The sequence below is a fragment of the Limanda limanda genome, chromosome 10, assembly GCF_963576545.1.
Source record: "Limanda limanda chromosome 10, fLimLim1.1, whole genome shotgun sequence".
In the NCBI taxonomy this organism is placed as follows: domain Eukaryota; kingdom Metazoa; phylum Chordata; class Actinopteri; order Pleuronectiformes; family Pleuronectidae; genus Limanda; species Limanda limanda.
The window spans coordinates 1,949,015-2,079,799 of record NC_083645.1 but is presented as its reverse complement, the minus strand read 5'-3'; the positions used below and the strand labels follow the sequence as shown (position 1 = coordinate 2,079,799).

Here is a 130,785-nt window from a genome sequence, read left to right as displayed (position 1 = left end):
GCAATAGTTTTATCGATGAAAAAAATAATGTCCACCTTGTTGTGCACGCCGAGTTGCATCGCCATGTCAAAATTAATACGCTATCGATGTCTTCTAAAACAGACTCAATGGCAGCATCTTCACATCTCAGCTCTCCAGCGGCAGGCATGTTTGTGGAAAACAAAGTCAACCCAAGCGCTGTTTGATGACATAGTTGATTACGTAAGTGCTGATCACATATCTATGGTTGATCATCTGTCCATCATCGTATAAAGCCCGCCCTGACAATGTGATTGGTCCGAACAGCTTCTGTTCGGAGCATAATTTCTCCCCAATGGAGCGACTCCAGACCGAACTTCCCGACAGAAAATGTTGTGGGCGGGGCTAAGTTCGTCTGACACACAAGCTAGGGGTGGACAGGATGGCACTTTTAAATATTTAAGATGATACTGTTAAAACCTGTAGTGGTGTTGATTTTATGTTTTTAGGAAGTGATTTTGAGATTTCTGAGGCACATGGGCTGTCTGATGTGTGGAGGGTTTTTAACAGTTATCACAGACAATACACCTGGAGCCATGCCAAAGACAATGTTTTATCTCTAGCTAGACTGGATCGACTATTGTTTTAAACACCATTTAAATATTTTGAAAAGGTGTTTTATTCAGCCTGTGGGTTTTGCTGATCATTGTTTAGTCTCTTTCTCCATTTTTATTAGAAATGTTCTTTTAAAGAGCGCCTATTGGCATTTTAACAGCCCTTTTAAACGACAAGGCTTTTAGAAATGCTTTAAAGTTGTTTTGGTTTTCCCACAGAGAGAGCAGGTCTGCCTTCAGTAGCATTCAGCAGTGGTGGGACATTGGAAAAACACAAATAAAACAACTTTGCCAGCAGTTCACTCGCAATGTCAGCAGAGATTTATCGCGAATGCTGTGTGGGCCGGCGCCGCCACGCCCCCCCCCCCCCCGACAAGAGGTCCGCCGCTGGGCAGGGGGTGGCGGCGGCGGCGGCTAAAGACACACCGTCGCTGATGTGACGTTTTGTAATAAATCTCTTATTTGATTTTTGTGTTTGCAACTTGTGCAACAAGTTAATTGAGGAGCTGAAGGTGCTTTACGCACAGTACTGGCCCGAGGACGCAGGTGCGCAGTATGGAGAGACTGGGGTTGAGTCGCTGTGCCAGCGCTTTAACATTACCAACCCGCGCGCAGTCATACGGGCCTACAGAAAACACAGAGACTCGGATGGAAAAGACATCCCCGATGAACTGATGGAGTGACTTGTTGCTGTCAACAGCATTCCTATTGCGAGTGCTGAATGTGAGCGCGGATTTTCGCAAATTAACTTAATTTCACATCCACCATATCATCTTTATTCTTCCTAAATCTTATTGGACCACCCCTGGCTAAATTCAATCCAGTCCGTGAGGTCGTGGGTGGCCAAAGGACACAGAACTGCCACAGACACATGCAGTAAAACCTCCGGGAGGAGGAGGAGTTCCGGACATGGTCGTGATGAGGGGTGTTTTGGACTAAATATGATGAGCATACTGTCTATTAATAGGCCGCCGTGCCAATCTTTAAATAATAATAATGGAAGATTTATGTGATTTATTGTAAGCTTTGAACTTTTATTTTTTATGTTTTACAAGTTAGATCTATGTTGAGAAATGAATTGCTGACTGTAAGTCCCACCTGTGTTGATGTGGGCATTTGCCTGTGCTGTATAGCCTAAAATAATTGTAAATTATTGTCATAAAATTTATACCATGGATATTAATTGAAATTAAGGCTTGTAGGTCCCACAGCATTGTCAGTGGGCATTTGCATGTTTTTTTCAGCACCGTTTTCTGTATGCGTTCCGGGACCTGTGCCCGTCTCGTCACCCTCGCGCTGTCATATGTACTTTGCGTTCCGGCACCTTGTGATTTACAAATTAAGCACTGGAGACCGCTATAAGAGTGAGTGGTCAAGTAATCCAGATGTGCACAGCAGCTTTCTGAATGGTCTCCCTCAGGTCAGCAGGAGCAACAACACGGAGCTAGCCGCACACATTACTAAGGAAGAGCAGCACAGAGCCAACATGAGCCTGCAGAGCAGCAAAGCTCCAGGGATAGACGGCCTTCCTGCGGATTTCTTTAAGTCCTTCTGGAACATCTTAGGACAGGATTTGCTCGAGGTAGTCAACAACAGTCTACATAATGGAACGCTGCCTCTGAGCTGCAGGAGGGCCGTCGTCATCCTGCTGCCGAAGAAGGGAGATCTACAAGAGTTGAAGAACTGGAGGCCAGTCTCTCTGTTGTGCACAGATAACAAAATCCTGTCCAAGGCTCTGGCCCTCAGACTGAGGGAGGTAATGGAGTCCGTCATCCAACCTGATCAGACTTACTGTGTGCCCGCAGACTCTGGCTGCTTTTGGGTTCAACCAAGGCTTTACAGCCATGATCCGGGTTTTCTATACGGACATTGCGAGTGTTCTGCAAATAAATGGTGGGCTGAGTGCTCCTTTTAAAATTAAGAGAGGCAGGGCTGCTCTCTCTCTGGTATGTTGTACTCTGGCCATCGAGCCTCTGCTCCATAAGTTAAGGAAGGTTTTAAAAGGTGTGCGTTTCCCCCAGTGCAGTGTATCTTTTAAATGATCTGTGTATGCAGATGAACTTATCATACTTGTGAATACACGAAAAGACATCGATATTTTATCTGACACTGTAAATAACTTTGGTTTTATATCTTCTGCAATGGTGAACTGGGGGAAGAGCGAGGCTCTGATGATTAGAGGGAAGCTGGGGGATCGGCTCAGGCTGCCTGGAGGTCTGGCCTGGAAGAAAGAAGAGTCTTCCTGAGAGTGAGACCCACATTAGGAAAAATTGGGACAATGTCCTACAGATAGTCAAAGGTCGATTAATAAAATGGAAGTGTCTGTTGCCCAAGATGTCGTACAGAGGCCGGACATTAATAGTAAACAACGTGGTCTCATCTACCCTGTGGCACCGGCTGACCTGTGTTGATCCTCCACCTTCTCTCCTGGCAGAGGTACAACGGGTTTTAATATATTTCTTTTGGGGCAAGATGCACTGGATCCCACAGAGTGGCCTTTTCCTTACTAAGGAGAAGGGGGGGGACAGGGCCTGGTCCATCTGGCCAGCAGGGGTGCTGCCTTCCGCCTCCAGTTCGTCCAGAGATTGCTGACCGGGCCAAGGGACGCTCTGTGTAGACCTCTGTCCCGGTGCATCCTGCAACATTTTAACAGCCTGGGTCTGGATTTTAGCCTGTTTTTAATGAGCGAAAACAAAATAGTCTCACCATCTCTTCCTGGTTTTTAGAAGAGTGTTTTTAAAGTCAGGAACCTTTTAAAAAAAGAGCGACAGTAACAGGGGGACTCCCTGCACTGGCACCCTGTCCAGAGTGCTGCAGGCTGCCAGGATCTCCACACTGGGACAGGTGGCCGCTAACAAACTGGAGATCAGATCACAAAGAGCTATGGAGAGGGTACTTGACCACTGGAGGAGAATACTAGCAGATCAAGATATCTTGCGTTTAAAGTCTTTTAAAGATGGGTCCATTTCCCCCAATGTGGAGGACCCTTTCCCTGCCACTTTTCTGGCACTGGATTTAAAAGACAGTTCTGGACCTCTGGTGCCGCCGGCTCGCCCGGTCTCCCTGGAGGGAGCTTCCGGGAAAACTCTCTACAGACTAATGGTAAAAACACTTAACATTAAACAACTGAATGGACGGACGGACATAACTTGGAGGAGCTGTTTTGGTGGAGCCCAAGAATCCGGATCTCAGTGGAGGTCACTTTACAAACCTCCACTGAGTAAGAGACCCGGACACCTCCAGTGGATGTAGCTCCACGGCATCATGGCAGTGAACACTTTTATATCAATAATCCAGAGCACAGTGGAAGACATGCCCATTTTGTAGTGTGAAGGAAACTGTTTTTATGAGTGTCACCGTCTCTCTGATTTGTTTCTGTTTTTACAAGTTTTTTTTACCAGTTTTAAAGAGGTTTGTATTTATGGTTTTAAATACACTCGCCGACAAAAACACAAAAGCCAGCTTTAAAACTTTGATTTAGGGCAGGCTAAGATGGCCGTATACATAACCAGGAAGAGGAAGGTAGAGCAGACCGTCCGCATTGAGTCAGTCCCTGTCTGTGTCAACATGATTAAATCCAGACTATTGGTTGATTTTAGTTTTTATAAAGCAGCAGGTGACCTGGACTCTTTTACTGATCTGTGGTGCTTTCAAGATGTTTTATGTTTTGTGACAACTCGAGAACTCGTTTATGCAGATTATCTTGTGTGATTCTTTTATTTATAAGTAAATGTGTAATTTAAAATAATTTATTAGAAAAATAGTACTTCTCTCTCTCTCTCTGACACACACACATACACAGAGACAATCACGACAGACACAATCACATTCTAATGAATGAACTGACAAACCTTGAGTCATGTTAGCAGGGCCAAAGTGGCGACGTTACCGCAATTATTGGTAACATAAATAGGAAAAAAAGTAATGGGCCTAAAACTGACCCCTGTTGTACCCCATAGTTAAACAGATGATGCTGCTGAGCCTACAATATCTAACACAAGAAAAAATGTTTGATCTCATTGTTTGCTCTCTGGCATTGAAGCAGATTAAGACCATCAATAGTTATAGACCCAATGTACAAAGCACTTTTTCAGACTTTTAAAGCATTCAGGAAAAAGTTCCTCCATTGTTTGAATACACATCACCGATATGTTTTTTTCAGGCATCTGGTTGTTCTGTCGAGACAAATGAGTGCTTTCGATAAATGGTAAAGACCCAAAGTGGATAATCCAGAAAGACCCACACCAAAGATCTGACAGTCAAGTACTTGGTTCTGAATGAGGCTGGAAAAATACCTGTCTGCAATGCAAACCTATCACTATTGGCTATGGGATTAGAACAGCAGGCACATTGAGTGTTGAAGTGCCAACATCAGGTTCCAGAGCAAGGTAATTGGTTAAAGGTAAAAGTAATTGATTTTGTAGGATGCATTTTGGGCATGACTATGCTCATTTCACCAGGCCTAATGGTTAGAGTCATGTGGTTAAATTTTTAAGTGTAAAATGTGTAAAAAGTGCAATGATCAGCCATTTTAGGTTTTCTGGTGATTTTCCAGTATTTGTGAGCTGGTTTTACGAGCTTGCAGTTAAAACCACAAATAGCGTAGGGAAGTAAGTAGAAACTGAGGCACATGGTCACACACATTGTTAGTTTGGTTGGATGTATGTATTGGATCCACTAAATTTGTACTGGGCATATGCAAAATAATATACAATGTTTATCAGTTGTCACTGATCCAGTTAAAGTTCTTCATCTCTAACCTTATATAACTCAGTGTTTCTAGTATTTATTCAGTAGTGGTGAGTGAAACCTGTAACCACTGCAATCTTGTGTAAGACATATCAACTTATCTATCACTGTTATGACATGTATTGGATAATTATACATATCAAATAAAGGCTAAATATTAGATAAATAAAAAACAGCAATTGAAAAAAGCTTGTATATCTATAACATAATATAATTGTCAAAGTTTAAAAAAATGCTTCAATTACATCATTCAAATATGTTTATTTATTGATGAAATTTACTCAGCAATCAATTATCAGTTGCTGACAAAGAAATGGGCAAATTAAATTCAAATACAGAAACAGGATACATTTTACATACCATAAAACCTGATGAACATTGGGCTGCTTAGCCAATATGATAGTCACACATTAAAACTCCCCTTAAGACAGTGATTCTCAAACCTCATAACAGGTGGGGCGCGCGACCGGGAGGACGAAAGGTGAGGCGGAACTATTATTATAGCCAAACTAATGTTTTGACTTCTACATCTCTTTAACAGCGGGGCATTAAACAAATCGCTCTTTCACCGTAGCCAGAAGCCGGCAGCTCGCGGCTTCAGCCCCTCTGCAGCGGCTCCCTGTGCAGTGTTGTGCACGTCGCGCACACACTCAGGCCCCGGGGCTCCGCCCCGCACCCACTCACTCGCTCAGACACACACACACAGTGTAGAGCATCGTTCACGTGAAGCAGCCGACTGCGGTCAAGCCAGCCGACACTCGCGTCTCTGTGGTCAAATCAGCCGACACAGAAATTCTACTGCACTCATATACTGACATTTATGGTAAACACATCCTAAATGCCCAGACCGGGAACGGCAGCTGAGTACTCGAAGTTAGAGGAAGAACAAATGTGGGCCTACGTCCGGTTTTCAAAATAAACTGTTAACATGGAGCCTATAAAAAAATGCATAATTGAAAGTAAAATGTATTGGATTATATTCAGAAGAAGTATATATCGTCTTACCTGTGTCATTTTTATGAATAACATTTTTACTGTATCAATGAAGAGATTTTACTAAATAAAAGTCACACATTTGTAGCTTCAAGTAGGTAATTTCTGGATATTTCAAAGTACTATAAAAAGAATTGCTCAATAATTCCAGAGTCAGGACTACCCACACACTGAATATCAGACGGTCAGGGACAAACAAGAGACAATGTTCAAAAACCAAGTTGAAAAGAAAGTACGATGAAACCTGTCTTGCTCTTGGGTTCACAGTCAATGTGGTAGGACATGAGGAGAGACCAGTGTGTATTTTATGTCTGAAAAGTGAAAACTCTATGAGACCAAACAAATTAAGAAGACACTTAGAAACATTACACCCCAGTCACATGCATGTGTTCTTTTTAGTTGAGCTTTATCATCTTTGTAACAAAGTGATTTTAATTGAATTAATTTTTTCTCTATTATTAAAAAAGTACAGACTGATGGAGGAATGTAGTGATAAATATCACCAAAAGAACTTCAATTATGTTGAATTTAAGCAAAGTTATGGCACTATTTTTTTAAAGAAGCGACAAATGTCACAAAAAGTTGTTTGAAAAAGAATTTTTCAAACAACTTTTTGTCAGAAATTCATGATGGTAATGTGGATTTAATGTTCATGTGTCTGTTATGCAAATAGTTCCTATTGACAATACACCACTGTTCACACACATACACACTTTAACGTGTAGTCAGATACACATAGCGTAAACACACAAACATAACACATAGTTCTTCTCCTGCTTCTCAATCTCAGAATGTTTCATACTCCTTAAAAAGGGAGTCTGCCATAGCGGACAGATAACAGGTTCTCAAACCTCTAACTTCATGAATCACTTCATTATATTAGTTCTGAGACATCCTCTCCTGTGCATGGTATGTCCCACACATCAGTACACATTCATACATAAAATAAGCACACACACCGAGGCAATATGCTCATGAACTCTAGTAACCGCGACTCAGCGAGCACGTCATCACGCAACGCCAGGAGGAGGACACAACGACGCCAGGAGGACGACCCGACGAGATCCGACCAATCCCAATCCAAGAAGAACCTCTGTCATGCCCAGTATCAATATATAAGCTTTGTGCATACTCTGCCTCAGCGCCTTTTTTCCTGTACAGGATCAGTGGACCATGCATGATCATTTGCTAGACACCGCAGTTTCCTGACCTGTGACCTCTGAATAAACCTGCTTAATTTTAACTTGAGATCGACGACTCCTGCCCTTGATTTCCACACGCAACATTCCCTATATCCTTCCACTAAAGAAATCAATTGGAGTTTATTGGATTTTTATAAAGTCATATTGGAACGAGAGATAAATTAGATTGAGGCAGGAATTACACAGCACAGTGTTGGAGAGAGTGTCATGGCAACACATGAATATATATTTCCAGAAAGATCTATAGGAGAGTGTGGTGTTTGAGCATGCTCTCAGAATAACTGTCTCACCCCCCCTGAACCTGATGCTATTGGACAATACAGGAACAGCTTATGAGGAGTACATGTACTCCTAAGGAAATTAGCTCAATAGTTTGAAACTATCATGGCAGATAGTATTTGAGTAAACGTATGACTCAACAGCGTCGTAGAGCGTTTCTGATAGCTCACATCAGAACAAATTGTTAAAATTTTTCCTTTTTTTCTCCTTTGTGCCTGCTCATGCAAAATAAATTCATGCATATTTAAGAGGGATGCAAATGAGAGTGCATGATGAACAGAGCTTTTAGCTTGAAATTTAATTACAAGTATAGTCCCCTTCGCAAATGGGTTTACTTTTCCTTCCTGTCGGTCTCTTTCTCTTTTCTTTTGCTCTCTTTCACTTTGGATGTCCCCTGCAACCCATTATGCGGGTCCATGTCATGAATTCAAAATCTCTGGCATGACAGCTTGAGAAGGGGAAAAAAATCCTGCCATTCCAAACACCCAACTTATATTTTATACAACAAAGTGGCCTTTTGCTTGCAGAGAGAAAGAGACAGAGAGAATGGGGAACAATAAGGGTCTTCAATTGTCCATTCCATCTGATTCTCTTGCTTTTGCTTCTAATATTTTCACAAAATCAAACTGGAGGTTTTTATTTTTCTGTAGTGTGACTCACCTTGGGCCAGAGACAGGAAGGATGGTCTGTCAACATCCTCTCTGCTGTCTCCATTGACCCCCCCAACCAACCCCTCTTATGTGGCCTAGTTTCTCAACAACCCTTCTACTGTGTGACTGCTCATTACCACATTCTGACCAGAGCTAATGCAAGAAACTTGACCCCTGAGGGAAGGTCAAGAACTCTCCAAAGTCTACCAAGTGCTCCCTTTTTTCAACACTTCTCCTCATTCTTCTTTTGCTTACTCCCACATCTTTGTCCTCCCAGTCCTTTGCCACTTCAGGGCCGTTCACTTTCCAAAAGTGATTAAGCAATCAATGATCTCTCACTGAGCAACCCTTCCCCCAAGCAAATCCTCACAAACAGCGACAGGATGAAATCAAATCTTTTGAAAGCTGAGTTTCCCGTGGTATTCATTCCACTTTAAAACAATGAAACTCGGATGGCAAGGTGTCATAAAGTGAATTTGATCCTCATTTAGGCCTCAATCAATTTACAGCCACCGGCTTCTTTATAGGAATTGATGACCAATAACTGCCTTTGGTATTCATTACAGCACCAAGTGACCCTCTAACTCTGTCTCTGGGAAGAATGCATTTGAAATTGTATGATGCCGCCTCAGGTCTTCTCAGTGCATCGTCTGCACAGAGTTGGGATATTGAGAAGAGCCTTGTGAATATCTCTCCTTAATCTTATTCCCTCTTGGAAAGGGCAGGGTGACAGCTCTCAAGACTGGGCGGTGAGAAATGTCCCCCTCCATCGATACTAATGTGGGGTCCTGTGTGCTGCAGTGCTGGAGTTGTACAATAGGAGATGCAGAGAAATCAATACAAAGAACGTTAAGTTTTTACACTGGTTTGATGGCCGGACACTTTGAGGACATTCTCCATTTAAGACACTAGAGTTTTGGCCTGCTGTAATGTTCCTGAGCTTTATTATTCCTTGTCATTAAAGAGCCCGCCACACGTACAGCATGTTCATTAATGCCCAGTCATTTATATTGTTTATGTGCTGGAAGTTGTGTACAGAGAATTAACAATAGTGCAGAGTGAAGTTAAAAAAACTTTTTTTCATCCTACCTGCTTTATCTGCATCATTGATTTTATATTCAAAGTTTTTATAAATGAACCTGAAGTTGCTTTACTTTTGTCCATATCCATTAGTTTGGCTGTTATACTGAACTGCTGTTCTGTTTTTCTATATTAAATATCAGCTATAACTAAGCGACACAATCTTCAGACCTAATTTCACAACTTTTAAAAATAAAAGCTTTGGAATTCGGTTGAATATCATCATTGCCGAAACAAAACAAGCATTATGCTCTAACTTTGAGTAAAAATTAACAGAAATAGATTTAATGAATGTTGCTGCCATGACTAAGATCTCAATATTTAAGATCCAAGATTCCTTTATCTGATCTGCACCAACCACTCCCATATGTATCAGTATGATATAGTGAAATAAAAATAATCATACTATAAAAATAATCTTGCGGTGACCGTAAGCTACAAAGCAACGGTCGCCTGTTTATTCTGTTTATGTAAATCAATGTTTTTTGTGTCTGAATGGCACAAAACTGTACTTCACTTCCTCTGGCCATTAACAATACTCATGCAATCTTTGAAGCCAGTGGATATGTTTGTGGATATGGCCATTGCATGTCACCCTGGGAAAATTATCTTTGTGCCTTACTGCAGCTAACAGGGCTCCATCACCAGGCAGAACAACAGGGGGCTGAGTGGTGATCCCTGACGCGTACAAATATCTCCATTACACTCTTATCAAATGCTTTTTTGACATCAAGGGAGAAAGCAGCATTAGGTTTACCTCTTTTAGAGACTGCCCATATAATATTACTGAAGCGTCTGATATAATCTGCTGAAGTGCGATCATGAATGAAACCCACCTGATTTCATGTATCAGGGAGGTCATTACCTTCTCTAACCTATCTGCTTTACCTTACTTATGACAGGATCTTGGTATCTAGTGGGATAAGAGAGATTGGCCGATAACTCTTGCAGTCATAGGGATCTTTGTCTTTTTTAAGGATAAATTTGATTATAGCTTGTGACAAAGTTGGTGGCAACTCTCCACTTTCAAAAGCCACATTGTATATAGAAAGTAATAGGGGGGTCAGTTTGTAGGCATAGCATTTAAAAAATCAGCTGTAAAGCCATCTGGCCCAGGAACTTTCCCATTCGGAAGTCCCTTAATAACTTTGACAATTTCTTCACTGATTATTGATTTGGCATGGTTTCTTTCCTGAGATTGTCAATTTAAAAAGATCTAGCCCCTCAAACAATATTTACATGTGCCCCCCATTATGCTAAGAGGCGGCTGTTTGAAAGTAAATGGTAAATGGTCTGTATTTATATTGCACTTTTCTAGTCTCAATTAACACTCAAAATACTTTTTCATACATTCACGGCATAGCCGTCAGGGGCAATTTGAGATTCAGTTTCATGCCAAAGGACACTTCAGATGTGGAATGTGAAGACTAGGATAGGACCGACAACCTTCTGGTTAGACGTTGACCTGTTCTTCCTCCTGTTCAGCAGCCGCAGGTTTGTGTCAGAAATATCACACCTCTATACCTAAAGGTTCCCTTCTGCCCTTCTAATTCTAGCCAGGGAAGCCACCTGTTACTTGGTAGCATTGACACACAAAATAATCCAGGACAAATTAAGCATTTTCAGGCCATTTTCAATGTATAACAGGGTAAAAGAAAGATTAAAACCTCAACCGCATAAAATGGGCACTTTAACCTGAGTACTCCTGTTGGGTTAAATTTACCACAGACATGACTATGGATACAAATGCTGCCACTGGTGTGAGCCTCTTCTTCTTTTTACACTCACCATTATATCATATCCAATGCACAGGCTCTAATGTCTTCATTTGACCTCCACACACCACCACTGCCACTCTCGACACACACTCTCCAAGTAGGTCAAGTAGAACCTGATAGGTCTCCACTGGCCGGCAAACACATTACTGTCCAGCCACCCACACATTTCACCTCTCCTCTACTTCCTTCTTGAAATGACTCACCCAGTCAATCGTCCCCTCTCACTTCTTTCCTCTGTCTCGGTTATCTCTCAAATTGAAGTCTGCTCTGTTCACATCTGTTACTGCAGCCAGTATAAACACAAACATCTAGAGTAAATATTGTTGAGTGTCAGCATTTAAACAGTGACCAAGTTTATAGCTGGAAGTGTGTCAAGTACAGGAAACAAGTGTGCATTACTGAATCCAACTAAATTAATTCCATCAGAAAGACTGCAAAGTTGTATCATACCTACCTTGCTTTAAGTAACTTGTTTTAACAAACTTTGACTCACTTTAGCCACATTTTAACCTTTTAGCTTAGCCTGACTATTTATTGTGTTCGTTTTGTTTATTATTATGCATTTTTCAGTTAACACACAGATGTGCATTCCACAGACAGACAGTTATGAAGTTAGAAGGTAAGTATTAGGAATACATTTCTGATATATTTTGTTTTGATATATGTAAGTACAAAATCCAAATTAATGTCATTCATCTTTAGATTCATAGAACATTATAAGCCCAGTCACACAAAAGCCTTTTGGGATATGAATTGTAAATAACGAGCCAAACATTTGTCATTCTGTGTAAAATGGATTCTTAAAGGGGACATATAATGAAATTTCCACTTTTGTAGTGCTTCTACACGTTAATTTGGGTCTCTGGCATGTCTACTGAGCCAAAAACTCTGGAAAAAAACTACTCCCGCGATTTTATATGGTTTCTCTATGTCAGAAACGTCATGCTTGAGTGTCTGCGAATGAGGTTCCGTGTGCTTCCCTCATCACAGGCCAAATGGGAGTCTCTTACATGGCCTTGGCCAGCTACAGGTGTCCTTCACTTACAGGTGAACAGGTTCATTCCGGGCCTGTATGAATCCCTATACATTGATGAGATTAAATATATAGGGTTCAAAGTTTTTTTATTATTATTACTATTATCCTGTACAGTACTAACACTGACAATTCTACTTAACATTATTTCTCACATTGTCTCTCTCTTAAGGGACGAGTGCCAACAGCCTTAACTTCCAGCTGTACCTCCTGGAAGGGCTTAATCGGTGGAACCAGGACCGTCAAGCAGCTGCACCCCTGGCAGTCAAGCCTCCCAGCCTGCTCAGTTACTCAGGGGAACTAGTTCACTGTGTCAACACCAACAGTGTCAAGGTGCTTGGAAGGAAAGTTGGGCCCTCTTTTAACCCACCTGCTCTTTACACTGGTGAGTTTAACCTTTCCACCAGGATGAGGTGATATTTCACATCCATGAAATATAATAACTTAATTGATTAAGTTTATGAAAGCAAATTTTCTTCTTCCTATTCTTTTGTCTGTCCCAGAGGAGCTAATAGGTATTGGTTACCTGTACCATCAGACCGGGAGGCCCCTGCAGGATGTACAGTCCTGCTCACCGTTATTGGCACCCAAGAAGTTTAAGAACATAATGTGGAATATCTCCTGAAAAAAAAAAAATCAAGTGAAACAACTTTTTTCTATAGAGAATTTGTGTTTGATACAAAAGAGCAAATGATAAACAATTTAAAACAATAAACAATGGGGGGAGAAATTGAAGAATTTAAAGTTTGCTGGGTCACTGATATTGGCACCCTTTGCTGTAGATCAGTATGGAAATACATTATGACTCACCTGTGGTAACTCACAAATAATCCATGTGACATGAATTAGCCAATGAATGATGACTTCCGTGATTTAAAAAGCCACCTGTTATTCTCTGTTCCTTTGTCACAATGGTGAAGACAAAGAAGCTGTCTGAGGACATCAGAAGGGCTACTATTAGCATACACAAGACCTCCAAAGGGTAGAAGGCCATCTCCAAAGACCTTGGTATCCCTGCTTCAACAGTGCGTAATGTTATTAAGAAGTTTGCCAAGCATGGAACTGTCAAGAACCTCCCTGGATGTGGGGGGAAGAGAAAAATTGACGAGAGAAGTCTTCGAAGGTTGGTGCAAATGATGGAAAAAACATAATATCAAGACCTGAAGGCCAACCTGGAACAGTCTGGGGTCATGGTTTCAACAAGTACCATACGCCGCACACTAAACCAAACAGGGCTAATCTGACCCCTTTTTTCAGTAACGAGTAATCTAACTTGTTACTATTTCCAAACCAGTAATCAGATTAAGGTTACTCCTCCAAGTCACTGTGCGTTACTATTTTGTCTACTTTTTGTTACTTTTATTATCATCTACACAAACATGTGCACTTCTCGCTCTTACTCCGTCACTCGCACACATCAACAACACTTCACTTCCTCATTGCCCCCCGATCCCCAACACAAGCAGCCAATGAGGGCCTGACATTCCCAACAACGCCATCCTATTGGGCCAAACAGTCACATGTCCCACCCCGACCCCTTCACTGACCCTCAGGATATCGGAACGCTCCTTCAACACAGTGTTTTACTGAACATACGTCAAATCCAAACATAAACCCAGTCTGTTACAATATATTTGATTTTCTTCTTGCGTCTCTGGGAGTGAAGTCATGTAGCCTATGTGACAATTAAGTTGAATCGCCCTCGTTTCGTGCCATAATAAACAAGATCCCTACCACTGTCAATGCCGGGCTGTCTCACAGAACAGCTTTTTGTAAAACCACTCCTTGCTTCTCTAATGCTGTGAACAACAGGTACAATGTTCATAAAACATGTTGAAAAGTTACATTTATAAACAATGTAGATCATAAGTAGTAAGTTTTTCCATTACAGTGTTAACAGTTAACTATGTCAGGTCAAGAAAGATTGTCATTCTTTTATTTTTTATAAAAACAAGTATTTATGTTAAGTGAAGTCAAGAAAGACTGTCTTTATTTTATTTTTATAAAAACATGTACTTTTTCAGGAAATAGTTTTTAAGTTCAACTTAAAATGTCAGGAGATACAGTATACGTTGTTGTTGTGTACGTTACTGTTAAAAATGCACTTCTAATAAAGTGAGTGTTGGCAAAACTGGTTTTCATTTTTATGTTGAGGCGGCGGGGGTGTTGTCGGCAGCTGCTGAATGTAACTAATAAAGTAACTTGTAATCTAACTTAGTTACTTTTAAAATCAAGTAATCTGTAAAGTAACTAAGTTACTTTTAAAATCAAGTAATCTGTAAAGTAACTAAGTTACTTTTTCAAAGTAACTGTGGCAACACTGTTCCAAACAGAGACCAGAATTTACACCAGGTTTGGAGAGCATGACACGCTGTGTCTTAGGATCAACAGGATCCCCTGCACAGTGGCCAGACTGTCTTCGCCTGATAAGAGTCCATCTTTATAAAACTGTGCAACCTCTACAGCACTACATTACAGTTGTTTGAGGTCAATCAAACAACCCTCATTCAGTGGCACAACAAGCGCCTGAAGAGGCAGGAATGTGGTGTTCTGCTCAGGGTTCCGTTGGGTCTTAAAATGTCTTAAAAGTCTTAAATTTAATAATCTTAATTTTAGGCCTTAAAAAGTCTTAAATTTGATCCTGCTAGGTCTTAAAAATGTATGGATTCTCAAACTGTGTGGCGCGCGGCGCAGAGGCATTTTTTACACCGGATTCATATCGGACGCGGAAGCGATGCCAAAGCGTCGCGGAAGCGCAGCGCCAAGTCTTAAAAGCCAGCTGGCTTCCATGTTAAACCTTTGTGCGGGCCACACCGGAGGCTGAAGCGCCGTGCCACGCCAAGGCTGCCTAGCGCCGTGCAGCGATCGTTTCCGCGTTGAGTCTATTTGTTGCGCTTGATGCAAGCGTATAGCGCCAGGAAACACACTGAAAAATCATTTTAAACGATATTGATAACATATTTTATGTGATATAAATGATCAAATATGCATCCCATACTTTGTATTTCCCTCCCTTGTCCCCCTCTGCCATCCACTACAGCTACACAAGCAGTCATATAGATAAAAAGAGGGAGGGGGGGGTCCTTTTTTTTTACCGTGGTATCGAAATTGGCATCGAGAATCGTGTTATTTTACTGGTATTGGCACCGACTACTGCATTTATGGTATCGTGACACCCCTACTCAGGAGAGTATGGACCAGCTTGAGCTGAGAAGCCTGATGTCCATCTCGATGGAATGGCCCTATGAAATTCTGTGAACTTCTCCAGCAAGAGCATGCAGAACAATATGGAGGGGCCCAGCTTGTTGTCGTTGGGAGCTGTAGACTGCACACCTTACACAACGCTTTAAAATGTGGCTTCTCCAAGTGGCAGCTGGACAAGATGCTGAAGGCAATGCACACATTGTTCCACAATGTGCCAGCAAGGAGGGAAGATTACAGTGCTGTAACCAAAACTACAGTTTTCCCTTCTTCATTCTGTGGCCACCGCTAGATTGAAAACCTGCCTGTGGTGGAGAGGGCCCTTGTGGTCTGGCCATCACTGCTCCAGTACATGGATGCAATGAGAACAAAGAAACTCCCAAACCCTGGAACAGCATCCTTTGACACGATTGCAGCAGCCCTGACGGATCCACTCGTATTAGCCAACATTGGCTTGGGTGCTGAGTCAATCCTCAAGGTAGTGTGATCATTTGAAAAGATAATTTTACAAATTATGGTTAGGATGCAAGCAGCAAATGTAATTTAATTATTTTTACTATTTCTGGCCTATTGTCAGAAATACACCAAAGGTGTAGAGCTCACGGTTCTTGAGTTTAGAAGGGACTGCATGCAGGCACTGTCAGATATCGTCAGGAAGGTGCAGGAGGAGAGCCCCCTCAAATACCCAACTGTTAGGCAGATGACGTGTCTGGATCCCTCTGTCATGTACAGAGACCCTGACAGTTGCAAGAGACAGATGAAATGTCTAGTTCTGAGATTTCTGCAAGACAAACAGCTGTCAGGAGGTCTTTCTGCTGGTAGGAATAGTTCTGGAATAGGCTTTGACAAATTGTACACAATTTAACCAAATGTAGTTTCAACACCATTATTTTGTGATCCATTATAACCACTACATGTCTGATTGTTGATTAAATTCAATGTAATGATTTATCTATTATTATTCACTTTCCTTTATCTTCTGTTGTGTTATAGGTGATGCCATTCTCCAACAGTTTGAGGCATTCCTGTCCCTTGAGAGCAGAAGTGAGGAGTTTCTCTCCTTCCCGCCAATGCAGAGGCGGCTGGACATCTTCTTCTGTGATTTCCTCAGCAAGCCCTATCCTGAGCTCTGGGCTTTTTGCCAGAAGCTGCTCCTCCTGTCCCATGGTCAAGCCTCTGTGGAGAGAGGCTTTTCGGTGAACAAGGAGGTGGAGACATGCAATATGCAGGAGGGTACTGTTGTTGCGCTGAGGCTTGTGTGTGACTACTATAGGTACCGCATCCACCTGGATCAAGAGAGAAGGAAGAAAGAGTCGGAAGCATGGGGTCAGAAGAGAAAAGCTTCAGAGGACTACCTGGAGGAACTGAAGAAGAGAAAGAACACCATCCTAGAGGTGTCTGACAGTCTGGCCAGAGATGCAGAAAGGTTTGCAGAAGAAGCTGAGGGCAAGGCTGGCAGCAAGATGGCCAAGCTCATCTCCAAGTCAAATATTCTGAGGAGGGGCTGCAAGGCGAAGCTGGCTGAGCTTGAGACAATTGGAAAGGAGATGAGGCCAAGGCAGCAGAGCTGAGAAGATAGAGGTTTTGTAGTGTTGGGGTGGGATGTTTAATTTCCTTCTCTGGCCATGTTTTATGGAACATCCTTTTATTTCAATGCTGAAAGAATCATACTCATACTGGGTAACTGTTTGAAAAAAAGCATCCTTATCGATTAGAAGGCTCAGTTATTTCTGATTGTATTTGTTACCATTTTGGACTTGTTTGACTTCCAACTGCTGTAAGTAAAGAGATACAGTCTTTGCCTCAGTGCAGGGCCAGCTAGCTGTCGCCTGTATTCCTTCTCAGCCAGGTCTAAAGACACACACACACACACACACACAGTTCTGTGTAATGTTATGTTCAGTCATTGTTCCTATGTTGAATGGGTATAAATTTACTTTGTAAGTAATTCTGTGTTATTTCTTCGTTCATAGTAATTTTCCTTCATACTTTTTTGCCAGTATGGCCATGAAATAGGTCATAAATTCTATTCAAAGTGGTCTTAAAAAGGCTTACATTTAACTTGTTAAAACCTGTAGGAACCCTGTCTGCTGCAAGGGGACAACTTGCCTCCCACTATTCCTGTTGCTCCTGTGCCTCTCCCACCTATGCAGTTACGTCCCACTGCTGCACCCTCACAGTCTGGCCCCCAACATTGATACCACTTGCCACAGAGTACAGCAGGAAAGGCAGTAGACAGGAGGAAGTCTGTTCTTCCAGCCAAACACCTTCATCCTCCAAAGGCTGTCTGCCCAAGATTGCCTTTTCTGAGGCAGTTGGGCCCACAGCAGACACTGCCACATACCTTTCCTCTATGCCTGTTGTCCCCTCAACCAGTCCTTTCAGTGGCCTATTTGTTTTTTTGCCCCCTTTCCCTATTGTCCCCCAATCCAGCCCTGTCAGCGGCTCAATTGTTTTTTTGCCCCCACAAGTCCCTCCAGTCAAGTCAATTGCTCTTGCTTGTCCGTGAAATTAACAGTGAAGTGCTGTAAAATCATGACATAAAAATATTGTAAATGGAAAAACAATGAAGCAGGGTTTAATTCACAGTTATATTTTGTAAAATTCTGAACGTAACATAACTGTTCATTTTAAGGTAAAAATATGCTGAAATAATTATATTTCTTTGTAGAATTTACAGATTACTGTAGATAAAACAAAGAAAAACTAATATAAAAAGCGATAGTTACAATTACATTTTTTTTTATACAGATATGTTCAAATAGAGCTAAGTTATGTTTATATGAGGGGTTTAAAAAAACAGGTGATATGTCTGTTTAGAATTGAGTTGGCCTATATTTAACAATATATCAGTAGGGTCACAATCATAATAATAGTAATGATAACTTTATCTGTGTAGCACTTTTCTGAACAAGGTTACAAAGTACTTAACACAAAAGTCCATGGTAAAAATAAATTTAACAGACAAATCATAATATAATAAGGTCAAGACCTTAAGTTTATAGAGAAACCCAACAGTTCCCACACTTAGACAATACAAATTGCATCAAACATACTCGCATATCAATTACTTTTTCGTTGACAAAAAGCTATTATCTAATGTCAAAGTATGCATGTATAATAGTATTGTTGTATCCGATCATAGCCCTCTGGTTTTAGAGCTCAGTTTTCCAAATCAAAATTCAGTTTACTCATGGCGGCTTTATGCTCTCTTTTTATCTGATGAAGGCTTTATCTAGCTAGCACATTTCAAAACAGATGGACATTTTTCTGAAAAACATTATATATATTATTATATAAACAAATATAACTACTGATGTAACTTATAGTATAATTTGGGAAAGTTAAAAGGCATTCTTACAGGGGCATATAATTTCATACTGTTTGTTAACTAATAAACAAAGACAGAAACGTCTAACTGAATTAACGGACCTCATAATGAAAATGGATCAACAACACTCAGCCACCCCCTCTCCAGATCTTACAAACAAAAGATAAATTTACGAACAGAATTTAATTTACTTTCAACTAAACAATCTGAACGGAGCTATTCAGATCTAGGCAGTCATGGTATGACCATGGACATCACATTACATTTTGTAATAGTAATGAATTTCAATGTACATTTTACATTCCCGCTCAAATAAACGGCTGTGTTTGAATTTCAAACACTCACTGACTAGTAGATTCATTCTGATTGGACTAGAGCAGCCAGATAGGCGAAGTTTACTGCTCGTACCTGAATGCCATCTCCGCCACAGCCCCCTACTCCGCCAAAGTCGGCTAGCGTCTGGAGCTGAGTCTGGAGCCGAGTTTACCTGAGGCGGGTCTTACGGTCTGTACACTGGTAAGCTAACGTTCAACTTCTTCAAACTTGAAATACGTATGTTGTCACTTTACTACGAGCTTCTGTTTGGGACCGACCAACAGTTAATTACTCGGTGAGTGCTTTGTTTCATGCTGTTGTGTGGGTGGTTTTACACCGTCACCGGAGGAGGGAAATCACTTTTAAAGCTAAGCTAAAAAAAATTGGGCGGTTTTGTTTGTTTCCTAAAAACGATTACCTGCCATTTTTGCAGCAAGGTATCAAAGACGTTGAGGGGTTATGTGCTGCATTGTAGAGTTCATAGGAACGCACCCCGTTGTATTCTGCTTTCCTACTTTGATGAGAAGCAAGTCCAGATGCTCTGCCATGTGGAGTACACGTGCCGGGCAGAGGAAGTGGAGATGGACCAAGTTCACCCGACTCCCACCATTGTTGTGTGTGGTAAGTTTACTATTTTTACTTTATTTAAATTTGTATTTATCTATTATTTCTTCCTTTTCTTTTTCTCTCTTTTTTGCCTATTGAATTATTTGTTTCCCCCCAACCTGCACATGCACTGTTTTCTATTTTCATGTTAAGCAATTTAACTGATAGTGATCATTTCAAAGCATATATGCTCAAATAGTTTTGTGATGTTTCAGGGAGGCAAGTCCTGTTTTAATTTTGTATTATGCTTTATGTTTTGTTTGTTACGACTAGCTATTATTGTTTCAACATCCATTACCCATCAGAACTGGCATCAACCCTGGACTTTCTGTAGACGTGTGTATTTTTGGATCCAACACTTTCACTTTATATTATCTAAAGTCACTGCTGCAGTGACTTGGAGATTAGGGGACTTGCCATTTTACTTTTTTACTATTATAAATGGCTTTAAAATAGTAGCTTGAATAAAAAATGTTGATTGATGGGAAGTGTTTTGTTGTAAATTTAGGTATTTCATTATTAATACAGTCATCTGTTTTTCTTCTATTTCCCAAGGTGTTTTTTCTCAATCAACCTGGATAAGGTCACTAAAGTGGAGAAGAAAAACACGTCCTGTCTTCACGTGAACCCCAGAGTCCTAGACCTTTAATCAAGTACTTTTGGATCAGGAGTGGTGTGATCTATGAATATGGACTAAAGTCAGTAAGATTCATGCCATGTGCCCACTCACAGTTTGTGTTTGTTTCAACTAAACTGTCTGCTCAGTTCTTCATGCTTAAGAAAGTTTCAGTTTTTAGTGAATTTGATTGGACCTGTATTTCTTCACTTGCATACCTATACCTCAGTTGAAGAGCTTTTTTTCGAATATATTGTTACATGGAACATTCATAGCAAATAACCCCTTCTTTCTTTCCAACTTTCCTCATTCAGTTAATACATGTAAATAATATATATATATATATATATATATATATATATATATATATATATATATATATATAGGGCTGTCAAAAGATTAGGGCTTTAGGGCTGTCAAAAGATTAAAAAAAATTAACTAATTAATCTCACATTTTGAAATTCATTAATCGCGATTAAAAGTTTGTTTTTCTTCTAAAGACTACATCTAATGAATTAACAAGAAATCACTTCAGACAGCCTGTATTTTATTTTTTCAAAGAGACTCAGGCCTATAACACCTACCTATAAAGTGGCAGCCATGTCGTTAAATATCATGTATGATAAATTGTGTAAAAAAAAATATTTAAAAACAACAGCTGAAAATATTCCCAATGTCCTTGGAAAAATTACACTGCTTCTTTCTTCAGTGAAACATCCAGATTAGTAAAAGGTAAAAAAAAAGTGTATTTGAGACACCATTACGAATACGTATTCTCCACATAGGCTTGAGTGAAGAATACGTAGTTTACCCTCCACACCCGACAGCAGAGCAAACTGCGGAGAAGTTCTTGAAGATGGATGACATTAAATTAATAATTGAAGTGGAGAAGTAGTACAGTGAGCTGTACGATCCTCGGCCGTGTTGTTTAAAGACAACATTAAAAAGGACAAATGCTGGGACACCGTTGCAGTTAATGACAAATATCAGCTGTATGTGTGATCACGGAGAGGAATCGCAGGATGACCGCCGCGGAGTTCAGCGTGTCCGGTGTGCAGACTGGCCCCGGCGTGCTAGGGATCTACGCGACGCTTACGCGTCCGGTGTGCAGCCGGCGTAGGACTACACAAACGAACATGCGCACAAACACACACACACAGTTCGAGGAAGATTAAAAAAATGCACACGAGAGGACGGAAAGAGTGGAGTTGCCTGTGTGACGGTCTCTGTTTTTACTGCTGCGTTCTTCATTCACTTCACTTGACTCAGGCTTAGTGAAACAGTTTAACTTTATGTTCTGTAACATATAACGGGACACAGTCACAGTTATCTACAAAAGAAAAGTTGCATATTACTAAACCAGTTTCATACACTAAAATAACCATTAGAAACTAACTAAAACACTAACAGACAGAGCGACACAACTCACTCAGACCGGGGGAAACTGCTTCTGAGATAATAAAGGGTGCGCTCCTACAGATTATTCCCCAGAAGTTCCTGCTGTGGGCCTTCAAAATAAAAGAAATATAGTTCAGCCAGCGCTGAGCCAGGGTGGCAGCGAGCGGACCCTTGTTTCGCTGGATCCGTTTGATCATCTCCAAGGCAGAATTCCACCGGGTGGCAACATCTTGAACTAGCAACTCTTCCTGCTGTCCTTGTGCAGTTTGCTGTGCTTTCATTCAGACGGGACTAATCATTTGACGGGCTGTGTTTGAAGGGCGACGCTGGCAGCTTGCTCAAGGAGCGGAATTTTCTTCCGCACACCGGATGTAAACAAAGCTGCGATAAAATATTTTATCGCATTAATCTAGGTCACAATAATCTCATAGATTAACGCTTTAACTTTGACAGCCCTAATATATATATATATAACAGTTAATAATATGAGCACTAATCTGTCACATGCAGAGAGCATGAACAGACAGTTCTGATGTTTGTAATGTACATAAACAAATGTATGTGGAGAAATTACATGTTTTGCACTTTTTTGAGATTAATAAATCCTTGGAAAAGGTAAGAATTTTTGTTTAATAAAAAAAAGGTTTATTTTATAACAGTAGCAATTAAGGTGTATCTAGGTTTGCTTTACAATTTTAAAATGCTTAATCTGTGTACACTAGGTAACATTTTTCACATTTCTGGTCAAACATCTAAAACAAGGCAGGGCAGTTTAAATTACGTATAGAAACTTCTTATTTTCAGGTGGTTAAGAATACTTTTACAGTTTATATTTGAGATGGATATATTTAGCACAGGATTTTCTTTTGCCATAAAATCGTGATTTGTACAGAAAATGTAATTGCAGTATTTAGATGTTTTTACTGTAAAGTCTTAAGTATAAATACTGAAAAATACACGTAAAAACAACAGGATTTCTTACATTGTAATCTTAAAATAACATATTGTTGCAATAGCTCAGTATTTTGTATCTTCTAATGATTGTTGGTTTTAGTTTATTAGTATGTGTGGCAGTAGACCATGCCCAGTGCTCTCCCACACACAGCCAGAGAAACAAGTGTTGCGTTTAAGCATACTTTATTAATCACCAAAACAAATTCAGAACTCCAAACATAAAGGGCCAGCAATCCCTGTTTACGACCAGCTTTCCAGCTCGGTGTCTCCGAGTCCTCTGTGTCGGAGTGTGTCCTGAGGCAGCTCACATGCAGCCTTTTAAGCGTGAGGACCAATCAGCTAACAGCTCTCACACTAGACGAAAAGCAGTATTATTGTCACAGTGAACCTCTACGGACAGGCCTAATCCCCTGCTGTAACCAACTGTTTCCATGATGTTACCTCGGCGTTCGCCAGTGAAGACAAGGTGGGTCTATCGGCGTTTGCGGACCTTAAGGGGGATTTGGAGAACAAAGGAGAGAGCCGCGGGGGGGCTCGCTGAGCCTTGCGGACCGATCGCGACGTGTGATCTAATTAGCATATGAATCGGAGTCCAGCCGCTGGCTAGAACCTCTCTCTACTCACCATTGGAGGATACCACAGACCCTTGAAACTAATGTCACTCGTGATTGGCTGGTAGAAGTGTTGCTATTGGTCACCTTATGGGTCATTGCAGTGCACATGTGGGGTCACAGCATTCCGCACGCGGGGTAAGCCCCTCCCACACAATATTTATAATAAAAATGTATATATTAATATTTATTATTATTTATAAGTAAGCCTTTACCAAAAGCACTGCAGTTAATTAAAACTAAACATTCATGTGATGCTATAGGTGAACATATTGTACAGGGAACAAATGTGAACAAGGTATATGTGGAGTGAAAGCTTTATTTACATACAGCAAAAATATTGTACAAAAACTCAGATGAGGCTTGAAATGTTTCTCTGCAGCCTCTGGGTCATGACTTCTTTGTGGGACTCTGTCTGAATCTTCTCCAGTGTGTAGACGTCTGTGGTGTGTAGCTGTGAGATCAGTGTAGCTTCCAGTCTTATATGAAGTGTGGGACACAGGTCGGTGCGCTCCTGGCTGTGGAAGGATGGATCCATGTCATCTGTCCCGCTTCAATCAGCTGTAAACACATTCAGTAAAATTAGCACAGTTCAATGACAACATACACCTTTACATGTAACTGGAAAATTATTTAATGAATATAACCTTACCCTCTTTCTTCTCCGACAACTCCTCAATGCTGATGTAAGGTCTGGTCGGATCATACTGGCTCATAGTGTGTCTTTGTACGTCATGGACAGGCAGCTGGAAAACAACACATGTAACATGACTTTATTATTAATAAACGGAAATAGCCGCGCTGCATCACCGTTGGAAGATCCACAGCAAAAAAACACCAAAACAATTCATAAACAGTTACTTACATTCAATGGCTTAATTTTCTGCACTTTAAATCCGGACTTTCAGCGTCTCAGCCTAACGCCTCTTTGTTTGTGTGTGTGTGTGTGTGGGGGGGGGGGGCGGCTGAGGCTGTGAAAACATACAGAAAAGTCACGTTGATGAAAAAACTTAACGAGAACAAACTGTTACATCTAAGTAATTCATACATATTTACACATGCACTAGATCTGCTCCAGCACTCGATGCTGTATTCGTATTTTAGCAACTTTCTCGCTATCCCAAAGAGTGGCGGACATGCTTTTCAGATGTAGGGTTAGCTTAGTGGTTAGCATGGCGGCTCCGTTTAGCTCTCACCTTAACTCAGGGACTGTGCGCCCGTCTTCTCCGCCTCGACTCGTCCACACCGGGCCCGCGGCTCTGCCTCCACACGCACTCATCTTCTCCTCCAGGGAACAGCGTCGTGTCGACTTCAGCAAGTTATTTACCCCGCAAACAGAGTAACTCGTACGGGACAAGCTAAACACGACCCGCTTCCTGTCTGCGGGACACTCGACGCTGCTGCACTGTGTTTACGAGGCTGTGATTGGACGAGTCCATCAGCTGATGACGCGAGCGGGTCACGTGAGCAGCGGTTACTTCATATAGGATGAGTATGTGACTGAGGCCAGGTTTATTTTTTGTGGTGTTTAGTACATTTACACACATGATTCACGCTGTTCTGTGTTCGTAACCTTATAGTTGAATTCACTTATTGTAAGTCGCTTTGGATAAAAGTGTTGACTGTTTTAATGGAATACTGAGAAAGTTTAATAACAACAATTAGACAATTGAAGTTCAAATTATGAAGGAATTTAAGCTTTATATTGTGTCTTCTTTATATTAAAATAATAATCAAACTGAGTGGAGATGTATGTTGTAGCCAAACAGCCGGCTGCTGTGTTTTGTCACTGTGCAGTCCATGGGGGATTAAATATTACACTGAAAAAATAAATCATTAAATCAATGAATGTTTCATAGCAATTTTGAAAGTAGTGGTGAAAAGGTACCATTTATAATTCATGGAACAGCTTAGTTTGCCATTGACATGTGAATTTAATGCCAGTATTTTGGGAGGACAGATATTTTTATGGAAAGCCAGTAGAAGTTTGGAGCTTACAGGACACAGATGATCAAACCCAGCACCATTTCTTTGCTGGTAGAGGTGTGGTTAACAAATCCTCTGTGCATTTAACCAGCACAATTGAAAAAGTGACTGTAATCATGCCACTCTGTACAGTTGTTGAGATTTAGGATTGTTTTGGATGACAATAAAAATACCCTGAATACCCTGAAAAAATTTGAAATAAAGTGCATTGTTTCATTTCTTTTGACTGCATTGACCTTTGTTCGTGGTATACAATATAATTCATTATAGCACACTTACTTACTTAAGAACAATTTAAAATTTCAGGTTTAATATTTATTTTAAGCCTGGTTTACTCAGCCAGATAGTTTGTTGGTGCCTCTTACACATTGGTGTTATCTGCTCTCAGGGAAACTGATTTGCATTTGTGAAGCTCAGAGCATTGTCATTTGCATGTGAAAACGTCCTCTAGGCGTTGGAGCAGGGGGGTCAAATCTCAACAGCTCACAGGCTTGACAACTGCAGGAACCCTGAGCGTTTCCTTTGCTGCCTGCAGATACGTGTGAAAGTCGTTAACCGAAGGATGTGCCAACACTTCTCTGCGACACAGATTGACACAAACGCTTCTTTTCATGCAGTGTCACCTGTGCTAATTGATCCACTGTGGTGCAGGTGCTCTCCCTCACCTCCACAGTATGTTTTTTGGCCGATACAGGAGGATTTCTTTCATTCTTTGTATTATTTTTTGAATTACCTCCAACAAAGAGGTTATTGTTTCACTCCAGTCTGTTTGCTGGTGCGTTTATTTCATAAATTTATTTGTGGTTACTGTTGTTTGTGGTTCTTTGTGTTAAGATTTCCAGTGTATTTTATAATAAATGTGTATGCTTTTTCTACAGCACTATCTTGTTTATTTCTCCCAAAAAATAGCATATTTCAGCTATTAACTGTATATTTTTATATATACTTAAAATTATATCGATTCTATTCAATAAGAAAAGACCATTCGAGTCAAAATGAGTTACTATTAGTCACATAGTGCCTTCTCTTTTGATACAAATTGGACAGTGGCTCATTGACAATACCAGAGCCAAATATTCAAACATTGTGTGTGTGTAATGCTTACATAGACATGTGATTGTTGTTAATAATAAAATAATATATGCAAAAATATATATCTTGTTTTATAGCAATGTAAATCACATTTTTAACAATCAGTAGTTGCACCAACACATTTAATTTTTATTTTGACTCGAATGGTCTTTTCTTAATGAATAGAATTGATATGTTAACAATATATATATATAGTTGTTGTGCATATGATACATTAAGCGTGACACCATTAAATGGTGTGCCTTTGGGATGAAGTCTCATGAAAGTACTAATGTGGCGGGTCGCTCTTAAAACTCCACAAAAAATTTTGAAAACACAGGCGTAGTCTGCAAAGTATGGTGTTTTAGATTTATTTACAGCCGGCTCCAAAGGTGCTCCTGGATATATTGGCAGGAATTTAAAACAAAATCCTTTTAAATCAAAAATGACAGGAAAAGTTCTTCCCTTACTCTCTCCCATGAGCTGTGAAGTTACCTCCTCTGTAACCAGACTCACAGCGGATTTACACAGGACACGGAAGCGCTGCGCCAAGGAAAGCCAGGCGCCTCCTTTCCGTTCCCCTGTTACACAATTGTGCTGTTCACATGGGCTGAGATGCGCCGCGTGGCGCCAAGGCCTCTCAGTTGGTAGAGCAGAGGACTGTAGGTTACATATGTTGACTTCCTTAGGTCGCTGGTTCAACTCAGGCTCAAAGGAGTAGCCTTTTACAGGTGGACATTGGCAACAGAGGCTTAACGACCCAAAACAGATCATCAGCAGTTCTCACCACAACGGCCCAAAATCTGCAAGAGAGGGCGGGGCAGTTAATGTCCTGAATGTTTAGCACATTCTGAAGATAGTTGAACCTCAACGACCAAAAAGTAGGCAGGGTATTCAATGTCCTGAATGTTAGGCATAGGGACTCTGAAGACAATTGAACCTTTTTGTAACGAGGATATGGACATTTTCTCAAAACAATGCAACACTGTTGAACATGATTTGACCCTTCGATAGTTGGTAGAGCAGAGGACTGTAGGTTCCATATGTTGACAACCTTAGGTCGATGGTTCAACTCCGTCTCAAAGGAGGAGTCTTTTACAGGTTGACATTTGCAACAGAGGCTTAACGACTTGTAACAGATCATCAGCAGTTCACACCTCTTGTCAGGGTACCTCGACGTCCAAAAAGTAGGCGGTGCATTCAATGTCCTGAATGTCCAGTACAGGGACTATGAACAAAGATCCTCAATGACCAAAAAGTTGGCGGGGCTGAATGTTTAGCATCGGAGGACTGTAGGTTACCCAGTTGACATCCTTAGGTTGCTGGTTCAACTCTAGCTTTAAGGAGGTGTCTTTTACAGGTGGACATTTGCAAAAGAGGCTTAAAGACTCAAAACAGGTCATCGGCAGCTCACACCTCTTTTCAGAGTACCTCAATGACCAAAAAGTAGGCAGGGCATTCAATGTCCTGAATGTTTAGCATAGGCAGTCTTAAGACAGCTGAACATTTTCTAACCAGGATATGGACATTTTCCGAAACAATCCAACACTGTTAAACAGGATTTGACCCTTCGATAGCTCAGTTGGTAGAGCGGAGGACTGTAGGTTACATATGTTGACATCCTTAGGTCGCTAGTTCAACTCCGGCTCGAAGGAGGAGTCTTTTACAGGTGGACATTTGCAAAAGAGGCTCATCTCTAATAGCCATAATACTGACGATGGTCACTTTCAGGATCCCGGGGCTGGTGACACTGACCGCATTTGTTTTTGTCTGCTGTCCTATTGTACCATTTCCATGCAGGAGTTGGGATGGGGAGGGGGCCAGCGGGAGCAATCAACCTGAATGGAGGGACTTTTGGGGGCAAAAAAACAAATGGGCCACTCGAAGGGATGGTTGGGGGGACAGCGGGCATAGGGGCAGAACTATGTTGATGTGTCTGCCTCAGAGCAGGCAATCCTGGGCAGACAGCCTTTGGAGGATGAGGGTGTTCAGGTGGAAGAGCAGCCTTCCTCTTGTCCACTGCCTTTCCTGCTGAAGTGTGGGTTAAGTGGTATAGATGCTGGGGGCCAAGCTGTGGGGGTGCAGCAGTGGGGCAACTTTGTGACTGCATAGGTGCGAGAGGCCTTGGAGCAACGGGAATAGTGGGAGGCAAGTTGACTCGTTGGGGTGGACGAACAGATTTCCTCTTGTCCACTGCCTTTCCTACTGTACTCTGTGGCAAGTGGTAATGATGTTGAGGGCAAAGCAGTGGGGCTGCAGCAGTGGGGCATGTCTGCATAGGTGGGAGAGGCACCGTAGCAACGGGAATAGTGGGGGGCAAGTTGACCCCTTGCAGCAGAATACGGCATACTTGCCTCTTCAGGCGCTTGTTGTGCCATTGGATAAGGGGGTAGTTTGATTGACCTCAAACAATTGTAATGTCGTATCCTGCATAACCACACCATTACCCAGGACCAGCTGCCTGATTTTGATGTAATAATTGATGATGAGAGTCAATCTTGTCAGAGAATAAGAGCCCTGTTTTTTAGGGCTCTTATAGAGGCTGCACAATTTGACAAAGATGGACTCTATCAGTCGACAACAGTCTGGCCACTGTGCAGGGGGTCCTGTTGACCCTAAGACACAGCGTGTTGTGCTCTCCACACCTGGTGTGAATTCAGCTCTCTGTTTGGAGCACCTGTAGCGTCCTGTTATCAGGCGACACTTGTGCCGTGCAGCATATTCTTCCCGCTGGCGATCATATGGCAGGAGGTTCTGCCACAGGGCTACAATTGTACTGGCCTGCAGGTTGGTGAGGGTTAGGTCAGTTTCAATTCGTAGCCCCACCAAGTACTCAGCCAGGCAGTCCACGCGGTCCATTCCAGGAACACTACGCTCATCCACTGCCTGGTAAATATAAGAGTAAATCAAAATTAACACAAAAAAAAAATACACAGTAGCTAATACAGAAAAGTAACATTTCTGTCCCAGTGTAATTCTTCACCAAAAGACTCACCAGATGTTGCCCAGGTGCTGCTGGGGTGGTGGTCGGTGATGCAGAGGAAGCTGTGGCTGTAGGGACAGTGGTCGAGAGGGTGGTGGGGAGAGGAAGCATGGAGGCTGAGCTGGTGGTGACGGCTGATGGGCCAGGCAACTCCCTGGTCAGAAAATCCAAAGCCTGGGAAACAAAAAGAAATAGAATAGAAATAAAAATCCATAGCATACCACAAGTATAACAGGTTCTGTGGTAAATCTTACCAAAGAAACACTCACCCGTTGCGCTACAGCAGTAGTGACTGGTGGGGATCCTGATGGGCCAGCTCTTGCAGCAGGAGAAATAGTTGCTGAAAGGCTGGTGGAACTTAAAAGTAGAGAACCAGCAGGAGGGGCTGATGGGACAGGGGGCATGTCTGTGTCCTCATACTCAATTTATAAAAAAATGTAATTTAAGTAGAGTGTATTATGCTGTTATAATTTGTTCATTCTCCAGATTTGTATTTATTGCATGTTATTTTTGTTGGTTTCTTGATAGCACTGCTACATATTTTACTGTAAGTGTAATCATAACACAGCAACAATTATCCACTGACATTGTATGGTGTAAGAAATGTGATGAGAATATTACCAGATGAAGCTCATATGCTGCTGCAGTGGAGCTACATCCAGGCCTAGGAGGAGAAGCAGTAGTGTGGAGAGAGGAGGGAGTTGAATAGCTGGTAGGTGACGGATCTGAGGACAGGTCCAGCCGCTCAATGGTTGGGTCATACTGGGTTGGGTCAAGGCCTGCATTTTCCAGCTGTTCCTCAGGGCAGACATCCTCCAACATCTGGTCGGTCTCCTCTGAGTCAGGACGTACATCCTGCAGGGGCCTTCCGGTCTGACGGTAAAGGTAATCAATACCTATTAGCTCCCCTGGGACAGACAAAAGAATAGGAAGAGGAAAATTAGCTTTCAGAAATTTAATCAAAGAGGTTATTATATTTCATGGATATGAAATATCACCTCATCCTGGTGGAAAGGTTAAACTCACCAGTGTAAACAGAAGGGGGCTGAAAAGAGTCCACATCTTTCCTTCCAAGCACCATGAGACTGTGGGTGTTGACACACTGAACAAGGTCCCCTGAGTAACAGAGCAAGTCGGGAGGTTTGCCTGCCAGGGATGCAGTTTGATGGTACTGGTTCCACCGATTAAGCCCTTCCAGGAGGTAGAGCTGGAAGTTAAGGCTGTTGGCACTCGTCCCTTAAGAGAGAGACAATGTGAAAAATAATGTTAAGTAGAGTTTTGTCAGTGTTAGTACTGAACAGGATAGTAGTATAATAATAATAATAAAACGTTGAACCCTATATATTTAATCTTATCAATGTATAGGGATTCCTACAGACCTGGAATGAACCTGTTCATGTGTAAGTGGAAGGACTCCAGTGATGTGGACCCTCGAGCACACCTGTAGTTAGGCAGAACGAAGCCCTCTTTGGTGGTGGTGCCTGTCTGGGTATAGAGAAGCACACCCGGAATGCACTTTACATGCCACCTCTGGACACACCAGATTTGCTTCATCCTCTCCTTGTCCAGTAGAGGGACACCAAGAAAGTCGCTGCCCTTCAACCCCATCAGCTCATTGAGCAGGCATTCAATAGAGGTGATTGTCTTCTGCTCTCCCCTTGTCTGCCTTCTGCAGTGCATGGTCAGTTCGTCCTTGGTGATGTGAAGGTCTACCAATTGGTCAGTAATGCCCGGTACACCATCCTGTGCCAGCTGTGCACGCTTGGCTCAGCAAGGCAACATCTCTGCTGTCCCACTCAAAAATGCAGCTGGACAATTTGGCCATGAAGGTGGGGTAGAGAGGATGAGCATCCTTCGTACAGCAAGATGCCAGTCGCCTCATGAAGTGGTAAATGTCTAACCTCACAATGAGGTCTGGCCACCCTCCAAATCGCTGTTTTAACTTGGTCTGTATCGTGCCCTCCCGACAACATTCACAGTCGACGTACAGTAGCTTAGGAGGGGCCACACCAGCATTGTTGTATCTCTGGATGAGACCAGCTGCCATGTTGTCCAGAGCTGCCTTACACAGTGAGCATCCACCTGTGAGAGGGAATAGCTAATAACTCAGGCGGCTCCTGGAACGTGAAAGGGAGCAGGCCTTGCCGCTCAGAAAAGTCTGTGCATTTAGCAAAGTACCGGATGAGGAACTGAATCCACACCCGACTGTGGTTTTCCCTCAGCTGCCTGACAATTCTGGAGGGGCTGTTACCCAGGGCCCTCTCCCTCAGAGGCACAACCACCCGTATGTCAACACCAAATCTATAAAGAAAACAAGGGAAAGGGGAGACAAAAATAAAACCAGCAACTTTGAAGTGTGTTTCAATGACAAACAAAGATGTTGCCTAAGCGAAATAATCTCAGTATAATAACCTTTGAGTCAGGATCGGACTGAATTCCATCCGTGTTGGCATATCTAGCTGGTCCAATATTTGCTTGCTGCTGGAAATGTAACTGGTCTTGCATGCACTGCAGAACAGGGTCTCAGTAATTAACAGGTAAAAACGGTCCACATCCAGAACCTTGCGGCATCTCTTGTGGGCTCCATAGCCTGTGAGCTGTTTGCTACAAGCAGGACAGGACAGTTTCACCTTCCAAAGGTGGTACGGCATCCATAGGAGAAGCTTGTGGGTAAAAAAGCGCTGTGGAGCGGGGACCTGGTGATAAATGAGTGCTGGTGATGGTGGATCATACCACAGCTTCAGGTCAGAGCGCAAACGATTGTGTTTCCACAGAGCTGCTGAAATCCATTTCTGGTCCTGAGCTGGTATAGTTTTCTTCAGCTTTGCAGGCAGCCAGCCAGGTTCTAAAGCAACAATAGCAGCAGCAGACATCAGATGAGCAGCCAATGGCTCAGGGTTACGCCGGCTGCACACCGGATGCGTTAGCGTCGCGTAAGCACTAGGCTGTCACACCAGAAGCGTAAGCGTCGCGTATATCCCTAGCTATTCCTAGCCTAGGCTGCACACCGGACACGCTGAACTCCGCGACGGTCATCCTGCGATTCCTGTCCGTGATCACAGATACAGCTGATATTTGCCATGGGTAAGTACTTTAAAACGTTGTATCTCTTCCTGGATAAGCACTGTAGTCTATTTATGTCCACTTTTTTTACAGTATAGATATTACAACCGTAGTAATGTGTTTGTTTTCTTTCCTAGTGCGACTTGTAGAAAGGAGGAGAGCCCTCGCTCTCTTTCTCTTGCTCCGAATGACCAGACGTCGGAGAAGAATGTGGGTCCACTCAATTAACCAGAAGAGAAGAGAACACGGTGTCTTTCATCATATGGTTGCTGAATTGCTTCTCGACAAGGATCGCCATTTGATGTACTTCCGAATGGACGCTGAGAAGATGGATCATCTGCTTTCCTTGATCGGGCCTGATTTAACCAGGCAATCAACAAATTATAGAGACCCAATCGAACCCAAACAACGACTTGCTGTAACGCTGAGGTAATTTTTATTACTTATTCAAAAAAACACAATCAGAACACTGTTATTGCCATAGTGAAGCACACTTAAAATGTGACTTAAATACAAAGCTGTAAGAACAAAATAAACATTCAGAAATATAAAATAGAATAGAAAAAATTTAAAATAGCAATACAGGTACATACATATGTTGGTGGTTACTTTGTTTTATTATAAATCAACATGAGAGAAGTGTGTTGGAGAAGAGGGGTCATGCAGCTCATCAAGAATGGACCTGGGCCTTTTCCCACCTCCAAGCTGTTGTTGTGGCATTGGGAGATGGGGTTGGTGCATTGTTTGGAGTTGTGAATGAGCTTGGTATGTTGTCGGGGGTGGAGTGTGAACTTGTTGGTTGTGTTGCAAAGATGGATAGACCTGAAAAGCGGAAGTTTGTGGCTGGCTAGTATGTTGCTGCCGATGCTGGGTTGCTGTTGAATGAGTAGATGGTGGATGTTGGGTGCGTTGATCTTCTTTTTCAGCTAAGTCTGTGAGGTACTGGAGAATGTGTATTTGAGCCCGTGCCTGGGTCCTAACAGGCAGTCGTTTCAGCTTTGGGACCAGGCTGAGGGCGAAAAAGGATATTTCCTCGTCGTCTGTTGGTACATGGGGTGGTAAAGGGACTTTTTCTGCTGTTAAAATGTCAACAAGCTGCTGCTCAGTAGCCATGGCAGATGAGGATCCCCGCCTTTTCTCCCTTCTGCCAGGCTGACTGGGGTTAGTGGCTGACCCTGATGTCCGGGCTTGCACTCTGGGGTGATGTGGGGTGGAAGCAGTCCTCTGCTCAACCTCTGTGAGGTACGGAGAGGAGGGTCGGGACATGAGTGTCTGAGTGGCAGGCCTTGAAGGCAGTGTGGATGGGCCTGCCTCCTCCTCATCTTCCTCACAGCCGAAGTCCAGGGGGCTGTCTTGCGGAGTCTGGAGACTACTTCTTGAGCTAAAAATAAATATAAAATGATCGCAGTTATATAAACTTATAAACGCATACCTAAACATTTTGAATAACAGCATGTAAAGATGTTTTTAATATTGAGTTTTGTTTTAAAGAAAGCTGTTTCATTTAGATTTTCAGCTACATATATAACAATGAACATGCTAGACAAAGGCTTTCCTTGACAATAATAACCACCAACCTTCTTGACTGCAAGTGTTGATTTAAAAATGACATAATAGACATGTTCTTCCATTCCCGAGCTGTCCCACCGGCGGAGCCACTTGGGACATGTTTATTTTTACTTCTAACATAGTTGTCCCGCAACTGCTTCCACCTCCTCTTGCAATCTTCCACTGTAACAGAGTCATTAACACAGAGTAAAATTAACAATTTGTTTCCTTATTTCCGCAGATTCCTTTCCACAGGCGAAACCTTTGCCAGCCTGGCATTCCAGTATCGACTCGGAAGCAGCACTGTATCCCAGTCGGTACACATGACTTGCCGGGCTATAGAGAGGCGGATGATGGCAACACAGTTCCCCACGCCAACAGAGCAGATGTGGAGAGGCACAGCTTCAGCATTCTGGAGCAAGTGGAACTTCCCTAACTGCCTGGGGGCCATTGACGGGAAACATGTAACGATAACAGCTCCACACAAGTCTGGCAGTTTGTTTTTTTTATTACAAAAAGACATTCTCCATTGCCTTTTTAGCGCTTGTAGATGCTCACTACAGATTCATAACCGTCCAGGTGGGAAACCAGGCAGATGTAGTGATGGAGGAGCATACTCAGACTCAGATCTAGGAAAGGGCATGGAAGCAAAAACCCTGGAGGTTCCTGCCGACTGTCCTCTGCCAGGCTCTGACCAACCACACTGCGTTCTGTTCACCATGTTGGGAGATGCTGCTTTCCCTCTGAAGAAATATTTGATGAGGCCATTTCCAGGGAAGCACCTTCCAAGATGGAGGAGCATCTTCAATTACCGACTCTCCAGGGCCAGAATGGTTGTTGAGTGCGCCTTCGGGATTTTGGCAGCGAGATGGAGGGTGCTGTACACGAGAATTAACATGAAGCCAGACAATGTGGACTCTGTTATCATGGCTGTGTGTATTCTCCACAACTACCTTCTCAACCCATCAGAGAATCAAAGATGGTTGGATGAGGCTGAAGAGCGAGGCGAGCACCTGCAGGATGCTAGGAACATGGGGGGAAATAGAGGAAGCAGAGAAGCTTATGGCGTCAGAGAGAAGCTCTGTGCGCTCTTCAACTCCCCTGAAGGAAGAGTGCCCTGGCAGGACCGCATGCTGTAGATAATTTTCCTTTTTTTTGGCACCGTTTCCTCTTTGTTTATTGTCTGCTTTGAATAAAAGTTTTTGAAAGACCTCAAATTGTTATTATTTATTTTGCAATGCTAATAGTAGGGTCAGGAACGTCAATCCCGTGACCATTCTCTGGCAAATATGTTTTGACGACTGATTTGACATCTATACAACATTTATAAAAAATTTAGCCCCCATGTCCCTCGCAAAAATGTCGGCATTTTTCGCTAGAGGGCCGAATCCAAAATGGCAGCCGGCACTATCTTGTAAAGGTTACTTTTTTACCAGAGCACCTAGAATAATGTATGAATACACTTTTTGGGGTAAATTGACCATAAGGATTGTGATTCTGACATAATTTTGCCATTTAGACATCATCTTGACCCCGAAATCGAAGATGGCCACCATCGGGTAGAGCGAAAACGTAATTTTTGATACACAAATTAACTTTTAACCAGAGCACCTAAAATAATGTATGAGGACACTTTTTGTGGTAAATTGACGATAAAGATGGTGATTCTGACTAGAGATGAGCCGGATACTCGGCTGAAACGAGTATCCGGTACGGATAAAGCACTTTTGCCGATTACGAGTATAATACGAGTAATCGGAGTCATTATCTGTGCTCGGACTGAATGAAAATCCTCACACAGCGTCACAGCACTCCTCCCGTCACACACGGCTCTGCTCACTCACTCACAGAACAGCTCTCTGTCTCTCAGTCGCTCAGGTTCACTGCGCATCGGGACTGTTCCATAGGCTCAGTCAAGGAAGCAGAAATGATTCGTTCATTTCCCGACTGGGTCTTCGGGTACGAGTCTTTGGAAAAATTTTCACGAGACCTGCATTGGCTCAGTAGAGGAGCGCTGGAGATGCGAGGGACGTTCACTGTCTCCCGGAGAAATGAACACTCTGTGTTTTTAGTATAGAAAGACGTGAATTATATTTGTTCACAAGTCATAATGACTGGTTTTGTTATTTTCACTTTACATTTACACTTACTTTACAGTAAAGTAAACCTCTATTAAATACAATACAACATGACAGTTTGTATGGTTTGAAATTGTCATCTATTATCACACTGGCATTTAATTATCACGGCAAACAATTACACTGCACTAAACTTTAAGTGTTAATGTAAAGTGAAAATAACAAAACCAGTCTGTATGACTGTATAATTCACGTCTTTCTATACTAAAAACACAGAGTGTTCATTTCTCCGGGAGACAGTGAACGTCCCTCGCATCTCACTCACACACACACACACACCTGGTGTGGAAATAAATTGAAAAAAAATAAAAATAAAAAAATCATAAAAAAATTTTCAAAGTTAATAAAGAAAGTTATGTTGAACCAGTTCCGGGTTAAATCACACCCACTTCCGGGTTAGGCCCCGCCCACCCCGAGTACGGATACGGATAATTCATATGGTTAACAGATACAGATAATGCTGTACTCGCTCATCCCTAGTTAACAGATACAGATAATGCTGTACTCGCTCATCCCTAATTCTGACATCATTTTGACATTAAGACATCCTGTTGACCCCAAAATCCAAGATGGCCACCATCCGGGAGAGCAAAAATCTAAAGTGTTATACACAAATCAGCCCCCAGGGCTCCAGGAGATGGGTGATGTATGTTCGAAAAACACTTGAAACATGCAAATAAGAAATCATTGCACCCCAATCATTTAACCTTTTGGTCATTAAAAAAATACATAAAATTGTTAATTACAGGATGCTTTCATTTTGTTAAATGCTACACATTATTCTAACAATGTAACTGGTGAATAATAAGGACATCGATATATAAGATTAGTCCAAATCAGAGCATTCTGCCTAACTAGAATCCGGCCTTAGAGTTAGGATGTGCTGAGGGACCAGCCACAGATGTTGCAGCAGAGGAGACACATTCATCAGAGGCAGAGTCCACAGGGGCAGGAGGACCAGAGGAGGTATCCAAGGAGGTGGCAGTTGACACACTCTAATTTATAAATCACAAAAAGGCAAGTACATAGACATGATTATAATCTACTCATGAAGGAGGCTTGTTTCAAGTTGAATAAAATATCGTTGTTAAGACAACAACTTAAATGAGGAGTTTCTCTCCAGCTCCAGTAGCAGCCGATGTGACACAGGAAGTGGAAGTGGTTGCAGACACAGTAGAGGGGTGAAAGAGACAGAGGAGAGACAGTCTGAATATAGTGCCTGGGACTGTGGCCAGGTGACGGGGTGCCAGTTTTGGTCTAATTGAAGAAGAGGACAGTTTACACGAAAATAAATAAAGTATTGTGTCATAATTAGTTATAACAACACAGATGGTAGAAGACTAGACCATTTCATCATATCTGTAATACCTTGATTCCACGCTGCCAAGCCGAAGCCAAGTTTGGCTGTGCACGCGCACCATGCAATCCACCGAACCGTGGTTTTGTGAACTGACGAGAAGAAAAAGTAACCTTATGTGTAGCCATTTAAAATGTAAACATATGCAAAATATAAACATTAGCTTCAGTATACCCTCAATACTTATTGATTCCAAAGTCAAAGGTGGCTTGCGTAGTGGCTGCCCAGGTGTGATGGAGGGGGATGCAGATGAGGGTCCTGGTTGTGGTGTCACCGAAGAGGACACAGAGACTGATGGCTACAGGTTCCAGGAAATGAAAATGAAATTCAATAATATGTAATACAACTGCAAGACATTGTAATATTATGTAAGACCTCTGATACCTTCTTTATATGGAAACCACAGTTACATGTCTGTGGCCCTCCAAACAGAGACCTTTGACCCCTGAGCTGCAGTGGGCATTTTTCAATCTGTAATATTGATAGTAAATTGTAATATTATTACTTTGCTTTAAGTGTAATGATTGTATACATATCACTTCCTCCAATTCTACCTTCAGAAATAGATCGTGCCACTTTTTCTGGCGTGGCGCCGGCCGGTTTCCTGCATCAGAGGGCCAGGCCCCTTCAACAGCAAACCTACGCAGACGGGACATCCACTCCTCATCACCCATAGCTCTCTGTTTTTTGTCTTTGGAAGTCTTCCACTCTCCCGCCACCGCTATCGAAGGGTCAAATCCTGTTTAACAATGTAGAATTATTTTGGAAATGTCCATATCCTGGTTAGAAAATGTTCAACTTTGTTCAGATTCCCTATACTAAACATTCAGGACATTGAATGCACCGCCTACTTTTTGGACGTCGAGGTACCCTGACAAGATGTGAGAACTGCTGATGATCTGTTGCAAGTCGTTAAGCCTCTGTTGCAAATGTTCACCTGTAAAAGACTCCTCCTTCTAGCCGGAGTTGAACCAGCGACCTAAGTATGTCATTATGTGTAACCTACAGTCCTACGATGCTAAACATTCAGGACATTGAATGCCCCGCCAACTTTTTGTTCATTGAGGATCTTTGTTCAAATTCCCTATGCTGAACATTCAGGACATTGAATGCACCGCCTACTTTTTGGACGTCTAGGTACCCTGACAAGAGGTGTGGACTGCTGATGATCTGTTACAAGTCGTTAAGCCTCTGTTGCAAATGTCCACCTGTAAAAGACTCCTCCTTCGAGCCGGAGTTGAACCAGCGACCTAAGGATGTCAACATATGTAACCTACAGTCCTCCGCTCTACCAACTGAACTATCGAATGGTCAAATCCTGTTTAACAGTGTTGCATTGTTTTGAAAATGTCCATATCATGGTTAGAAAATGTTCAACTTTGTTCTGAGTCCCTATGCTGAACATTCAGGACATTGAATGCACCGCCTACTTTTTGGTCGTAGAGGTACCCTGACAAGAGGTGTGAACTGCTGATAATCTGTTTCGAGTCGTTAAGCCTCTGTTGAAAATGTCCACCTGTAAAAGACTCCTCCTTCGAGCCGGAGTTGAAATAGCGACCTAAGGATGACAACATGTGTAATAACAGTCCTACGATCCTAAACATTCAGGACATTGAATGCCCCGCCAACTTTTTGGTCATTGAGGTTCTTTGTTCAGAGTCCCTATGCTGAACATTCATGACATTGAATGCCCCGCCTACTTTTTGGTCATTGAGGTTCTTTGTTCAGAGTCCCTATGCTGAACATTCAGGACATTGAATGCCCCGCCTACTTTTTGGTCATTGAGGTGCTCTGAAAAGAGGTGTGAACTGCCGATGACCTGTTTTGAGTCGTTAAGCCTCTTTTGAAAATGTCCACCTGTTAAAGACACCTCCTTCAGGCCAGAGTTGAACCAGCGTCCTAAGGACATCAACATATGTAACCTACAGTCCTAAACAGTCAGGACATTGAATTTCTCGCCTAGTTTTTGGTCATTGAGGTTCAACTATCAACAGAGTCCCTTTGCTCACCATTAAGAACATTAACTGCCCCACCCTCTCTAGCCCATTTTAGGTCGTTTTGGTGTGAACTGCTGATGATCTGTTGCGAGTCTTTTCGTCTCTTTTGCAAATGTCCACCTGTAAAAGAATCCTCCTTCGAGCCGGAGTTGAACCAGCGACCTAAGGATGTCAACATATGTACACTACAGTCCTCCGCTCTACCAACTGAGCTATCGAAGGGTCAAATCCTGTTTAACAGTGTAGAATTCTTTTGGAAAATGTCCATATCCTGGTTAGAAAATGTTCAACTTTGGTGTGAACTGCCAATGACCTGTTTTGAGTCGTTCAGCCCTTTTTGCAAATGTCCACCTGTAAAAGCCACCTCCTTCAGGAAAATGTCCATATCCTGGTTAGAAAATGTTCAACTTTGGTGTGAACTGCCAATGACCTGTTTTGAGTCGTTCAGCCCTTTTTGCAAATGTCCAACTGTAAAAGCCACCTCCTTCAGGAAAATGTCCATATCCTGGTTAGAAAATGTTCAACTTTGTTCTGAGTCCCTATACTGAACATTCAGGACATTGAATGCCCCGCCTACGTTTTGGTCGTCGAGGTACCCTGACAAGAGGTGTGAACTGCTGATAATCTGTTTTGAGTCGTTAAGCCTCTGTTAAAAGACTCCTCCTTCTAGCCGGAGTTGAACCAGCGACCTAAGGATGTCATTATGTGTAACCTACAGTCCTACGATGCTAAACATTCAGGACATTGAATGCCCCGCCAACTTTTTGGTCATTGAGGTTCTTTGTTCAGAGTCCCTATGCTGAACATTCAGGACATTGAATGCCCCGCCTATTTTTTGGTCATTGAGGTTCTTTGTTCAGAGTCCCTATGCTGAACATTCAGGACATTGAATGCACCGCCTACTTTCAATGTCCTGAAGCCACCTCCTTCAGGAAAATATCCATATCCTGGTTAGAAAATGTTCAACTTTGTTCTGAGTTCCTATACTGAACATTCAGGACATTGAATGCCCCGCCTGCGTTTTGGTCGTCGAGGTACCCTGACAAGAGGTGTGAACTTCTGATGATCTGTTACAAGTCGTTAAGCCTCTGTTGAAAATGTCCACCTGTAAAAGACTCCTCCTTCGAGCCGGAGTTGAACCAGCGACCTAAGGATGTCAACATATGTACACTACAGTCCTCCGCTCTACCAACTGAGCTATCGAAGGGTCCCTATGCTGAACATTCAGGACATTGAATGCACCGCCTACTTTTTGGTTGTCGAGGTACCCTGACAAGAGGTGTGAACTTCTGATGATCTGTTACAAGTCGTTAAGCTTCTGTTGAAAATGTCCACCTGTAAAAGACTCCTCCTTCTAGCCGGAGTTGAACCAGCGACCTAAGGATGTCATTATGTGTAACCTGCAGTCCTACGATGCTAAACATTCAGGACATTGAATGCCCCGCCAACTTTTTGGTCATTGAGGATCTTTGTTCAAATTCCCTATACTGAACATTCAGGACATTTAATGCACCGCCTACTTTTTGGACGTCGAGGTACCCTGACAAGAGGTGTGGACTGCTGATGATCTGTTACAAGTCGTTAAGCCTCTGTTGCAAATGTCCACCTGTCGAAGGGTCAAATCCAGTTTAACAGTGTTGCATTGTTTTGAAAATTTCCATATCATGGTTAGAAAATGTTCAGCTGTCTTCAGAGTGCTTATGCTAAACATTCAGGACATTGAATGCCCCGCCTACTTTTTGGTCACTGAGGTACTCTGAAAAGAGGTGTGAACTGCCGATGACCTGTTTTGGGTCGTTAAGCCTTTTTTGCAAATGTCCACCTGTAAAAGACTCCTCCTTCTAGCCAGAGTTGAACCAGCGACCTAAGGATGTCATTATGTGTAACCTGCAGTCCTACGATGCTAAACATTCAGGACATTGAATGCCCCGCCAACTTTTTGGTCATTGAGGATCTTTGTTCAAATTCCCTATACTGAACATTCAGGACATTTAATGCACCGCCTACTTTTTGGACGTCGAGGTACCCTGACAAGAGGTGTGGACTGCTGATGATCTGTTACAAGTCGTTAAGCCTCTGTTGCAAATGTCCACCTGTAAAAGACTCCTCCTTCGAGCCGGAGTTGAACCAGCGACCTAAGGATGTCAACATATGTAACCTACAGTCCTCCGCTCTACCAACTGAGCTATCGAAGGGTCAAATCCTGTTTAACAGTGTTGCATTGTTTTGAAAATTTCCATATCATGGTTAGAAAATGTTCAGCTGTCTTCAGAGTGCTTATGCTTAACATTCAGGACATTGAATGCCCCTTCTACTTTTTGGTCACTGAGGTACTCTGAAAAGAGGTGTGAACTGCCGATGACCTGTTTTGGGTCGTTAAGCCTCTTTTGAAAATGTCCACCTGTAAAAGACTCCTCCTTCTAGCCGAAGTTGAACCAGCGACCTCAGGATGTCAACACATGTACACTACAGTCCTCCGCTCTACCAACTGAGCTATCGAAGGGTCAAATCCTGTTTAACAGTGTAGAATTCTTTTGGAAAATGTCCATATCCTGGTTAGAAAATGTTCAACTTTGTTCAGAGTCCCTATGCTGAACATTCAGGACATTGAATGCACCGCCTACGTTTTGGTCGTAGAGGTACCCTGACAAGAGGTGTGAACTGCTGATAATCTGTTTTGAGTCGTTAAGCCTCTGTTGTTAATGTCCACCTGTAAAAGACTCCTCCTTCTAGCCGGAGTTGAACCAGCGACCTAAGGATATCATTATGTGTAACCTACAGTCCTACGATGCTAAACATTCAGGACATTGAATGTTTACAGTCCTCCGCTCTACCAACTGAGCTATTGAAGGATCAAATCCTGTTTAACAGTGTTGCATTGTTTTGGAAAATTTCCATATCATGGTTAGAAAATGTTCAGCTGTCTTCAGAGTGCCTATGCTAAACATTCAGGACATTGAATGCCCCGCCTACTTTTTGGTCATTGAGGTACTCTTAAAAGAGGTGTGAATAGCCGATGACCTGTTTTGATTCGTTAAGCCTCTTTTGCAAATGTCCACCTGTAAAAGACACCTCCTTAAAGCTAGAGTTGAACCAGCGTCCTCAGGATGTCAGCATATGTAACCAACACTCCTCCGATGCTAAACATTCAGGACATTGAATGCCCCGCCAACTTTTTGGTTATTGAGGTTCTTTGGTCAGAGTCCCTATGCTAAACATTCAGGACATTGAATGCCCCGCCTACTTTTTGGTCATTGAGGTACTCTGAAAACAGGTGTGAACTGCCGATGACCTGTTTTGAGTCGTTAAGCCCTTTTGGCAAATGTCCACCTGTAAAAGCCACCTCCTTCAGGAAAATGTCCATATCCTGGTTAGAAAATGTTCAACTTTGTTCTGAGTCCCTATGCTGAACATTCAGGACATTGAATGCACCGCCAACTTTTTGGTCATTGAGGTTCTTTGGTCAGAGTCCCTATGCTGAACATTCAGGACATTGAATGCCCCGCCTACTTTTTGGTCACTGAGGTACTCTGAAAAGAGGTGTGAACTGCCGTTGACCTGTTTTGGGTCGTTAAGCCTCTTTTGAAAATGTCCACCTGTAAAAGACTCCTCCTTCTAGCCGGAGTTGAACCAGCGACCTAAGGATGTCAACATATGTACACTACAGCCCTCCGCTCTACCAACTGAGCTATCGAAGGGTCAAATCCTGTTTAACAGTGTAGAATTCTTTTGGAAAATGTCCATATCCTGGTTAGAAAATGTTCAACTTTGTTCAGAGTCCCTATGCTGAACATTCAGGACATTGAATGCACCGCCTACGTTTTGGTCGTCGAGGTACCCTGACAAGAGGTGTGAACTGCTGATAATCTGTTTTGAGTCGTTAAGCCTCTGTTGAAAATGTCCACCTGTAAAAGACTCCTCCTTCTAGCCGGAGTTGAACCAGCGACCTAAGGATATCATTATGTGTAACCTACAGTCCTACGATGCTAAACATTCAGGACATTGAATGCTTACAGTCCTCCGCTCTACCAACTGAGCTATTGAAGGATCAAATCCTGTTTAACAGTGTTGCATTGTTTTGGAAAATTTCCATATCATGGTTAGAAAATGTTCAGCTGTCTTCAGAGTGCCTATGCTAAACATTCAGGACATTGAATGCCCCGCCTACTTTTTGGTCATTGAGGTACTCTTAAAAGAGGTGTGAATAGCCGATGACCTGTTTTGATTCGTTAAGCCTCTTTTGCAAATGTCCACCTGTAAAAGACACCTCCTTAAAGCTAGAGTTGAACCAGCGACCTCAGGATGTCAGCATATGTAACCAACACTCCTCCGATGCTAAACATTCAGGACATTGAATGCCCCGCCAACTTTTTGGTTATTGAGGTTCTTTGGTCAGAGTCCCTATGCTAAACATTCAGGACATTGAATGCCCCGCCAACTTTTTGGTCATTGAGGTTCTTTGTTCAGAGTCCCTATGCTGAACATTCAGGACATTGAATGCCCCGCCTATTTTTTGGTCATTGAGGTTCTTTGTTCAGAGTCCCTATGCTGAACATTCAGGACATTGAATGCACCGCCTACTTTCAATGTCCTGAAGCCACCTCCTTCAGGAAAATGTCCATATCCTGGTTAGAAAATGTTCAACTTTGTTCTGAGTTCCTATACTGAACATTCAGGACATTGAATGCCCCGCCTGCGTTTTGGTCGTCGAGGTACCCTGACAAGAGGTGTGAACTGCTGATAATCTGTTTTGAGTCGTTAAGCCTCTGTAAAAGACTCCTCCTTCTAGCCGGAGTTGAACCAGCGACCTAAGGATGTCATTATGTGTAACCTACAGTCCTACGATGCTAAACATTCAGGACATTGAATGGCCCGCCAACTTTTTGGTCATTGAGGTTCTTTGTTCAGAGTCCCTATGCTGAACATTCAGGACATTGAATGCCCCGCCTACTTTTTGGTCATTGAGGTTCTTTGTTCAGAGTCCCTATGCTGAACATTCAGGACATTGAATGCACCGCCTACTTTTTGGTCGTCGAGGTACCCTGACAAGAGGTGTGAACTGCTGATAATCTGTTTCGAGTTGTTAAGCCTCTGTTGAAAATGTCCACCTGTAAAAGACTCCTCCTTCGAGCCGGAGTTGAAATAGCGACCTAAGGATGTCAACATGTGTAATAACAGTCCTACGATCCTAAACATTCAGGACATTGAATGCCCCGCCAAATTTTTGGTCATTGAGGATCTTTGTTCAGATTCCCTATACTGAACATTCAGGACATTTAATGCACCGCCTATTAAATGTAACTAACAGTCCTCCGTTCTACCAACTGAGCTATCGAAGGGTCAAATCGTGTTTAACAGTGTAGAATTCTTTTGGAAAATGTCCATATCCTGGTTAGAAAATGTTCAACTTTGTTCAGAGTCCCTATGCTAAACATTCAGGACATTGAATGCCCCGCCTACTTTTTGGTCATTGAGGTACTCTGAAAAGAGGTGTGAACTGCCGATGACATGTTTTGAGTCATTAAGCCTTTTTTGCAAATGTCCACCTGTAAAAGCCACCTCCTTCAGGAAAATGTCCATATCCTGGTTAGAAAATGTTCAACTTTGTTCTGAGTCCCTATGCTGAACATTCAGGACATTGAATGCACCGCCTACTTTTTGGTCGTCGAGGTACCCTGACAAGAGGTGTGAACTTCTGATGATCTGTTACAAGTCGTTAAGCCTCTGTTGAAAATGTCCACCTGTAAAAGACTCCTCCTTCGAGCCGGAGTTGAACCAGCGACCTAAGGATGTCAACATATGTACACTACAGTCCTCCGCTCTACCAACTGAGCTATCGAAGGGTCCCTATGCTGAACATTCAGGACATTGAATTAACCGCCTACTTTTTGGTTGTCGAGGTACCCTGACAAGAGGTGTGAACTTCTGATGATCTGTTACAAGTCGTTAAGCTTCTGTTGAAAATGTCCACCTGTAAAAGACTCCTCCTTCTAGCCGGAGTTGAACCAGCGACCTAAGGATGTCATTATGTGTAACCTGCAGTCCTACGATGCTAAACATTCAGGACATTGAATGCCCCGCCAAGTTTTTGGTCATTGAGGATCTTTGTTCAAATTCCCTATACTGAACATTCAGGACATTTAATGCACCGCCTACTTTTTGGACGTCGAGGTACCCTGACAAGAGGTGTGGACTGCTGATGATCTGTTACAAGTCGTTAAGCCTCTGTTGCAAATGTCCACCTGTCGAAGGGTCAAATCCAGTTTAACAGTGTTGCATTGTTTTGAAAATTTCCATATCATGGTTAGAAAATGTTCAGCTGTCTTCAGAGTGCTTATGCTAAACATTCAGGACATTGAATGCCCCGCCTACTTTTTGGTCACTGAGGTACTCTGAAAAGAGGTGTGAACTGCCGATGACCTGTTTTGGGTCGTTAAGCCTCTTTTGAAAATGTTCACCTGTTAAAGACACCTCCTTCAGGCCAGAGTTGAACCAGCGTCCTAAGGACATCAACATATGTAACCTACAGTCCTAAACAGTCAGGACATTGAATTTCTCGCCTAGTTTTTGGTCATTGAGGTTCAACTATCAACAGAGTCCCTTTGCTCACCATTAAGAACATTAACTGCCCCACCCTCTCTAACCCATTTTAGGTCGTTTTGGTGTGAACTGCTGGTGATCTGTTGCGAGTCTTTTCGTCTCTGTTGCAAATGTCCACCTGTAAAAGAATCCTCCTTCGAGCCGGAGTTGAACCAGCGACCTAAGGATGTCAACATATGTACACTACAGTCCTCCGCTCTACCAACTGAGCTATCGAAGGGTCAAATCTTGTTTAACAGTGTAGAAATCTTTTGGAAAATGTCCATATCCTGGTTAGAAAATGTTCAACTTTGGTGTGAACTGCCAATGACCTGTTTTGAGTCGTTCAGCCCTTTTTGCAAATGTCCACCTGTAAAAGCCACCTCCTTCAGGAAAATGTCCATATCCTGGTTAGAAAATGTTCAACTTTGTTCTGAGTCCCTATACTGAACATTCAGGACATTGAATGCCCCGCCTACTTTTGGACGTCGAGGTACCCTGACAAGATGTGAGAACTGCTGATGATCTGTTGCAAGTCGTTAAGCCTCTGTTGCAAATGTTCACCTGTAAAAGACTCCTCCTTCGAGCCGGAGTTGAACCAGCGACCTAAGGATGTCAACATATGTAACTAACAGTCCTCCGTTCTACCAACTGAGCTATCGAAGGGTCAAATCCTGTTTAACAGTGTAGAATTCTTTTGGAAAATGTCCATATCCTGGTTAGAAAATGTTCAACTTTGTTCAGAGTCCCTATGCTGAACATTCAGGACATTGAATGCACCGCCTACGTTTTGGTCGTCGAGGTACCCTGACAAGAGGTGTGAACTGCTGATAATCTGTTTTGAGTCGTTAAGCCTCTGTTGAAAATGTCCACCTGTAAAAGACTCCTCCTTCTAGCCGGAGTTGAACCAGCGACCTAAGGATATCATTATGTGTAACCTACAGTCCTACGATGCTAAACATTCAGGACATTGAATGCTTACAGTCCTCCGCTCTACCAACTGAGCTATTGAAGGATCAAATCCTGTTTAACAGTGTTGCATTGTTTTGGAAAATTTCCATATCATGGTTAGAAAATGTTCAGCTGTCTTCAGAGTGCCTATGCTAAACATTCAGGACATTGAATGCCCCGCCAACTTTTTGGTCATTGAGATTCTTTGGTCAGAGTCCCTATGCTAAACATTCAGGACATTGAATTCCCCGCCTACTTTTTGGTCATTGAGGTACTCTGAAAAGATGTGTGAACAGCCGATGACCTGTTTTGAGTCGTTAAGCCACTTTTGCAAATGTCCACCTGTAAAAGACACCTCCTTTAAGCTAGAGTTGAACCAGCGACCTAAGGATGTCAGCATATGTAACCAAACACCTCCGATGCTAAACATTCAGGACATTGAATGCCCCGCCAACTTTTTTGTCATTGAGGTTCTTTGTTCAGAGTCCCTATGCTGAACATTCAGGACATTGAATGCCCCGCCTACTTTTTGGTCATTGAGGTACTCTGAAAAGAGGTGTGAACTGCCAATGACCTGTTTTGAGTCGTTCAGCCCTTTTTGCAAATGTCCACCTGTAAAAGCCACCTCCTTCAGGAAAATGTCCATATCCTGGTTAGAAAATGTTCAACTTTGTTCTGAGTCCCTATGCTGAACATTCAGGACATTGAATGCACCGCCTACTTTTTGGTCGTAGAGGTACCCTGACAAGAGGTGTGAACTGCTGATAATCTGTTTCGAGTCGTTAAGCCTCTGTTGAAAATGTCCACCTGTAAAAGACTCCTCCTTCGAGCCGGAGTTGAAATAGCGACCTAAGGATGACTACATGTGTAATCACAGTCCTACGATCCTAAACATTCAGGACATTGAATGCCCCGCCAACTTTTTGGTCATTGAGGATCTTTGTTCAGATTCCCTATACTGAACATTCAGGACATTTAATGCACCGCCTACTTTTTGGACGTCGAGGTACCCTGACAAGAGGTGTGAACTGCTGATGATCTGTTACAAGTCGTTTAGCCTCTGTTGCAAATGTACACCTGTAAAAGACTCCTCCTTCGAGCCGGAGTTGAACCAGCGACCTAAGGATGTCAACATATGTACACTACAGTCCTCCGCTCTACCAACTGAGCTATCGAAGGGTCAAATCCTGTTTAACAGTGTAGAATTCTTTTGGAAAATGTCCATATCCTGGATAGAAAATGTTCAGCTGTCTTCAGAGTGCCTATGCTAAACATTCAGGACATTGAATTCCCCGCCTACTTTTTGGTCATTGAGGTACTCTGAAAAGATGTGTGAACAGCCGATGACCTGTTTTGAGTCGTTAAGCCTCTTTTGCAAATGTCCACCTGTAAAAGACACCTCCTTTAAGCTAGAGTTGAACCAGCGACCTAAGGATGTCAACATATGTAACCTACAGTCCTCCGCTCTACCAACTGAGTTATCGAAGGGTCAAATCCTGTTTAACAGTGTAGAATTCTTTTGGAAAATGTCCATATCCTGGTTAGAAAATGTTCAACTTTGGTGTGAACTGCCAATGACCTGTTTTGAGTCGTTCAGCCCTTTTTGCAAATGTCCACCTGTAAAAGCCACCTCCTTCAGGAAAATGTCCATATCCTGGTTAGAAAATGTTCAACTTTGTTCTGAGTCCCTATGCTTAACATTCAGGACATTGAATGCACCGCCTACTTTTTGGTCGTCGAGGTACCCTGACAAGAGGTGTGAACTGCTGATGATCTGTTACAAGTCGTTAAGCCTCTTTTGCAAATGTCCACCTGTAAAAGGCTCCTCTTTCGAGCCAGAGTTGAACCAGCGACCTAAGGATGTCAACATATGTACACTACAGTCCTCCGCTCTACCAACTGAGCTATCGAAGGGTCAAATCCTGTTTAACAGTGTAGAATTCTTTTGGAAAATGTCCATATCCTGGTTAGAAAATGTTCAGCTGTCTTCAGAGTGCCTATGCTAAACATTCAGGACATTGAATTCCCCGCCTACTTTTTGGTCATTGAGGTACTCTGAAAAGATGTGTGAACAGCCGATGACCTGTTTTGAGTCGTTAAGCCTCTTTTGCAAATGTCCACCTGTAAAAGACACCTCCTTTAAGCTAGAGTTGAACCAGCGACCTAAGGATGTCAACATATGTAACCTACAGTCCTCCGCTCTACCAACTGAGTTATCGAAGGGTCAAATCCTGTTTAACAGTGTAGAATTCTTTTGGAAAATGTCCATTTCCTGGTTAGAAAATGTTCAACTTTGGTGTGAACTGCCAATGACCTGTTTTGAGTCGTTCAGCCCTTTTTGCAAATGTCCACCTGTAAAAGCCACCTCCTTCAGGAAAATGTCCATATCCTGGTTAGAAAATGTTCAACTTTGTTCTGAGTCCCTATGCTTAACATTCAGGACATTGAATGCACCGCCTACTTTTTGGCAGCGAGGTACCCTGACAAGAGGTGTGAACTGCTGATAATCTGTTTCGAGTCGTTTCGTCTCTGTTGCAAATGTCCACCTGTAAAAGAATCCTCCTTCGATCCGGAGTTGAACCAGCGACTTAAGGATGTCAACATATGTACACTACAATCCTCCGCTCTACCAACTGAGCTATCGAAGGGTCAAATCCTGTTTAACAGTGTAGAATTCTTTTGGAAAAAAGCCATATCCTGGTTAGAAAATGTTCAACTTTGGTGTGAACTGCCAATGACCTGTTTTGAGTCGTTCAGCCCTTTTTGCAAATGTCCACCTGTAAAAGCCACCTCCTTCAGGAAAATGTCCATATCCTGGTTAGAAAATGTTCAACTTTGTTCTGAGTCCCTATACTGAACATTCAGGACATTGAATGCCCCGCCTACTTTTGGACGTCGAGGTACCCTGACAAGATGTGAGAACTGCTGATGATCTGTTGCAAGTCGTTAAGCCTCTGTTGCAAATGTTCACCTGTAAAAGACTCCTCCTTCGAGCCGGAGTTGAACCAGCGACCTAAGGATGTCAACACATGTAACTAACAGTTCTCCGTTCTACCAACTGAGCTATCGAAGGGTCAAATCCTGTTTAACAGTGTAGAATTCTTTTGGAAAATGTCCATATCCTGGTTAGAACATTTTCAACTTTGTTCAGAGTCCCTATGCTGAACATTCAGGACATTGAATGCACCCCCTACGTTTTGGTCGTCGAGGTACCCTGACAAGAGGTGTGAACTGCTGATAATCTGTTTTGAGTCGTTAAGCCTCTGTTGAAAATGTTCACCTGTAAAAGACTCCTCCTTCTAGCCGGAGTTGAACCAGCGACCTAAGGATATCATTATGTGTAACCTACAGTCCTACGATGCTAAACATTCAGGACATTGAATGCTTACAGTCCTCCGCTCTACCAACTGAGCTATTGAAGGATCAAATCCTGTTTAACAGTGTTGCATTGTTTTGGAAAATTTCCATATCATGGTTAGAAAATGTTCAGCTGTCTTCAGAGTGCCTATGCTAAACATTCAGGACATTGAATGCCCCGCCTACTTTTTGGTCATTGAGGTACTCTTAAAAGAGGTGTGAATAGCCGATGACCTGTTTTGATTCGTTAAGCCTCTGTTGAAAATGTCCACCTGTAAAAGACTCCTCCTTCTAGCCGGAGTTGAACCAGGGACCTAAGGATGTCATTATGTGTAACCTGCAGTCCTACGATGCTAAACATTCAGGACATTGAATGCCCCGCCAACTTTTTGGTCATTGAGGATCTTTGTTCAGATTCCCTATACTGAACATTCAGGACATTGAATGCACCGCCTACTTTTTGGACGTTAAGGTACCCTGACAAGAGGTGTGAACTGCTGATGATCTGTTACAAGTCGTTTAGCCTCTGTTGCAAATGTCCACCTGTAAAAGACTCCTCCTTCGAGCCGGAGTTGAACCAGCGACCTAAGGATGTCAACATATGTAACCAACACTCCTCGGATGCCAAACATTCAGGACATTGAATGCCCCGCCAACTTTTTGGTCATTGAGGTTCTTTGGTGAGAGTCCCTATGCTGAACATTCAGGACATTGAATGCCCCATCTACTTTTTGGTCATTGAGGTACTCTGAAAAGAGGTTTGAACTGCCGATGACTTGTTTTGAGTCGTTAAGCCTCTTTTGAACATGTCCACCTGTTAAAGACACCTCCTTCAGGCCAGAGTTGAACCAGCGACCTAAGGATGTCAACATATGTAACCGACAGTCCTCCGCTCTACCAACTGAGTTATCGAAGGGTCAAATCCTGTTTAACAGTGTAGAATTCTTTTGGAAAATGTCCATATCCTGGTTAGAAAATGTTCAACTTTGGTGTGAACTGCCAATGACCTGTTTTGAGTCGTTCAGCCCTTTTTGCAAATGTCCACCTGTAAAAGCCACCTCCTTCAGGAAAATGTCCATATCCTGGTTAGAAAATGTTCAACTTTGTTCTGAGTCCCTATGCTGAACATTCAGGACATTGAATGCACCGCCTACTTTTTGGTCGTCGAGGTACCCTGACAAGAGGTGTGAACTGCTGATGATCTGTTACAAGTCGTTAAGCCTCTTTTGCAAATGTCCACCTGTAAAAGACTCCTCATTTAAGCTAGAGTTGAACCAGCGACCTAAGGATGTCAACATATGTAACCTACAGTCCTCCGCTCTACCAACTGAGCTATCGAAGGGTCAAATCCTGTTTAACAGTGTAGAATTCTTTTGGAAAATGTCCATATCCTGGTTAGAAAATGTTCAACTTTGGTGTGAACTGCCAATGACCTGTTTTGAGTCGTTCAGCCCTTTTTGCAAATGTCCACCTGTAAAAGCCACCTCCTTCAGGAAAATGTCCATATCCTGGTTAGAAAATGTTCAACTTTGTTCTGAGTCCCTATGCTGAACATTCAGGACATTGAATGCACCGCCTACTTTTTGGTCGTCGAGGTACCCTGACAAGAGGTGTGAACTGCTGATGATCTGTAACAAGTCGTTAAGCCTCTTTTGCAAATGTCCACCTGTAAAAGACTCCTCCTTCGAGCCGGAGTTGAACCAGCGACCTAAGGATGTCAACATATGTAACCTACAGTCCTCCGCTCTACCAACTGAGCTATCGAAGGGTCAAATCCTGTTTAACAGTGTAGAGTTCTTTTGGAAAATGTCCATATCCTGGTTAGAAAATGTTCAGCTGTCTTCAGAGTGCCTATGCTAAACATTCAGGACATTGAATTCCCCGCCTACTTTTTGGTCATTGAGGTACTCTGAAAAGATGTGTGAACAGCCAATGACCTGTTTTGAGTCGTTCAGCCCTTTTTGCAAATGTCCACCTGTAAAAGCCACCTCCTTCAGGAAAATGTCCATATCCTGGTTAGAAAATGTTCAACTTTGTTCTGAGTCCCTATGCTGAACATTCAGGACATTGAATGCACCGCCTACTTTTTGGTCGTCGAGGTACCCTGACAAGAGGTGTGAACTGCTGATGATCTGTTACAAGTCGTTAAGCCTCTTTTGCAAATGTCCACCTGTAAAAGACTCCTCCTTTAAGCTAGAGTTGAACCAGCGACCTAAGGATGTCAACATATGTAACCTACAGTCCTCCGCTCTACCAACTGAGCTATCGAAGGGTCAAATCCTGTTTAACAGTGTAGAATTCTTTTGGAAAATGTCCATATCCTGGTTAGAAAATGTTCAACTTTGGTGTGAACTGCCAATGACCTGTTTTGAGTCGTTCAGCCCTTTTTGCAAATGTCCACCTGTAAAAGCCACCTCCTTCAGGAAAATGTCCATATCCTGGTTAGAAAATGTTCAACTTTGTTCTGAGTCCCTATGCTTAACATTCAGGACATTGAATGCACCGCCTACTTTTTGGTCGTCGAGGTACCCTGACAAGAGGTGTGAACTGCTGATGATCTGTTACAAGTCGTTAAGCCTCTTTTGCAAATGTCCACCTGTAAAAGACTCCTCCTTCGAGCCGGAGTTGAACCAGCGACCTAAGGATGTCAATATATGTACACTACAGTCCTCCGCTCTACCAACTGAGCTATCGAAGGGTCAAATCCTGTTTAACAGTGTAGAATTCTTTTGGAAAATGTCCATATCCTGGTTAGAAAATGTTCAGCTGTCTTCAGAGTGCCTATGCTAAACATTCAGGACATTGAATTCCCCGCCTACTTTTTGGTCATTGAGGTACTCTGAAAAGATGTGTGAACAGCCGATGACCTGTTTTGAGTCGTTAAGCCTCTTTTGCAAATGTCCACCTGTAAAAGACACCTCCTTTAAGCTAGAGTTGAACCAGCGAACTAAGGATGTCAACATATGTAACCTACAGTCCTCCGCTCTACCAACTGAGTTATCGAAGGGTCAAATCCTGTTTAACAGTGTAGAATTCTTTTGGAAAATGTCCATATCCTGGTTAGAAAATGTTCAACTTTGGTGTGAACTGCCAATGACCTGTTTTGAGTCGTTCAGCCCTTTTTGCAAATGTCCACCTGTAAAAGCCACCTCCTTCAGGAAAATGTCCATATCCTGGTTAGAAAATGTTCAACTTTGTTCTGAGTCCCTATGCTGAACATTCAGGACATTGAATGCACCGCCTACTTTTTGGTCGTCGAGGTACCCTGACAAGAGGTGTGAACTGCTGATGATCTGTAACAAGTCGTTAAGCCTCTTTTGCAAATGTCCACCTGTAAAAGACTCCTCCTTCGAGCCGGAGTTGAACCAGCGACCTAAGGATGTCAACATATGTAACCTACAGTCCTCCGCTCTACCAACTGAGCTATCGAAGGGTCAAATCCTGTTTAACAGTGTAGAGTTCTTTTGGAAAATGTCCATATCCTGGTTAGAAAATGTTCAGCTGTCTTCAGAGTGCCTATGCTAAACATTCAGGACATTGAATTCCCCGCCTACTTTTTGGTCATTGAGGTACTCTGAAAAGATGTGTGAACAGCCGATGACCTGTTTTGAGTCGTTAAGCCTTTTTTGCAAATGTTCACCTGTATAAGCCACCTCCTTCAGGAAAATGTCCATATCCTGGTTAGAAAATGTTCAACTTTGTTCTGAGTCCCTATGCTTAACATTCAGGACATTGAATGCACCGCCTACTTTTTGGCAGCGAGGTACCCTGACAAGAGGTGTGAACTGCTGATAATCTGTTTCGAGTCGTTTCGTCTCTGTTGCAAATGTCCACCTGTAAAAGAATCCTCCTTCGATCCGGAGTTGAACCAGCGACTTAAGGATGTCAACATATGTACACTACAATCCTCCGCTCTACCAACTGAGCTATCGAAGGGTCAAATCCTGTTTAACAGTGTAGAATTCTTTTGGAAAATGGCCATATCCTGGTTAGAAAATGTTCAACTTTGGTGTGAACTGCCAATGACCTGTTTTGAGTCGTTCAGCCCTTTTTGCAAATGTCCACCTGTAAAAGCCACCTCCTTCAGGAAAATGTCCATATCCTGGTTAGAAAATGTTCAACTTTGTTCTGAGTCCCTATACTGAACATTCAGGACATTGAATGCCCCGCCTACTTTTGGACGTCGAGGTACCCTGACAAGATGTGAGAACTGCTGATGATCTGTTGCAAGTCGTTAAGCCTCTGTTGCAAATGTTCACCTGTAAAAGACTCCTCCTTCGAGCCGGAGTTGAACCAGCGACCTAAGGATGTCAACACATGTAACTAACAGTTCTCCGTTCTACCAACTGAGCTATCGAAGGGTCAAATCCTGTTTAACAGTGTAGAATTCTTTTGGAAAATGTCCATATCCTGGTTAGAACATTTTCAACTTTGTTCAGAGTCCCTATGCTGAACATTCAGGACATTGAATGCACCCCCTACGTTTTGGTCGTCGAGGTACCCTGACAAGAGGTGTGAACTGCTGATAATCTGTTTTGAGTCGTTAAGCCTCTGTTGAAAATGTCCACCTGTAAAAGACTCCTCCTTCTAGCCGGAGTTGAACCAGCGACCTAAGGATATCATTATGTGTAACCTACAGTCCTACGATGCTAAACATTCAGGACATTGAATGCTTACAGTCCTCCGCTCTACCAACTGAGCTATTGAAGGATCAAATCCTGTTTAACAGTGTTGCATTGTTTTGGAAAATTTCCATATCATGGTTAGAAAATGTTCAGCTGTCTTCAGAGTGCCTATGCTAAACATTCAGGACATTGAATGCCCCGCCTACTTTTTGGTCATTGAGGTACTCTTAAAAGAGGTGTGAATAGCCGATGACCTGTTTTGATTCGTTAAGCCTCTGTTGAAAATGTCCACCTGTAAAAGACTCCTCCTTCTAGCCGGAGTTGAACCAGGGACCTAAGGATGTCATTATGTGTAACCTGCAGTCCTACGATGCTAAACATTCAGGACATTGAATGCCCCGCCAACTTTTTGGTCATTGAGGATCTTTGTTCAGATTCCCTATACTGAACATTCAGAACATTGAATGCACCGCCTACTTTTTGGACGTTAAGGTACCCTGACAAGAGGTGTGAACTGCTGATGATCTGTTACAAGTCGTTTAGCCTCTGTTGCAAATGTCCACCTGTTAAAGACTCCTCCTTCGAGCCGGAGTTGAACCAGCGACCTAAGGATGTCAACATATGTAACCAACACTCCTCGGATGCCAAACATTCAGGACATTGAATGCCCCGCCAACTTTTTGGTCATTGAGGTTCTTTGGTGAGAGTCCCTATGCTGAACATACAGGACATTGAATGCCCCACCTACTTTTTGGTCATTGAGGTACTCTGAAAAGAGGTTTGAACTGCCGATGACTTGTTTTGAGTCGTTAAGCCTCTTTTGAACATGTCCACCTGTTAAAGACACCTCCTTCAGGCCAGAGTTGAACCAGCGACCTAAGGATGTCAACATATGTAACCGACAGTCCTCCGCTCTACCAACTGAGTTATCGAAGGGTCAAATCCTGTTTAACAGTGTAGAATTCTTTTGGAAAATGTCCATATCCTGGTTAGAAAATGTTCAACTTTGGTGTGAACTGCCAATGACCTGTTTTGAGTCGTTCAGCCCTTTTTGCAAATGTCCACCTGTAAAAGCCACCTCCTTCAGGAAAATGTCCATATCCTGGTTAGAAAATGTTCAACTTTGTTCTGAGTCCCTATGCTGAACATTCAGGACATTGAATGCACCGCCTACTTTTTGGTCGTCGAGGTACCCTGACAAGAGGTGTGAACTGCTGATGATCTGTTACAAGTCGTTAAGCCTCTTTTGCAAATGTCCACCTGTAAAAGACTCCTCCTTTAAGCTAGAGTTGAACCAGCGACCTAAGGATGTCAACATATGTAACCTACAGTCCTCCGCTCTACCAACTGAGCTATCGAAGGGTCAAATCCTGTTTAACAGTGTAGAATTCTTTTGGAAAATGTCCATATCCTGGTTAGAAAATGTTCAACTTTGGTGTGAACTGCCAATGACCTGTTTTGAGTCGTTCAGCCCTTTTTGCAAATGTCCACCTGTAAAAGCCACCTCCTTCAGGAAAATGTCCATATCCTGGTTAGAAAATGTTCAACTTTGTTCTGAGTCCCTATGCTGAACATTCAGGACATTGAATGCACCGCCTACTTTTTGGTCGTCGAGGTACCCTGACAAGAGGTGTGAACTGCTGATGATCTGTTACAAGTCGTTAAGCCTCTTTTGCAAATGTCCACCTGTAAAAGACTCCTCCTTCGAGCCGGAGTTGAACCAGCGACCTAAGGATGTCAACATATGTAACCTACAGTCCTCCGCTCTACCAACTGAGCTATCGAAGGGTCAAATCCTGTTTAACAGTGTTGCATTGTTTTGAAAATGTCCATATCATGGTTAGAAAATGTTCAGCTGTCTTCAGAGTGCCTATGCTAAACATTCAGGACATTGAATGCCCCGCCAACTTTTTGGTCATTGAGGTTCTTTGGTCAGAGTCCCTATGCTAAACATTCAGGACATTGAATTCCCCGCCTACTTTTTGGTCATTGAGGTACTCTGAAAAGATGTGTGAACAGCCGATGACCTGTTTTGAGTCGTTAAGCCTCTTTTGCAAATGTCCACCTGTAAAAGACACCTCCTTTAAGCTAGAGTTGAACCAGCGACCTAAGGATGTCAGCATATGTAACCAAACACCTCCGATGCTAAACATTCAGGACATTGAATGCCCCGCCAACTTTTTGGTCATTGAGGTTCTTTGTTCAGAGTCCCTATGCTGAACATTCAGGACATTGAATGCCCCGCCTACTTTTTGGTCATTGAGGTACCCTGACAAGAGGTGTGAACTGCTGATAATCTGTTATGAGTCGTTAAGCCTCTGTTGAAAATGTCCACCTGTAAAAGACTCCTCCTTCGAGCCGGAGTTGAAATAGCGACCTAAGGATGACAACATGTGTAATCACAGTCCTACGATCCTAAACATTCAGGACATTGAATGCCCCGCCAACTTTTTGGTCATTGAGGATCTTTGTTCAGATTCCCTATACTGAACATTCAGGACATTTAATGCACCGCCTACTTTTTGGACGTCGAGGTACCCTGACAAGAGGTGTGAACTGCTGATGATCTGTTACAAGTCGTTTAGCCTCTGTTGCAAATGTACACCTGTAAAAAACTCCTCCTTCGAGCCGGAGTTGAACCAGCGACCTAAGGATGTCAACATATGTACACTACAGTCCTCCGCTCTACCAACTGAGCTATCGAAGGGTCAAATCCTGTTTAACAGTGTAGAATTCTTTTGGAAAATTTCCATATCCTGGTTAGAAAATGTTCAGCTGTCTTCAGAGTGCCTATGCTAAACATTCAGGACATTGAATTCCCCGCCTACTTTTTGGTCATTGAGGTACCCTGACAAGAGGTGTGAACTGCTGATGATCTGTTACAATACGTTAAGCCTCTTTTGCAAATGTCCACCTGTAAAAGACTCCTCCTTCGAGCCGGAGTTGAACCAGCGACCTAAGGATGTCAACATATGTAACCTACAGTCCTCCGCTCTACCAACTGAGCTATCGAAGGGTCAAATCCTGTTTAACAGTGTAGAATTCTTTTGGAAAATTTCCATATCCTGGTTAGAAAATGTTCAGCTGTCTTCAGAGTGCCTATGCTAAACATTCAGGACATTGAATTCCCCGCCTACTTTTTGGTCATTGAGGTACCCTGACAAGAGGTGTGAACTGCTGATGATCTGTTACAATACGTTAAGCCTCTTTTGCAAATGTCCACCTGTAAAAGACTCCTCCTTCGAGCCGGAGTTGAACCAGCGACCTAAGGATGTCAACATATGTAACCAACACTCCTCGGATGCCAAACATTCAGGACATTGAATGCCCCGCCAACTTTTTGGTCATTGAGGTTCTTTGGTGAGAGTCCCTATGCTGAACATACAGGACATTGAATGCCCCACCTACTTTTTGGTCATTGAGGTACTCTGAAAAGAGGTTTGAACTGCCGATGACTTGTTTTGAGTCGTTAAGCCTCTTTTGAACATGTCCACCTGTTAAAGACACCTCCTTCAGGCCAGAGTTGAACCAGCGACCTAAGGATGTCAACATATGTAACCGACAGTCCTCCGCTCTACCAACTGAGTTATCGAAGGGTCAAATCCTGTTTAACAGTGTAGAATTCTTTTGGAAAATGTCCATATCCTGGTTAGAAAATGTTCAACTTTGGTGTGAACTGCCAATGACCTGTTTTGAGTCGTTCAGCCCTTTTTGCAAATGTCCACCTGTAAAAGCCACCTCCTTCAGGAAAATGTCCATATCCTGGTTAGAAAATGTTCAACTTTGTTCTGAGTCCCTATGCTGAACATTCAGGACATTGAATGCACCGCCTACTTTTTGGTCGTCGAGGTACCCTGACAAGAGGTGTGAACTGCTGATGATCTGTTACAAGTCGTTAAGCCTCTTTTGCAAATGTCCACCTGTAAAAGACTCCTCCTTTAAGCTAGAGTTGAACCAGCGACCTAAGGATGTCAACATATGTAACCTACAGTCCTCCGCTCTACCAACTGAGCTATCGAAGGGTCAAATCCTGTTTAACAGTGTAGAATTCTTTTGGAAAATGTCCATATCCTGGTTAGAAAATGTTCAACTTTGGTGTGAACTGCCAATGACCTGTTTTGAGTCGTTCAGCCCTTTTTGCAAATGTCCACCTGTAAAAGCCACCTCCTTCAGGAAAATGTCCATATCCTGGTTAGAAAATGTTCAACTTTGTTCTGAGTCCCTATGCTGAACATTCAGGACATTGAATGCACCGCCTACTTTTTGGTCGTCGAGGTACCCTGACAAGAGGTGTGAACTGCTGATGATCTGTTACAAGTCGTTAAGCCTCTTTTGCAAATGTCCACCTGTAAAAGACTCCTCCTTCGAGCCGGAGTTGAACCAGCGACCTAAGGATGTCAACATATGTAACCTACAGTCCTCCGCTCTACCAACTGAGCTATCGAAGGGTCAAATCCTGTTTAACAGTGTTGCATTGTTTTGAAAATGTCCATATCATGGTTAGAAAATGTTCAGCTGTCTTCAGAGTGCCTATGCTAAACATTCAGGACATTGAATGCCCCGCCAACTTTTTGGTCATTGAGGTTCTTTGGTCAGAGTCCCTATGCTAAACATTCAGGACATTGAATTCCCCGCCTACTTTTTGGTCATTGAGGTACTCTGAAAAGATGTGTGAACAGCCGATGACCTGTTTTGAGTCGTTAAGCCTCTTTTGCAAATGTCCACCTGTAAAAGACACCTCCTTTAAGCTAGAGTTGAACCAGCGACCTAAGGATGTCAGCATATGTAACCAAACACCTCCGATGCTAAACATTCAGGACATTGAATGCCCCGCCAACTTTTTGGTCATTGAGGTTCTTTGTTCAGAGTCCCTATGCTGAACATTCAGGACATTGAATGCCCCGCCTACTTTTTGGTCATTGAGGTACCCTGACAAGAGGTGTGAACTGCTGATAATCTGTTATGAGTCGTTAAGCCTCTGTTGAAAATGTCCACCTGTAAAAGACTCCTCCTTCGAGCCGGAGTTGAAATAGCGACCTAAGGATGACAACATGTGTAATCACAGTCCTACGATCCTAAACATTCAGGACATTGAATGCCCCGCCAACTTTTTGGTCATTGAGGATCTTTGTTCAGATTCCCTATACTGAACATTCAGGACATTTAATGCACCGCCTACTTTTTGGACGTCGAGGTACCCTGACAAGAGGTGTGAACTGCTGATGATCTGTTACAAGTCGTTTAGCCTCTGTTGCAAATGTACACCTGTAAAAAACTCCTCCTTCGAGCCGGAGTTGAACCAGCGACCTAAGGATGTCAACATATGTACACTACAGTCCTCCGCTCTACCAACTGAGCTATCGAAGGGTCAAATCCTGTTTAACAGTGTAGAATTCTTTTGGAAAATTTCCATATCCTGGTTAGAAAATGTTCAGCTGTCTTCAGAGTGCCTATGCTAAACATTCAGGACATTGAATTCCCCGCCTACTTTTTGGTCATTGAGGTACCCTGACAAGAGGTGTGAACTGCTGATGATCTGTTACAATACGTTAAGCCTCTTTTGCAAATGTCCACCTGTAAAAGACTCCTCCTTCGAGCCGGAGTTGAACCAGCGACCTAAGGATGTCAACATATGTAACCTACAGTCCTCCGCTCTACCAACTGAGCTATCGAAGGGTCAAATCCTGCTTAACAGTGCAGAATTCTTTTGGAAAATGTCCATATCCTGGTTAGAAAATGTTCAGCTGTCTTCAGAGTGCCTATGCTAAACATTCAGGACATTGAATTCCCCGCCTACTTTTTGGTCATTGAGGTACTCTGAAAAGATGTGTGAACAGCCGATGACCTGTTTTGAGTCGTTAAGCCTCTTTTGCAAATGTCCACCTGTAAAAGACTCCTCCTTCGAGCCGGAGTTGAACCAGCGACCTAAGGATGTCAACATATGTACACTACAGTCCTCCGCTCTACCAACTGAGCTATCGAAGGGTCAAATCCTGTTTAACAGTGTAGAATTCTTTTGGAAAATGTCCATATCCTGGTTAGAAAATGTTCAGCTGTGTTCAGAGTGCCTATGCTAAACATTCAGGACATTGAATTCCCCGCCTACTTTTTGGTCATTGAGGTACTCTGAAAAGATGTGTGAACAGCCGATGACCTGTTTTGAGTCGTTAAGCCTCTTTTGCAAATGTCCACCTGTAAAAGACACCTCCTTTAAGCTAGAGTTGAACCAGCGACCTAAGGATGTCAACATATGTAACCTACAGTCCTCCGCTCTACCAACTGAGTTATCGAAGGGTCAAATCCTGTTTAACAGTGTAGAATTCTTTTGGAAAATGTCCATTTCCTGGTTAGAAAATGTTCAACTTTGGTGTGAACTGCCAATGACCTGTTTTGAGTCGTTCAGCCCTTTTTGCAAATGTCCACCTGTAAAAGCCACCTCCTTCAGGAAAATGTCCATATCCTGGTTAGAAAATGTGCAACTTTGTTCTGAGTCCCTATGCTGAACATTCATGACATTTAATGCACCGCCTACTTTTTGGACGTCGAGGTACCCTGACAAGAGGTGTGAACTGCTGATGACCTGTTACAAGTCGTTAAGCCTCTTTTGCAAATGTCCACCTGTAAAAGACTCCTCCTTCGAGCCGGAGTTGAACCAGCGACCTAAGGATGTCAACATATGTAACCTACAGTCCTCCGCTCTACCAACTGAGCTATCGAAGGGTCAAATCCTGTTTAACAGTGTTGCATTGTTTTGAAAATGTCCATATCATGGTTAGAAAATGTTCAGCTGTCTTCAGAGTGCCTATGCTAAACATTCAGGACATTGAATGCCCCGCCAACTTTTTGGTCATTGAGGTTCTTTGGTCAGAGTCCCTATGCTAAACATTCAGGACATTGAATTCCCCGCCTACTCTTTCGTCATTGAGGTACTCTGAAAAGATGTGTGAACAGCCGATGACCTGTTTTGAGTCGTTAAGCCTCTTTTGCAAATGTCCACCTGTAAAAGACACCTCCTTTAAGCTAGAGTTGAACCAGCGACCTAAGGATGTCAGCATATGTAACCAAACACCTCCGATGCTAAACATTCAGGACATTGAATGCCCCGCCAACTTTTTGGTCATTGAGGTTCTTTGTTCAGAGTCCCTATGCTGAACATTCAGGACATTGAATGCCCCGCCTACTTTTTGGTCATTGAGGTACTCTGAAAAGAGGTGTGAACTGCCAATGACCTGTTTTGAGTCGTTCAGCCCTTTTTGCAAATGTACACCTGTAAAAGCCACCTCCTTCAGGAAAATGTCCATATCCTGGTTAGAAAATGTTCAACTTTGTTCTGAGTCCCTATGCTGAAACTTCAGGACATTGAATGCACCGCCTACTTTTTGGTCGTAGAGGTACCCTGACAAGAGGTGTGAACTGCTGATAATCTGTTTCGAGTCGTTAAGCCTCTGTTGAAAATGTCCACCTGTAAAAGACTCCTCCTTCGAGCCGGAGTTGAAATAGCGACCTAAGGATGACAACATGTGTAATCACAGTCCTACGATCCTAAACATTCAGGACATTGAATGCCCCGCCAACTTTTTGGTCATTGAGGATCTTTGTTCAGATTCCCTATACTGAACATTCAGGACATTTAATGCACCGCCTACTTTTTGGACGTCGAGGTACCCTGACAAGAGGTGTGAACTGCTGATGATCTGTTACAAGTCGTTTAGCCTCTGTTGCAAATGTACACCTGTAAAAGACTCCTCCTTCGAGCCGGAGTTGAACCAGCGACCTAAGGATGTCAACATATGTACACTACAGTCCTCCGCTCTACCAACTGAGCTATCGAAGGGTAAAATCCTGTTTAACAGTGTAGAATTCTTTTGGAAAATGTCCATTTCCTGGTTAGAAAATGTTCAACTTTGGTGTGAACTGCCAATGACCTGTTTTGAGTCGTTCAGCCCTTTTTGCAAATGTCCACCTGTAAAAGCCACCTCCTTCAGGAAAATGTCCATATCCTGGTTAGAAAATGTGCAACTTTGTTCTGAGTCCCTATGCTGAACATTCAGGACATTTAATGCACCGCCTACTTTTTGGACGTCGAGGTACCCTGACAAGAGGTGTGAACTGCTGATGATCTGTTACAAGTCGTTTAGCCTCTGTTGCAAATGTACACCTGTAAAAGACTCCTCCTTCGAGCCGGAGTTGAACCAGCGACCTAAGGATGTCAACATATGTACACTACAGTCCTCCGCTCTACCAACTGAGCTATCGAAGGGTCAAATCCTGTTTAACAGTGTAGAATTCTTTTGGAAAATGTCCATATCCTGTTTAGAAAATGTTCAGCTGTCTTCAGAGTGCCTATGCTAAACATTCAGGACATTGAATTCCCCGCCTACTTTTTGGTCATTGAGGTACTCTGAAAAGATGTGTGAACAGCCGATGACCTGTTTTGAGTCGTTAAGCCTCTTTTGCAAATGTCCACCTGTAAAAGACACCTCCTTTAAGCTAGAGTTGAACCAGCGACCTAAGGATGTCAACATATGTAACCTACAGTCCTCCGCTCTACCAACTGAGTTATCGAAGGGTCAAATCCTGTTTAACAGTGTAGAATTCTTTTGGAAAATGTCCATATCCTGGTTAGAAAATGTTCAACTTTGGTGTGAACTGCCAATGACCTGTTTTGAGTCGTTCAGCCCTTTTTGCAAATGTCCACCTGTAAAAGCCACCTCCTTCAGGAAAATGTCCATATCCTGGTTAGAAAATGTTCAACTTTGTTCTGAGTCCCTATGCTTAACATTCAGGACATTGAATGCACCGCCTACTTTTTGGTTGTCGAGGTACCCTGACAAGAGGTGTGAACTGCTGATGATCTGTTACAAGTCGTTAAGCCTCTTTTGCAAATGTCCACCTGTAAAAGACTCCTCCTTCGAGCCGGAGTTGAACCAGCGACCTAAGGATGTCAATATATGTACACTACAGTCCTCCGCTCTACCAACTGAGCTATCGAAGGGTCAAATCCTGTTTAACAGTGTAGAATTCCTTTGGAAAATGTCCATATCCTGGTTAGAAAATGTTCAGCTGTCTTCAGAGTGCCTATGCTAAACATTCAGGACATTGAATTCCCCGCCTACTTTTTGGTCATTGAGGTACTCTGAAAAGATGTGTGAACAGCCGATGACCTGTTTTGAGTCGTTAAGCCTCTTTTGCAAATGTCCACCTGTAAAAGACACCTCCTTTAAGCTAGAGTTGAACCAGCGACCTAAGGATGTCAACATATGTAACCTACAGTCCTCCGCTCTACCAACTGAGTTATCGAAGGGTCAAATCCTGTTTAACAGTGTAGAATTCTTTTGGAAAATGTCCATATCCTGGTTAGAAAATGTTCAACTTTGGTGTGAACTGCCAATGACCTGTTTTGAGTCGTTCAGCCCTTTTTGCAAATGTCCACCTGTAAAAGCCACCTCCTTCAGGAAAATGTCCATATCCTGGTTAGAAAATGTTCAACTTTGTTCTGAGTCCCTATGCTAAACATTCAGGACATTGAATTCCCCGCCTACTTTTTGGTCATTGAGGTACTCTGAAAAGATGTGTGAACAGCCGATGACCTGTTTTGAGTCGTTAAGCCTCTTTTGCAAATGTCCACCTGTAAAAGACACCTCCTTTAAGCTAGAGTTGAACCAGCGACCTAAGGATGTCAACATATGTAACCTACAGTCCTCCGCTCTACCAACTGAGTTATCGAAGGGTCAAATCCTGTTTAACAGTGTAGAATTCTTTTGGAAAATGTCCATATCCTGGTTAGAAAATGTTCAACTTTGGTGTGAACTGCCAATGACCTGTTTTGAGTCGTTCAGCCCTTTTTGCAAATGTCCACCTGTAAAAGCCACCTCCTTCAGGAAAATGTCCATATCCTGGTTAGAAAATGTTCAACTTTGTTCTGAGTCCCTATGCTGAACATTCAGGACATTGAATGCACCGCCTACTTTTTGGTCGTCGAGGTACCCTGACAAGAGGTGTGAACTGCTGATGATCTGTTACAAGTCGTTAAGCCTCTTTTGCAAATGTCCACCTGTAAAAGACTCCTCCTTTAAGCTAGAGTTGAACCAGCGACCTAAGGATGTCAACATATGTAACCTACAGTCCTCCGCTCTACCAACTGAGCTATCGAAGGGTCAAATCCTGTTTAACAGTGTAGAATTCTTTTGGAAAATGTCCATATCCTGGTTAGAAAATGTTCAACTTTGGTGTGAACTGCCAATGACCTGTTTTGAGTCGTTCAGCCCTTTTTGCAAATGTCCACCTGTAAAAGCCACCTCCTTCAGGAAAATGTCCATATCCTGGTTAGAAAATGTTCAACTTTGTTCTGAGTCCCTATGCTGAACATTCAGGACATTGAATGCACCGCCTACTTTTTGGTCGTCGAGGTACCCTGACAAGAGGTGTGAACTGCTGATGATCTGTTACAAGTCGTTAAGCCTCTTTTGCAAATGTCCACCTGTAAAAGACTCCTCCTTCGAGGCGGAGTTGAACCAGCGACCTAAGGATGTCAACATATGTAACCTACAGTCCTCCGCTCTACCAACTGAGCTATCGAAGGGTCAAATCCTGTTTAACAGTGTTGCATTGTTTTGAAAATGTCCATATCATGGTTAGAAAATGTTCAGCTGTCTTCAGAGTGCCTATGCTAAACATTCAGGACATTGAATGCCCCGCCAACTTTTTGGTCATTGAGGTTCTTTGGTCAGAGTCCCTATGCTAAACATTCAGGACATTGAATTCCCCGCCTACTTTTTGGTCATTGAGGTACTCTGAAAAGATGTGTGAACAGCCGATGACCTGTTTTGAGTCGTTAAGCCTCTTTTGCAAATGTCCACCTGTAAAAGACACCTCCTTTAAGCTAGAGTTGAACCAGCGACCTAAGGATGTCAGCATATGTAACCAAACACCTCCGATGCTAAACATTCAGGACATTGAATGCCCCGCCAACTTTTTGGTCATTGAGGTTCTTTGTTCAGAGTCCCTATGCTGAACATTCAGGACATTGAATGCCCCGCCTACTTTTTGGTCATTGAGGTACCCTGACAAGAGGTGTGAACTGCTGATAATCTGTTATGAGTCGTTAAGCCTCTGTTGAAAATGTCCACCTGTAAAAGACTCCTCCTTCGAGCCGGAGTTGAAATAGCGACCTAAGGATGACAACATGTGTAATCACAGTCCTACGATCCTAAACATTCAGGACATTGAATGCCCCGCCAACTTTTTGGTCATTGAGGATCTTTGTTCAGATTCCCTATACTGAACATTCAGGACATTTAATGCACCGCCTACTTTTTGGACGTCGAGGTACCCTGACAAGAGTTGTGAACTGCTGATGATCTGTTACAAGTCGTTTAGCCTCTGTTGCAAATGTACACCTGTAAAAAACTCCTCCTTCGAGCCGGAGTTGAACCAGCGACCTAAGGATGTCAACATATGTACACTACAGTCCTCCGCTCTACCAACTGAGCTATCGAAGGGTCAAATCCTGTTTAACAGTGTAGAATTCTTTTGGAAAATTTCCATATCCTGGTTAGAAAATGTTCAGCTGTCTTCAGAGTGCCTATGCTAAACATTCAGGACATTGAATTCCCCGCCTACTTTTTGGTCATTGAGGTACCCTGACAAGAGGTGTGAACTGCTGATGATCTGTTACAAGTCGTTAAGCCTCTTTTGCAAATTTCCACCTGTAAAAGACTCCTCCTTCGAGCCGGAGTTGAACCAGCGACCTAAGGATGTCAACATATGTACACTACAGTCCTCCGCTCTACCAACTGAGCTATCGAAGGGTCAAATCCTGTTTAACAGTGTAGAATTCTTTTGGAAAATGTCCATATCCTGGTTAGAAAATGTTCAGCTGTCTTCAGAGTGCCTATGCTAAACATTCAGGACATTGAATTCTCCGCCTACTTTTTGGTCATTGAGGTACTCTGAAAAGATGTGTGAACAGCCGATGACCTGTTTTGAGTCGTTAAGCATCTTTTGCAAATGTCCACCTGTAAAAGACACCTCCTTTAAGCTAGAGTTGAACCAGCGACCTAAGGATGTCAACATATGTAACCTACAGTCCTCCGCTCTACCAACTGAGCTATCGAAGGGTCAAATCCTGCTTAACAGTGTAGAATTCTTTTGGAAAATGTCCATATCCTGGTTAGAAAATGTTCAGCTGTCTTCAGAGTGCCTATGCTAAACATTCAGGACATTGAATTCCCCGCCTACTTTTTGGTCATTGAGGTACTCTGAAAAGATGTGTGAACAGCCGATGACCTGTTTTGAGTCGTTAAGCCTCTTTTGCAAATGTCCACCTGTAAAAGACACCTCCTTTAAGCTAGAGTTGAACCAGCAACCTAAGGATGTCAACATATGTAACCTACAGTCCTCCGCTCTACCAACTGAGTTATCGAAGGGTCAAATCCTGTTTAACAGTGTAGAATTCTTTTGGAAAATGTCCATATCCTGGTTAGAAAATGTTCAACTTTGGTGTGAACTGCCAATGACCTGTTTTGAGTCGTTCAGCCCTTTTTGCAAATGTCCACCTGTAAAAGCCACCTCCTTCAGGAAAATGTCCATATCCTGGTTAGAAAATGTTCAACTTTGTTCTGAGTCCCTATGCTGAACATTCAGGACATTGAATGCACCGCCTACTTTTTGGCAGCGAGGTACCCTGACAAGAGGTGTGAACTGCTGATAATCTGTTTCGAGTCGTTTCGTCTCTGTTGCAAATGTCCACCTGTAAAAGAATCCTCCTTCGATCCGGAGTTGAACCAGCGACTTAAGGATGTCAACATATGTACACTACAATCCTCCGCTCTACCAACTGAGCTATCGAAGGGTCATATCCTGTTTAACAGTGTAGAATTCTTTTGGAAAATGTCCATATCCTGGTTAGAAAATGTTCAACTTTGGTGTGAACTGCCAATGACCTGTTTTGAGTCGTTCAGCCCTTTTTGCAAATGTCCACCTGTAAAAGCCACCTCCTTCAGGAAAATGTCCATATCCTGGTTAGAAAATGTTCAACTTTGTTCTGAGTCCCTATACTGAACATTCAGGACATTGAATGCCCCGCCTACTTTTGGACGTCGAGGTACCCTGACAAGATGTGAGAACTGCTGATGATCTGTTGCAAGTCGTTAAGCCTCTGTTGCAAATGTTCACCTGTAAAAGACTCCTCCTTCGAGCCGGAGTTGAACCAGCGACCTAAGGATGTCAACACATGTAACTAACAGTCCTCCGTTCTACCAACTGAGCTATCGAAGGGTCAAATCCTGTTTAACAGTGTAGAATTCTTTTGGAAAATGTCCATATCCTGGTTAGAAAATGTTCAACTTTGTTCAGAGTCCCTATGCTGAACATTCAGGACATTGAATGCACCGCCTACGTTTTGGTCGTCGAGGTACCCTGACAAGAGGTGTGAACTGCTGATAATCTGTTTTGAGTCGTTAAGCCTCTGTTGAAAATGTCCACCTGTAAAAGACTCCTCCTTCTAGCCGGAGTTGAACCAGCGACCTAAGGATATCATTATGTGTAACCTACAGTCCTACGATGCTAAACATTCAGGACATTGAATGCTTACAGTCCTCCGCTCTACCAACTGAGCTATTGAAGGATCAAATCCTGTTTAACAGTGTTGCATTGTTTTGGAAAATTTCCATATCATGGTTAGAAAATGTTCAGCTGTCTTCAGAGTGCTTATGCTAAACATTCAGGACATTGAATGCCCCGCCTACTTTTTGGTCACTGAGGTACTCTGAAAAGAGGTGTGAACTGCCGATGACCTGTTTTGGGTCGTTAAGCCTTTTTTGCAAATGTCCACCTGTAAAAGACTCCTCCTTCTAGCCGGAGTTGAACCAGCGACCTAAGGATGTCCTTATGTGTAACCTGCAGTCCTACGATGCTAAACATTCAGGACATTGACTGCCCCGCCAACTTTTTGGTCATTGAGGATCTTTGTTCAGATTCCCTATACTGAACATTCAGGACATTGAATGCACCGCCTACTTTTTGGACGTTAAGGTACCCTGACAAGAGGTGTGAACTGCTGATGATCTGTTACAAGTCGTTTAGCCTCTGTTGCAAATGTCCACCTGTAAAAGACTCCTCCTTCGAGCCGGAGTTGAACCAGCGACCTAAGGATGTCAACATATGTACACTACAGTCCTCCGCTCTACCAACTGAGCTATCGAAGGGTCAAATCCTGTTTAACAGTGTAGAATTCTTTTGGAAAATGTCCATATCCTGGTTAGAAAATGTTCAGCTGTCTTCAGAGTGCCTATGCTAAACATTCAGGACATTGAATTCCCCGCCTACTTTTTGGTCATTGAGGTACTCTGAAAAGATGTGTGAACAGCCGATGACCTGTTTTGAGTCGTTAAGCCTCTTTTGCAAATGTCCACCTGTAAAAGACACCTCCTTTAAGCTAGAGTTGAACCAGCGACCTAAGGATGTCAGCATATGTAACCAAACACCTCCGATGCTAAACATTCAGGACATTGAATGCCCCGCCAACTTTTTGGTCATTGAGGTTCTTTGTTCAGAGTCCCTATGCTGAACATTCAGGACATTGAATGCCCCGCCTACTTTTTGGTCATTGAGGTACCCTGACAAGAGGTGTGAACTGCTGATAATCTGTTATGAGTCGTTAAGCCTCTGTTGAAAATGTCCACCTGTAAAAGACTCCTCCTTCGAGCCGGAGTTGAAATAGCGACCTAAGGATGACAACATGTGTAATCACAGTCCTACGATCCTAAACATTCAGGACATTGAATGCCCCGCCAACTTTTTGGTCATTGAGGATCTTTGTTCAGATTCCCTATACTGAACATTCAGGACATTTAATGCACCGCCTACTTTTTGGACGTCGAGGTACCCTGACAAGAGTTGTGAACTGCTGATGATCTGTTACAAGTCGTTAAGCCTCTGTTGCAAATGTACACCTGTAAAAAACTCCTCCTTCGAGCCGGAGTTGAACCAGCGACCTAAGGATGTCAACATATGTACACTACAGTCCTCCGCTCTACCAACTGAGCTATCGAAGGGTCAAATCCTGTTTAACAGTGTAGAATTCTTTTGGAAAATTTCCATATCCTGGTTAGAAAATGTTCAGCTGTCTTCAGAGTGCCTATGCTAAACATTCAGGACATTGAATTCCCCGCCTACTTTTTGGTCATTGAGGTACCCTGACAAGAGGTGTGAACTGCTGATGATCTGTTACAAGTCGTTAAGCCTCTTTTGCAAATTTCCACCTGTAAAAGACTCCTCCTTCGAGCCGGAGTTGAACCAGCGACCTAAGGATGTCAACATATGTACACTACAGTCCTCCGCTCTACCAACTGAGCTATCGAAGGGTCAAATCCTGTTTAACAGTGTAGAATTCTTTTGGAAAATGTCCATATCCTGGTTAGAAAATGTTCAGCTGTCTTCAGAGTGCCTATGCTAAACATTCAGGACATTGAATTCTCCGCCTACTTTTTGGTCATTGAGGTACTCTGAAAAGATGTGTGAACAGCCGATGACCTGTTTTGAGTCGTTAAGCATCTTTTGCAAATGTCCACCTGTAAAAGACACCTCCTTTAAGCTAGAGTTGAACCAGCGACCTAAGGATGTCAACATATGTAACCTACAGTCCTCCGCTCTACCAACTGAGCTATCGAAGGGTCAAATCCTGCTTAACAGTGTAGAATTCTTTTGGAAAATGTCCATATCCTGGTTAGAAAATGTTCAGCTGTCTTCAGAGTGCCTATGCTAAACATTCAGGACATTGAATTCCCCGCCTACTTTTTGGTCATTGAGGTACTCTGAAAAGATGTGTGAACAGCCGATGACCTGTTTTGAGTCGTTAAGCCTCTTTTGCAAATGTCCACCTGTAAAAGACACCTCCTTTAAGCTAGAGTTGAACCAGCAACCTAAGGATGTCAACATATGTAACCTACAGTCCTCCGCTCTACCAACTGAGTTATCGAAGGGTCAAATCCTGTTTAACAGTGTAGAATTCTTTTGGAAAATGTCCATATCCTGGTTAGAAAATGTTCAACTTTGGTGTGAACTGCCAATGACCTGTTTTGAGTCGTTCAGCCCTTTTTGCAAATGTCCACCTGTAAAAGCCACCTCCTTCAGGAAAATGTCCATATCCTGGTTAGAAAATGTTCAACTTTGTTCTGAGTCCCTATGCTGAACATTCAGGACATTGAATGCCCCGCCTACTTTTGGACGTCGAGGTACCCTGACAAGATGTGAGAACTGCTGATGATCTGTTGCAAGTCGTTAAGCCTCTGTTGCAAATGTTCACCTGTAAAAGACTCCTCCTTCGAGCCGGAGTTGAACCAGCGACCTAAGGATGTCAACACATGTAACTAACAGTCCTCCGTTCTACCAACTGAGCTATCGAAGGGTCAAATCCTGTTTAACAGTGTAGAATTCTTTTGGAAAATGTCCATATCCTGGTTAGAAAATGTTCAACTTTGTTCAGAGTCCCTATGCTGAACATTCAGGACATTGAATGCACCGCCTACGTTTTGGTCGTCGAGGTACCCTGACAAGAGGTGTGAACTGCTGATAATCTGTTTTGAGTCGTTAAGCCTCTGTTGAAAATGTCCACCTGTAAAAGACTCCTCCTTCTAGCCGGAGTTGAACCAGCGACCTAAGGATATCATTATGTGTAACCTACAGTCCTACGATGCTAAACATTCAGGACATTGAATGCTTACAGTCCTCCGCTCTACCAACTGAGCTATTGAAGGATCAAATCCTGTTTAACAGTGTTGCATTGTTTTGGAAAATTTCCATATCATGGTTAGAAAATGTTCAGCTGTCTTCAGAGTGCTTATGCTAAACATTCAGGACATTGAATGCCCCGCCTACTTTTTGGTCACTGAGGTACTCTGAAAAGAGGTGTGAACTGCCGATGACCTGTTTTGGGTCGTTAAGCCTTTTTTGCAAATGTCCACCTGTAAAAGACTCCTCCTTCTAGCCGGAGTTGAACCAGCGACCTAAGGATGTCATTATGTGTAACCTGCAGTCCTACGATGCTAAACATTCAGGACATTGACTGCCCCGCCAACTTTTTGGTCATTGAGGATCTTTGTTCAGATTCCCTATACTGAACATTCAGGACATTGAATGCACCGCCTACTTTTTGGACGTTAAGGTACCCTGACAAGAGGTGTGAACTGCTGATGATCTGTTACAAGTCGTTTAGCCTCTGTTGCAAATGTCCACCTGTAAAAGACTCCTCCTTCGAGCCGGAGTTGAACCAGCGACCTAAGGATGTCAACATATGTAACCAACACTCCTCGGATGCTAAACATTCAGGACATTGAATGCCCCGCCAACTTTTTGGTCATTGAGGTTCTTTGGTCAAAGTCCCTATGCTGAACATTCAGGACATTGAATGCCCCACCTACTTTTTGGTCATTGAGGTACTCTGAAAAGAGGTCTGAACTGCCGATGACCTGTTTTGAGTTGTTAAGCCTCTTTTGAACATGTCCACCTGTTAAAGACACCTCCTTCAGGCCAGAGTTGAACCAGCGACCTAAGGATGTCAACATATGTAACCTACAGTCCTCCGCTCTACCAACTGAGTTATCGAAGGGTCAAATCCTGTTTAACAGTGTAGAATTCTTTTGGAAAATGTCCATATCCTGGTTAGAAAATGTTCAACTTTGGTGTGAACTGCCAATGACCTGTTTTGAGTCGTTCAGCCCTTTTTGCAAATGTCCACCTGTAAAAGCCACCTCCTTCAGGAAAATGTCCATATCCTGGTTAGAAAATGTTCAACTTTGTTCTGAGTCCCTATGCTGAACATTCAGGACATTGAATGCACCGCCTACTTTTTGGTCGTCGAGGTACCCTGACAAGAGGTGTGAACTGCTGATGATCTGTTACAAGTCGTTAAGCCTCTTTTGCAAATGTCCACCTGTAAAAGACTCCTCCTTTAAGCTAGAGTTGAACCAGCGACCTAAGGATGTCAACATATGTAACCTACAGTCCTCCGCTCTACCAACTGAGCTATCGAAGGGTCAAATCCTGTTTAACAGTGTAGAATTCTTTTGGAAAATGTCCATATCCTGGTTAGAAAATGTTCAGCTGTCTTCAGAGTGCCTATGCTAAACATTCAGGACATTGAATTCCCCGCCTACTTTTTGGTCATTGAGGTACTCTGAAAAGATGTGTGAACAGCCGATGACCTGTTTTGAGTCGTTAAGCCTCTTTTGCAAATGTCCACCTGTAAAAGACACCTCCTTTAAGCTAGAGTTGAACCAGCGACCTAAGGATGTCAACATATGTAACCTACAGTCCTCTGCTCTACCAACTGAGTTATCGAAGGGTCAAATCCTGTTTAACAGTGTAGAATTCTTTTGGAAAATGTCCATATCCTGGTTAGAAAATGTTCAACTTTGGTGTGAACTGCCAATGACCTGTTTTGAGTCGTTCAGCCCTTTTTGCAAATGTCCACCTGTAAAAGCCACCTCCTTCAGGAAAATGTCCATATCCTGGTTAGAAAATGTTCAACTTTGTTCTGAGTCCCTATGCTTAACATTCAGGACATTGAATGCACCGCCTACTTTTTGGTTGTCGAGGTACCCTGACAAGAGGTGTGAACTGCTGATGATCTGTTACAAGTCGTTAAGCCTCTTTTGCAAATGTCCACCTGTAAAAGACTCCTCCTTCGAGCCGGAGTTGAACCAGCGACCTAAGGATGTCAATATATGTACACTACAGTCCTCCGCTCTACCAACTGAGCTATCGAAGGGTCAAATCCTGTTTAACAGTGTAGAATTCCTTTGGAAAATGTCCATATCCTGGTTAGAAAATGTTCAGCTGTCTTCAGAGTGCCTATGCTAAACATTCAGGACATTGAATTCCCCGCCTACTTTTTGGTCATTGAGGTACTCTGAAAAGATGTGTGAACAGCCGATGACCTGTTTTGAGTCGTTAAGCCTCTTTTGCAAATGTCCACCTGTAAAAGACACCTCCTTTAAGCTAGAGTTGAACCAGCGACCTAAGGATGTCAACATATGTAACCTACAGTCCTCCGCTCTACCAACTGAGTTATCGAAGGGTCAAATCCTGTTTAACAGTGTAGAATTCTTTTGGAAAATGTCCATATCCTGGTTAGAAAATGTTCAACTTTGGTGTGAACTGCCAATGACCTGTTTTGAGTCGTTCAGCCCTTTTTGCAAATGTCCACCTGTAAAAGCCACCTCCTTCAGGAAAATGTCCATATCCTGGTTAGAAAATGTTCAACTTTGTTCTGAGTCCCTATGCTGAACATTCAGGACATTGAATGCACCGCCTACTTTTTGGTCGTCGAGGTACCCTGACAAGAGGTGTGAACTGCTGATGATCTGTTACAAGTCGTTAAGCCTCTTTTGCAAATGTCCACCTGTAAAAGACTCCTCCTTCAAGCCGGAGTTGAACCAGCGACCTAAGGATGTCAACATATGTAACCTACAGTCCTCCGCTCTACCAACTGAGCTATCGAAGGGTCAAATCCTGTTTAACAGTGTTGCATTGTTTTGAAAATGTCCATATCATGGTTAGAAAATGTTCAGCTGTCTTCAGAGTGCCTATGCTAAACATTCAGGACATTGAATGCCCCGCCAACTTTTTGGTCATTGAGGTACGCTGAAAAGAGGTTTGAACTGCCAATGACCTGTTTTGAGTCGTTAAGCCTTTTTTGCAAATGTTCACCTGTATAAGCCACCTCCTTCAGGAAAATGTCCATATCCTGGTTAGAAAATGTTCAACTTTGTTCTGAGTCCCTATGCTGAACATTCAGGACATTGAATGCACCGCCTACTTTTTGGCAGCGAGGTACCCTGACAAGAGGTGTGAACTGCTGATAATCTGTTTCGAGTCGTTTCGTCTCTGTTGCAAATGTCCACCTGTAAAAGAATCCTCCTTCGATCCGGAGTTGAACCAGCGACTTAAGGATGTCAACATATGTACACTACAATCCTCCGCTCTACCAACTGAGCTATCGAAGGGTCAAATCCTGTTTAACAGTGTAGAATTCTTTTGGAAAATGGCCATATCCTGGTTAGAAAATGTTCAACTTTGGTGTGAACTGCCAATGACCTGTTTTGAGTCGTTCAGCCCTTTTTGCAAATGTCCACCTGTAAAAGCCACCTCCTTCAGGAAAATGTCCATATCCTGGTTAGAAAATGTTCAACTTTGTTCTGAGTCCCTATACTGAACATTCAGGACATTGAATGCCCCGCCTACTTTTGGACGTCGAGGTACCCTGACAAGATGTGAGAACTGCTGATGATCTGTTGCAAGTCGTTAAGCCTCTGTTGCAAATGTTCACCTGTAAAAGACACCTCCTTTAAGCTAGAGTTGAACCAGCGACCTAAGGATGTCAACATATGTAACCTACAGTCCTCCGCTCTACCAACTGAGTTATCGAAGGGTCAAATCCTGTTTAACAGTGTAGAATTCTTTTGGAAAATGTCCATTTCCTGGTTAGAAAATGTTCAACTTTGGTGTGAACTGCCAATGACCTGTTTTGAGTCGTTCAGCCCTTTTTGCAAATGTCCACCTGTAAAAGCCACCTCCTTCAGGAAAATGTCCATATCCTGGTTAGAAAATGTGCAACTTTGTTCTGAGTCCCTATGCTGAACATTCAGGACATTTAATGCACCGCCTACTTTTTGGACGTCGAGGTACCCTGACAAGAGGTGTGAACTGCTGATGATCTGTTACAAGTCGTTTAGCCTCTGTTGCAAATGTACACCTGTAAAAGACTCCTCCTTCGAGCCGGAGTTGAACCAGCGACCTAAGGATGTCAACATATGTACACTACAGTCCTCCGCTCTACCAACTGAGCTATCGAAGGGTCAAATCCTGTTTAACAGTGTAGAATTCTTTTGGAAAATGTCCATATCCTGGTTAGAAAATGTTCAGCTGTCTTCAGAGTGCCTATGCTAAACATTCAGGACATTGAATTCCCCGCCTACTTTTTGGTCATTGAGGTACTCTGAAAAGATGTGTCAACAGCCGATGACCTGTTTTGAGTCGTTAAGCCTCTTTTGCAAATGTCCACCTGTAAAAGACACCTCCTTTAAGCTAGAGTTGAACCAGCGACCTAAGGATGTCAACATATGTAACCTACAGTCCTCCGCTCTACCAACTGAGTTATCGAAGGGTCAAATCCTGTTTAACAGTGTAGAATTCTTTTGGAAAATGTCCATATCCTGGTTAGAAAATGTTCAACTTTGGTGTGAACTGCCAATGACCTGTTTTGAGTCGTTCAGCCCTTTTTGCAAATGTCCACCTGTAAAAGCCACCTCCTTCAGGAAAATGTCCATATCCTGGTTAGAAAATGTTCAACTTTGTTCTGAGTCCCTATGCTTAACATTCAGGACATTGAATGCACCGCCTACTTTTTGGTTGTCGAGGTACCCTGACAAGAGGTGTGAACTGCTGATGATCTGTTACAAGTCGTTAAGCCTCTTTTGCAAATGTCCACCTGTAAAAGACTCCTCCTTCGAGCCGGAGTTGAACCAGCGACCTAAGGATGTCAATATATGTACACTACAGTCCTCCGCTCTACCAACTGAGCTATCGAAGGGTCAAATCCTGTTTAACAGTGTAGAATTCCTTTGGAAAATGTCCATATCCTGGTTAGAAAATGTTCAGCTGTCTTCAGAGTGCCTATGCTAAACATTCAGGACATTGAATTCCCCGCCTACTTTTTGGTCATTGAGGTACTCTGAAAAGATGTGTGAACAGCCGATGACCTGTTTTGAGTCGTTAAGCCTCTTTTGCAAATGTCCACCTGTAAAAGACACCTCCTTTAAGCCAGAGTTGAACCAGCGACCTAAGGATGTCAACATATGTAACCTACAGTCCTCCGCTCTACCAACTGAGTTATCGAAGGGTCAAATCCTGTTTAACAGTGTAGAATTCTTTTGGAAAATGTCCATATCCTGGTTAGAAAATGTTCAACTTTGGTGTGAACTGCCAATGACCTGTTTTGAGTCGTTCAGCCCTTTTTGCAAATGTCCACCTGTAAAAGCCACCTCCTTCAGGAAAATGTCCATATCCTGGTTAGAAAATGTTCAACTTTGTTCTGAGTCCCTATGCTGAACATTCAGGACATTGAATGCACCGCCTACTTTTTGGTCGTCGAGGTACCCTGACAAGAGGTGTGAACTGCTGATGATCTGTTACAAGTCGTTAAGCCTCTTTTGCAAATGTCCACCTGTAAAAGACTCCTCCTTTAAGCTAGAGTTGAACCAGCGACCTAAGGATGTCAACATATGTAACCTACAGTCCTCCGCTCTACCAACTGAGCTATCGAAGGGTCAAATCCTGTTTAACAGTGTAGAATTCTTTTGGAAAATGTCCATATCCTGGTTAGAAAATGTTCAACTTTGGTGTGAACTGCCAATGACCTGTTTTGAGTCGTTCAGCCCTTTTTGCAAATGTCCACCTGTAAAAGCCACCTCCTTCAGGAAAATGTCCATATCCTGGTTAGAAAATGTTCAACTTTGTTCTGAGTCCCTATGCTGAACATTCAGGACATTGAATGCACCGCCTACTTTTTGGTCGTCGAGGTACCCTGACAAGAGGTGTGAACTGCTGATGATCTGTTACAAGTCGTTAAGCCTCTTTTGCAAATGTCCACCTGTAAAAGACTCCTCCTTTAAGCTAGAGTTGAACCAGCGACCTAAGGATGTCAACATATGTAACCTACAGTCCTCCGCTCTACCAACTGAGCTATCGAAGGGTCAAATCCTGTTTAACAGTGTTGCATTGTTTTGAAAATGTCCATATCATGGTTAGAAAATGTTCAGCTGTCTTCAGAGTGCCTATGCTAAACATTCAGGACATTGAATGCCCCGCCAACTTTTTGGTCATTGAGGTTCTTTGGTCAGAGTCCCTATGCTAAACATTCAGGACATTGAATTCCCCGCCTACTTTTTGGTCATTGAGGTACTCTGAAAAGATGTGTGAACAGCCGATGACCTGTTTTGAGTCGTTAAGCCTCTTTTGCAAATGTCCACCTGTAAAAGACACCTCCTTTAAGCTAGAGTTGAACCAGCGACCTAAGGATGTCAGCATATGTAACCAAACACCTCCGATGCTAAACATTCAGGACATTGAATGCCCCGCCAACTTTTTGGTCATTGAGGTTCTTTGTTCAGAGTCCCTATGCTGAACATTCAGGACATTGAATGCCCCGCCTACTTTTTGGTCATTGAGGTACCCTGACAAGAGGTGTGAACTGCTGATAATCTGTTATGAGTCGTTAAGCCTCTGTTGAAAATGTCCACCTGTAAAAGACTCCTCCTTCGAGCCGGAGTTGAAATAGCGACCTAAGGATGACAACATGTGTAATCACAGTCCTACGATCCTAAACATTCAGGACATTGAATGCCCCGCCAACTTTTTGGTCATTGAGGATCTTTGTTCAGATTCCCTATACTGAACATTCAGGACATTTAATGCACCGCCTACTTTTTGGACGTCGAGGTACCCTGACAAGAGGTGTGAACTGCTGATGATCTGTTACAAGTCGTTTAGCCTCTGTTGCAAATGTACACCTGTAAAAAACTCCTCCTTCGAGCCGGAGTTGAACCAGCGACCTAAGGATGTCAACATATGTACACTACAGTCCTCCGCTCTACCAACTGAGCTATCGAAGGGTCAAATCCTGTTTAACAGTGTAGAATTCTTTTGGAAAATTTCCATATCCTGGTTAGAAAATGTTCAGCTGTCTTCAGAGTGCCTATGCTAAACATTCAGGACATTGAATTCCCCGCCTACTTTTTGGTCATTGAGGTACCCTGACAAGAGGTGTGAACTGCTGATGATCTGTTACAAGTCGTTAAGCCTCTTTTGCAAATTTCCACCTGTAAAAGACTCCTCCTTCGAGCCGGAGTTGAACCAGCGACCTAAGGATGTCAACATATGTACACTACAGTCCTCCGCTCTACCAACTGAGCTATCGAAGGGTCAAATCCTGTTTAACAGTGTAGAATTCTTTTGGAAAATGTCCATATCCTGGTTAGAAAATGTTCAGCTGTCTTCAGAGTGCCTATGCTAAACATTCAGGACATTGAATTCTCCGCCTACTTTTTGGTCATTGAGGTACTCTGAAAAGATGTGTGAACAGCCGATGACCTGTTTTGAGTCGTTAAGCCTCTTTTGCAAATGTCCACCTGTAAAAGACACCTCCTTTAAGCTAGAGTTGAACCAGCGACCTAAGGATGTCAACATATGTAACCTACAGTCCTCCGCTCTACCAACTGAGCTATCGAAGGGTCAAATCCTGCTTAACAGTGTAGAATTCTTTTGGAAAATGTCCATATCCTGGTTAGAAAATGTTCAGCTGTCTTCAGAGTGCCTATGCTAAACATTCAGGACATTGAATTCCCCGCCTACTTTTTGGTCATTGAGGTACTCTGAAAAGATGTGTGAACAGCCGATGACCTGTTTTGAGTCGTTAAGCCTCTTTTGCAAATGTCCACCTGTAAAAGACACCTCCTTTAAGCTAGAGTTGAACCAGCAACCTAAGGATGTCAACATATGTAACCTACAGTCCTCCGCTCTACCAACTGAGTTATCGAAGGGTCAAATCCTGTTTAACAGTGTAGAATTCTTTTGGAAAATGTCCATATCCTGGTTAGAAAATGTTCAACTTTGGTGTGAACTGCCAATGACCTGTTTTGAGTCGTTCAGCCCTTTTTGCAAATGTCCACCTGTAAAAGCCACCTCCTTCAGGAAAATGTCCATATCCTGGTTAGAAAATGTTCAACTTTGTTCTGAGTCCCTATGCTGAACATTCAGGACATTGAATGCACCGCCTACTTTTTGGCAGCGAGGTACCCTGACAAGAGGTGTGAACTGCTGATAATCTGTTTCGAGTCGTTTCGTCTCTGTTGCAAATGTCCACCTGTAAAAGAATCCTCCTTCGATCCGGAGTTGAACCAGCGACTTAAGGATGTCAACATATGTACACTACAATCCTCCGCTCTACCAACTGAGCTATCGAAGGGTCATATCCTGTTTAACAGTGTAGAATTCTTTTGGAAAATGTCCATATCCTGGTTAGAAAATGTTCAACTTTGGTGTGAACTGCCAATGACCTGTTTTGAGTCGTTCAGCCCTTTTTGCAAATGTCCACCTGTAAAAGCCACCTCCTTCAGGAAAATGTCCATATCCTGGTTAGAAAATGTTCAACTTTGTTCTGAGTCCCTATACTGAACATTCAGGACATTGAATGCCCCGCCTACTTTTGGACGTCGAGGTACCCTGACAAGATGTGAGAACTGCTGATGATCTGTTGCAAGTCGTTAAGCCTCTGTTGCAAATGTTCACCTGTAAAAGACTCCTCCTTCGAGCCGGAGTTGAACCAGCGACCTAAGGATGTCAACACATGTAACTAACAGTCCTCCGTTCTACCAACTGAGCTATCGAAGGGTCAAATCCTGTTTAACAGTGTAGAATTCTTTTGGAAAATGTCCATATCCTGGTTAGAAAATGTTCAACTTTGTTCAGAGTCCCTATGCTGAACATTCAGGACATTGAATGCACCGCCTACGTTTTGGTCGTCGAGGTACCCTGACAAGAGGTGTGAACTGCTGATAATCTGTTTTGAGTCGTTAAGCCTCTGTTGAAAATGTCCACCTGTAAAAGACTCCTCCTTCTAGCCGGAGTTGAACCAGCGACCTAAGGATATCATTATGTGTAACCTACAGTCCTACGATGCTAAACATTCAGGACATTGAATGCTTACAGTCCTCCGCTCTACCAACTGAGCTATTGAAGGATCAAATCCTGTTTAACAGTGTTGCATTGTTTTGGAAAATTTCCATATCATGGTTAGAAAATGTTCAGCTGTCTTCAGAGTGCTTATGCTAAACATTCAGGACATTGAATGCCCCGCCTACTTTTTGGTCACTGAGGTACTCTGAAAAGAGGTGTGAACTGCCGATGACCTGTTTTGGGTCGTTAAGCCTTTTTTGCAAATGTCCACCTGTAAAAGACTCCTCCTTCTAGCCGGAGTTGAACCAGCGACCTAAGGATGTCATTATGTGTAACCTGCAGTCCTACGATGCTAAACATTCAGGACATTGACTGCCCCGCCAACTTTTTGGTCATTGAGGATCTTTGTTCAGATTCCCTATACTGAACATTCAGGACATTGAATGCACCGCCTACTTTTTGGACGTTAAGGTACCCTGACAAGAGGTGTGAACTGCTGATGATCTGTTACAAGTCGTTTAGCCTCTGTTGCAAATGTCCACCTGTAAAAGACTCCTCCTTCGAGCCGGAGTTGAACCAGCGCCCTAAGGATGTCAACATATGTAACCAACACTCCTCGGATGCTAAACATTCAGGACATTGAATGCCCTGCCAACTTTTTGGTCATTGAGGTTCTTTGGTCAAAGTCCCTATGCTGAACATTCAGGACATTGAATGCCCCACCTACTTTTTGGTCATTGAGGTACTCTGAAAAGAGGTCTGAACTGCCGATGACCTGTTTTGAGTTGTTAAGCCTCTTTTGAACATGTCCACCTGTTAAAGACACCTCCTTCAGGCCAGAGTTGAACCAGCGACCTAAGGATGTCAACATATGTAACCTACAGTCCTCCGCTCTACCAACTGAGTTATCGAAGGGTCAAATCCTGTTTAACAGTGTAGAATTCTTTTGGAAAATGTCCATATCCTGGTTAGAAAATGTTCAACTTTGGTGTGAACTGCCAATGACCTGTTTTGAGTCGTTCAGCCCTTTTTGCAAATGTCCACCTGTAAAAGCCACCTCCTTCAGGAAAATGTCCATATCCTGGTTAGAAAATGTTCAACTTTGTTCTGAGTCCCTATGCTGAACATTCAGGACATTGAATGCACCGCCTACTTTTTGGTCGTCGAGGTACCCTGACAAGAGGTGTGAACTGCTGATGATCTGTTACAAGTCGTTAAGCCTCTTTTGCAAATGTCCACCTGTAAAAGACTCCTCCTTTAAGCTAGAGTTGAACCAGCGACCTAAGGATGTCAACATATGTAACCTACAGTCCTCCGCTCTACCAACTGAGCTATCGAAGGGTCAAATCCTGTTTAACAGTGTAGAATTCTTTTGGAAAATGTCCATATCCTGGTTAGAAAATGTTCAGCTGTCTTCAGAGTGCCTATGCTAAACATTCAGGACATTGAATTCCCCGCCTACTTTTTGGTCATTGAGGTACTCTGAAAAGATGTGTGAACAGCCGATGACCTGTTTTGAGTCGTTAAGCCTCTTTTGCAAATGTCCACCTGTAAAAGACACCTCCTTTAAGCTAGAGTTGAACCAGCGACCTAAGGATGTCAACATATGTAACCTACAGTCCTCCGCTCTACCAACTGAGTTATCGAAGGGTCAATTCCTGTTTAACAGTGTAGAATTCTTTTGGAAAATGTCCATATCCTGGTTAGAAAATGTTCAACTTTGGTGTGAACTGCCAATGACCTGTTTTGAGTCGTTCAGCCCTTTTTGCAAATGTCCACCTGTAAAAGCCACCTCCTTCAGGAAAATGTCCATATCCTGGTTAGAAAATGTTCAACTTTGTTCTGAGTCCCTATGCTTAACATTCAGGACATTGAATGCACCGCCTACTTTTTGGTTGTCGAGGTACCCTGACAAGAGGTGTGAACTGCTGATGATCTGTTACAAGTCGTTAAGCCTCTTTTGCAAATGTCCACCTGTAAAAGACTCCTCCGAGCCGGAGTTGAACCAGCGACCTAAGGATGTCAATATATGTACACTACAGTCCTCCGCTCTACCAACTGAGCTATCGAAGGGTCAAATCCTGTTTAACAGTGTAGAATTCCTTTGGAAAATGTCCATATCCTGGTTAGAAAATGTTCAGCTGTCTTCAGAGTGCCTATGCTAAACATTCAGGACATTGAATTCCCCGCCTACTTTTTGGTCATTGAGGTACTCTGAAAAGATGTGTGAACAGCCGATGACCTGTTTTGAGTCGTTAAGCCTCTTTTGCAAATGTCCACCTGTAAAAGACACCTCCTTTAAGCTAGAGTTGAACCAGCGACCTAAGGATGTCAACATATGTAACCTACAGTCCTCCGCTCTACCAACTGAGTTATCGAAGGGTCAAATCCTGTTTAACAGTGTAGAATTCTTTTGGAAAATGTCCATATCCTGGTTAGAAAATGTTCAACTTTGGTGTGAACTGCCAATGACCTGTTTTGAGTCGTTCAGCCCTTTTTGCAAATGTCCACCTGTAAAAGCCACCTCCTTCAGGAAAATGTCGATATCCTGGTTAGAAAATGTTCAACTTTGTTCTGAGTCCCTATGCTGAACATTCAGGACACTGAATGCACCGCCTACTTTTTGGTCGTCGAGGTACCCTGACAAGAGGTGTGAACTGCTGATGATCTGTTACAAGTCGTTAAGCCTCTTTTGCAAATGTCCACCTGTAAAAGACTCCTCCTTCAAGCCGGAGTTGAACCAGCGACCTAAGGATGTCAACATATGTAACCTACAGTCCTCCGCTCTACCAACTGAGCTATCGAAGGGTCAAATCCTGTTTAACAGTGTAGAATTCTTTTGGAAAATGTCCATATCCTGGTTAGAAAATGTTCAGCTGTCTTCAGAGTGCCTATGCTAAACATTCAGGACATTGAATTCCCCGCCTACTTTTTGGTCATTGAGGTACTCTGAAAAGATGTGTGAACAGCCGATGACCTGTTTTGAGTCGTTAAGCCTCTTTTGCAAATGTCCACCTGTAAAAGACACCTCCTTTAAGCTAGAGTTGAACCAGCGACCTAAGGATGTCAACATATGTAACCTACAGTCCTCCGCTCTACCAACTGAGTTATCGAAGGGTCAAATCCTGTTTAACAGTGTAGAATTCTTTTGGAAAATGTCCATATCCTGGTTAGAAAATGTTCAACTTTGGTGTGAACTGCCAATGACCTGTTTTGAGTCGTTCAGCCCTTTTTGCAAATGTCCACCTGTAAAAGCCACCTCCTTCAGGAAAATGTCCATATCCTGGTTAGAAAATGTTCAACTTTGTTCTGAGTCCCTATGTTGAACATTCAGGACATTGAATGCACCGCCTACTTTTTGGTCGTCGAGGTACCCTGACAAGAGGTGTGAACTGCTGATGATCTGTTACAAGTCGTTAAGCCTCTTTTGCAAATGTCCACCTGTAAAAGACTCCTCCTTCGAGCCGGAGTTGAACCAGCGACCTAAGGATGTCAACATATGTAACCTACAGTCCTCCACTCTACCAACTGAGCTATCGAAGGGTCAAATCCTGTTTAACAGTGTTGCATTGTTTTGAAAATGTCCATATCATGGTTAGAAAATGTTCAGCTGTCTTCAGAGTGCCTATGCTAAACATTCAGGACATTGAATGCCCCGCCAACTTTTTGGTCATTGAGGTACGCTGAAAAGAGGTTTGAACTGCCAATGACCTGTTTTGAGTCGTTAAGCCTTTTTTGCAAATGTTCACCTGTATAAGCCACCTCCTTCAGGAAAATGTCCATATCCTGGTTAGAAAATGTTCAACTTTGTTCTGAGTCCCTATGCTGAACATTCAGGACATTGAATGCACCGCCTACTTTTTGGCAGCGAGGTACCCTGACAAGAGGTGTGAACTGCTGATAATCTGTTTCGAGTCGTTTCGTCTCTGTTGCAAATGTCCACCTGTAAAAGAATCCTCCTTCGATCCGGAGTTGAACCAGCGACTTAAGGATGTCAACATATGTACACTACAATCCTCCGCCCTACCAACTGAGTTATCGAAGGGTCAAATCCTGTTTAACAGTGTAGAATTCTTTTGGAAAATGGCCATATCCTGGGTAGAAAATGTTCAACTTTGGTGTGAACTGCCAATGACCTGTTTTGAGTCGTTCAGCCCTTTTTGCAAATGTCCACCTGTAAAAGCCACCTCCTTCAGGAAAATGTCCATATCCTGGTTAGAAAATGTTCAACTTTGTTCTGAGTCCCTATACTGAACATTCAGGACATTGAATGCCCCGCCTACTTTTGGACGTCGAGGTACCCTGACAAGATGTGAGAACTGCTGATGATCTGTTGCAAGTCGTTAAGCCTCTGTTGCAAATGTTCACCTGTAAAAGACACCTCCTTTAAGCTAGAGTTGAACCAGCGACCTAAGGATGTCAACATATGTACACTACAGTCCTCCGCTCTACCAACTGAGCTATCGAAGGGTCAAATCCTGTTTAACAGTGTAGAATTCTTTTGGAAAATGTCCATATCCTGGTTAGAAAATGTTCAGCTGTCTTCAGAGTGCCTATGCTAAACATTCAGGACATTGAATTCTCCGCCTACTTTTTGGTCATTGAGGTACTCTGAAAAGATGTGTGAACAGCCGATGACCTGTTTTGAGTCGTTAAGCCTCTTTTGCAAATGTCCACCTGTAAAAGACACCTCCTTTAAGCTAGAGTTGAACCAGCGACCTAAGGATGTCAACATATGTAACCTACAGTCCTCCGCTCTACCAACTGAGCTATCGAAGGGTCAAATCCTGCTTAACAGTGTAGAATTCTTTTGGAAAATGTCCATATCCTGGTTAGAAAATGTTCAGCTGTCTTCAGAGTGCCTATGCTAAACATTCAGGACATTGAATTCCCCGCCTACTTTTTGGTCATTGAGGTACTCTGAAAAGATGTGTGAACAGCCGATGACCTGTTTTGAGTCGTTAAGCCTCTTTTGCAAATGTCCACCTGTAAAAGACACCTCCTTTAAGCTAGAGTTGAACCAGCAACCTAAGGATGTCAACATATGTAACCTACAGTCCTCCGCTCTACCAACTGAGTTATCGAAGGGTCAAATCCTGTTTAACAGTGTAGAATTCTTTTGGAAAATGTCCATATCCTGGTTAGAAAATGTTCAACTTTGGTGTGAACTGCCAATGACCTGTTTTGAGTCGTTCAGCCCTTTTTGCAAATGTCCACCTGTAAAAGCCACCTCCTTCAGGAAAATGTCCATATCCTGGTTAGAAAATGTTCAACTTTGTTCTGAGTCCCTATGCTGAACATTCAGGACATTGAATGCACCGCCTACTTTTTGGCAGCGAGGTACCCTGACAAGAGGTGTGAACTGCTGATAATCTGTTTCGAGTCGTTTCGTCTCTGTTGCAAATGTCCACCTGTAAAAGAATCCTCCTTCGATCCGGAGTTGAACCAGCGACTTAAGGATGTCAACATATGTACACTACAATCCTCCGCTCTACCAACTGAGCTATCGAAGGGTCATATCCTGTTTAACAGTGTAGAATTCTTTTGGAAAATGTCCATATCCTGGTTAGAAAATGTTCAACTTTGGTGTGAACTGCCAATGACCTGTTTTGAGTCGTTCAGCCCTTTTTGCAAATGTCCACCTGTAAAAGCCACCTCCTTCAGGAAAATGTCCATATCCTGGTTAGAAAATGTTCAACTTTGTTCTGAGTCCCTATACTGAACATTCAGGACATTGAATGCCCCGCCTACTTTTGGACGTCGAGGTACCCTGACAAGATGTGAGAACTGCTGATGATCTGTTGCAAGTCGTTAAGCCTCTGTTGCAAATGTTCACCTGTAAAAGACTCCTCCTTCGAGCCGGAGTTGAACCAGCGACCTAAGGATGTCAACACATGTAACTAACAGTCCTCCGTTCTACCAACTGAGCTATCGAAGGGTCAAATCCTGTTTAACAGTGTAGAATTCTTTTGGAAAATGTCCATATCCTGGTTAGAAAATGTTCAACTTTGTTCAGAGTCCCTATGCTGAACATTCAGGACATTGAATGCACCGCCTACGTTTTGGTCGTCGAGGTACCCTGACAAGAGGTGTGAACTGCTGATAATCTGTTTTGAGTCGTTAAGCCTCTGTTGAAAATGTCCACCTGTAAAAGACTCCTCCTTCTAGCCGGAGTTGAACCAGCGACCTAAGGATATCATTATGTGTAACCTACAGACCTACGATGCTAAACATTCAGGACATTGAATGCTTACAGTCCTCCGCTCTACCAACTGAGCTATTGAAGGATCAAATCCTGTTTAACAGTGTTGCATTGTTTTGGAAAATTTCCACATCATGGTTAGAAAATGTTCAGCTGTCTTCAGAGTGCTTATGCTAAACATTCAGGACATTGAATGCCCCGCCTACTTTTTGGTCACTGAGGTACTCTGAAAAGAGGTGTGAACTGCCGATGACCTGTTTTGGGTCGTTAAGCCTTTTTTGCAAATGTCCACCTGTAAAAGACTCCTCCTTCTAGCCGGAGTTGAACCAGCGACCTAAGGATGTCATTATGTGTAACCTGCAGTCCTACGATGCTAAACATTCAGGACATTGACTGCCCCGCCAACTTTTTGGTCATTGAGGATCTTTGTTCAGATTCCCTATACTGAACATTCAGGACATTGAATGCACCGCCTACTTTTTGGACGTTAAGGTACCCTGACAAGAGGTGTGAACTGCTGATGATCTGTTACAAGTCGTTTAGCCTCTGTTGCAAATGTCCACCTGTAAAAGACTCCTCCTTCGAGCCGGAGTTGAACCAGCGACCTAAGGATGTCAACATATGTAACCAACACTCCTCGGATGCTAAACATTCAGGACATTGAATGCCCCGCCAACTTTTTGGTCATTGAGGTTCTTTGGTCAAAGTCCCTATGCTGAACATTCAGGACATTGAATGCCCCACCTACTTTTTGGTCATTGAGGTACTCTGAAAAGAGGTCTGAACTGCCGATGACCTGTTTTGAGTTGTTAAGCCTCTTTTGAACATGTCCACCTGTTAAAGACACCTCCTTCAGGCCAGAGTTGAACCAGCGACCTAAGGATGTCAACATATGTAACCTACAGTCCTCCGCTCTACCAACTGAGTTATCGAAGGGTCAAATCCTGTTTAACAGTGTAGAATTCTTTTGGAAAATGTCCATATCCTGGTTAGAAAATGTTCAACTTTGGTGTGAACTGCCAATGACCTGTTTTGAGTCGTTCAGCCCTTTTTGCAAATGTCCACCTGTAAAAGCCACCTCCTTCAGGAAAATGTCCATATCCTGGTTAGAAAATGTTCAACTTTGTTCTGAGTCCCTATGCTGAACATTCAGGACATTGAATGCACCGCCTACTTTTTGGTCGTCGAGGTACCCTGACAAGAGGTGTGAACTGCTGATGATCTGTTACAAGTCGTTAAGCCTCTTTTGCAAATGTCCACCTGTAAAAGACTCCTCCTTTAAGCTAGAGTTGAACCAGCGACCTAAGGATGTCAACATATGTAACCTACAGTCCTCCGCTCTACCAACTGAGCTATCGAAGGGTCAAATCCTGTTTAACAGTGTAGAATTCTTTTGGAAAATGTCCATATCCTGGTTAGAAAATGTTCAGCTGTCTTCAGAGTGCCTATGCTAAACATTCAGGACATTGAATTCCCCGCCTACTTTTTGGTCATTGAGGTACTCTGAAAAGATGTGTGAACAGCCGATGACCTGTTTTGAGTCGTTAAGCCTCTTTTGCAAATGTCCACCTGTAAAAGACACCTCCTTTAAGCTAGAGTTGAACCAGCGACCTAAGGATGTCAACATATGTAACCTACAGTCCTCCGCTCTACCAACTGAGTTATCGAAGGGTCAAATCCTGTTTAACAGTGTAGAATTCTTTTGGAAAATGTCCATATCCTGGTTAGAAAATGTTCAACTTTGGTGTGAACTGCCAATGACCTGTTTTGAGTCGTTCAGCCCTTTTTGCAAATGTCCACCTGTAAAAGCCACCTCCTTCAGGAAAATGTCCATATCCTGGTTAGAAAATGTTCAACTTTGTTCTGAGTCCCTATGCTTAACATTCAGGACATTGAATGCACCGCCTACTTTTTGGTTGTCGAGGTACCCTGACAAGAGGTGTGAACTGCTGATGATCTGTTACAAGTCGTTAAGCCTCTTTTGCAAATGTCCACCTGTAAAAGACTCCTCCTTCGAGCCGGAGTTGAACCAGCGACCTAAGGATGTCAATATATGTACACTACAGTCCTCCGCTCTACCAACTGAGCTATCGAAGGGTCAAATCCTGTTTAACAGTGTAGAATTCCTTTGGAAAATGTCCATATCCTGGTTAGAAAATGTTCAGCTGTCTTCAGAGTGCCTATGCTAAACATTCAGGACATTGAATTCCCCGCCTACTTTTTGGTCATTGAGGTACTCTGAAAAGATGTGTGAACAGCCGATGACCTGTTTTGAGTCGTTAAGCCTCTTTTGCAAATGTCCACCTGTAAAAGACACCTCCTTTAAGCTAGAGTTGAACCAGCGACCTAAGGATGTCAACATATGTAACCTACAGTCCTCCGCTCTACCAACTGAGTTATCGAAGGGTCAAATCCTGTTTAACAGTGTAGAATTCTTTTGGAAAATGTCCATATCCTGGTTAGAAAATGTTCAACTTTGGTGTGAACTGCCAATGACCTGTTTTGAGTCGTTCAGCCCTTTTTGCAAATGTCCACCTGTAAAAGCCACCTCCTTCAGGAAAATGTCGATATCCTGGTTAGAAAATGTTCAACTTTGTTCTGAGTCCCTATGCTGAACATTCAGGACACTGAATGCACCGCCTACTTTTTGGTCGTCGAGGTACCCTGACAAGAGGTGTGAACTGCTGATGATCTGTTACAAGTCGTTAAGCCTCTTTTGCAAATGTCCACCTGTAAAAGACTCCTCCTTCAAGCCGGAGTTGAACCAGCGACCTAAGGATGTCAACATATGTAACCTACAGTCCTCCGCTCTACCAACTGAGCTATCGAAGGGTCAAATCCTGTTTAACAGTGTAGAATTCTTTTGGAAAATGTCCATATCCTGGTTAGAAAATGTTCAGCTGTCTTCAGAGTGCCTATGCTAAACATTCAGGACATTGAATTCCCCGCCTACTTTTTGGTCATTGAGGTACTCTGAAAAGATGTGTGAACAGCCGATGACCTGTTTTGAGTCGTTAAGCCTCTTTTGCAAATGTCCACCTGTAAAAGACACCTCCTTTAAGCTAGAGTTGAACCAGCGACCTAAGGATGTCAACATATGTAACCTACAGTCCTCCGCTCTACCAACTGAGTTATCGAAGGGTCAAATCCTGTTTAACAGTGTAGAATTCTTTTGGAAAATGTCCATATCCTGGTTAGAAAATGTTCAACTTTGGTGTGAACTGCCAATGACCTGTTTTGAGTCGTTCAGCCCTTTTTGCAAATGTCCACCTGTAAAAGCCACCTCCTTCAGGAAAATGTCCATATCCTGGTTAGAAAATGTTCAACTTTGTTCTGAGTCCCTATGTTGAACATTCAGGACATTGAATGCACCGCCTACTTTTTGGTCGTCGAGGTACCCTGACAAGAGGTGTGAACTGCTGATGATCTGTTACAAGTCGTTAAGCCTCTTTTGCAAATGTCCACCTGTAAAAGACTCCTCCTTCGAGCCGGAGTTGAACCAGCGACCTAAGGATGTCAACATATGTAACCTACAGTCCTCCGCTCTACCAACTGAGCTATCGAAGGGTCAAATCCTGTTTAACAGTGTTGCATTGTTTTGAAAATGTCCATATCATGGTTAGAAAATGTTCAGCTGTCTTCAGAGTGCCTATGCTAAACATTCAGGACATTGAATGCCCCGCCAACTTTTTGGTCATTGAGGTACGCTGAAAAGAGGTTTGAACTGCCAATGACCTGTTTTGAGTCGTTAAGCCTTTTTTGCAAATGTTCACCTGTATAAGCCACCTCCTTCAGGAAAATGTCCATATCCTGGTTAGAAAATGTTCAACTTTGTTCTGAGTCCCTATGCTGAACATTCAGGACATTGAATGCACCGCCTACTTTTTGGCAGCGAGGTACCCTGACAAGAGGTGTGAACTGCTGATAATCTGTTTCGAGTCGTTTCGTCTCTGTTGCAAATGTCCACCTGTAAAAGAATCCTCCTTCGATCCGGAGTTGAACCAGCGACTTAAGGATGTCAACATATGTACACTACAATCCTCCGCCCTACCAACTGAGTTATCGAAGGGTCAAATCCTGTTTAACAGTGTAGAATTCTTTTGGAAAATGGCCATATCCTGGGTAGAAAATGTTCAACTTTGGTGTGAACTGCCAATGACCTGTTTTGAGTCGTTCAGCCCTTTTTGCAAATGTCCACCTGTAAAAGCCACCTCCTTCAGGAAAATGTCCATATCCTGGTTAGAAAATGTTCAACTTTGTTCTGAGTCCCTATACTGAACATTCAGGACATTGAATGCCCCGCCTACTTTTGGACGTCGAGGTACCCTGACAAGATGTGAGAACTGCTGATGATCTGTTGCAAGTCGTTAAGCCTCTGTTGCAAATGTTCACCTGTAAAAGACACCTCCTTTAAGCTAGAGTTGAACCAGCGACCTAAGGATGTCAACATATGTAACCTACAGTCCTCCGCTCTACCAACTGAGTTATCGAAGGGTCAAATCCTGTTTAACAGTGTAGAATTCTTTTGGAAAATGTCCATTTCCTGGTTAGAAAATGTTCAACTTTGGTGTGAACTGCCAATGACCTGTTTTGAGTCGTTCAGCCCTTTTTGCAAATGTCCACCTGTAAAAGCCACCTCCTTCAGGAAAATGTCCATATCCTGGTTAGAAAATGTGCAACTTTGTTCTGAGTCCCTATGCTGAACATTCAGGACATTTAATGCACCGCCTACTTTTTGGACGTCGAGGTACCCTGACAAGAGGTGTGAACTGCTGATGATCTGTTACAAGTCGTTTAGCCTCTGTTGCAAATGTACACCTGTAAAAGACTCCTCCTTCGAGCCGGAGTTGAACCAGCGACCTAAGGATGTCAACATATGTACACTACAGTCCTCCGCTCTACCAACTGAGCTATCGAAGGGTCAAATCCTGTTTAACAGTGTAGAATTCTTTTGGAAAATGTCGATATCCTGTTTAGAAAATGTTCAGCTGTCTTCAGAGTGCCTATGCTAAACATTCAGGACATTGAATTCCCCGCCTACTTTTTGGTCATTGAGGTACTCTGAAAAGATGTGTGAACAGCCGATGACCTGTTTTGAGTCGTTAAGCCTCTTTTGCAAACGTCCACCTGTAAAAGACACCTCCTTTAAGCTAGAGTTGAACCAGCGACCTAAGGATGTCAACATATGTACACTACAGTCCTCCGCTCTACCAACTGAGTTATCGAAGGGTCAAATCCTGTTTAACAGTGTAGAATTCTTTTGGAAAATGTCCATATCCTGGTTAGAAAATGTTCAACTTTGGTGTGAACTGCCAATGACCTGTTTTGAGTCGTTCAGCCCTTTTTGCAATGTCCACCTGTAAAAGCCACCTCCTTCAGGAAAATGTCCATATCCTGGTTAGAAAATGTTCAACTTTGTTCTGAGTCCCTATGCTTAACATTCAGGACATTGAATGCACCGCCTACTTTTTGGTTGTCGAGGTACCCTGACAAGAGGTGTGAACTGCTGATGATCTGTTACAAGTCGTTAAGCCTCTTTTGCAAATGTCCACCTGTAAAAGACTCCTCCTTCGAGCCGGAGTTGAACCAGCGACCTAAGGATGTCTATATATGTACACTACAGTCCTCCGCTCTACCAACTGAGCTATCGAAGGGTCAAATCCTGTTTAACAGTGTAGAATTCCTTTGGAAAATGTCCATATCCTGGTTAGAAAATGTTCAGCTGTCTTCAGAGTGCCTATGCTAAACATTCAGGACATTGAATTCCCCGCCTACTTTTTGGTCATTGAGGTACTCTGAAAAGATGTGTGAACAGCAGATGACCTGTTTTGAGTCGTTAAGCCTCTTTTGCAAATGTCCACCTGTAAAAGACACCTCCTTTAAGCCAGAGTTGAACCAGCGACCTAAGGATGTCAACATATGTAACCTACAGTCCTCCGCTCTACCAACTGAGTTATCGAAGGGTCAAATCCTGTTTAACAGTGTAGAATTCTTTTGGAAAATGTCCATATCCTGGTTAGAAAATGTTCAACTTTGGTGTGAACTGCCAATGACCTGTTTTGAGTCGTTCAGCCCTTTTTGCAAATGTCCACCTGTAAAAGCCACCTCCTTCAGGAAAATGTCCATATCCTGGTTAGAAAATGTTCAACTTTGTTCTGAGTCCCTATGCTGAACATTCAGGACATTGAATGCACCGCCTACTTTTTGGTCGTCGAGGTACCCTGACAAGAGGTGTGAACTGCTGATGATCTGTTACAAGTCGTTAAGCCTCTTTTGCAAATGTCCACCTGTAAAAGACTCCTCCTTTAAGCTAGAGTTGAACCAGCGACCTAAGGATGTCAACATATGTAACCTACAGTCCTCCGCTCTACCAACTGAGCTATCGAAGGGTCAAATCCTGTTTAACAGTGTAGAATTCTTTTGGAAAATGTCCATATCCTGGTTAGAAAATGTTCAACTTTGGTGTGAACTGCCAATGACCTGTTTTGAGTCGTTCAGCCCTTTTTGCAAATGTCCACCTGTAAAAGCCACCTCCTTCAGGAAAATGTCCATATCCTGGTTAGAAAATGTTCAACTTTGTTCTGAGTCCCTATGCTTAACATTCCGGACATTGAATGCACCGCCTACTTTTTGGTTGTCGAGGTACCCTGACAAGAGGTGTGAACTGCTGATGATCTGTTACAAGTCGTTAAGCCTCTTTTGCAAATGTCCACCTGTAAAAGACTCCTCCTTCGAGCCGGAGTTGAACCAGCGACCTAAGGATGTCAACATATGTTCACTACAGTCCTCCGCTCTACCAACTGAGCTATCGAAGGGTCAAATCCTGTTTAACAGTGTAGAATTCTTTCGGAAAATGTCCATATCCTGGTTAGAAAATGTTCAGCTGTCTTCAGAGTGCCTATGCTAAACATTCAGGACATTGAATTCCCCGCCTACTTTTTGGTCATTGAGGTACTCTGAAAAGATGTGTGAACAGCCGATGACCTGTTTTGAGTCGTTAAGCCTCTTTTGCAAATGTCCACCTGTAAAAGACACCTCCTTTAAGCTAGAGTTGAACCAGCGACCTAAGGATGTCAACATATGTAACCTACAGTCCTCCGCTCTACCAACTGAGTTATCGAAGGGTCAAATCCTGTTTAACAGTGTAGAATTCTTTTGGAAAATGTCCATATCCTGGTTAGAAAATGTTCAACTTTGGTGTGAACTGCCAATGACCTGTTTTGAGTCGTTCAGCCCTTTTTGCAAATGTCCACCTGTAAAAGCCACCTCCTTCAGGAAAATGTCCATATCCTGGTTAGAAAATGTTCAACTTTGTTCTGAGTCCCTATGCTTAACATTCAGGACATTGAATGCACCGCCTACTTTTTGGTTGTCGAGGTACCCTGACAAGAGGTGTGAACTGCTGATGATCTGTTACAAGTCGTTAAGCCTCTTTTGCAAATGTCCACCTGTAAAAGACTCCTCCTTCGAGCCGGAGTTGAACCAGCGACCTAAGGATGTCAATATATGTACACTACAGTCCTCCGCTCTACCAACTGAGCTATCGAAGGGTCAAATCCTGTTTAACAGTGTAGAATTCCTTTGGAAAATGTCCATATCCTGGTTAGAAAATGTTCAGCTGTCTTCAGAGTGCCTATGCTAAACATTCAGGACATTGAATTCCCCGCCTACTTTTTGGTCATTGAGGTACTCTGAAAAGATGTGTGAACAGCCGATGACCTGTTTTGAGTCGTTAAGCCTCTTTTGCAAATGTCCACCTGTAAAAGACACCTCCTTTAAGCCAGAGTTGAACCAGCGACCTAAGGATGTCAACATATGTAACCTACAGTCCTCCGCTCTACCAACTGAGTTATCGAAGGGTCAAATCCTGTTTAACAGTGTAGAATTCTTTTGGAAAATGTCCATATCCTGGTTAGAAAATGTTCAACTTTGGTGTGAACTGCCAATGACCTGTTTTGAGTCGTTCAGCCCTTTTTGCAAATGTCCACCTGTAAAAGCCACCTCCTTCAGGAAAATGTCCATATCCTGGTTAGAAAATGTTCAACTTTGTTCTGAGTCCCTATGCTGAACATTCAGGACATTGAATGCACCGCCTACTTTTTGGTCGTCGAGGTACCCTGACAAGAGGTGTGAACTGCTGATGATCTGTTACAAGTCGTTAAGCCTCTTTTGCAAATGTCCACCTGTAAAAGACTCCTCCTTTAAGCTAGAGTTGAACCAGCGACCTAAGGATGTCAACATATGTAACCTACAGTCCTCCGCTCTACCAACTGAGCTATCGAAGGGTCAAATCCTGTTTAACAGTGTAGAATTCTTTTGGAAAATGTCCATATATCCACTTTGGTGAGAACTGCCAATGACCTGTTTTGAGTCGTTCAGCCCTTTTTGCAAATGTCCACCTGTAAAAGCCACCTCCTTCAGGAAAATGTCCATATCCTGGTTAGAAAATGTTCAACTTTGTTCTGAGTCCCTATGCTGAACATTCAGGACATTGAATGCACCGCCTACTTTTTGGTCGTCGAGGTACCCTGACAAGAGGTGTGAACTGCTGATGATCTGTTACAAGTCGTTAAGCCTCTTTTGCAAATGTCCACCTGTAAAAGACTCCTCCTTTAAGCTAGAGTTGAACCAGCGACCTAAGGATGTCAACATATGTAACCTACAGTCCTCCGCTCTACCAACTGAGCTATCGAAGGGTCAAATCCTGTTTAACAGTGTAGAATTCTTTTGGAAAATGTCCATATCCTGGTTAGAAAATGTTCAACTTTGGTGTGAACTGCCAATGACCTGTTTTGAGTCGTTCAGCCCTTTTTGCAAATGTCCACCTGTAAAAGCCACCTCCTTCAGGAAAATGTCCATATCCTGGTTAGAAAATGTTCAACTTTGTTCTGAGTCCCTATGCTGAACATTCAGGACATTGAATGCACCGCCTACTTTTTGGTCGTCGAGGTACCCTGACAAGAGGTGTGAACTGCTGATGATCTGTTACAAGTCGTTAAGCCTCTTTTGCAAATGTCCACCTGTAAAAGACTCCTCCTTTAAGCTAGAGTTGAACCAGCGACCTAAGGATGTCAACATATGTAACCTACAGTCCTCCGCTCTACCAACTGAGCTATCGAAGGGTCAAATCCTGTTTAACAGTGTAGAATTCTTTTGGAAAATGTCCATATCCTGGTTAGAAAATGTTCAACTTTGGTGAATGCACCGCCTACTTTTTGGTCGTCGAGGTACCCTGACAAGAGGTGTGAACTGCTGATGATCTGTTACAAGTCGTTAAGCCTCTTTTGCAAATGTCCACCTGTAAAAGACTCCTCCTTTAAGCTAGAGTTGAACCAGCGACCTAAGGATGTCAACATATGTAACCTACAGTCCTCCGCTCTACCAACTGAGCTATCGAAGGGTCAAATCCTGTTTAACAGTGTAGAATTCTTTTGGAAAATGTCCATATCCTGGTTAGAAAATGTTCAACTTTGGTGTGAACTGCCAATGACCTGTTTTGAGTCGTTCAGCCCTTTTTGCAAATGTCCACCTGTAAAAGCCACCTCCTTCAGGAAAATGTCCATATCCTGGTTAGAAAATGTTCAACTTTGTTCTGAGTCCCTATGCTGAACATTCAGGACATTGAATGCACCGCCTACTTTTTGGTCGTCGAGGTACCCTGACAAGAGGTGTGAACTGCTGATGATCTGTTACAAGTCGTTAAGCCTCTTTTGCAAATGTCCACCTGTAAAAGACTCCTCCTTTAAGCTAGAGTTGAACCAGCGACCTAAGGATGTCAACATATGTAACCTACAGTCCTCCGCTCTACCAACTGAGCTATCGAAGGGTCAAATCCTGTTTAACAGTGTAGAATTCTTTTGGAAAATGTCCATATATCCACTTTGGTGTGAACTGCCAATGACCTGTTTTGAGTCGTTCAGCCCTTTTTGCAAATGTCCACCTGTAAAAGCCACCTCCTTCAGGAAAATGTCCATATCCTGGTTAGAAAATGTTCAACTTTGTTCTGAGTCCCTATACTGAACATTCAGGACATTGAATGCCCCGCCTACTTTTGGACGTCGAGGTACCCTGACAAGATGTGAGAACTGCTGATGATCTGTTGCAAGTCGTTAAGCCTCTGTTGCAAATGTTCACCTGTAAAAGACACCTCCTTTAAGCTAGAGTTGAACCAGCGACCTAAGGATGTCAACATATGTAACCTACAGTCCTCCGCTCTACCAACTGAGTTATCGAAGGGTCAAATCCTGTTTAACAGTGTAGAATTCTTTTGGAAAATGTCCATTTCCTGGTTAGAAAATGTTCAACTTTGGTGTGAACTGCCAATGACCTGTTTTGAGTCGTTCAGCCCTTTTTGCAAATGTCCACCTGTAAAAGCCACCTCCTTCAGGAAAATGTCCATATCCTGGTTAGAAAATGTGCAACTTTGTTCTGAGTCCCTATGCTGAACATTCAGGACATTTAATGCACCGCCTACTTTTTGGACGTCGAGGTACCCTGACAAGAGGTGTGAACTGCTGATGATCTGTTACAAGTCGTTTAGCCTCTGTTGCAAATGTACACCTGTAAAAGACTCCTCCTTCGAGCCGGAGTTGAACCAGCGACCTAAGGATGTCAACATATGTACACTACAGTCCTCCGCTCTACCAACTGAGCTATCGAAGGGTCAAATCCTGTTTAACAGTGTAGAATTCTTTTGGAAAATGTCGATATCCTGTTTAGAAAATGTTCAGCTGTCTTCAGAGTGCCTATGCTAAACATTCAGGACATTGAATTCCCCGCCTACTTTTTGGTCATTGAGGTACTCTGAAAAGATGTGTGAACAGCCGATGACCTGTTTTGAGTCGTTAAGCCTCTTTTGCAAACGTCCACCTGTAAAAGACACCTCCTTTAAGCTAGAGTTGAACCAGCGACCTAAGGATGTCAACATATGTACACTACAGTCCTCCGCTCTACCAACTGAGTTATCGAAGGGTCAAATCCTGTTTAACAGTGTAGAATTCTTTTGGAAAATGTCCATATCCTGGTTAGAAAATGTTCAACTTTGGTGTGAACTGCCAATGACCTGTTTTGAGTCGTTCAGCCCTTTTTGCAATGTCCACCTGTAAAAGCCACCTCCTTCAGGAAAATGTCCATATCCTGGTTAGAAAATGTTCAACTTTGTTCTGAGTCCCTATGCTTAACATTCAGGACATTGAATGCACCGCCTACTTTTTGGTTGTCGAGGTACCCTGACAAGAGGTGTGAACTGCTGATGATCTGTTACAAGTCGTTAAGCCTCTTTTGCAAATGTCCACCTGTAAAAGACTCCTCCTTCGAGCCGGAGTTGAACCAGCGACCTAAGGATGTCTATATATGTACACTACAGTCCTCCGCTCTACCAACTGAGCTATCGAAGGGTCAAATCCTGTTTAACAGTGTAGAATTCCTTTGGAAAATGTCCATATCCTGGTTAGAAAATGTTCAGCTGTCTTCAGAGTGCCTATGCTAAACATTCAGGACATTGAATTCCCCGCCTACTTTTTGGTCATTGAGGTACTCTGAAAAGATGTGTGAACAGCAGATGACCTGTTTTGAGTCGTTAAGCCTCTTTTGCAAATGTCCACCTGTAAAAGACACCTCCTTTAAGCCAGAGTTGAACCAGCGACCTAAGGATGTCAACATATGTAACCTACAGTCCTCCGCTCTACCAACTGAGTTATCGAAGGGTCAAATCCTGTTTAACAGTGTAGAATTCTTTTGGAAAATGTCCATATCCTGGTTAGAAAATGTTCAACTTTGGTGTGAACTGCCAATGACCTGTTTTGAGTCGTTCAGCCCTTTTTGCAAATGTCCACCTGTAAAAGCCACCTCCTTCAGGAAAATGTCCATATCCTGGTTAGAAAATGTTCAACTTTGTTCTGAGTCCCTATGCTGAACATTCAGGACATTGAATGCACCGCCTACTTTTTGGTCGTCGAGGTACCCTGACAAGAGGTGTGAACTGCTGATGATCTGTTACAAGTCGTTAAGCCTCTTTTGCAAATGTCCACCTGTAAAAGACTCCTCCTTTAAGCTAGAGTTGAACCAGCGACCTAAGGATGTCAACATATGTAACCTACAGTCCTCCGCTCTACCAACTGAGCTATCGAAGGGTCAAATCCTGTTTAACAGTGTAGAATTCTTTTGGAAAATGTCCATATCCTGGTTAGAAAATGTTCAACTTTGGTGTGAACTGCCAATGACCTGTTTTGAGTCGTTCAGCCCTTTTTGCAAATGTCCACCTGTAAAAGCCACCTCCTTCAGGAAAATGTCCATATCCTGGTTAGAAAATGTTCAACTTTGTTCTGAGTCCCTATGCTTAACATTCCGGACATTGAATGCACCGCCTACTTTTTGGTTGTCGAGGTACCCTGACAAGAGGTGTGAACTGCTGATGATCTGTTACAAGTCGTTAAGCCTCTTTTGCAAATGTCCACCTGTAAAAGACTCCTCCTTCGAGCCGGAGTTGAACCAGCGACCTAAGGATGTCAACATATGTTCACTACAGTCCTCCGCTCTACCAACTGAGCTATCGAAGGGTCAAATCCTGTTTAACAGTGTAGAATTCTTTCGGAAAATGTCCATATCCTGGTTAGAAAATGTTCAGCTGTCTTCAGAGTGCCTATGCTAAACATTCAGGACATTGAATTCCCCGCCTACTTTTTGGTCATTGAGGTACTCTGAAAAGATGTGTGAACAGCCGATGACCTGTTTTGAGTCGTTAAGCCTCTTTTGCAAATGTCCACCTGTAAAAGACACCTCCTTTAAGCTAGAGTTGAACCAGCGACCTAAGGATGTCAACATATGTAACCTACAGTCCTCCGCTCTACCAACTGAGTTATCGAAGGGTCAAATCCTGTTTAACAGTGTAGAATTCTTTTGGAAAATGTCCATATCCTGGTTAGAAAATGTTCAACTTTGGTGTGAACTGCCAATGACCTGTTTTGAGTCGTTCAGCCCTTTTTGCAAATGTCCACCTGTAAAAGCCACCTCCTTCAGGAAAATGTCCATATCCTGGTTAGAAAATGTTCAACTTTGTTCTGAGTCCCTATGCTTAACATTCAGGACATTGAATGCACCGCCTACTTTTTGGTTGTCGAGGTACCCTGACAAGAGGTGTGAACTGCTGATGATCTGTTACAAGTCGTTAAGCCTCTTTTGCAAATGTCCACCTGTAAAAGACTCCTCCTTCGAGCCGGAGTTGAACCAGCGACCTAAGGATGTCAATATATGTACACTACAGTCCTCCGCTCTACCAACTGAGCTATCGAAGGGTCAAATCCTGTTTAACAGTGTAGAATTCCTTTGGAAAATGTCCATATCCTGGTTAGAAAATGTTCAGCTGTCTTCAGAGTGCCTATGCTAAACATTCAGGACATTGAATTCCCCGCCTACTTTTTGGTCATTGAGGTACTCTGAAAAGATGTGTGAACAGCCGATGACCTGTTTTGAGTCGTTAAGCCTCTTTTGCAAATGTCCACCTGTAAAAGACACCTCCTTTAAGCCAGAGTTGAACCAGCGACCTAAGGATGTCAACATATGTAACCTACAGTCCTCCGCTCTACCAACTGAGTTATCGAAGGGTCAAATCCTGTTTAACAGTGTAGAATTCTTTTGGAAAATGTCCATATCCTGGTTAGAAAATGTTCAACTTTGGTGTGAACTGCCAATGACCTGTTTTGAGTCGTTCAGCCCTTTTTGCAAATGTCCACCTGTAAAAGCCACCTCCTTCAGGAAAATGTCCATATCCTGGTTAGAAAATGTTCAACTTTGTTCTGAGTCCCTATGCTGAACATTCAGGACATTGAATGCACCGCCTACTTTTTGGTCGTCGAGGTACCCTGACAAGAGGTGTGAACTGCTGATGATCTGTTACAAGTCGTTAAGCCTCTTTTGCAAATGTCCACCTGTAAAAGACTCCTCCTTTAAGCTAGAGTTGAACCAGCGACCTAAGGATGTCAACATATGTAACCTACAGTCCTCCGCTCTACCAACTGAGCTATCGAAGGGTCAAATCCTGTTTAACAGTGTAGAATTCTTTTGGAAAATGTCCATATATCCACTTTGGTGAGAACTGCCAATGACCTGTTTTGAGTCGTTCAGCCCTTTTTGCAAATGTCCACCTGTAAAAGCCACCTCCTTCAGGAAAATGTCCATATCCTGGTTAGAAAATGTTCAACTTTGTTCTGAGTCCCTATGCTGAACATTCAGGACATTGAATGCACCGCCTACTTTTTGGTCGTCGAGGTACCCTGACAAGAGGTGTGAACTGCTGATGATCTGTTACAAGTCGTTAAGCCTCTTTTGCAAATGTCCACCTGTAAAAGACTCCTCCTTTAAGCTAGAGTTGAACCAGCGACCTAAGGATGTCAACATATGTAACCTACAGTCCTCCGCTCTACCAACTGAGCTATCGAAGGGTCAAATCCTGTTTAACAGTGTAGAATTCTTTTGGAAAATGTCCATATCCTGGTTAGAAAATGTTCAACTTTGGTGTGAACTGCCAATGACCTGTTTTGAGTCGTTCAGCCCTTTTTGCAAATGTCCACCTGTAAAAGCCACCTCCTTCAGGAAAATGTCCATATCCTGGTTAGAAAATGTTCAACTTTGTTCTGAGTCCCTATGCTGAACATTCAGGACATTGAATGCACCGCCTACTTTTTGGTCGTCGAGGTACCCTGACAAGAGGTGTGAACTGCTGATGATCTGTTACAAGTCGTTAAGCCTCTTTTGCAAATGTCCACCTGTAAAAGACTCCTCCTTTAAGCTAGAGTTGAACCAGCGACCTAAGGATGTCAACATATGTAACCTACAGTCCTCCGCTCTACCAACTGAGCTATCGAAGGGTCAAATCCTGTTTAACAGTGTAGAATTCTTTTGGAAAATGTCCATATCCTGGTTAGAAAATGTTCAACTTTGGTGTGAACTGCCAATGACCTGTTTTGAGTCGTTCAGCCCTTTTTGCAAATGTCCACCTGTAAAAGCCACCTCCTTCAGGAAAATGTCCATATCCTGGTTAGAAAATGTTCAACTTTGTTCTGAGTCCCTATGCTGAACATTCAGGACATTGAATGCACCGCCTACTTTTTGGTCGTCGAGGTACCCTGACAAGAGGTGTGAACTGCTGATGATCTGTTACAAGTCGTTAAGCCTCTTTTGCAAATGTCCACCTGTAAAAGACTCCTCCTTTAAGCTAGAGTTGAACCAGCGACCTAAGGATGTCAACATATGTAACCTACAGTCCTCCGCTCTACCAACTGAGCTATCGAAGGGTCAAATCCTGTTTAACAGTGTAGAATTCTTTTGGAAAATGTCCATATATCCACTTTGGTGTGAACTGCCAATGACCTGTTTTGAGTCGTTCAGCCCTTTTTGCAAATGTCCACCTGTAAAAGCCACCTCCATCAGGAAAATTTCCATATCCTGGTTAGAAAATGTTCAACTTTGTTCTGAGTCCCTATGCTGAACATTCAGGACATTGAATGCACCGCCTACTTTTTGGTCGTCGAGGTACCCTGACAAGAGGTGTGAACTGCTGATGATCTGTTACAAGTCGTTAAGCCTCTTTTGCAAATGTCCACCTGTAAAAGACTCCTCCTTTAAGCTAGAGTTGAACCAGCGACCTAAGGATGTCAACATATGTAACCTACAGTCCTCCGCTCTACCAACTGAGCTATCGAAGGGTCAAATCCTGTTTAACAGTGTAGAATTCTTTTGGAAAATGTCCATATCCTGGTTAGAAAATGTTCAACTTTGGTGTGAACTGCCAATGACCTGTTTTGAGTCGTTCAGCCCTTTTTGCAAATGTCCACCTGTAAAAGCCACCTCCTTCAGGAAAATGTCCATATCCTGGTTAGAAAATGTTCAACTTTGTTCTGAGTCCCTATGCTGAACATTCAGGACATTGAATGCACCGCCTACTTTTTGGTCGTCGAGGTACCCTGACAAGAGGTGTGAACTGCTGATGATCTGTTACAAGTCGTTAAGCCTCTTTTGCAAATGTCCACCTGTAAAAGACTCCTCCTTCGAGGCGGAGTTGAACCAGCGACCTAAGGATGTCAACATATGTAACCTACAGTCCTCCGCTCTACCAACTGAGCTATCGAAGGGTCAAATCCTGTTTAACAGTGTTGCATTGTTTTGAAAATGTCCATATCATGGTTAGAAAATGTTCAGCTGTCTTCAGAGTGCCTATGCTAAACATTCAGGACATTGAATGCCCCGCCAACTTTTTGGTCATTGAGGTTCTTTGGTCAGAGTCCCTATGCTAAACATTCAGGACATTGAATTCCCCGCCTACTTTTTGGTCATTGAGGTACTCTGAAAAGATGTGTGAACAGCCGATGACCTGTTTTGAGTCGTTAAGCCTCTTTTGCAAATGTCCACCTGTAAAAGACACCTCCTTTAAGCTAGAGTTGAACCAGCGACCTAAGGATGTCAGCATATGTAACCAAACACCTCCGATGCTAAACATTCAGGACATTGAATGCCCCGCCAACTTTTTGGTCATTGAGGTTCTTTGTTCAGAGTCCCTATGCTGAACATTCAGGACATTGAATGCCCCGCCTACTTTTTGGTCATTGAGGTACCCTGACAAGAGGTGTGAACTGCTGATAATCTGTTATGAGTCGTTAAGCCTCTGTTGAAAATGTCCACCTGTAAAAGACTCCTCCTTCGAGCCGGAGTTGAAATAGCGACCTAAGGATGACAAAATGTGTAATCACAGTCCTACGATCCTAAACATTCAGGACATTGAATGCCCCGCCAACTTTTTGGTCATTGAGGATCTTTGTTCAGATTCCCTATACTGAACATTCAGGACATTTAATGCACCGCCTACTTTTTGGACGTCGAGGTACCCTGACAAGAGGTGTGAACTGCTGATGATCTGTTACAAGTCGTTTAGCCTCTGTTGCAAATGTACACCTGTAAAAAACTCCTCCTTCGAGCCGGAGTTGAACCAGCGACCTAAGGATGTCAACATATGTACACTACAGTCCTCCGCTCTACCAACTGAGCTATCGAAGGGTCAAATCCTGTTTAACAGTGTAGAATTCTTTTGGAAAATTTCCATATCCTGGTTAGAAAATGTTCAGCTGTCTTCAGAGTGCCTATGCTAAACATTCAGGACATTGAATTCCCCGCCTACTTTTTGGTCATTGAGGTACCCTGACAAGAGGTGTGAACTGCTGATGATCTGTTACAAGTCGTTAAGCCTCTTTTGCAAATTTCCACCTGTAAAAGACTCCTCCTTCGAGCCGGAGTTGAACCAGCGACCTAAGGATGTCAACATATGTACACTACAGTCCTCCGCTCTACCAACTGAGCTATCGAAGGGTCAAATCCTGTTTAACAGTGTAGAATTCTTTTGGAAAATGTCCATATCCTGGTTAGAAAATGTTCAGCTGTCTTCAGAGTGCCTATGCTAAACATTCAGGACATTGAATTCTCCGCCTACTTTTTGGTCATTGAGGTACTCTGAAAAGATGTGTGAACAGCCGATGACCTGTTTTGAGTCGTTAAGCCTCTTTTGCAAATGTCCACCTGTAAAAGACACCTCCTTTAAGCTAGAGTTGAACCAGCGACCTAAGGATGTCAACATATGTAACCTACAGTCCTCCTCTCTACCAACTGAGCTATCGAAGGGTCAAATCCTGCTTAACAGTGTAGAATTCTTTTGGAAAATGTCCATATCCTGGTTAGAAAATGTTCAGCTGTCTTCAGAGTGCCTATGCTAAACATTCAGGACATTGAATTCCCCGCCTACTTTTTGGTCATTGAGGTACTCTGAAAAGATGTGTGAACAGCCGATGACCTGTTTTGAGTCGTTAAGCCTCTTTTGCAAATGTCCACCTGTAAAAGACACCTCCTTTAAGCTAGAGTTGAACCAGCAACCTAAGGATGTCAACATATGTAACCTACAGTCCTCCGCTCTACCAACTGAGTTATCGAAGGGTCAAATCCTGTTTAACAGTGTAGAATTCTTTTGGAAAATGTCCATATCCTGGTTAGAAAATGTTCAACTTTGGTGTGAACTGCCAATGACCTGTTTTGAGTCGTTCAGCCCTTTTTGCAAATGTCCACCTGTAAAAGCCACCTCCTTCAGGAAAATGTCCATATCCTGGTTAGAAAATGTTCAACTTTGTTCTGAGTCCCTATGCTGAACATTCAGGACATTGAATGCACCGCCTACTTTTTGGCAGCGAGGTACCCTGACAAGAGGTGTGAACTGCTGATAATCTGTTTCGAGTCGTTTCGTCTCTGTTGCAAATGTCCACCTGTAAAAGAATCCTCCTTCGATCCGGAGTTGAACCAGCGACTTAAGGATGTCAACATATGTACACTACAATCCTCCGCTCTACCAACTGAGCTATCGAAGGGTCATATCCTGTTTAACAGTGTAGAATTCTTTTGGAAAATGTCCATATCCTGGTTAGAAAATGTTCAACTTTGGTGTGAACTGCCAATGACCTGTTTTGAGTCGTTCAGCCCTTTTTGCAAATGTCCACCTGTAAAAGCCACCTCCTTCAGGAAAATGTCCATATCCTGGTTAGAAAATGTTCAACTTTGTTCTGAGTCCCTATACGGAACATTCAGGACATTGAATGCCCCGCCTACTTTTGGACGTCGAGGTACCCTGACAAGATGTGAGAACTGCTGATGATCTGTTGCAAGTCGTTAAGCCTCTGTTGCAAATGTTCACCTGTAAAAGTCTCCTCCTTCGAGCCGGAGTTGAACCAGCGACCTAAGGATGTCAACACATGTAACTAACAGTCCTCCGTTCTACCAACTGAGCTATCGAAGGGTCAAATCCTGTTTAACAGTGTAGAATTCTTTTGGAAAATGTCCATATCCTGGTTAGAAAATGTTCAACTTTGTTCAGAGTCCCTATGCTGAACATTCAGGACATTGAATGCACCGCCTACGTTTTGGTCGTCGAGGTACCCTGACAAGAGGTGTGAACTGCTGATAATCTGTTTTGAGTCGTTAAGCCTCTGTTGAAAATGTCCACCTGTAAAAGACTCCTCCTTCTAGCCGGAGTTGAACCAGCGACCTAAGGATATCATTATGTGTAACCTACAGTCCTACGATGCTAAACATTCAGGACATTGAATGCTTACAGTCCTCCGCTCTACCAACTGAGCTATTGAAGGATCAAATCCTGTTTAACAGTGTTGCATTGTTCTGGAAAATTTCCATATCATGGTTAGAAAATGTTCAGCTGTCTTCAGAGTGCTTATGCTAAACATTCAGGACATTGAATGCCCCGCCTACTTTTTGGTCACTGAGGTACTCTGAAAAGAGGTGTGAACTGCCGATGACCTGTTTTGGGTCGTTAAGCCTTTTTTGCAAATGTCCACCTGTAAAAGACTCCTCCTTCTAGCCGGAGTTGAACCAGCGACCTAAGGATGTCATTATGTGTAACCTGCAGTCCTACGATGCTAAACATTCAGGACATTGAATGCCCCGCCAACTTTTTGGTCATTGAGGATCTTTGTTCAGATTCCCTATACTGAACATTCAGGACATTGAATGCACCGCCTACTTTTTGGACGTTAAGGTACCCTGACAAGAGGTGTGAACTGCTGATGATCTGTTACAAGTCGTTTAGCCTCTGTTGCAAATGTCCACCTGTAAAAGACTCCTCCTTCGAGCCGGAGTTGAACCAGCGACCTAAGGATGTCAACATATGTAACCAACACTCCTCGGATGCTAAACATTCAGGACATTGAATGCCCCGCCAACTTTTTGGTCATTGAGGTTCTTTGGTCAAAGTCCCTATGCTGAACATTCAGGACATTGAATGCCCCACCTACTTTTTGGTCATTGAGGTACTCTGAAAAGAGGTCTGAACTGCCGATGACCTGTTTTGAGTTGTTAAGCCTCTTTTGAACATGTCCACCTGTTAAAGACACCTCCTTCAGGCCAGAGTTGAACCAGCGACCTAAGGATGTCAACATATGTAACCTACAGTCCTCCGCTCTACCAACTGAGTTATCGAAGGGTCAAATCCTGTTTAACAGTGTAGAATTCTTTTGGAAAATGTCCATATCCTGGTTAGAAAATGTTCAACTTTGGTGTGAACTGCCAATGACCTGTTTTGAGTCGTTCAGCCCTTTTTGCAAATGTCCACCTGTAAAAGCCACCTCCTTCAGGAAAATGTCCATATCCTGGTTAGAAAATGTTCAACTTTGTTCTGAGTCCCTATGCTGAACATTCAGGACATTGAATGCACCGCCTACTTTTTGGTCGTCGAGGTACCCTGACAAGAGGTGTGAACTGCTGATGATCTGTTACAAGTCGTTAAGCCTCTTTTGCAAATGTCCACCTGTAAAAGGCTCCTCCTTTAAGCTAGAGTTGAACCAGCGACCTAAGGATGTCAACATATGTAACCTACAGTCCTCCGCTCTACCAACTGAGCTATCGAAGGGTCAAATCCTGTTTAACAGTGTAGAATTCTTTTGGAAAATGTCCATATCCTGGTTAGAAAATGTTCAGCTGTCTTCAGAGTGCCTATGCTAAACATTCAGGACATTGAATTCCCCGCCTACTTTTTGGTCATTGAGGTACTCTGAAAAGATGTGTGAACAGCCGATGACCTGTTTTGAGTCGTTAAGCCTCTTTTGCAAATGTCCACCTGTAAAAGACACCTGCTTTAAGCTAGAGTTGAACCAGCGACCTAAGGATGTCAACATATGTAACCTACAGTCCTCCGCTCTACCAACTGTGTTATCGAAGGGTCAAATCCTGTTTAACAGTGTAGAATTCTTTTGGAAAATGTCCATATCCTGGTTAGAAAATGTTCAACTTTGGTGTGAACTGCCAATGACCTGTTTTGAGTCGTTCAGCCCTTTTTGCAAATGTCCACCTGTAAAAGCCACCTCCTTCAGGAAAATGTCCATATCCTGGTTAGAAAATGTTCAACTTTGTTCTGAGTCCCTATGCTGAACATTCAGGACATTGAATGCACCGCCTACTTTTTGGTCGTCGAGGTACCCTGACAAGAGGTGTGAACTGCTGATGACCTGTTACAAGTCGTTAAGCCTCTTTTGCAAATGTCCACCTGTAAAAGACTCCTCCTTCGAGCCGGAGTTGAAATAGCGACCTAAGGATGACAACATGTGTAATCACAGTCCTACGATCCTAAACATTCAGGACATTGAATGCCCCGCCAACTTTTTGGTCATTGAGGATCTTTGTTCAGATTCCCTATACTGAACATTCAGGACATTTAATGCACCGCCTACTTTTTGGACGTCGAGGTACCCTGACAAGAGGTGTGAACTGCTGATGATCTGTTACAAGTCGTTTAGCCTCTGTTGCAAATGTACACCTGTAAAAGACTCCTCCTTCGAGCCGGAGTTGAACCAGCGACCTAAGGATGTCAACATATGTACACTACAGTCCTCCGCTCTACCAACTGAGCTATCGAAGGGTCAAATCCTGTTTAACAGTGTAGAATTCTTTTGGAAAATGTCCATATCCTGGTTAGAAAATGTTCAGCTGTCTTCAGAGTGCCTATGCTAAACATTCAGGACATTGAATTCCACGCCTACTTTTTGGTCATTGAGGTACCCTGACAAGAGGTGTGAACTGCTGATGATCTGTTACAAGTCGTTAAGCCTCTTTTGCAAATGTCCACCTGTAAAAGACTCCTCCTTCGAGCCGGAGTTGAACCAGCGACCTAAGGATGTCAACATATGTAACCTACAGTCCTCCGCTCTACCAACTGAGCTATCGAAGGGTCAAATCCTGTTTAACAGTGTAGAATTCTTTTGGAAAATGTCCATATCCTGGTTAGAAAATGTTCAACTTTGGTGTGAACTGCCAATGACCTGTTTTGAGTCGTTCAGCCCTTTTTGCAAATATCCACCTGTAAAAGCCACCTCCTTCAGGAAAATGTCCTTATCCTGGTTAGAAAATGTTCAACTTTGTTCTGAGTCCCTATGCTTAACATTCAGGACATTGAATGCACCGCCTACTTTTTGGTCGTCGAGGTACCCTGACAAGAGGTGTGAACTGCTGATGATCTGTTACAAGTCGTTAAGCCTCTTTTGCAAATGTCCACCTGTAAAAGACTCCTCCTTCGAGCCGGAGTTGAACCAGCGACCTAAGGATGTCAACATATGTACACTACAGTCCTCCGCTCTACCAACTGAGCTATCGAAGGGTCAAATCCTGTTTAACAGTGTAGAATTCTTTTGGAAAATGTCCATATCCTGGTTAGAAAATGTTCAGCTGTCTTCAGAGTGCCTATGCTAAACATTCAGGACATTGAATTCCCCGCCTACTTTTTGGTCATTGAGGTACTCTGAAAAGATGTGTGAACAGCCGATGACCTGTTTTGAGTCGTTAAGCCTCTTTTGCAAATGTCCACCTGTAAAAGACACCTCCTTTAAGCTAGAGTTGAACCAGCGACCTAAGGATGTCAACATATGTAACCTACAGTCCTCCGCTCTACCAACTGAGCTATCGAAGGGTCAAGTCCTGCTTAACAGTGTAGAATTCTTTTGGAAAATGTCCATATCCTGGTTAGAAAATGTTCAGCTGTCTTCAGAGTGCCTATGCTAAACATTCAGGACATTGAATTCCCCGCCTACTTTTTGGTCATTGAGGTACTCTGAAAAGATGTGTGAACAGCCGATGACCTGTTTTGAGTCGTTAAGCCTCTTTTGCAAATGTCCACCTGTAAAAGACACCTCCTTTAAGCTAGAGTTGAACCAGCAACCTAAGGATGTCAACATATGTAACCTACAGTCCTCCGCTCTACCAACTGAGTTATCGAAGGGTCAAATCCTGTTTAACAGTGTAGAATTCTTTTGGAAAATGTCGATATCCTGGTTAGAAAATGTTCAACTTTGGTGTGAACTGCCAATGACCTGTTTTGAGTCGTTCAGCCCTTTTTGCAAATGTCCACCTGTAAAAGCCACCTCCTTCAGGAAAATGTCCATATCCTGGTTAGAAAATGTTCAACTTTGTTCTGAGTCCCTATGCTGAACATTCAGGACATTGAATGCAACGCCTACTTTTTGGTCGTCGAGGTACCCTGACAAGAGGTGTGAACTGCTGATGATCTGTTACAAGTCGTTAAGCCTCTTTTGCAAATGTCCACCTGTAAAAGACTCCTCCTTCGAGCCGGAGTTGAACCAGCGACCTAAGGATGTCAACATATGTAACCTACAGTCCTCCGCTCTACCAACTGAGCTATCGAAGGGTCAAATCCTGTTTAACAGCGTTGCATTGTTTTGAAAATGTCCATATCATGGTTAGAAAATGTTCAGCTGTCTTCAGAGTGCCTATGCTAAACATTCAGGACATTGAATGCCCCGCCAACTTTTTGGTCATTGAGGTTCTTTGGTCAGAGTCCCTATGCTAAACATTCAGGACATTGAATTCCCCGCCTACTTTTTGGTCATTGAGGTACTCTGAAAAGATGTGTGAACAGCCAATGACCTGTTTTGAGTCGTTAAGCCTCTTTTGCAAATGTCCACGTGTAAAAGACACCTCCTTTAAGCTAGAGTTGAACCAGCGACCTAAGGATGTCAGCATATGTAACCAAACACCTCCGATGCTAAACATTCAGGACATTGAATGCCCCGCCAACTTTTTGGTCATTGAGGTTCTTTGTTCAGAGTCCCTATGCTGAACATTCAGGACATTGAATGCCCCGCCTACTTTTTGGTCATTGAGGTACTCTGAAAAGAGGTGTGAACTGCCAATGACCTGTTTTGAGTCGTTCAGCCCTTTTTGCAAATGTCCACCTGTAAAAGCCACCTCCTTCAGGAAAATGTCCATATCCTGGTTAGAAAATGTTCAACTTTGTTCTGAGTCCCTATGCTGAACATTCAGGACATTGAATGCACCGCCTACTTTTTGGTCGTAGAGGTACCCTGACAAGAGGTGTGAACTGCTGATAATCTGTTTCGAGTCGTTAAGCCTCTGTTGAAAATGTCCACCTGTAAAAGACTCCTCCTTCGAGCCGGAGTTGAAATAGCGACCTAAGGATGACAACATGTGTAATCACAGTCCTACGATCCTAAACATTCAGGACATTGAATGCCCCGCCAACTTTTTGGTCATTGAGGATCTTTGTTCAGATTCCCTATACTGAACATTCAGGACATTTAATGCACCGCCTACTTTTTGGACGTCGAGGTACCCTGACAAGAGGTGTGAACTGCTGATGATCTGTTACAAGTCGTTTAGCCTCTGTTGCAAATGTACACCTGTAAAAGACTCCTCCTTCGAGCCGGAGTTGAACCAGCGACCTAAGGATGTCAACATATGTACACTACAGTCCTCCGCTCTACCAACTGAGCTATCGAAGGGTCAAATCCTGTTTAACAGTGTAGAATTCTTTTGGAAAATGTCCATATCCTGGTTAGAAAATGTTCAGCTGTCTTCAGAGTGCCTATGCTAAACATTCAGGACATTGAATTCCCCGCCTACTTTTTGGTCATTGAGGTACTCTGAAAAGATGTGTGAACAGCCGATGACCTGTTTTGAGTCGTTAAGCCTCTTTTGCAAATGTCCACCTGTAAAAGACACCTCCTTTAAGCTAGAGTTGAACCAGCGACCTAAGGATGTCAACATATGTAACCTACAGTCCTCCGCTCTACCAACTGAGTTATCGAAGGGTCAAATCCTGTTTAACAGTGTAGAATTCTTTTGGAAAATGTCCATATCCTGGTTAGAAAATGTTCAACTTTGGTGTGAACTGCCAATGACCTGTTTTGAGTCGTTCAGCCCTTTTTGCAAATGTCCACCTGTAAAAGCCACCTCCTTCAGGAAAATGTCCATATCCTGGTTAGAAAACGTTCAACTTTGTTCTGAGTCCCTATGCTGAACATTCAGGACATTGAATGCACCGCCTACTTTTTGGTCGTCGAGGTACCCTGACAAGAGGTGTGAACTGCTGATGATCTGTTACAAGTCGTTAAGCCTCTTTTGCAAATGTCCACCTGTAAAAGACTCCTCCTTCGAGCCGGAGTTGAACCAGCGACCTAAGGATGTCAACATATGTAACCTACAGTCCTCCGCTCTACCAACTGAGCTATCGAAGGGTCAAATCCTGTTTAACAGTGTTGCATTGTTTTGAAAATGTCCATATCATGGTTAGAAAATATTCAGCTGTCTTCAGAGTGCCTATGCTAAACATTCAGGACATTGAATGCCCCGCCAACTTTTTGGTCATTGAGGTACGCTGAAAAGAGGTTTGAACTGCCAATGACCTGTTTTGAGTCGTTAAGCCTTTTTTGCAAATGTTCACCTGTATAAGCCACCTCCTTCAGGAAAATGTCCATATCCTGGTTAGAAAATGTTAAACTTTGTTCTGAGTCCCTATGCTGAACATTCAGGACATTGAATGCACCACCTACTTTTTGGTCGTCGAGGTACCCTGACAAGAGGTGTGAACTGCTGATAATCTGTTTCGAGTCGTTAAGCCTCTGTTGAAAATGTCCACCTGTAAAAGAATCCTCCTTCGATCCGGAGTTGAACCAGCGACTTAAGGATGTCAACATATGTACACTACAATCCTCCGCTCTACCAACTGAGCTATCGAAGGGTCAAATCCTGTTTAACAGTGTAGAATTCTTTTGGAAAATGGCCATATCCTGGTTAGAAAATGTTCAACTTTGGTGTGAACTGCCAATGACCTGTTTTGAGTCGTTAAGCCTTTTATGCAAATGTCCACCTGTTAAAGCCACCTCCTTCAGGAAAATGTCCATATCCTGGTTAGAAAATGTTCAACTTTGTTCTGAGTCCCTATGCTGAACATTCAGGACATTGAATGCACCACCTACTTTTTGGTCGTCGAGGTACCCTGACAAGAGGTGTGAACTGCTGATAATCTGTTTCGAGTCGTTAAGCCTCTGTTGAAAATGTCCACCTGTAAAAGACTCCTCCTTCGAGCCGGAGTTGAAATAGCGACCTAAGGATGACAACATGTGTAATCACAGTCCTACGATCCTAAACATTCAGGACATTGAATGCCCCGCCAACTTTTTGGTCATTGAGGATCTTTGTTCAGATTCCCTATACTGAACATTCAGGACATTTAATGCACCGCCTACTTTTTGGACGTCGAGGTACCCTGACAAGAGGTGTGAACTGCTGATGATCTGTTACAAGTCGTTTAGCCTCTGTTGCAAATGTCCACCTGTAAAAGACTCCTCCTTCGAGGCGGAGTTGAACCAGCGACCTAAGGATGTCAATATATGTAACCTACAGTCCTCCGCTCTACCAACTGAGCTATCGAAGGGTCAAATCCTGTTTAACAGTGTTGCATTGTTTTGGAAAATGTCCATATCATGGTTAGAAAATGTTCAGCTGTCTTCAGAGTGCCTATGCTTAACATTCAGGACATTGAATTCCCCGCCTACTTTTTGGTCATTGAGGTACTCTGAAAAGATGTGTGAACAGCCGATGACCTGTTTTGAGTCGTTAAGCCTCTTTTGCAAATGTCCACCTGTAAAAGCCACCTCCTTAAAGCTAGAGTTGAACCAGCGACCTAAGGATGTCAGCATATGTAACCAACACTCCTCCGATGCTAAACATTCAGGACATTGAATGCCCCGCCAACTTTTTGGTCATTGAGGTTCTTTGTTCAGAGTCCCTATGCTGAACATTAAGGACATTGAATGCCCCGCCTACTTTTTGGTCATTGAGGTACTCTGAAAAGAGGTGTGAACTGCCGATGACCTGTTTTGAGCCGTTAAGCCGAGTCGTTTCGTCTCTATTGCAAATGTCCACCTGTAAAAGAATCCTCCTTCGAGCCGGAGTTGAACCAGTCCTCCGCTCTACCAACTGAGCTATCGAAGGGTCAAATTCTGTTTATCCCGGGAATATTCCATGACACAGTATTAAAGAGACATTCATAAACAGTAATGGAAGTTCTATAGACAAAATGAGACACAGACACAGACTCTAAGCAATAGCTACAGGCCTACCCAGCTGCTCATGGGACATTGCCTTTGCACCAAACTGCCTACCTTTCCTAAGAGGTTGCACCCAGCTCTCCAATACCTTCTACAGCTTCAGCTCAAGGAGACAAAGAAAAGATGGATGGAGGCAAAATGTTTCAAACAGTGGCACAGAACAAGAAACCTTGTAAAACTTTCACCTGAAGACCATGTTTGGATCTCTAATGCAAAAGCACCTGGCACAGTGACATCTTAATGCTGTGGGGATGTGGTAATATAAGGTAATTTAGTTATTTAAGTCAGTTCTAGATCTCACAGCAAAAATTCTACAACCAATTGCACAATTGTACATTTCTAAAAAGACAACTTCACACACCCCCACCTGAGGAACTTAATACCATCTTTTGAAAGAAGCTACCTGTGGCATGAAAACAGCTGTGTGAAAGTAAATTAATCAGTGGTAGCATTCCATGAATCACACCAAATGTCTTCATCTTCTACTCCACTGTTCAGCTAAAAGGGAAATAAATTTGAATTTTTTACAAAACCATCCTACTGTTCAAATGCCAGTGGATTTAAATAAACAGGATATGTCTATTTGCTGCCAGGTTAATTGCATATATTCAGCCTATTACAAATAGAGCTAGGTGGATCATTATGTCCAGTGATAAAATAGGTGACTCTATTATGCAACACACAGCACACATCATTTATCACTTAACGTAGTTGTAGTTTTAAACCAGGCACTTAATTTAATAATGAAAAGTCTTTCAGCTGTAAATTAAACAGTAAACGCTCTTTGAAATGCATTTTGCTTGCTTGATTCATGTATTAAGCAAGAGTTGACTCAGGTTCTCAGTGTTAGCACTCACTCAGGCAAATATTGACAATCTGAAGGTGGCTCAATCCGAGGGACCAGCTCCCGCTCAATGTCCCACTTCTCCCCAAACAAAACCTCTTCAGTCGCTTCACGCATTCGCTTCACAATACAATCAATTGAGGAAGTAGTTCCTTGGTGTCAGGTAACACATACCAAACCACAATAACCTATTTCACTTATTCTCTCCCTCCACCTACTTCTACCCACTAATGCTCACCTCCACAGTCATTAACACTGCATTACCTTGGAAGAACATGAATCTTTCTCATCATCATCAACCAGCTCTCTCATGTTGCAGTCTTGGAGCCATTAAAACGAAGGGGCAAAGTGCAGAGCATGGTACACGTCTTTCTGCATGTCATTTGTCTTAAACTCATTAACTCTAACTAGTCTCAGATCTGCTTCCCCCTCCTCCCCCACACATCTTAATATCATAAAGTCCTAATTAATATTGCTGCTTAATTAAACACTCATATTTAAGGAATGTAGCAGGAGGTGGAGGAGGAGGGAGGAAGCTCTCATCCGTGCTATTAATTGTCTTGGTCATTAGCTCGTTTCTATCTGTCACTGCATCTGGCTGTGATGAACTTCCATTAAAGGAGACTCCCCTGGTTTACAAAAGGGTAAAAAATTGGACATAAAATGGTGTGATGTGTGCTATGAGCACCTTGTTTGAGTAAATCTAACCAACCTGGAGATGAATAGAAGGAAACTAATGTTTAACATTAAATGACGTTACCGTCCACTGAGTTAATGTGCTCTGTCAAGGCTGTGATGATTTAACTTTTCTTAGCAGAATTTTTCTGTAACAGGATATCTCAAGCCATTACATAGATGTGAGACCTTTCTATTTGTTTATATATTAAAAATTTTAAGTTTTTGCCTTTGTTGCCTTTAATTTCACAATAAAGGAGAGAGAGGAAATCGGTTGAGAGAAGAGGGGAGAGACCTGCCATACCAAACGATAACATGCCCCCTAACCACTCGGCTATCTTGTTGCCCCATTTTGTAAACAACAAATGTAAAAACATGTTAGGTTTGGACAAACCATGCACAACATTTTCAGACAACACCGACAGCTGTGGCCTAATATATTTCTTATTAATGCCTTGCATTTCTTCAAATTTGGTACAAAGGTTGACTTGAACTCAAGGATGAACTGATTACATTTAGTTTGTCTAAGGTTCAGGGCACAGTGTCCTCACATCCCACTTGAATGAGCTACATCAGCAATGACCAGAGGGGATTTATATACATTTAGCACAACTAACATTCTGTTGGACCCAAAGATGAACTGGTTAGATTTAGGTGGTCATGCATGTCAAAATCGATTTACAGCTGCAGCTGGCTCCTTGTGTCAAACCCTTGTGTTGTTTTTTGATGTATGCAAATTAGGTGTGACTGCTGGAGGCAATGCCCACCTAAGTCAAGATCCACCAAGGATCTTGACTTTCGCGGAACCTGGTCCAACTCTCCAAGCAAGTGGATGGAATTTGACGGAGCTCTTCTCTGTTGAAACGAATGCAGATATTTTGCAAAATTCACATTTTTTTCTGCATTTGGGCCTCAACACCCCATGCGCATGCCATTTTAAGTCTCGAAAATAGAGATTCTTTATATAAACCCTCCAAAGTGAAGATTTTTGTGTATCAGTGTGCTTTGTGTAATGAATATGTACCAGAACCACCAGTGGTGTGCCAGTCCACACTTAAAAATAACTAGTTCAAAGTTCAGTTCATACAGAAGAAAATTTACTAGTTCACGTTCATAGCTCATTTTTTTTTAAATCTTGAACTAAGTTCATAGTTCCAAAAATTAACTAGTTCACGTTCATCTGATTAATTTTTTCATTGTGATGATTATGATTTAGATGACACACTTACGATTTTGTATTTGCTTATTAATCGATGGTGTCAGATCATGAATCTGGATCCTCCGGTCACTTTAACACTGAGTCCTGCTGTTCACGTCACTTCTCGTGTTGTGCTAAGCGTACAAATGTTGAAGACTAGTTTTTCATAATGTTTAAATGTAGTCTCAAACCCTAGATATGTACTGATAAGGTCCTTATAACTTGTGATGAGCGTTGGTGTTTATTAGTTAAAGTGAAAGCAGGTCAGCAGGAGAATGGAGGTCAACACAGGAAACTTCACCACGAATCAAACCAACCTTCTGATCATTGTGCAGCTGTGGATCATAGAGGAAACTCTGTATTTCACTGTTTGTTTCCACTGTTCTTCAACAAAGGGACTGGTTCACATTAACGGGCTGCTCCTCTAATCTCACTGTGTGTGTCACTTATACAGTCTATTGTGTCTCTCTATGTGGGTGAGTGGGGGCGGGGCCATGGGGCCTTTGTGAGTGCTCCCATTCTGAGGAGTCTGGGAGCACGCACTCACAAACAGATTTTCACTGTTACTTCAACACTGGCAGCTGTGTATGGGCCTCTATTTGTTTGGTTAGCGTTGCTAAGTCTGGTTACAAGTTTGTAGCTAAATTAAGTATCACTGGAACACATTTCAGACATTCACGGTTTTCTCAGTCCAATAATGGACCACAGCATTCTCTGATTTGGACTTTGCCACTATTGCCATCTACTGGCTCAGCATGCTCGTTTAAACGTTTGCAGTTGTATCTTGTCTGGACAAAAATATCTTTTGAAACAAAGGTAATATGGACCTAAGAGTTCTTGGCTGTGGCTGAGTGGTAGAGCGATTGCCTTCAAACCAGAAGGTTGGCAGTTCAATTTCCAAGTCTTCACCATCTGCTTGCCGAATTGCCTCTCATAGAAAAGCACTGCTATCAATGCTTTGAAAACTGAAAGCAAATTGTTTGAGCATGATGGATTTTAATTGTTGAATTGAGCCTGAGCTTATTGAATTTGCTAAACTAAAGATAACCTGGAAACTGAACTATGGCTTGTAGCCTGGGAATGGTTCAGGCTGGTGGGCTTGGTGGAAAGGCGGTCAGTCTGGCACCCTAATGGTAAACCCACGCATGCAGACACACATAATTCTCATTTACCCTCTTAATCCCACCATTTACAAAAATCGACCCTAAATCTAATTTTTTGTTATACATACATCATTTTAATTGCTATCTTATTGTCTGTCTTTTAAAATGCCTGTCTGTCTATTTATATGTCACTTTTTCGGGCAATTTATTTTATGAATTAAAAAAAGGATAATTTAAACTCTGACTTGATAAATATGAGGACATGCTCATCTGAGCTGCTGTAAAATGTTCTCTGGGCACCCACAGTAATAAGCTTTACAACACTGTGGTTAATGCTGTATGAATATGAACCTGTGCTTTTGTGAAATGTAATTTTTTTACATTTCAGGGTTTAGAACATGAAAAAGCAAAAGCAGAGTGTAATTTTGGAAAAGGTTTGGTTTTCTAAATCTTAATGGCAGATATTACATTAACGTTTGTTCATGTTGACGTTTATCCACATCCACTTACAACTGAGGGGGGCGACTAAGTACAGCAAGAGACCTGGAAGTAAATACAAAGTGCTAAATCTTGTCAATAAGACCATAAGTGCAGGAGATGAAGTAAAGAAGTGAAGTGTACATGAAGGTATATGCTTGGAGCGTTCGGAGCTTCTAAATACTGAAGTTAGGGTGAGAATGCTTCTGAACGTGAGATATTACATTTTATCATTTTTAATTCAGTTGTAAAAAATTCACACATTCATATTTATACTTTGTCATTCTCCAATGTTGATTTTAGATTGAAAATGTATATATTTAAAAAATGTTATACAAAATCTATAACACCACAAAATGATAAATTCATTTGGAAATCCCCAAAGATGTTTTTCTGCATTTCAATTTAATTTGAATGCTGGACAAAACTGGCCACACACTGTTTTATGCATTTTAAACAGCAGAAAGCCATATTTGTGCAGGTCATACTGTATTTCACCAGTGGCATTGATACAAAAGGAGGGACAAATATAAGGTCATAACTTCACTTATTGTATTAACATCGTCCATAACTCTGCATAATGTGTCCATGTGACCTTAAAATGAGGGGCTTATGAAATAAGCAGTGGCATAAATATTGATAACGTCTTGTTCAGATGCTGCTTCTTTCAAATATGACCCTGTTATTATGGCCGGCAATGGGTACTGATATCCTGGTGAGGCTGTGCACACTGGGCCAGTAGTAATGCAATTTGTTGACAGACAGGGAATCAAATCACAGCACTGAGAACAGGATGCCCCGGAGCTAAGATGGGAGAGCAGAAGCGGACACCTGAGCTCTCTGTGATGCTTATTCACTGGAAAAATAGATCCTGCTTAAAGGACTTTACAAGTGATTTACCAAATACATATCATGCATAGTTTAATTTTTATAACCATAGGTCGATTATTTTGTGTTTAAATTTTTGGTATTCATTTTACTTTTATTTGGCAAAATAACCAGCAGAAATGTCATGATTATCTTCACTGTTATTTTTTTTTATGTAATGCTGATTTTCAAACTTTACAGGGAAGTCATGTTGCAATGAAGCTTAACTGTTCATTTGCTGTTGCATAAACACACTCAGCTAGTTGTATCCTTGTTCTCTGAAGCAACAAAGGATCCAATAAGTTGATGCAGTATCTCCAAAGATTCATTGCTATAGATTATGCCAAACACTTGAGGGTCAGAGGAGTACATTTTAAATTGCCATGTATTGTAGAATACATAAAGTGTCCTCTGAAGGAACAGTTACATGAATTGGCACACAGCTGAATGTGTGCACTTACTGTGCCCATGGGAACAGCCTTTTTCTGAATAGCAGCCTTTATAACATTGCCTTGATGTAGTTAGTATGCATTTACTATATTCATAGATACTCAAAGATACATGACATGTCAAGTTAAAAAAACATGACAAATATGTTATAAATGACACAAGAGCAGCAGTGTAGATCAATCAATGAAATTCAATATTAAAAGCAGTTGAAATTACTTTAAGATACTTCTTGGAGATAGCAAGATTGGAGCAGTGACACATGTGTGTGAAGGGGGGTGATCCTGTCACTCCAGGGTCAGTTGTTGGTCCTGGGTGGTGGCAACAGCAGACTGACATTTGAGGACGAAGTGACCTGGTGCAGAGGGTCACAAACGTAGGAGGAAGACTGGTCATTGAGGGCTTAAAAGAATATCTCAAAGGAATATGTCGTTGGGTGGGGAGCCAGGAGAGGTGTATTAGGGCACAGGTGATATTGTCACAAGAGCCAGATTGAGTCTGTCCCGGATTAGAGAAGTAGTTCACATAAACTGCTCCTTTTAATATTTCATGTTATTGCTTGTTTCTATTGTTGTATTACACACAACTATTCTGTGATTGCAATACCAAAATGAATTCTCACAAGCATTGTCTTGTAACGGCATACAAGCATCCCAGTGCCTTTCTTGAGGCCACTTGCAGCGAGCAGAGAAACACTAAACTGGGTCCATTTCCTTGACTACCCACCCATTACAGAAACTCCGAAAGTATGTGACCATGTGCAGGAGTTGGTTTTTTGATTCAAAGTGAAGAGACAGACCTGTTCCTCTGGATATGACCTGAAGCCCTGACCATCTCGCGTTGTTCCTGAAGTCTCAATGGCCCATAAACACTAGAGGAAACCTTACACAGAAGGAGGAAATTAATTTCTGAATGTTGTAGTAATTGTGATACAAATGCTCAAAAATATGTCTACGTTGAAACAGTCATCATTAAGAATTTTGTAGTAATGATCAAAGCCTTTTTGGTTCAATATCCTGTTCAAAGTAGTTTAATTCATAACAAGTTATTTTTAATCCAAAATACTGGTCCTCTCTAAACATGATGCCTGTGGATAAGTGAGAGGACTCAGATTTTTTCAAGCAATCTTTGTTGCTGAAGGAACCTGGGAAATGAGGAACAAAAAAAGATGGATGTTTTCAGCAGTTAGTACAGCCCAGACTGGGAGCCTTTGAAGGCAAACGCAGAGAAAGGAACACATTTTTCAAATAAATTTTCAATATCTCAGCGTGTGCCATAAAATCAGTTATGTATCATGAATCTAGTAATGAGTGTCTCATCACTTGCTCTCATTAGTACACCAGCATCTCAGTAACGTCACGGTGGAAATATCTGTATCGTCAATATTGGGCCAAATAGTTTTAGTGATACAAAATACTTGATGGTTTAATTACAGTAGGGAGGTAAATTAATTTAATGGGATTACTTAAAAGTGCAGATAATATGGAGTTGTAGTAAAATACAGGTATAAAAGATATGCCAATGATATACTGACAGTAATAAAATTGTTTACACAAGTCAATTTAGAAACACAGAACTGAGTGCATCTTTGTGTGTGTTCTAGCTTGGTTTGGCTCTTGATCTCCTGCTTCACACCAGGCTTAGTTGTGAATACTAAGCTTAAATTTAACAAAACCAGTCCGGGGATTCATTGACATAGTATTGCTTGTGACAACATAGTATTACTCCATACTCATTAAAAACATGATTCCTCAGAAAAAAAGTTATAAACAATCATATAATGCTACAGCTAGTAGGCTTAATGAAAACTGTGTGCATCACTACGGAGGCTCTTAGGAAGTTTCTAAGATGTCAGCAGGTTTGACAAAAAAGTTTGCACTTTACAATATGGGAATAGGAACAGGCTGAAATATCTCTTTAACTAACAAATGACTGGACATTGCAGAGGAGGACGCCATTTGACATTAAACGTCACCAATGATGTTTTCCTATAACCTTCTTAGCCTGGTGCATTCTTGCCCTGAAAGTACACATGTCTCAAAGTTCTGAAATAATCTCTGGGGTGTTCACAACCAGGTTGTTTGTTGGATTGTTCAAGCCCCCTTGAACAGATACTGTGTGAATTTTAAGCGACAGGCATTTATGCCATTGAGGCTGTGAATAAAACATTGATATACTTTTATCATATTAAGTCAGTATAGTAAGTGTGTCAGGAAACAGTCATCTACTTACACATCCAGCAGAGGCAGAGAAGCAGGATCATTCATGTGGAGTGGTGTTTATGTCCACCTGATGAATCTAAAACCAGTTTTCACTCCTTCTGGAGCAGGTTTAGTTTCCACGAACTCCTGAGAAAATGATCTACCCCGTCAAGCGAAATGCTCCACTATAATCAACAGTTACTCTTATGACTTTATGTCTGTTGTTAGCGTTGGGCTCCTCAGGTACAATGGGTTTACCAGGTGTTTTTTTCTGTTTTAGTTTGCATAGCTGAGAGGAAGGGCAGAGTTTTCACCTTTCACATTAAACATAAAGCCTTTGTTGATATGCGTATTGATCAGGCTCAAGTCAACACAGCCTCAGGGATTTGATGCTTTAAGACTTCTCTAGGGATTTCAAGGCGTGGTTGCCCGTGCATACATAGACGCAAACTTTTCAGCTGCAGGCTAGAGGAAGAGGACAGGTGTGAGTTACCTGCAGCGTCTGTGTTGGGCGAGAACATAATCTCGGTCCCTTTAGCCAGCATGCTATTCTTCACACGTAAGTGCAGCAATGACAGTCAATTTATAACATTAACATAGAGACCAAATTTCAACAAAACTCTGGGTTACGAGGGGTTCATCTAACAGTCAGAAGTGTTGCTCAGCTGTTCTCAAACTTTCTGAACACGCCTGCTTTTCAAAACCTGTCCTGTGTGTTACTAGGTTAGCTCATCCCCTTTGCCTGACCGCCATGCTGGAGAGCCAATAAGCATGTGTGCCATGACAATCAGCACATTTCTAAGTTTTATTCACAAAAAACATTTGTGTCACTGATAGTAAGGTCACATTGAAGAAAATATCATGCGGAATTTCATGATTGCCGATGTTCCTCAGGGAATACAGGTTCTTTGGCTTATAACTTGTCAGTGGAGAACAGCCAGGATATAGTCATGTAGTTTAGTCATTTCCAGCAGAAAGTGCCCTTCGCTGCTTCCTGGTGGCTGATTAGAAATGCTCCCTGCTCTGTATCGGCAATGTAATTGACCCAGATCTGGCTGAAATAATCAGACAAACAAAATATTCCTCAAACACTTGATTCCATTCCGACCATGGGAATCTGGTCAGCGCTTGGCAGCATTAGACATCTACGGATTGGCCTGGAAAGAAACCTGATGTGTACGTGTGTGTGTGTGTGTGTGTGTTTGTTGCCTGTTTGTGTGAATGTGTTCCAGTTGTCACACCTGTCACCTCTACCGTGCCCTATCAACCCGCTAATGAGAGCACACACTGTATGACTTATTTCTTCTTCAACTCCCAAATACTCCCTCCCTCTGGTCGTGCTTCCTGCTATAGTGCAGGTTATTCATCCCACATCATTCTGCTGTCAATAGCAGTGAGACGCTGCTGGATGAGGAACAGGGACAGGCCACTTTCATTTTATCTGTCAATTGATTGTGCCTCAAATGGCTTGTCATGCCTCCCTTGTCATCTCCAGCCTCCTCTAACAGCTCCTGCTCACTCTCCCACTATTTATCTATCAAACTCTCTCTCAGCTCCGCTGTTTAGTCTGCGGCTTGTATTCGCTTCCCTCGCTTGGTCCGTCACTCTCACTTTTGTCTGCTTGGTTGAACTTTCTCTTTGTTTGCACGTGTGGAATAGCACACACACATACACACACAGATAGAGCGAGAGAAAGAAACAGATCAAGGCACTGTTGAGAGAGCAGGTGAGCTTTCTGTAAATGGCGTGCTGCTGCTAAGTCATTAACATTGATGACTTTGACTGTGAGGGTGTTGATTTCCTATACACACCCCTCCTTCACACACTTGGTGAAGGTGAATACACCTGCTGTTGTCATTAGGTCCTCTTAACCTGTCTTTTATTTTTTCCAGGGGCACAAGAAAACTTTTCCAACCAACAGAAAAATCTATTTTGTTTCCTCCCCACAGGAAAAAGCAGATTGTTTTGCATGTAATGAGATTATGTAATGTCATGTCTCTGGAATGAATGGATAAACTTTTTGACTAACATGAGATATCTGATGTTAATATCTGTCTCTGTGTTTACTAAAGAGCTGGCGTGTCTATGTGTTTAACCAAGCTTGGCATACAACGTAAGACAGATAGAAACAGCTATGTTAATGCAATTCTGTCCATTTTTAGATATGAAATCAAATGTATCCACCAATGAACAATAAGAAATCAAATTGTTTTAAATGTATCCATATGTAGCCTCATGTCTTAACAGTTTACCACAGCTTTGGTGTTTCCCTACATATTAAATATAGCAGTTACTCCAAAAAGGGTTATTATAGTTAACATGAAACATGTGTAGTGATGGTCTGTTAGGATCTGGAATTGTTATCTGTGTTCATCAGTGTACTCCTGTTTATTTCTCCCTCCTTTGAGTGTGTGTCCTCCCCTGTCTGTCTCTGTGTTTGTGTGTGTGTGGGCGTGGTCTCTCTTGACATTTTGCTCCTTGACACATTGCTGTTGTTTCCGCACGCCTCAGGACCATTATCCTCCTGCCCTGTGCTGATTCAAGCTGCTCACCTGCTCTGCTCTCTCCAGCGCCCTTCCACCTGCACACGCCATGACTCTCCGCGATCTTCTTCACTTCCTCGCTTCACCAAGTCTCCAGCTCCAACTCCTCAGGATCATATCACGCGCCCTTCATCCATATTCAGTACCTTGTTGTTAATGAACCCTTCACAACCTTTTACTTCTGTGTTTGCAGTTGGGTTTCGTTCCAGTGCTCCTAACAGTGCCTCCCTAACAGCCTCAACTCTAAATCCATGGATGCCACAATATGTTGGAAACTTTCCTTTGCAATTCTGTTCATGACTATGTCACACCCTCTTGTTCCGCTACATCCCAACGTTGTTGTACTGGATTCATATCTTGTCACTGAAGTTCACTGTCTTGTTCATTGAACCAGTTTTATAAGAATTTGAGACATGTACCATTATCCAATATTATGAATATCCAACTACATTTCACAGTAATCTGGCCATTCGGTGTGGATATATTAAACTCTCTGGCAGACTCTCATCAATGCTTGCAGTACAAAAGAGAATTGAAGTGCAGTGAGATGGACTTATGAGTGTGTGACAGAAATAAGGCTTGTTTCAGTCAGAGTCTCTTTGATTCTAGACTGGGTTTCAGAGACACCGATAAAATAATGCCAAAGAAAGATACATTCACTGTCTCAGTATTTCAGTCCCCCACATCATCTGCCGTTATTTTGAATATTATCTCTTCTCCATGTTATTTTTCAAAATATTTAATGTATCCACTTCTCATAAAAATTTATAGTATTTTGTGAGCCTTTCTGCCAGTAATGACAGTTACTCTCAAACCAATATCAGATTAGAATGGTTTTCAAGGCTAGCTGTAATGAGCCTTTATGAGAACTGTTACTACTGATAGTGCCCCCAGTCATTCACCTTTCATATAAAGCAGCCATTGAGACTGTGGGCCATTAACACCAATTTACAACAGTGATGAGGAGCACACAGTCTGTGGAAACAAACTGAAAAATTCTGATCACATTTCCCACAGTGACAGCATGATGTAGAAATGAGGTGATAAAATTGTGAGTTATTAGCACAAATTGAATGAAGAAAATGGGAAGGTAAATCAGGAAGCATGAAGCATATAAAGGTTTTATGTTTTTGAAAACAAATCTTGTGTTAAAAACAGGTAGTGTGACGTTGTGAAAGATGGTGTTGAAATGGACTGCATTTACAGTATATTGCACTTTTCTTGACTTGAGGGCCATGGAAAAGTGCTTTACATTGCCAGTCACATTCAGCCACACATACATTCATACTGTGCTTTGCATGTTTAGTATCTTGCCCAAGGACATGTATGACATGTTAGTGATTGACTGTCACCAACAAAAGGTTTGACTCTAAGGTGCAGTTAGTTTTTTTTATTGGAAATTTTCTAAAGCTTTATTCCTCCTATGACAAGATATCCTCACATCTACTGCATTTATTTGTACTTGTTTATGAACCATTCCTACAATGATCAAAACTAGGATAATTAAGGTTACTTTAATTAGTTAAAAAGATCTACCATGACCTATATGTCGGCCATTTACATTTTGTCCGCGCCTTAACTATGCACCTGCAGTCAGAAATAAATTAACACAAACTCTGTAGGCAATAGATGCAGAAACCCCAAAGTTTATCTCATCTGTTTAATTTCTACAAGAAGACAAATGTAATGCAAATAATCACAATTAGTGGTGTTAATACTCCTAAGCAATTGCATTTTTTGGAGAGTACCCAGGCTCAAATGCTCACCAGAGCGCCAAGTGTGGATAAATCCCCTCCTGAAAATAATCCAGAGAAACGCACAATTTGTTCCTGCTTCAGTTATGTTTTATAAAAAGACAAGACAAGGATTAACTAATTATGAAGAAAAAAATAATTAATTAAATTAGTGAATCTGTAAATCTTCTGTTGTGACAGACAAACATTTAGTAAGTTTTTGTCTCTGTATGAGATATGTTGATGGAAGAAACAAAAACAGAATAATGCTAGCTTCATCCTTTGATACTTCAATAATGGGGATGTTACACGATAAGGTCAAAAGTCCCACACTGGTGTGATTCTGACATTTTGAAAACCAGGAGACTGATGGAAAAGACAAAGTTTGTAATCTTGACCAAGGTCAGAGTACAGCGCTGTCACCTTTATCCACTCTGACACAACACAGATCAATCACTCTAGCACAAGTCTGAGAAACACACAGGTTCACACTCCTGCCTTACACATTTTCACACTATATATATAAATTGATATATTTATATTTAGGTAAGTGTAGGTTCAGATCCTCTGCACATTATTGTTTGTTCTGAGGCATTCATTTAATTTATCTTTTTTGTATTAATCAGCTTATTTGTTTTTTCATAGCAACAACCCTATCGCTTAAGTACACAAAAACTTTTAATTATCTCTCAGTGACACACACTCACAGACAATATATTTATATTTAACACTATGATTTATTTAAAGCACGTACATACACACAAACAGCCGTTTATGTATTTTTATTCAGTTATTAGTGGTCAGCCAGTTATTTGTTGACAGCAGGTATGATATGTTTTCAAATACAAGATAATTATAAATTATTATTAAAAGCCTGTTTCACTTTATTATCACTGGGCCTTTTATATTATTAATTACCAGAGGGAACAGTGTGGAGGACATATACCTTAATGACTTTACAAATTTCAGAATGTGATTGTACTACCATCCCACATTGAGAAGATAATGATCAGATTATGCTTCAGTGCTCTTATAATATAGATAAGTGAGTTCCTCCACTGTTAAAGTTCAGCCAATAGTTTTTTGTGTCAGAAGGTCTCCCAATGGACCAAAGTTATTTTCTATTATGTATTGCCAGAGCAAGTCCAGGATAGACCCTGGGGTTGGATCTATTTTTTGCTCCAAATGTTTTGTAAGGAGCATTAGAATTTGAAAAGAAAAAGAATAGTAAAAATGTATAGATTTTGCGTTTTGTAAATGTTCTCTTTTTATATCAAGTTAGCAGATTCTGCCAAGTTGTAAAATAAGTACAAAGTAAAATCCTGCCTGGCTAAACTAAGCTCTTCTGTACAAAACCAAATACATTCAGTCCAACAGCTATATTGAAATGATGTGTATTTTTAAACTTAGGATCGAGCCAGGTTTGTAGTTTTCTTCTACTTCCAGGATTTATGCTAAGCTAGGCTAATGAAGACCTGACTCCAGAAAGTAAGGTAATAAGTACAAATGAATAAGATGAAAGCCATTCCATTCATAAAGAAAGAAAGATAAATTATTCATTAAAGACACTAAACTGACTAAAAAAATAAGGACATAAACAAATAAAGAGATAAATAAATAAAAACAAAGAGAGACAGGCAGGGAGGGAAGCTTTGCATTTGTTTTTTATTGTGCAGCAGACTGGGCTTTAGGATGATCTGGTGACAGTAAAGCCATAATCAACATGTTTGTTTCCCTCTGTCTCTGTATACACTGAGTGTGTTTGTGTGTAGTGGGCTGGGCCAGCAGGCCTGGGCCTGTGTGATGCTCATCATTCTGTCACACTGGATGACTCCTGATGCGACAGTGGATGCTCTGGCCTCAAATACTCCTGGGACTGTGGGAAGAAAGGCAGGGAGATGGATGGAGAGATGGATGGAAAGAACAAGAGTGATATATAGAAAGAGCGAGAAAGTGTATGTGTGTGTGAGCGAGAGAGGTGTGTCAGCAAAGGGCCTCGATTTCCCTCGAGACGCACTGACAAAGAGACAGATAGACAGAAATGCAGTGAGGTTGGGTGTGCGGGAAAACTGGAAAGGGCCAATCCCCCCTTCTACACTGGATAGTTTCCAACAGGCCCTGATAACATCGATAGGAAGTATTTGGAGGATCTTTCTAACAATACAGTATAATGTATGAATGTACTAGTTTTCTCTGTATAAATTGCAATGTACATCTACTTGCCTTTCTTTTACTGTGATTTACATTTAATTGGTAAAGTTTTAGTTTGATTTAAATTGGAAAAAAAAAAGTTTTATTCAGCGATCCTATATTTTTTATAAAAATGAAAAAGACCAAAGGCTAATATGACCCATAAGTCTTAAGAATAAAGGTTCTTTGAGGTTGCTAAAAAAAATAATCTGAATAACATCATCCTATGTTTTCTCAGAGGCATAGCATTTAATTATAGTGTGGTATGTTTTAGTTTGATTTTATTTTTCAATCTTAATAACTCTATCATTTGCGACTTGTCATCAATAACGAAAACAAAAGTTGAATGTATATATCCGCCTTCTGTCATTTATCATCTACTTGCCTTTCTTTTACTGTGACACTCTCAAAATTGGCTCATTGGGGATGTGAGCTCTAGCAACAGATCATACATGTAGTTTACATACTCATGGTTTGATGTAATGTGATGTAATGACTAGTCCAACTGTTATCAGGGGTAATGCTGACGGATTCACACAGACAGTAGAAGGGTATTATGAGAGCGAAGGAGACTGGCTGTCATGATATACTGTGGTATAGATTATGTCATCAATCCAAGATCATGGCTTGAATGTCTAAACAGTTTGCTGGTTTCTGAAGGAAGTATGTGTATGGGTGTGTTTCCTCCAGTTTATACAAAACTTCAATTTTCTCTCATCTTTTTAAAGGCTACTGTCACTGTATACATTGAGTTTGGGTCAGGCTTGATTTTCTCTGCTTGTGGTCCAAACTGCAGTCTACTCCTTTCCACCTATGACGATGGTTTGCTTGGCTTAGCACACAGAATTGGAAACAAGAGAAAAGTGTTTGGCTTTGACTAAAGGTAAAGTTCAGCCACCATCACCTCTAGACAGGGTCGAAGAGGGGAAACCAATTAGGTTATCAGGTAAGACATATTGAAGAACAAAACCATTTTCATTTAACAGTCTGTGCCATTGCTGAACATACAATGTACTATCAGTCAGCATATATATGTTTATACCATAATTGATACATTCACAAGATATCTGTACACACAGTTAGAGGAGGTCCTATGTACAGTTCACGGTCATCATTATTACTTCAGCACAAATACTAATGAGTTAATACTATATAAATGAAGCAGAAGAACTAGTAAAAATCTGAATACAGCATCCTATGTTTGCTCAGAGGCATATCAATGAGACAGCCCCATTTAATTATGGTGTGGTATGTTTTAGTTTGATTTTATTTTATTTTTCAATCTTAATAGCTCTATCATTTGGACTTGTCATCAATAAAAAAACCAAAAGTTTAATTTATATATCCGCCTTCTGTCTTTTTTCTTTCCGTTCCAACAACAATATACAGAGAAAATTGGGATTTTTCGGGCATTAAGAAATGGTGATTAATCAGATTAATCAATGCTACCCTGTGATTGATCTGATTTAAAAATGTTATTGTTTGACAGCCATAATATATATATATATATATATATCCAATTCCCAATTTTTTTTTTGCCCGGACATGATCCATACTATGTATAGCTCAAGGCACAATGTACTCTATTCCCTTGTTATTTTACAGTTTTACACTCGGCTGATTTGTTGCATATAGTGTGTTTGTGTGTGTGTGTGTGTGTGTGTATCTTAGATGCCTGTAAAAGCAAGAGAGCAAACAAGCCATGGCATTGAGGTCGAGCATGTGTTTCATTTCATGTCAGGCCACAGGCGAATCCACTTGGATGTGTTTGACCTACAAGATGTACAGAGGAAACAAAAGTCAACAGCCGAACATAGAAAGCTGAAGAAAAGAAGCAGGTGATTGACTGTGAAGAGGCAGGGATGGAGGAAAAGGCAGGAGGAAAAGAAAAAGAGGGCCATAGGGAGAGAGATAGCAGGCAAAGCCTAGAGGCGTGTGATCCTCGAGTGAGGAACAGCTTGAAATCAAAGAAAGAAGTAGAAGAAAACCGAAGATGTCTGTTGAAGACAGCTGTCCACTTGAAGAGGAAGACACAACCATGGTCCTCTACTGCAAGCAACACAGTCAATGTGAAGACTAAACAAAAGAAATGCAGAAGAGCTCTGCTTAATGTAGGCTGACTCTATACTAGAGTGGGTGGTTTAAAAAGGAAAAAAGAAAAGGTAGTTTTATATTTTTGTACTACTAATTTTGTTTTTCATTTTCAAACTAAAACGATCTCTGTCCACTCAAGAATTTTGGCTCCCTAAATACTTTAATATAGGTTCATATAACACACTAGAAAAACATATTGTGACCAGGAATTGTGGCAGATTGCTCAAATAAGCAGTTGTCCTACTGTATCAGCAAAAGCTATGTCATGACCGAAAAGACCCAATCAGCAAGCGGCTGAGAGTGTCTTCATCATCATTTCCAAACATCTCTTTCTGCTTGCTTTTCTGGGGGACACCAACGTTTCTAAAATTCACTGTTTTAGGGTAACAACTAAACGAAACATAGACGTCAGGTCTATACAGTTGATGCATTTTCAAACGAATATGTAGTAGTGTAGATGTACACTACTACATTCTGCTTGCTTTTCTGGGGGACAC

General features: G+C 42.4%; 1 long non-coding RNA gene and 92 other non-coding genes across 93 annotated transcripts; 1 reads left to right on the top strand and 92 right to left on the bottom strand.

Moving 5' to 3' along the window:
* Positions 1–23,669: 23,669 nt before the first annotated feature.
* Positions 23,670–24,703, bottom strand: LOC133012048 (uncharacterized). Its single transcript, XR_009680791.1, has 4 exons — positions 24,565–24,703; positions 24,234–24,339; positions 24,021–24,114; positions 23,670–23,929 (listed from the first exon to the last, which is right to left on the bottom strand). It is a non-coding gene; the product is annotated as an uncharacterized LOC133012048 (long non-coding RNA).
* Positions 24,704–27,992: 3,289 nt separating this feature from the next.
* Positions 27,993–28,080, top strand: trnay-gua (transfer RNA tyrosine (anticodon GUA)). Its single transcript is given in 2 exon segments — positions 27,993–28,029; positions 28,045–28,080. It is a non-coding gene; the product is annotated as a tRNA-Tyr (tRNA).
* A 10,656-nt stretch (positions 28,081–38,736) lies between these two features.
* trnay-gua (transfer RNA tyrosine (anticodon GUA)) lies at positions 38,737–38,825 on the bottom strand. Its single transcript is given in 2 exon segments — positions 38,737–38,772; positions 38,788–38,825. It is a non-coding gene; the product is annotated as a tRNA-Tyr (tRNA).
* An 820-nt stretch (positions 38,826–39,645) lies between these two features.
* On the bottom strand, positions 39,646–39,733 carry trnay-gua (transfer RNA tyrosine (anticodon GUA)). Its single transcript is given in 2 exon segments — positions 39,646–39,681; positions 39,697–39,733. It is a non-coding gene; the product is annotated as a tRNA-Tyr (tRNA).
* An 897-nt stretch (positions 39,734–40,630) lies between these two features.
* On the bottom strand, positions 40,631–40,718 carry trnay-gua (transfer RNA tyrosine (anticodon GUA)). The gene is given in 2 exon segments: positions 40,631–40,666; positions 40,682–40,718. It is a non-coding gene; the product is annotated as a tRNA-Tyr (tRNA).
* Positions 40,719–41,618: 900 nt separating this feature from the next.
* Positions 41,619–41,706, bottom strand: trnay-gua (transfer RNA tyrosine (anticodon GUA)). Its single transcript is given in 2 exon segments — positions 41,619–41,654; positions 41,670–41,706. It is a non-coding gene; the product is annotated as a tRNA-Tyr (tRNA).
* Positions 41,707–42,235: 529 nt separating this feature from the next.
* trnay-gua (transfer RNA tyrosine (anticodon GUA)) lies at positions 42,236–42,363 on the bottom strand. Its single transcript has 2 exons — positions 42,327–42,363; positions 42,236–42,271 (listed from the first exon to the last, which is right to left on the bottom strand). It is a non-coding gene; the product is annotated as a tRNA-Tyr (tRNA).
* A 1,067-nt stretch (positions 42,364–43,430) lies between these two features.
* On the bottom strand, positions 43,431–43,558 carry trnay-gua (transfer RNA tyrosine (anticodon GUA)). The gene is made up of 2 exons: positions 43,522–43,558; positions 43,431–43,466 (listed from the first exon to the last, which is right to left on the bottom strand). It is a non-coding gene; the product is annotated as a tRNA-Tyr (tRNA).
* A 1,708-nt stretch (positions 43,559–45,266) lies between these two features.
* trnay-gua (transfer RNA tyrosine (anticodon GUA)) lies at positions 45,267–45,354 on the bottom strand. Its single transcript is given in 2 exon segments — positions 45,267–45,302; positions 45,318–45,354. It is a non-coding gene; the product is annotated as a tRNA-Tyr (tRNA).
* Positions 45,355–46,243: 889 nt separating this feature from the next.
* Positions 46,244–46,331, bottom strand: trnay-gua (transfer RNA tyrosine (anticodon GUA)). Its single transcript is given in 2 exon segments — positions 46,244–46,279; positions 46,295–46,331. It is a non-coding gene; the product is annotated as a tRNA-Tyr (tRNA).
* Positions 46,332–46,977: 646 nt separating this feature from the next.
* Positions 46,978–47,105, bottom strand: trnay-gua (transfer RNA tyrosine (anticodon GUA)). Its single transcript has 2 exons — positions 47,069–47,105; positions 46,978–47,013 (listed from the first exon to the last, which is right to left on the bottom strand). It is a non-coding gene; the product is annotated as a tRNA-Tyr (tRNA).
* Positions 47,106–48,132: 1,027 nt separating this feature from the next.
* trnay-gua (transfer RNA tyrosine (anticodon GUA)) lies at positions 48,133–48,220 on the bottom strand. The gene is given in 2 exon segments: positions 48,133–48,168; positions 48,184–48,220. It is a non-coding gene; the product is annotated as a tRNA-Tyr (tRNA).
* Positions 48,221–48,867: 647 nt separating this feature from the next.
* trnay-gua (transfer RNA tyrosine (anticodon GUA)) lies at positions 48,868–48,955 on the bottom strand. Its single transcript is given in 2 exon segments — positions 48,868–48,903; positions 48,919–48,955. It is a non-coding gene; the product is annotated as a tRNA-Tyr (tRNA).
* A 1,380-nt stretch (positions 48,956–50,335) lies between these two features.
* trnay-gua (transfer RNA tyrosine (anticodon GUA)) lies at positions 50,336–50,463 on the bottom strand. Its single transcript has 2 exons — positions 50,427–50,463; positions 50,336–50,371 (listed from the first exon to the last, which is right to left on the bottom strand). It is a non-coding gene; the product is annotated as a tRNA-Tyr (tRNA).
* A 1,615-nt stretch (positions 50,464–52,078) lies between these two features.
* Positions 52,079–52,166, bottom strand: trnay-gua (transfer RNA tyrosine (anticodon GUA)). Its single transcript is given in 2 exon segments — positions 52,079–52,114; positions 52,130–52,166. It is a non-coding gene; the product is annotated as a tRNA-Tyr (tRNA).
* Positions 52,167–52,582: 416 nt separating this feature from the next.
* Positions 52,583–52,670, bottom strand: trnay-gua (transfer RNA tyrosine (anticodon GUA)). Its single transcript is given in 2 exon segments — positions 52,583–52,618; positions 52,634–52,670. It is a non-coding gene; the product is annotated as a tRNA-Tyr (tRNA).
* A 338-nt stretch (positions 52,671–53,008) lies between these two features.
* On the bottom strand, positions 53,009–53,096 carry trnay-gua (transfer RNA tyrosine (anticodon GUA)). Its single transcript is given in 2 exon segments — positions 53,009–53,044; positions 53,060–53,096. It is a non-coding gene; the product is annotated as a tRNA-Tyr (tRNA).
* A 647-nt stretch (positions 53,097–53,743) lies between these two features.
* trnay-gua (transfer RNA tyrosine (anticodon GUA)) lies at positions 53,744–53,831 on the bottom strand. Its single transcript is given in 2 exon segments — positions 53,744–53,779; positions 53,795–53,831. It is a non-coding gene; the product is annotated as a tRNA-Tyr (tRNA).
* A 1,149-nt stretch (positions 53,832–54,980) lies between these two features.
* On the bottom strand, positions 54,981–55,108 carry trnay-gua (transfer RNA tyrosine (anticodon GUA)). Its single transcript has 2 exons — positions 55,072–55,108; positions 54,981–55,016 (listed from the first exon to the last, which is right to left on the bottom strand). It is a non-coding gene; the product is annotated as a tRNA-Tyr (tRNA).
* A 1,189-nt stretch (positions 55,109–56,297) lies between these two features.
* trnay-gua (transfer RNA tyrosine (anticodon GUA)) lies at positions 56,298–56,385 on the bottom strand. Its single transcript is given in 2 exon segments — positions 56,298–56,333; positions 56,349–56,385. It is a non-coding gene; the product is annotated as a tRNA-Tyr (tRNA).
* A 338-nt stretch (positions 56,386–56,723) lies between these two features.
* Positions 56,724–56,811, bottom strand: trnay-gua (transfer RNA tyrosine (anticodon GUA)). The gene is given in 2 exon segments: positions 56,724–56,759; positions 56,775–56,811. It is a non-coding gene; the product is annotated as a tRNA-Tyr (tRNA).
* Positions 56,812–57,642: 831 nt separating this feature from the next.
* On the bottom strand, positions 57,643–57,730 carry trnay-gua (transfer RNA tyrosine (anticodon GUA)). Its single transcript is given in 2 exon segments — positions 57,643–57,678; positions 57,694–57,730. It is a non-coding gene; the product is annotated as a tRNA-Tyr (tRNA).
* Positions 57,731–57,951: 221 nt separating this feature from the next.
* trnay-gua (transfer RNA tyrosine (anticodon GUA)) lies at positions 57,952–58,039 on the bottom strand. The gene is given in 2 exon segments: positions 57,952–57,987; positions 58,003–58,039. It is a non-coding gene; the product is annotated as a tRNA-Tyr (tRNA).
* Positions 58,040–58,957: 918 nt separating this feature from the next.
* Positions 58,958–59,045, bottom strand: trnay-gua (transfer RNA tyrosine (anticodon GUA)). The gene is given in 2 exon segments: positions 58,958–58,993; positions 59,009–59,045. It is a non-coding gene; the product is annotated as a tRNA-Tyr (tRNA).
* A 338-nt stretch (positions 59,046–59,383) lies between these two features.
* trnay-gua (transfer RNA tyrosine (anticodon GUA)) lies at positions 59,384–59,471 on the bottom strand. Its single transcript is given in 2 exon segments — positions 59,384–59,419; positions 59,435–59,471. It is a non-coding gene; the product is annotated as a tRNA-Tyr (tRNA).
* An 831-nt stretch (positions 59,472–60,302) lies between these two features.
* On the bottom strand, positions 60,303–60,390 carry trnay-gua (transfer RNA tyrosine (anticodon GUA)). Its single transcript is given in 2 exon segments — positions 60,303–60,338; positions 60,354–60,390. It is a non-coding gene; the product is annotated as a tRNA-Tyr (tRNA).
* A 221-nt stretch (positions 60,391–60,611) lies between these two features.
* On the bottom strand, positions 60,612–60,699 carry trnay-gua (transfer RNA tyrosine (anticodon GUA)). The gene is given in 2 exon segments: positions 60,612–60,647; positions 60,663–60,699. It is a non-coding gene; the product is annotated as a tRNA-Tyr (tRNA).
* A 221-nt stretch (positions 60,700–60,920) lies between these two features.
* On the bottom strand, positions 60,921–61,008 carry trnay-gua (transfer RNA tyrosine (anticodon GUA)). The gene is given in 2 exon segments: positions 60,921–60,956; positions 60,972–61,008. It is a non-coding gene; the product is annotated as a tRNA-Tyr (tRNA).
* A 647-nt stretch (positions 61,009–61,655) lies between these two features.
* trnay-gua (transfer RNA tyrosine (anticodon GUA)) lies at positions 61,656–61,743 on the bottom strand. The gene is given in 2 exon segments: positions 61,656–61,691; positions 61,707–61,743. It is a non-coding gene; the product is annotated as a tRNA-Tyr (tRNA).
* A 1,026-nt stretch (positions 61,744–62,769) lies between these two features.
* On the bottom strand, positions 62,770–62,857 carry trnay-gua (transfer RNA tyrosine (anticodon GUA)). The gene is given in 2 exon segments: positions 62,770–62,805; positions 62,821–62,857. It is a non-coding gene; the product is annotated as a tRNA-Tyr (tRNA).
* A 338-nt stretch (positions 62,858–63,195) lies between these two features.
* On the bottom strand, positions 63,196–63,283 carry trnay-gua (transfer RNA tyrosine (anticodon GUA)). Its single transcript is given in 2 exon segments — positions 63,196–63,231; positions 63,247–63,283. It is a non-coding gene; the product is annotated as a tRNA-Tyr (tRNA).
* A 647-nt stretch (positions 63,284–63,930) lies between these two features.
* On the bottom strand, positions 63,931–64,018 carry trnay-gua (transfer RNA tyrosine (anticodon GUA)). The gene is given in 2 exon segments: positions 63,931–63,966; positions 63,982–64,018. It is a non-coding gene; the product is annotated as a tRNA-Tyr (tRNA).
* A 1,073-nt stretch (positions 64,019–65,091) lies between these two features.
* Positions 65,092–65,179, bottom strand: trnay-gua (transfer RNA tyrosine (anticodon GUA)). The gene is given in 2 exon segments: positions 65,092–65,127; positions 65,143–65,179. It is a non-coding gene; the product is annotated as a tRNA-Tyr (tRNA).
* Positions 65,180–65,517: 338 nt separating this feature from the next.
* Positions 65,518–65,605, bottom strand: trnay-gua (transfer RNA tyrosine (anticodon GUA)). The gene is given in 2 exon segments: positions 65,518–65,553; positions 65,569–65,605. It is a non-coding gene; the product is annotated as a tRNA-Tyr (tRNA).
* An 831-nt stretch (positions 65,606–66,436) lies between these two features.
* trnay-gua (transfer RNA tyrosine (anticodon GUA)) lies at positions 66,437–66,524 on the bottom strand. The gene is given in 2 exon segments: positions 66,437–66,472; positions 66,488–66,524. It is a non-coding gene; the product is annotated as a tRNA-Tyr (tRNA).
* A 221-nt stretch (positions 66,525–66,745) lies between these two features.
* On the bottom strand, positions 66,746–66,833 carry trnay-gua (transfer RNA tyrosine (anticodon GUA)). The gene is given in 2 exon segments: positions 66,746–66,781; positions 66,797–66,833. It is a non-coding gene; the product is annotated as a tRNA-Tyr (tRNA).
* Positions 66,834–67,054: 221 nt separating this feature from the next.
* trnay-gua (transfer RNA tyrosine (anticodon GUA)) lies at positions 67,055–67,142 on the bottom strand. Its single transcript is given in 2 exon segments — positions 67,055–67,090; positions 67,106–67,142. It is a non-coding gene; the product is annotated as a tRNA-Tyr (tRNA).
* A 1,380-nt stretch (positions 67,143–68,522) lies between these two features.
* On the bottom strand, positions 68,523–68,650 carry trnay-gua (transfer RNA tyrosine (anticodon GUA)). The gene is made up of 2 exons: positions 68,614–68,650; positions 68,523–68,558 (listed from the first exon to the last, which is right to left on the bottom strand). It is a non-coding gene; the product is annotated as a tRNA-Tyr (tRNA).
* A 492-nt stretch (positions 68,651–69,142) lies between these two features.
* On the bottom strand, positions 69,143–69,230 carry trnay-gua (transfer RNA tyrosine (anticodon GUA)). Its single transcript is given in 2 exon segments — positions 69,143–69,178; positions 69,194–69,230. It is a non-coding gene; the product is annotated as a tRNA-Tyr (tRNA).
* A 761-nt stretch (positions 69,231–69,991) lies between these two features.
* Positions 69,992–70,079, bottom strand: trnay-gua (transfer RNA tyrosine (anticodon GUA)). Its single transcript is given in 2 exon segments — positions 69,992–70,027; positions 70,043–70,079. It is a non-coding gene; the product is annotated as a tRNA-Tyr (tRNA).
* Positions 70,080–70,300: 221 nt separating this feature from the next.
* trnay-gua (transfer RNA tyrosine (anticodon GUA)) lies at positions 70,301–70,388 on the bottom strand. Its single transcript is given in 2 exon segments — positions 70,301–70,336; positions 70,352–70,388. It is a non-coding gene; the product is annotated as a tRNA-Tyr (tRNA).
* Positions 70,389–70,609: 221 nt separating this feature from the next.
* Positions 70,610–70,697, bottom strand: trnay-gua (transfer RNA tyrosine (anticodon GUA)). The gene is given in 2 exon segments: positions 70,610–70,645; positions 70,661–70,697. It is a non-coding gene; the product is annotated as a tRNA-Tyr (tRNA).
* A 955-nt stretch (positions 70,698–71,652) lies between these two features.
* Positions 71,653–71,780, bottom strand: trnay-gua (transfer RNA tyrosine (anticodon GUA)). The gene is made up of 2 exons: positions 71,744–71,780; positions 71,653–71,688 (listed from the first exon to the last, which is right to left on the bottom strand). It is a non-coding gene; the product is annotated as a tRNA-Tyr (tRNA).
* A 1,189-nt stretch (positions 71,781–72,969) lies between these two features.
* Positions 72,970–73,057, bottom strand: trnay-gua (transfer RNA tyrosine (anticodon GUA)). Its single transcript is given in 2 exon segments — positions 72,970–73,005; positions 73,021–73,057. It is a non-coding gene; the product is annotated as a tRNA-Tyr (tRNA).
* A 647-nt stretch (positions 73,058–73,704) lies between these two features.
* On the bottom strand, positions 73,705–73,792 carry trnay-gua (transfer RNA tyrosine (anticodon GUA)). The gene is given in 2 exon segments: positions 73,705–73,740; positions 73,756–73,792. It is a non-coding gene; the product is annotated as a tRNA-Tyr (tRNA).
* Positions 73,793–74,439: 647 nt separating this feature from the next.
* On the bottom strand, positions 74,440–74,527 carry trnay-gua (transfer RNA tyrosine (anticodon GUA)). Its single transcript is given in 2 exon segments — positions 74,440–74,475; positions 74,491–74,527. It is a non-coding gene; the product is annotated as a tRNA-Tyr (tRNA).
* A 1,265-nt stretch (positions 74,528–75,792) lies between these two features.
* On the bottom strand, positions 75,793–75,880 carry trnay-gua (transfer RNA tyrosine (anticodon GUA)). The gene is given in 2 exon segments: positions 75,793–75,828; positions 75,844–75,880. It is a non-coding gene; the product is annotated as a tRNA-Tyr (tRNA).
* A 647-nt stretch (positions 75,881–76,527) lies between these two features.
* Positions 76,528–76,615, bottom strand: trnay-gua (transfer RNA tyrosine (anticodon GUA)). Its single transcript is given in 2 exon segments — positions 76,528–76,563; positions 76,579–76,615. It is a non-coding gene; the product is annotated as a tRNA-Tyr (tRNA).
* A 647-nt stretch (positions 76,616–77,262) lies between these two features.
* trnay-gua (transfer RNA tyrosine (anticodon GUA)) lies at positions 77,263–77,350 on the bottom strand. Its single transcript is given in 2 exon segments — positions 77,263–77,298; positions 77,314–77,350. It is a non-coding gene; the product is annotated as a tRNA-Tyr (tRNA).
* A 338-nt stretch (positions 77,351–77,688) lies between these two features.
* trnay-gua (transfer RNA tyrosine (anticodon GUA)) lies at positions 77,689–77,776 on the bottom strand. The gene is given in 2 exon segments: positions 77,689–77,724; positions 77,740–77,776. It is a non-coding gene; the product is annotated as a tRNA-Tyr (tRNA).
* An 831-nt stretch (positions 77,777–78,607) lies between these two features.
* Positions 78,608–78,695, bottom strand: trnay-gua (transfer RNA tyrosine (anticodon GUA)). The gene is given in 2 exon segments: positions 78,608–78,643; positions 78,659–78,695. It is a non-coding gene; the product is annotated as a tRNA-Tyr (tRNA).
* Positions 78,696–78,916: 221 nt separating this feature from the next.
* Positions 78,917–79,004, bottom strand: trnay-gua (transfer RNA tyrosine (anticodon GUA)). Its single transcript is given in 2 exon segments — positions 78,917–78,952; positions 78,968–79,004. It is a non-coding gene; the product is annotated as a tRNA-Tyr (tRNA).
* Positions 79,005–79,225: 221 nt separating this feature from the next.
* On the bottom strand, positions 79,226–79,313 carry trnay-gua (transfer RNA tyrosine (anticodon GUA)). The gene is given in 2 exon segments: positions 79,226–79,261; positions 79,277–79,313. It is a non-coding gene; the product is annotated as a tRNA-Tyr (tRNA).
* Positions 79,314–80,693: 1,380 nt separating this feature from the next.
* Positions 80,694–80,821, bottom strand: trnay-gua (transfer RNA tyrosine (anticodon GUA)). The gene is made up of 2 exons: positions 80,785–80,821; positions 80,694–80,729 (listed from the first exon to the last, which is right to left on the bottom strand). It is a non-coding gene; the product is annotated as a tRNA-Tyr (tRNA).
* A 1,189-nt stretch (positions 80,822–82,010) lies between these two features.
* On the bottom strand, positions 82,011–82,098 carry trnay-gua (transfer RNA tyrosine (anticodon GUA)). The gene is given in 2 exon segments: positions 82,011–82,046; positions 82,062–82,098. It is a non-coding gene; the product is annotated as a tRNA-Tyr (tRNA).
* A 644-nt stretch (positions 82,099–82,742) lies between these two features.
* On the bottom strand, positions 82,743–82,830 carry trnay-gua (transfer RNA tyrosine (anticodon GUA)). The gene is given in 2 exon segments: positions 82,743–82,778; positions 82,794–82,830. It is a non-coding gene; the product is annotated as a tRNA-Tyr (tRNA).
* Positions 82,831–83,477: 647 nt separating this feature from the next.
* trnay-gua (transfer RNA tyrosine (anticodon GUA)) lies at positions 83,478–83,565 on the bottom strand. Its single transcript is given in 2 exon segments — positions 83,478–83,513; positions 83,529–83,565. It is a non-coding gene; the product is annotated as a tRNA-Tyr (tRNA).
* Positions 83,566–84,212: 647 nt separating this feature from the next.
* trnay-gua (transfer RNA tyrosine (anticodon GUA)) lies at positions 84,213–84,300 on the bottom strand. The gene is given in 2 exon segments: positions 84,213–84,248; positions 84,264–84,300. It is a non-coding gene; the product is annotated as a tRNA-Tyr (tRNA).
* An 839-nt stretch (positions 84,301–85,139) lies between these two features.
* On the bottom strand, positions 85,140–85,227 carry trnay-gua (transfer RNA tyrosine (anticodon GUA)). Its single transcript is given in 2 exon segments — positions 85,140–85,175; positions 85,191–85,227. It is a non-coding gene; the product is annotated as a tRNA-Tyr (tRNA).
* A 221-nt stretch (positions 85,228–85,448) lies between these two features.
* trnay-gua (transfer RNA tyrosine (anticodon GUA)) lies at positions 85,449–85,536 on the bottom strand. The gene is given in 2 exon segments: positions 85,449–85,484; positions 85,500–85,536. It is a non-coding gene; the product is annotated as a tRNA-Tyr (tRNA).
* Positions 85,537–86,916: 1,380 nt separating this feature from the next.
* Positions 86,917–87,044, bottom strand: trnay-gua (transfer RNA tyrosine (anticodon GUA)). The gene is made up of 2 exons: positions 87,008–87,044; positions 86,917–86,952 (listed from the first exon to the last, which is right to left on the bottom strand). It is a non-coding gene; the product is annotated as a tRNA-Tyr (tRNA).
* A 1,189-nt stretch (positions 87,045–88,233) lies between these two features.
* On the bottom strand, positions 88,234–88,321 carry trnay-gua (transfer RNA tyrosine (anticodon GUA)). Its single transcript is given in 2 exon segments — positions 88,234–88,269; positions 88,285–88,321. It is a non-coding gene; the product is annotated as a tRNA-Tyr (tRNA).
* Positions 88,322–88,968: 647 nt separating this feature from the next.
* trnay-gua (transfer RNA tyrosine (anticodon GUA)) lies at positions 88,969–89,056 on the bottom strand. The gene is given in 2 exon segments: positions 88,969–89,004; positions 89,020–89,056. It is a non-coding gene; the product is annotated as a tRNA-Tyr (tRNA).
* A 647-nt stretch (positions 89,057–89,703) lies between these two features.
* trnay-gua (transfer RNA tyrosine (anticodon GUA)) lies at positions 89,704–89,791 on the bottom strand. Its single transcript is given in 2 exon segments — positions 89,704–89,739; positions 89,755–89,791. It is a non-coding gene; the product is annotated as a tRNA-Tyr (tRNA).
* A 647-nt stretch (positions 89,792–90,438) lies between these two features.
* Positions 90,439–90,526, bottom strand: trnay-gua (transfer RNA tyrosine (anticodon GUA)). The gene is given in 2 exon segments: positions 90,439–90,474; positions 90,490–90,526. It is a non-coding gene; the product is annotated as a tRNA-Tyr (tRNA).
* Positions 90,527–91,791: 1,265 nt separating this feature from the next.
* On the bottom strand, positions 91,792–91,879 carry trnay-gua (transfer RNA tyrosine (anticodon GUA)). The gene is given in 2 exon segments: positions 91,792–91,827; positions 91,843–91,879. It is a non-coding gene; the product is annotated as a tRNA-Tyr (tRNA).
* Positions 91,880–92,525: 646 nt separating this feature from the next.
* trnay-gua (transfer RNA tyrosine (anticodon GUA)) lies at positions 92,526–92,613 on the bottom strand. Its single transcript is given in 2 exon segments — positions 92,526–92,561; positions 92,577–92,613. It is a non-coding gene; the product is annotated as a tRNA-Tyr (tRNA).
* Positions 92,614–93,260: 647 nt separating this feature from the next.
* trnay-gua (transfer RNA tyrosine (anticodon GUA)) lies at positions 93,261–93,348 on the bottom strand. Its single transcript is given in 2 exon segments — positions 93,261–93,296; positions 93,312–93,348. It is a non-coding gene; the product is annotated as a tRNA-Tyr (tRNA).
* A 338-nt stretch (positions 93,349–93,686) lies between these two features.
* On the bottom strand, positions 93,687–93,774 carry trnay-gua (transfer RNA tyrosine (anticodon GUA)). Its single transcript is given in 2 exon segments — positions 93,687–93,722; positions 93,738–93,774. It is a non-coding gene; the product is annotated as a tRNA-Tyr (tRNA).
* A 647-nt stretch (positions 93,775–94,421) lies between these two features.
* On the bottom strand, positions 94,422–94,509 carry trnay-gua (transfer RNA tyrosine (anticodon GUA)). The gene is given in 2 exon segments: positions 94,422–94,457; positions 94,473–94,509. It is a non-coding gene; the product is annotated as a tRNA-Tyr (tRNA).
* A 647-nt stretch (positions 94,510–95,156) lies between these two features.
* trnay-gua (transfer RNA tyrosine (anticodon GUA)) lies at positions 95,157–95,244 on the bottom strand. Its single transcript is given in 2 exon segments — positions 95,157–95,192; positions 95,208–95,244. It is a non-coding gene; the product is annotated as a tRNA-Tyr (tRNA).
* A 323-nt stretch (positions 95,245–95,567) lies between these two features.
* Positions 95,568–95,655, bottom strand: trnay-gua (transfer RNA tyrosine (anticodon GUA)). Its single transcript is given in 2 exon segments — positions 95,568–95,603; positions 95,619–95,655. It is a non-coding gene; the product is annotated as a tRNA-Tyr (tRNA).
* Positions 95,656–95,993: 338 nt separating this feature from the next.
* trnay-gua (transfer RNA tyrosine (anticodon GUA)) lies at positions 95,994–96,081 on the bottom strand. Its single transcript is given in 2 exon segments — positions 95,994–96,029; positions 96,045–96,081. It is a non-coding gene; the product is annotated as a tRNA-Tyr (tRNA).
* Positions 96,082–96,271: 190 nt separating this feature from the next.
* Positions 96,272–96,359, bottom strand: trnay-gua (transfer RNA tyrosine (anticodon GUA)). The gene is given in 2 exon segments: positions 96,272–96,307; positions 96,323–96,359. It is a non-coding gene; the product is annotated as a tRNA-Tyr (tRNA).
* A 338-nt stretch (positions 96,360–96,697) lies between these two features.
* On the bottom strand, positions 96,698–96,785 carry trnay-gua (transfer RNA tyrosine (anticodon GUA)). The gene is given in 2 exon segments: positions 96,698–96,733; positions 96,749–96,785. It is a non-coding gene; the product is annotated as a tRNA-Tyr (tRNA).
* A 748-nt stretch (positions 96,786–97,533) lies between these two features.
* trnay-gua (transfer RNA tyrosine (anticodon GUA)) lies at positions 97,534–97,621 on the bottom strand. The gene is given in 2 exon segments: positions 97,534–97,569; positions 97,585–97,621. It is a non-coding gene; the product is annotated as a tRNA-Tyr (tRNA).
* A 646-nt stretch (positions 97,622–98,267) lies between these two features.
* trnay-gua (transfer RNA tyrosine (anticodon GUA)) lies at positions 98,268–98,355 on the bottom strand. The gene is given in 2 exon segments: positions 98,268–98,303; positions 98,319–98,355. It is a non-coding gene; the product is annotated as a tRNA-Tyr (tRNA).
* Positions 98,356–99,002: 647 nt separating this feature from the next.
* trnay-gua (transfer RNA tyrosine (anticodon GUA)) lies at positions 99,003–99,090 on the bottom strand. The gene is given in 2 exon segments: positions 99,003–99,038; positions 99,054–99,090. It is a non-coding gene; the product is annotated as a tRNA-Tyr (tRNA).
* A 338-nt stretch (positions 99,091–99,428) lies between these two features.
* On the bottom strand, positions 99,429–99,516 carry trnay-gua (transfer RNA tyrosine (anticodon GUA)). The gene is given in 2 exon segments: positions 99,429–99,464; positions 99,480–99,516. It is a non-coding gene; the product is annotated as a tRNA-Tyr (tRNA).
* A 647-nt stretch (positions 99,517–100,163) lies between these two features.
* On the bottom strand, positions 100,164–100,251 carry trnay-gua (transfer RNA tyrosine (anticodon GUA)). The gene is given in 2 exon segments: positions 100,164–100,199; positions 100,215–100,251. It is a non-coding gene; the product is annotated as a tRNA-Tyr (tRNA).
* Positions 100,252–100,898: 647 nt separating this feature from the next.
* trnay-gua (transfer RNA tyrosine (anticodon GUA)) lies at positions 100,899–100,986 on the bottom strand. The gene is given in 2 exon segments: positions 100,899–100,934; positions 100,950–100,986. It is a non-coding gene; the product is annotated as a tRNA-Tyr (tRNA).
* Positions 100,987–101,309: 323 nt separating this feature from the next.
* On the bottom strand, positions 101,310–101,397 carry trnay-gua (transfer RNA tyrosine (anticodon GUA)). Its single transcript is given in 2 exon segments — positions 101,310–101,345; positions 101,361–101,397. It is a non-coding gene; the product is annotated as a tRNA-Tyr (tRNA).
* A 1,601-nt stretch (positions 101,398–102,998) lies between these two features.
* On the bottom strand, positions 102,999–103,086 carry trnay-gua (transfer RNA tyrosine (anticodon GUA)). Its single transcript is given in 2 exon segments — positions 102,999–103,034; positions 103,050–103,086. It is a non-coding gene; the product is annotated as a tRNA-Tyr (tRNA).
* Positions 103,087–103,917: 831 nt separating this feature from the next.
* On the bottom strand, positions 103,918–104,005 carry trnay-gua (transfer RNA tyrosine (anticodon GUA)). Its single transcript is given in 2 exon segments — positions 103,918–103,953; positions 103,969–104,005. It is a non-coding gene; the product is annotated as a tRNA-Tyr (tRNA).
* Positions 104,006–104,226: 221 nt separating this feature from the next.
* Positions 104,227–104,314, bottom strand: trnay-gua (transfer RNA tyrosine (anticodon GUA)). Its single transcript is given in 2 exon segments — positions 104,227–104,262; positions 104,278–104,314. It is a non-coding gene; the product is annotated as a tRNA-Tyr (tRNA).
* A 1,689-nt stretch (positions 104,315–106,003) lies between these two features.
* Positions 106,004–106,131, bottom strand: trnay-gua (transfer RNA tyrosine (anticodon GUA)). Its single transcript has 2 exons — positions 106,095–106,131; positions 106,004–106,039 (listed from the first exon to the last, which is right to left on the bottom strand). It is a non-coding gene; the product is annotated as a tRNA-Tyr (tRNA).
* A 2,194-nt stretch (positions 106,132–108,325) lies between these two features.
* trnay-gua (transfer RNA tyrosine (anticodon GUA)) lies at positions 108,326–108,413 on the bottom strand. Its single transcript is given in 2 exon segments — positions 108,326–108,361; positions 108,377–108,413. It is a non-coding gene; the product is annotated as a tRNA-Tyr (tRNA).
* Positions 108,414–108,634: 221 nt separating this feature from the next.
* trnay-gua (transfer RNA tyrosine (anticodon GUA)) lies at positions 108,635–108,722 on the bottom strand. The gene is given in 2 exon segments: positions 108,635–108,670; positions 108,686–108,722. It is a non-coding gene; the product is annotated as a tRNA-Tyr (tRNA).
* Positions 108,723–109,060: 338 nt separating this feature from the next.
* On the bottom strand, positions 109,061–109,148 carry trnay-gua (transfer RNA tyrosine (anticodon GUA)). The gene is given in 2 exon segments: positions 109,061–109,096; positions 109,112–109,148. It is a non-coding gene; the product is annotated as a tRNA-Tyr (tRNA).
* A 956-nt stretch (positions 109,149–110,104) lies between these two features.
* On the bottom strand, positions 110,105–110,192 carry trnay-gua (transfer RNA tyrosine (anticodon GUA)). The gene is given in 2 exon segments: positions 110,105–110,140; positions 110,156–110,192. It is a non-coding gene; the product is annotated as a tRNA-Tyr (tRNA).
* Positions 110,193–111,218: 1,026 nt separating this feature from the next.
* Positions 111,219–111,306, bottom strand: trnay-gua (transfer RNA tyrosine (anticodon GUA)). Its single transcript is given in 2 exon segments — positions 111,219–111,254; positions 111,270–111,306. It is a non-coding gene; the product is annotated as a tRNA-Tyr (tRNA).
* A 647-nt stretch (positions 111,307–111,953) lies between these two features.
* Positions 111,954–112,041, bottom strand: trnay-gua (transfer RNA tyrosine (anticodon GUA)). Its single transcript is given in 2 exon segments — positions 111,954–111,989; positions 112,005–112,041. It is a non-coding gene; the product is annotated as a tRNA-Tyr (tRNA).
* Positions 112,042–113,152: 1,111 nt separating this feature from the next.
* On the bottom strand, positions 113,153–113,240 carry trnay-gua (transfer RNA tyrosine (anticodon GUA)). The gene is given in 2 exon segments: positions 113,153–113,188; positions 113,204–113,240. It is a non-coding gene; the product is annotated as a tRNA-Tyr (tRNA).
* Between the last annotated feature and the right edge of the window lie 17,545 nt (positions 113,241–130,785).